This window comes from Corythoichthys intestinalis, chromosome 14 (assembly GCF_030265065.1).
Source record: "Corythoichthys intestinalis isolate RoL2023-P3 chromosome 14, ASM3026506v1, whole genome shotgun sequence".
Classification (NCBI taxonomy): domain Eukaryota; kingdom Metazoa; phylum Chordata; class Actinopteri; order Syngnathiformes; family Syngnathidae; genus Corythoichthys; species Corythoichthys intestinalis.
In genome coordinates, this window is record NC_080408.1 from 32,662,786 (window position 1) to 32,775,695 (window position 112,910).

At 40.0% G+C, this 112,910-nt stretch overlaps 4 protein-coding genes across 7 annotated transcripts; 2 read left to right on the forward strand and 2 right to left on the reverse strand.

Moving 5' to 3' along the window:
• Positions 1–15,258: 15,258 nt before the first annotated feature.
• Positions 15,259–32,004, reverse strand: LOC130930389 (leucine-rich repeat-containing protein 52-like). The gene is made up of 2 exons (XM_057858312.1): positions 30,862–32,004; positions 15,259–16,179 (listed from the first exon to the last, which is right to left on the reverse strand). The coding sequence occupies exons 1-2, from the start codon at positions 31,511–31,513 to the stop codon at positions 15,854–15,856; spliced, it is 978 nt and encodes a 325-aa protein (XP_057714295.1). The 5' UTR covers positions 31,514–32,004; the 3' UTR covers positions 15,259–15,853.
• Positions 32,005–46,526: 14,522 nt separating this feature from the next.
• On the forward strand, positions 46,527–55,107 carry mgst3a (microsomal glutathione S-transferase 3a). The gene is made up of 6 exons (XM_057857572.1): positions 46,527–46,637; positions 54,106–54,231; positions 54,331–54,404; positions 54,479–54,536; positions 54,611–54,683; positions 54,756–55,107. Exons 2-6 carry the CDS (start codon positions 54,115–54,117, stop codon positions 54,899–54,901), a joined length of 468 nt encoding a protein of 155 aa, XP_057713555.1. The 5' UTR covers positions 46,527–46,637; positions 54,106–54,114; the 3' UTR covers positions 54,902–55,107.
• Positions 55,108–59,248: 4,141 nt separating this feature from the next.
• On the forward strand, positions 59,249–85,484 carry LOC130929850 (importin-13-like). Of its 3 annotated transcripts, none has more exons than XM_057857435.1 (21): positions 59,249–59,609; positions 61,291–61,416; positions 61,493–62,118; positions 62,190–62,330; positions 71,264–71,405; positions 71,473–71,639; positions 71,737–71,857; positions 71,920–72,067; positions 72,232–72,413; positions 76,439–76,465; positions 76,527–76,673; positions 76,915–77,043; positions 77,206–77,286; positions 77,501–77,638; positions 77,710–77,806; positions 77,893–77,945; positions 78,014–78,083; positions 80,143–80,201; positions 84,751–84,840; positions 84,902–85,083; positions 85,162–85,484. In XM_057857435.1, exons 1-21 carry the CDS (start codon positions 59,514–59,516, stop codon positions 85,253–85,255), a joined length of 2,916 nt encoding a protein of 971 aa, XP_057713418.1. In that variant the 5' UTR covers positions 59,249–59,513; the 3' UTR covers positions 85,256–85,484. The 3 variants fall into 3 exon arrangements, with proteins under 3 accessions (XP_057713418.1, XP_057713419.1, XP_057713421.1); XM_057857436.1 differs by having other exon boundaries at positions 76,539–76,673; XM_057857438.1 differs by lacking the exon at positions 76,439–76,465 and having other exon boundaries at positions 76,539–76,673.
• Positions 85,216–111,836, reverse strand: fzr1b (fizzy/cell division cycle 20 related 1b). 2 transcript variants are annotated; one of them, XM_057857439.1, is made up of 14 exons: positions 111,701–111,836; positions 111,364–111,510; positions 103,001–103,102; positions 102,855–102,918; positions 102,667–102,785; positions 102,498–102,580; positions 102,253–102,436; positions 97,281–97,346; positions 87,887–87,989; positions 87,642–87,823; positions 87,346–87,579; positions 86,139–86,243; positions 85,955–86,047; positions 85,233–85,874 (listed from the first exon to the last, which is right to left on the reverse strand). In XM_057857439.1, exons 2-14 carry the CDS (start codon positions 111,439–111,441, stop codon positions 85,833–85,835), a joined length of 1,455 nt encoding a protein of 484 aa, XP_057713422.1. In that variant the 5' UTR covers positions 111,442–111,510; positions 111,701–111,836; the 3' UTR covers positions 85,233–85,832. The 2 variants fall into 2 exon arrangements, with proteins under 2 accessions (XP_057713423.1, XP_057713422.1); XM_057857440.1 differs by lacking the exons at positions 111,364–111,510; positions 111,701–111,836 and having other exon boundaries at positions 85,216–85,874; positions 102,234–102,436; positions 103,001–103,086.
• Between the last annotated feature and the right edge of the window lie 1,074 nt (positions 111,837–112,910).

Here is a 112,910-nt window from a genome sequence, read left to right on the forward strand (position 1 = left end):
TTCTAATGCCGGATTTGGGTTGAAACAGGACAAAAGTTTTAGTGCATACAAACGGTCAGAAGTGTCTCGAGTGATTTGATCAAAGATTCAAGGTAATTGTTTTATAAAATAGCACCATGCATGCACGCTGAAACTTGAAAATTTTTTGCGTAACTTTACCTTGAAATATTTACGTAAAATGAATAATAACTGCCCGTTTCTTTTCTGTTTTTTTTTCTTTTAACCAAGAATCCAGGCTGTTTTACATTCATATCTATAAAAATTCCGGTATTTACACATTTATTTACAAAAATTTTCAACTTAAAAAGCTCTTTGTTTTGTGATGGCTGCCATGTTGGATTTCTATCCATACACAAGAGCGTAACTTTACATACAGGTAATTTTCGGCCAACTGCCCGTTTTTGGCAAAAAAAAAAAAAAAAACAACAACAAAAAAACCCCTAGTATTTTAGACATTTTTGCACCCATTCCAGAAAAAAAAAGGGGCTTTTACGTGTTTCTCTTTATGGAATATTTCAATCTAAAACGACGACCAAGACTTGCTGAGGCAATAGTCACATTGGAATTCAACCTAAATTAGTTCTATATAGAAAAATGCAAAATTTCCTTTTGTTTAGTAGAATTAAGATGATTCTGCATAGTATCCTGTACATGTCAAAATTGCACCAAATAAAAGTTGAAGTTGCTAGTTCAGGCAAAAAATGGTTAAATATTGCTGTTGATCCTGAAAATATAGGTGATTATCTATGCATTTGGTGATTTTTGTCCATCTAGCGTAAAAACAGAGAATTTTATATCTATTTTAAAGTGCCTATGACACGAAAAAGCATGTTTATTTCATAATACACGCAGTATTTTATGCTCCTGAATGAAATGGACCGCTTGGATGTGTGTGGAAGCGATCGCTATATTTATTTAGTTTTTTGAATCCCGCGCCATGGAAATGTGTGACTTCTGGCAACAGTCTCGAGTTGAAAAAGAGGGCGCTGTGACGTGTACGGAGGAAGGAGTTCTCTTCACTATACAGCCGTACTGTTGTATGAGAAGGACTAAGGATTCAGCTGATTTTGTGGATTAATACGTTTGTTTTTCGCGTCACGCCAGCCAAACGGCTGCAGAAAATCTTGCTGTAACGAGGGAGAGGCGTGTGCGCCTTTTTGGGGTTTCAAAAGGTTACCTTTGGATTGGATATTGGCAAAAACAAGCCCTACTACTGTGGGACCATGGGACTTACGAGGAAGTGAGTAAACATGGTGTTTTGTATTATGTCAAATACTGGGATCATTTTAATATGTAGGTGTCTTGCATTTTGTGGCTGACATGCTCTTTGTCCCCTCGGCCGACGACCGACGGCTTGTCGCACATCCCCCCGCCAGGAGAGCTCTATACTCGGCTTATTTCCCTCTTCATGTGCCTGGTGTTCTGTCAAATTTTCCGACTGATCAGAAATTGCAACTTTGAGTTAAAAATAGCCGCGAATACAGCGATTACAAAGTAAACACTACAAACTTTCTTTAAATAAAGGACTACTTACGTTTGATCATGGATGGGCATTTACCGTAAAAAGCTCTCCTCATACACATTATCTGCACATGTTAGCTGCACAACAACTGCAGCCGCCCTCCTCCACTGAGTGTCTCGCTGTTTACGACTTCGCCGTGTAGTAAGAATTTTTTTGCCATATTCGTTTTGACCATTTGGCAGCTACACGCTCCTCCGACGTTGGCTGGTTTGTTCGGCGGTCATTGTCAGCTGCTTCCCCGGCGAGCTCTCCTGTCCGTAGTAGCAGGGGAACGAGCTGTAAATTGCTCTCTGCCGGGCGGTTTGCCAATTGGCAAAGACAATCGACAACCCAGTCATCATGTGAAACGATCCGGGCTAGTTATGTGTGATTTTCCGCTTCAAAGACTTTGAAACATCACTCGGTTCAGGTAAGCATGTCGGCTAGCTGTCACTCCTCTTGGTTTGTTTACATTCTCCGAAGCCGGGGAAGGGAAATGACATAAGCCCGATTTAGGTGGCATAAAATATCGTTCAGGAGGTGTGACAGTAAAGGTGAAGTCGACAGTTTTGACCATTATGGAGTAATTTTGCCATGTCGTCTTGAATAAATGCATTTTATTATTTTCATATTCCATTTACAAACAACAAACCGTTATTTGTCATGACCATGCCATTTATTTAGCTATTGGGGAAAAATACTTCAATAAAAAGTATATCATGTAAAAATATTGGAGTAGAGAGACTGAAACAATGACACTTTGCGGCTCTCTTCATCACGTCTTCCTCGTTCTGAATAATTCCCCCTCAACGGGCTGACTGGTCCTTCTCAAGCCATTTATGTAGCTATTGGGGAAAAATACTTGAATAAAAAGAATATCCTGTAAAAATATTGGAGTAGAGAGACCGAAACAATGACATTTTGCGGCTCTCTTCGTCGCGTATTTCTCGTTGTGAATAATTCCCCCTCAATGGGCTGCATACTAAATCAGATGAAATCGTGACTCCGGTGACGTCATCCACCTGTTGGGGACGTTAGAGCACTATATTGGTAGGCGTGGCTAACCGGCAGATTAAAAGACTAATTTCTCGTCATCTGCGCTTTGCTAAATTGTTGTATATAGTCGAATCCTCTGAAAATATGATTCTAATTCACATAATAATCATATGTAAGACTTTTTTCTCCTGTCGAACGCACTTTAAGTAATGTTTATATGAAAAATAATTAGGATTTTATTTGGGAATGGCTTTGAATTTTTTGATGCCGCTGCTCATGGAGACTTGTATATGCCTAAGGGAGGGTCCTGTTTTGGTTTTAGGTCGCTATTTTGAAAATATTTGAATTTTAAGTTTTTGAAAATAGTCCTCCTATGGAGCAGCCCCGTGCCCTGTTTCCTGTCAACTGATAATGAAGTCTATGGAGTAACCGTATTTCAAATTATGGTCATTCATACTCGGCATTTTCTGCCCCCTTAACTCATTGACGAGGATAGACGTCCTATCCATTTTGCCTGGAAGGGCTGCCTCAACTGTATAATCAAAGAGTTGCAGGCTTGGGCTTCAGAAGTCATCATGACCACGGCGTCATGTTACTCGGTAGCCATGAAAAAGGCTTTCCGAGAGTTATTCACACGGTGACTTTTGAGCACATGAGCAGAGGTGTCGAATGTGCGTGAGTGGGTTTACATTTCTGTTTGTGGCTAGCCTGTGACACATGAGACGGTGATGAGAACAAGGCTGTCACATAGACACAGAGGAGGTCATTTGAGCCATTAAATTGAATACTCATTTCTTTTTACGTCTCCATCATGTACACCCCTAGCATTTCTGCAGATATTTAAGTATATCTTTTCATGGGACAACACTGACAAAATTACACTTTGACACAATAAAAAGTAGTCTGTGTGCAGCTTATACAACAAGCTTATATAACATACAACATGTCAACTGTCAATATTTTGTGTGTCCACCACTATTATCCAGAGCTGCCTTTACTCTCCTGGGCATGGAGTTGACCAGAGCTTCACAGGTTGCCACTGGAATGCTCTTTCACTCCTCCATGACGAGGTTGCGGAGCTGCCGGATATTTGAGACTTTGCGCACCTTCCGCTTGAGGATACCCCAAAGATGTTCTATTGGGATCAAGTCTGGAGACATGCTTGGCTAATCCATCACCTTTACCCTCAGCCTCTGCAGTAAAGCAGTGGTCATCTTGGAGGTGTGTTTGGGGTAATTGTCATGCTGGAACACTGCCCTGCGACCCAGTTTTTGGAGGGAGGGGATCATGCTCTGCTGCAGTATTTCACAGTACATGTTAGAGTTAATGTTTCCCCTCAATGGAATGTAACTCTCCAACACCTGCAGCACTCATGCAGCCCCAGACCATGACATTCCCACCACCATGCTTGACTGTAGGCATGACACACTTATCTTTGTACTCCTCACCTGGTCACCGCCACACATGCTTGAGACCATCGGAATCAAACCAAATAATCTCTGTCTAATCAGACCATAGGACATGGTTCCAGTAATCCATGTGCTTTGTTGACATGTCTTCAGGAAACTGTTTGTGGGCTTTCTTGTGTACCGTCTTCAGAGGAGGCTTCCTCCTGGGGTGCCAGCCATGCACACCAATTTGATGTAGAGTGCGGCGTATGGTCTGAGCACTAACAGTCTGACTCTCCACCTCTTCAATCTCTGCAGCAATGCTGAAAGCACTCCTGCGACGATCTTTCAGAGAAAGCATTTGGATGTGACGCTCGGCACGTGCGCTCAGCTTCTTTGGGCGACCAACCCGAGGCCTGTTCTGAGTGGACTCTGCTCTTTTAAAACGCTGGATGATCTTAGCCACTGTGCTGCAGCTCAGTTTCAGGGTGTTGGCAATCTTCTTGTAGCCTTGGCCATCTTCATGTAGCGCAACAATACGTATTTTAAGATCCTCAGAGAGTTCTTTGCCATGTGGTGCTGTGTTGGAACTTTCAGTGACCAGTATGAGAGAGTGTGAGAGCTGCACTACAAATTTGAACACCTGCTCCCTATGCACACCTGGACCTAGTAACACTAACGAGTCACATGACATTTTGGAGGGAAAACGACAACCAGTACTCAATTTGGACATTTAGGGATGTAGTTTCTAAGGGGTGTACTCATTTTTGTTGCCAGGGGTTTAGATATTAATAGCTATATTTTGAGTTATTTTGAGGGGGAAAAATTTTAACTTCATTATATAAGCTGCCCACAGACTACTTTTCATTGTGTCAAAGTGTCATTTTGTCCGTGTTGTCCCATGAAAAGATATACTTAAATATCTGCAGAAATGCGAAGGGTGTACTCACTTTTGTGATATACTGTACATCTAATTGTAGTTTTGACTCCAAAATGTCACACCATAGCTCATTTGAAGGTGGCAAGTCATCTTTACATATAAAATGTCACATTTGCATTAATTTTCATGATCAGAATTTCGATTTAACAAAATCCACTTAATATTTTAACTAAAGCGCTTTGGGCAGATTTCCTTCTTTGGCATTCTGATTCTCCATTTGCACTGTTTAAGCTGGCTTAGCTGGTTCCTGACATCACGCTCGTATCACTCTGATCATTAAGAACCACTGAATCATAGATCCCCAAATGGAAACATATTCTTAAAAAAAAAAAAAAAAAAAAAAAAAAAAAAAGACAGAAATAGAGCTGTCACAAAGGAAACTGCTCAAAATATTTGTTACGAAAAAAAAAAAAAAAAAGCCTGTGGGGAAGCTAAAAAGAGACAAGATGCAAATAAAAAGGATAAAGTATAATATTGAAGGACATTTCAGACTTAACAGTTTTTTAAAAAAATAAAAATATACTTGGACCGTTTAGACAGTCTGTATATCTGTTCCAGTCGCTTCGAATTGCAGCTTATTGCTTTTCACTATCTTTTTCGTGCAGATGCCTCAATTGGATCTGCATCACATTTAAACCCTGACCATGCAGGCACAACTAATATAAGGGCACTTATTGTCGCCTTTATGTTCTCAAGCATTCATATGTGTTTCTGTGTGTGCACGGAAGGATATTCTTTGAAATGACCTTGGGGAGGGGCACAGTACTCTCAGGCCCTTGAGCCTGTGTGCGGATATGGAAAAGCAGCAGCAGCATCCGCTGTCCTGCCAAGCAACTTCCTGTCGTCCATCAATCATCAGCTAGAGGACAGCTACTTATAATAGTCACTTCTCATTCCCCATTTTTAAATTTGTAAGTCATTTTATGGGTCCATGACAAGGATTTTCTTCTTACTTGGGCAGTGTGAGTATGTGTTTGTGTGTAAGACGAAGATGAGATAGCCAATTATGGTGAGTTAGTGACGCTAAGGCTTGATGTCACATCTCCCATCAGCAAGCAATATAGGGCGACTATTCAGCCTGGAGTTTAGTAGATCTGCGCGAGTGTGCACAAGCGTAACTTGCCGCAGGCGGGGAAATTTCTAGGTCCAAATAGCATTTGTCCATTTAGAGATGCAAACATGGCCAGATTTATGTGTGGATGGATGGAGAAGACACTTGGATATAATATGTATTATCTAATCTCATTCACTGTCATTGATTGTGATAGGCATCCAATCCAATCTGAGAGGGCTGGCAATGACTGACCATGCTTCAATGCCATTGATGGTGATATGCATCTAAATTAGGGTTGCCAACTGTCAATTGAAAAACTGAATCATCCGGTATTCAAAAACAAAAGAACGCGTCCCTTATTGAGTTTTCAAGGTAGGCGCGTTGTCCCTTATTATCATCAAAATTCAAAATAGTGCCTTTTTTGTAGAAGGAACGAATACTGGTATGGTGCTTTACAAGAATATGCGGGGAAACACATTCAACCGCCTATCCTGCTTTTTGACCAATGAGCTGACGGAACAATGACAGTATGAAATACCACTCATCTCATTGGTCGAGGTACTGTCGCTAACGGAAGACAACGTAAGAGTGTGGGAGAGTGTGTGTTCTGTCAAATTCATGATATTTGGAGTGATCATTTGCAGAAATCTTATTGCTGAGGGAACTTTGAACGCACTAACATTGTAAAAGAAAAAAACACTTTACCTGAGAGTTTGTTTGCGCTTTTCACCATTTTCTTGAGCACTGCCCTTTGATGTCGACAAAAATTACCGAATTTTTCGGGCATATTTAAATGCTTTATTCTTCCCAAAATTTACAGTGCGCCTTATGTATGAATCCTGGTTGTGCTTAATGACCTCGAACCTATTTTGTTAGCACGTGTATTATACCACTCCTGAAAAGTGCTCCACACACATGGCGCGCCTCATAGTCCAAAAACTATAGTAAGTGGATTTACTATGCATCTATAATATCTATTATGAAAATCATATGTGTTGAAAACATAATTTTTTGACTCCAAACGAGTTAGTTTTTGTTCAACTATGTCATAAACCTGGGGATCGTACAATCATGTCATCAACACATAGTTACGGTATGTTTGTTGTCACATGTAGTGGTCTGAAAAAGTATCTGAACCTTTTGGAATTTGTCACATTTCTACATAAAATCCCCATTAAATGTGATCTGATCTTTGTCAAAATCACACAGATGAAAAAACAATCTGCTTTAACTAGAACAACCCAAACTTTTATAGGTTTTCATATGAAGCATGGTGGTGAGCTGTTCTGTTTTACTCCGCACATGATGTTGTGTCTTGCTCCCAAACAATTCAACTATGGTTTCATCAGTCCACAAAATATTTTTTCCAAAACTTCTGTGCAGTGTCCAAGTGCCTTTTTGTGAACATTAAATGAGCAACAATGTTTTTTTTAGACAGCAGTGGCTTCCTCTGGGGAGTCCTCCCATGAATACCATTCTTTGCCATAGTTTTACATATACAGTAGTTGATGTGTGCAGATACTGGACTGTGCCAGTGATTTCTGTAAGTCTTTTGCAGACACTCTAGAGTTCTTTTTCTATCACTCTGAGTATTCTGCGTTGAACTCTTGGCGTCATCTTTGGTGGACGGCCACTCCCTGGGAGACAAGCAACAGTGCCAAACTCTCTCCATGTGTAGACAACTTGTCTGACTGTCGATTAATGAACATCCAGACTTTTAGAGATGGTTTTGTATCCTTTCCCAGCTTTATACAAATCAACAATCCTTGATCACAGGTCTTCAGACAGCTCTTTTGAACGAGCCATGATGCACATCAGACAATGCCTCTCAACAAGACATTAATATCTAAAGCCCTGGCAACAAAAGTGAGTACGTCTTAGAAACTACATCCCTAAATGTCCAAATTGAATACTGCTTGTCATTTTCCCTCCAAAATGTCATGTGACTCGTTACAGGAGTGCTGTCAGCATTGCTGCAGAGATTGAAGAAGTGGAGGGATCAACCTGTTAGTGCTCAGACCATACGCCACACTCTACATCAGGTTGGTGTGCATAGCTGGCACCCCAGTAGGAAGTCTCTTCTGAAGACGGTACACAAGAAAGCCCGCAAACAGTTTGATGAAGACATGTCAAACAAGCACAAGGATTACTGGAACCATGTCCTATGGTCTAATGCAGGGGTTTTCAACCCAGTCCTCAAGGCACACTGTGGGTCCTGGTTTTTGTTCCAGCCGATCCAGCAGAGACAGTTGAACCAATGAGGCTTCTGCTAAAACAAGCCACACCTGACTGCAATCAACTGATTGCACTTGTAAAACACCAGATTGGGGAAAAAGTGTTGTCATCTTGTTTGGTAAGAATGAAATCCTGCACCCACAGTGTGCCTTAGTGGAATAGGTTGGGAACCCCTGGTCTAATGAGACGAAGATTAATTGGCTCCGATAGTCTCAAGCATGTGTGGCGGCGACCAGGTGGGGAGTACAAAGATAAATGTGTCATGCCTACAGTCAAGCATGGTGGTGGGAATGTCATGGTCTGGGGCTGCATGAGTGCTGCAGGTGTTGGAGAGTTATATTCCAGTGAGGGAAACAAACTCCAACATGTACTGTGAAATACTGCCGCAGAGCATGATCCCCTCCCTCCAGAAACTGGGTCGCAGGGCAGTGTTCCAGCATGACAATGACCCCAAACACACCTCCAAGATGACCACTGCTTTACTGAAGAGGCGGAGGGTAAAGGTGATGGACTGGCCAAGCATGTTTCCAGACTTGAACCCAGTAGAACATCTTTTGGGGGATCCTCAAGCGGAAGGTGCGCAAAGTCTCAAATATCCGGCAGCTCCGCAACCTCATCATGGAGGAGTGGAAGAGCATTCCAGTGGCAACCTGTGAAGCTCTGGTCAACTCCATGCCCAGGAGAGTAAAGGCAGCTCTGGATAATAGTGGTGGCCACACAAAATATTGACAGTTGACATGTTGTATGTTAATATTGACAACTTTCACTAAGGGGTGTACTCACTTTTGTTGCCAGGGGTTTGGATATTAATGGATATATTTTAAGGTATTTTGAGGGGAAAATAAATTAACTCTATTATATAAGCTGCACACAGACTACTTTTCATCGTGTCAAAGTGTCATTGTTGTCCCATGAAAAGATATACTTAAATATCTGCAGAAATGTGAGGGGTGTACTCACTTTTGTGATACACTGTACACACTATCTCCACAAAATGAGCACCCTGGCCCTTCAACGCCATCATCAAGAGCCGATTAAAAGTAAACCCTGTATGATACTATGATCCTTGGATTAGAGTTTGAAAAACTGAGAATCGTTTCCAAATAATTTTTTTGCATTTGGTGTAGTCGTTAATGTGAACAAGGGAGCTGCTGCCAGAATGTCAGATGAGTGTGTGGTGCTTCTATCTTGAGGAAAATGTACTAAATCGGGAAATGCTTTTTAATTGTTGTCATGATGCAGGGAACTGATAATATTTTGCTAAAAGAAAACTGGGTTGAATTAGTGCTTTGTATCGCAAGCTGTGTTGTGTGAACAATTTATTTCCTGTTATTTCATCTCAAATTCAGTAACATGCCCCTTTTAAGACATGATCAGCAGATCAGGGGCCAAAAGAAAGATTAAGTATGCCCACAGCCTATTCCACTTATATGATTTATAAATATTAAAAAGACTGTACTTAGCATATATGCCTGTTTTATGAGGAAATGTTCAGATACTGACTTAAAATGAAATATGAAGGACTCAGGGATGATCGCCATGTTTATTTAACACTATTACCGGTACGTTTTTGCAAAAATTACGGCTAGTTGTGTGCATGTAGTAACAGCATCGGGAAGTCGGTAAGCTAGTGGAAAACTGAGATCAGTTTTGGATTCTGAACCCAAAAAAGGAGCCATCAGACGTCAGACATAAAACAAATGATTTTCTTCAACAACCCAAGTTTTGTTAAACACATATAAAGAGAATACAATGATTTTCAAGTCATGTTCTACCTATATTTAAGTATATACAATACAAAGACATGATATTTAATGTTCAAACGGGTCAACTTTATTGTTTTTAGCAAATAATCATTAACTCTGATTTTATGGTTGCAACAATTTCCAAAAAGCTTGGGCAGGTGGGGAAAAAAGACTGAGAAATTTGAGGAATGCTCATCAAACACCTGTTTGGAGTGTTACTAAGGCGAATGGGCTAATGGATGTAAAAGGAGCTTCCCTGAATTACGCAGTCAGTCATTCATAAGCAAAGGTCTAATGAGGTTCTCCTCTTTGTGAACAAGTGTGTGAGAAAATATTTGAAAAGTTCAAGAACAATTTTCCTCAAAGTACAAATGCAAGGAATTTAGAGATTTCATCATCTGCGGTCTATAATATCATCAGAATGTTCAGAGAATCTAGAGCAGGCGTGTCCAAACTATTCCACAAAGGGCTTAAGTCCGTCCTGGATTTCATTTCAACAAAACAAGACGACACCTTTTCACCATTCTGGTGTCTTACAAGTGTAATTACTTCATTGATGTCAGGTGCTGCTTATTTTTGCAGAAACTAAATTGGATAAACTGTCTATGCTCGATTGGTAGGAACAAAAACATGGAGACACAGTGACCCTTGAAGACCGGTTTGGACCCCCCTGATCTAGAAAAATCACTGCATGTCCAACAAGGCCGAAAACCAACATTGAATGCCCATGACCTTTGATCCCTCAGGTGGCAGTGCATCAAAAACCAACATAAATGTGTAAAGTATATGACTCGGGAACACTTTAGAAAATGTATATCAGTAAATACACTGCATCCATAAGTGCAACTTAAAACTAAGGATGCACTAATACCGATACCAGTATCTGCGGGGTGGGGGTGGGGGTGTGTGGGGGGGGGGGGTGAGGGGGGGGGGCGATCCGGCCTGAAAATGGTGGTATCGGTATCGGCGAGTACCAACAAAGAGGGCGCCGATACCATTTACCGGTCCAGTATTATAACACTTTACGGCAGCCTTTTTCTCCTGACTCTCACTACACTCTCTGTTGTGTTATGACACAGGATCACTTTGCATGCCAAGCTGATATCGCTATTGGCCTGCTCCAGACATATGAGAGCGGGCCAATAGCCGCTCTTGACCATTGCCGGGGAAGCTTTTTCGTAGGTAGGAAAAACAAACTACGAGACGAAAATGTCAGCGTTCTGGACAAATTTCAGCTTACTCCGTCGAGTACAATAACTGCATGCAAGATTTGTGGCCTGGAAGTTTCGAAAGGTGGGGATCAATAGGCCAGTTTCAATACCTCGAACCTGATAAAACATTTGAAGACGAAACGTGAATGAACACAAAGAGTTTGAGGCTACAACAGCAGCAACTGCTACCACGAGAAAGGTCAGCTCACTTCGTCTACTTTACTGTATTGTCTTTTACTGAGAGAAATGCCGCAGTAATTTGAGACCTGGGTCAAAAGTAGGGTTGCCACCTTTCAGAAATAGAAATATAATTCCTAATTCGGAACGATTCCTTGTTTCAAAGGACGGGTGGCAAGCCTATTCAAAAGTGCTGTAGAAGTAAGCAAAGTAAGCTAAGCTAAGTGGCTAAGTGTGTGTTGCTTCTGGTGTACAGAGAGGGAGGCCAATAAAGAGACAGGATGCTGTGGTCAATTTTATTACTTATAATTTCATGAAAAAGTTACACTATTTGGCCTTGAGAGCAAAAACTTAGGGTTTAAAAAAGTTTATTCATTATTCATTCATTGTATTTTTACTTTCTTACGGTTGGGCTAGTATTATACATGTTTTAGTTTCACAAATTTAGAAGTATTTTGGCCTTTGAGAGCCAAAGATTTAACTATTGTCACCCATGCAAGGTATGTAATCATATCTAACAAAGTGGTATCGGTATCAGCGGATACTTCACAACCAGGTATCGATGCCAAAAAATGGTATCGGTGCAACACTACTTAAAACTGTGCTATGCAAAGCAAAAGCCATTTATCAAGAACACCCAGAAACTACCCACGGTCTCGAGCTTATCTAAGATGGACTGATGAAAAGTGGAAAATTGTTCTGTGGTATGACAAGTCTACATTTTAAATGATATTTGAAAATTGTGGATGTTGTGTCTTCCGGGCTAAAGAGGAAAAGAACCATCCAGACTTAGTTCAAAGTTCAAAAGCCAACATCTGTGACCGTATGGGCCTGTGTTAGTGGCATTGGTAATTTACACACTGTGAAGGCACCATTAATACTGAAAGATATATACAGGTTTTGTAGAAACACACTGCAATCCAAGTGATGTTTTTTTCATGGACCTAGTCTATTTACTGTATATTTCGGAGTATAAGTCGCAGTTTTTTCATAGTTTGGCTGGGGGTGCGACTTTTACTCTGGTGCAACTTATATGTGAAATTATTAGCACATTATTATATCATTTCACATGTTATTTTGGTGTTTTGGAGTGACACTGATGGTTTGGTAAACTTTTTAGCATGTTCTTTATGCTATAGTTAACTGAATAACTCTTTTACATTAACATACCAACCACGTTCGCATTTCGTTATTCATGCATCATGTAACATACTGTACACTAATTTAGCATGTTGTTCTCTATTGTATTTTTATTTTAAATTGCCTTTCAAGATGACATATCTGTTCTATGTGTTGGATTTTATCAAGTTATACTACTTATACTACGGTACATCTTGTATATGTTTTTTTTCCTCTTCGTTGGGCATTTTATGGCTAGTGCGACTTATACTAAGGTGCGACTTGTAGTCCGAAAAATAAGGGTACTTATTTCCTTACTTAGCTTAACTAACCCTATGGCTTATTTCAGCGAGACAATGCCAAACCACATTCTGCACATATTACAAGAGTATGGTTTCGTAAAAAGATTGCTGGTACGAGAATCGCCTGCCAGCAGTCCAGACCTATTTCCCATTGATGTGTGGTGCATTGTGAAGAGTAAAAAAAACAAAAACCCCGGGCTGCTGAACAGCTGAAGCTGTTTATCAAACAAGAATGGAAAAGAAATCCACCTGCAAAGCTTCAATAATTAGTGTTCTCTGTTCTTAAAGGTTACCGTAATTGAATGTTAAAGGAGAAGGTGATGAAACACAATGTTAAATATGACCCTCTCCCAGCTTTTTTGTGAATGTGTTACAACCATAAAATTCTACATTAAGGGTTATTTGCTTAAAAACATTAAGGTTTTTTAGTTTTACTATTAAATATCTTGTCCTTGTAGTGTATTCAATTGAATAAATGTTCAACATGTTTTATGAATTATTGTATTCTGCTTTTCGGTTCGACACGCCCCAACTTAATTGGATTTGGGGTTGTATAATTGTTACCAAGTGTTACACAACAATAGACGTTAAAGAAATACATGAAAATAAATAAATATCCAAAACATTATACAAATTATGTTTAATAGAACATTGCGTATCATAGAACATACTTCGTTATCTCATTCATTACCCTCACAGTGGTTTGTCACTCAAGTGTAACTCTAAAATGAACTGACAAGAGCTTTATCATGAGCATTCTGGTGGAAACAATCTTAATTACTTGAAACCCAACAGAATTAAATTTTTGTTATGTGTAATAGTGGAAAAAAATACAAATAAAAGCCGGTATTTCCAGGTTTTGGTTGCCCGACATTGGAGCAGACATTTTGTCAATGCTATTTCTATTTTAGCCAATCAAATGTGAGTAGCCCAGATTGCCCGCCTTTCCCCATGACGTAATCAATACCCATCATCACATGCCCCTGTGCTCCGATCTATCAGTGTGTATATGTATGGATATTACTGACTGGGGTCATAACATAATTTTTTTTGTATTTCAACATTATTTTTTCCATTATCAGAGGCTTAAGAAATGTATGATTTACATACAGTGGGGCAAATAAGTATTTGGTCAACCACCAATTGTGCAAGTTCTTCTACTTGAAAAGATTAGAGAGGCCTGTAATTGTCATCATGGGTAAACCTCAACCATGAGAGACAGAATGTGAAAAAAACCCAGAAAATCACATTGTTTGATTTTTAAAGAATTTATTTCCAAATTAGAGTGGAAAATAAGTATTTGGTCACCTACAAACAAGCAAGATTTCTAGCTGTCAAAGAGGTCTAACTTCTTCTCACGAGGCTCCTCTCGTTACCTGTATTGTATGGCGCCCGTTTTAACTCATTATCGGTATAAAAGACACCTGTCCCCAACCTCAGTCAGTCACACTCCAAACTCCACTATGGCCAAGACCAAAGAGCTGTCGAAGGACACCAGAGACAAAATTGTACACCTGCACCAGGCTGGGAAGACTGAATCTGCAATAGGTAAAATGCTTGGTGTAAAGAAATCAACTGTGGAAGCAATTATTAGAAAATGGAAGACATACAAGACCACTGATAATCTCCCTCGATCTGGAGCTCCATGCAAGATCTCACCCCGTGGCGTCAAAATGATAACAAGAACGGTGAGCAAAAATCCCAGAACCACACGGGGGAGACCTAGTGAATGACCTACAGTGAGCTGGGACCACAGTTACAAAGGTTACTATCAGTAACACAACGCGCCGCCAGGGACTCAAATTCTGCACTGCCAGAGGTGTCCCCCTGCTGAAGCCAGAACACGTCCAGGCCCGTCTGCTGTTCGCTAGACAGCATTTGGAAGATCCAGAAGAGGACTGGGAGAATGTGTTATAGCCAGATGAAACCAAAATAGAACTTTTTGGTAGAAACACAGGTTCTCGTGTTTGGAGGAGAAAGAATACTGAATTTCATCCAAAAAACACCATACCCACTGTGAAGCATGGGGGTGGAAACATCATGCTTTAGGGCTGTTTTTCTGCAAAGGGACCAGAACGACTGATCTGTGTAAAGGAAAGAATGCATGGGGCCATGTATCGAGAAATTTTGAGAGAAAAATCTCCTTCCATCAGCAAGGGCATTGAAGATGAGACGTGGCTGGGTCTTTCAGCATGACAATGATCCCAAACACACGGCCAGGGCAACAAAGGAGTGGCTTCGTAAGAAGCATTTCAAGGTCCTGGAGTGGCCTAGCCAGTCTCCAGATCTCAACCCCATAGAAAATCTGTGGAGGGAGTTGAAAGTCTGTGTTGCCCAACGACAGCCCCAAAACATCACTGCTCTAGAGGAGATCTGCATGGAGGAATGGGCCAAAATACCAGCAACAGTGTGAAGCTTGTGAAGAGTTACAGAAAACGTTTGGCCTCCGTTATTGCCAAGAAAGGGCAATAACATAACAAAGATAACAAAGTATTGAGATGAACTTTTGGTATTGACAAAATACTTATTTTCCACCATGATTTGCAAATAAATTCTTTAAAAATTAAACAATGTAATTTTCTGTGTTTTTCTCCACATTGTGTCTTTCATGGTTCCATGTTGACAATTACAGGCCTCTCTAATATTTTCAAGTGGGAGAACTTGCACAATTAGTGGTTGACTAAATACTAATTTGCCCCACTGTACTTAAATACTTTGAGCAACTATCTTTCACATACTAGGTGTTGCCTCTTGCTTTACTTACTTTGAAAGCTTAGTTGTACATTTAGTGACCTAGAAACAGTACAAAGAGTTACAGTTCAATCCCATGGTTAGCCCTATGGTGCAATTGGCTTCTGTACCGTTACATCTGGCAGTGTTTGCGAGGTAGTGGGCCATCAATCACTCAGGTTATGAGTTATCAATGTTCTAACCAGGGTTGTCAATGTCAGAAAATTAAATTTAAAGCTTTAACCTTGACTAATATTAAACAATTGCTTATGATCACATTAGCAAGACTCAGTCTTCACAGTGAACCTGACTGACCATTTGATCAAACAAAACAAAACAAGTAACCTCCACAGTGGATTTGGTTCCTCCTCTCTGATATGAGTTCCATGCAGAAGGGCATCCAGGAGGTCCCGGAAACAGTCAGGAGGCACTACTAGAAAGTTGAGATCGGCGTCCTAAACCGTGTGTTTTAATAAAGCGTTTTCCTGTTCGCCCCTGGCCCGTGAGGTCCGCCCCGACTCTGTGGCCAATTCCTCTTCCTCATCTAGTTCCAACTGTTCGTCTTTTTTCTTGATATAGCGCTCATAAAGCACCATGATGACCCCCATGACCCAGGCCAACACGGTGCCCGCAGCAAAGATGACAAAACCGATGATGACGAAGAAAAGATAGTCCCAGGAACCTAGGGTGTGGTGGCACAATGTCCGGAGTTGGACTCCCGCCTCACCAAGACGACGGCCCTGGAGGTCATCTGGAGAACCGCAAACAGTCTGGCCCTCATCTGTTACATAAACAGTAAACCGTCATCAGACAGCAGAACTACAGTGGATTTAATTACAGTATGTATACAGAGTGAATTGTTGATCCTGTTTCAGTGCCATTTTGCAAAAACAGATGTCCAATCCATTTGAACTAGGAGGATCTGGCAGGATATGATAACTCTCAGTTAAAATGGATTGGATTCTATCGCTGTCGATTGCAGTGAATAAGTTATTACCATGACTACGATTTTTGAGGCATTGAATCAAATCCAATTAAAGCTCTTACCTTTAAGTACAATATTTCTAACAATAGCTGCTGAACTAAACCCATGTATACAATTATTATGTCCTTTTTTCTTATTCAGTCTTCAGTCTTGCATTCAATTTGTTTTATTGTTTTCTTCTAGGTGTTCTTTTTTACATTATATAAAATTGTAATGTGAAATTATTACTTTATCTAATTTGTTTAAAGGGTACAGGCCAGGGGTTAATTTGTGCCGGATCCTGCCGGAACAAGATCCGGCACCTCTTGATTTTGACCTTCCTGTATTCCGGGACTTATTTGGGTAGATCCGGCACCTCTCTTGTACAGAAAATAATAATAATATAAAAATGCTTTTTAAAAATGTATAAAATAAAATGATAATATGCATAAATTCAGAATCCCAAGAATTACATGTTGTTTATAAAATTTTAACATCATTTGAAAGAGTCGGAGATTTGTTGAAGCCCTGTTAAGCTGGACCAACAAATCATGCCCCTGACATTAAAAAAAAAAAAAAAAAAAGGAAATTTTCAGCATCTGGGGAGCAAGCAGCCAGGATCAAACGGTATTTCAACATGCCAAAAAGACAGTTGCATTTACTGTCTTTTTTCAAAAAGAAGGAAGATGGTTCGAAATGAGTAACAAAAGCAAGAATTGGCAATGAGGGCAGCTGCAGCAATCATGCTTACGGGCTGGACAGGGTGCAGCAGGAGGCTAGCGCCGCAGCAGCTAGCCAGGTTCAGGGACAGCCAGCCAAGCCGGGGCAGGAGGCTGCTACCGTGGCAGCAGCTGGTCAGGTTCAGCGCCACCCGGAGTGAGGGCCTGCTACAGCGCCAGCAGTCAGCCAGGTGGACCACCAACAGCCGGCGCAACAGGCCAGTACCCTTATGGGAAATTCGGGTTTGGGATGCACAATTTCTAAGGCAGTGGGAACTTTGGGGCCTGAGAAGACGGGGGGGGACGAAACTCGCAAAAGTATGGGTTTGTGTTATTTATTGTAATCCCTGATTGTATTTATGTTTTACATGTTAGACCTGTTGAGAAACTAATTGCTGTGTACTTTAAGTCCCACCTGTGATTATGTGGGTGATTATCCGTGCTGTGCAGACTATAGCCTAAATAATTGTAAATTGTTTTCATAACATTTATACCATGGATATTACCTGAAATTGAGGCTTGTAAGTCCCACAACATGGAAAGTGGCCATTTGCGTGTTCTTTTCAGCACTATTTTCTGCATATGTTTCAGGACCTGTGTCCGTGTCGTCATCCCTGCGCTGTCATATGTACTTTGCGTTGGGCACCTTATGATTTACAAATTACGCACTGGTACAGACAACACTTATTTTGTGTGCATCCCATCAACAAGAAACGTGTTTAATACGTTGAATTTAATATTTATGATGTAGAAATTTGTTCTATTCCAGAGCGGGAAACTGACATCAAAAACCGCATCCAATAGCAAGAGGCTGGCAGAGGGATATCATGCTGTTTGGCAGACATATACTTACGGGTCACGGCAGAGAAAGATTTAATACATGTGCTTTCTTAAAGTTTCCTGAGCTTTGGAACACTTGAATAGGGGATTTCAAATCTCTCCCTGCAAAGCCCATGGTATCTCAAAGCGATTTGGGTGGAAATGTCGTTCACGAACGACATTACACTTTCCATGTTTTGGCCGAGCCGAGTGAACCTCTTTTCCCGGCTGCTATAATCCCTCTCTCCTCCTGAAAATGAGAAAAGTCGTGGCTTTCTTTTGCAACAATAAAAAATTACTGCACTCGTGCGTGAGATGAGAGTGCTCAATGGGCTCGCCACTCCTACTTCCTGGATGCAGGTATGTCAGCATGACGGGGGCGCTGTCATCTTGCCATCATGTTGTGCATTGCCATGGGCCTGCCGCTAGTGTTAACAGTCTTCAACTGAGGTCACAAATAACTCCGCTCAAATGGTGTCATTTTTTGCATTGAAATTCAATAAATTTGCAATTTGCATACTTAAATTCTGTAATTTTTGGACTATTAGGACCACCTGACTAGAAACTGCATCCCCCAAATTTTACGAGAAAATGGAATTTGTTTCCAATATCAGCCACACTGGAATAAATACCGCAGGTGTCCCCGTTGCAGTGTTGTTTTTGGCACCCCTTTTAATATTTGCCTTAGTCTTTTGGACGAAATACTTATTAGTCTTTGTTACATTTCAGTCATTTCAAAAATGTATTAGTCTTCATCTAGTTTTTGTCGATGAAAACTAAAAATGTTTTCGTATTGTTTTAGTCGACGAATACTGAAATTTATTTTGTATGTAAAAATTCAAAAGATTTAGTCCAAAAATAAATTAAAACATAAAAGCCCCCCAACAATTTTGAATGATCAGTGAAAGATGAGCACATATTGTAGTGTCTACAAGGGCAACGCCAACTTCGTGAGGGTTTTTCAATGGTTTTATTTGCAACCGTAAGCAGAGCACGGAGCACGACTACTGCAAGATGTAGCCAACGCCGACATAACGGTTTAAGAGGACGTTCGTTACGCCAAAGCAATTGCTTATGCTAACGCAAAAGCAAATGTTATGCTAAAGAGACATTACATATTCTCTCTTGCCATGATAAGAAAACAAATGTTACCATGTGTTTCAAAACAAGCAAGCCTGGAGCGCAATCTAGCTAGAAGAACATCCTTAATGTCTTTGGTAGTTAAAGTGTTAACCACCACTCTCCAGCATTGTTGCCAACTCCCCGGTAAGGAAAGTAGCTATTGGCTGTCCTAAAAGTCGCTAGATGATGTCATGACCTTATTTGCATAATTGGCAATTTGCATGTAATTGTAATGGACGCTGTCGGATAGAGGAATAACATTGTGAGTGAAGTAAAAAATGAGTAAAAAAACACCACAAAAAGTCGCTCGATTTGTTGTTTTTCGCTTATGAAAAAAAAAGTCGCCATGAGGCTTTGGAAAGTCACCAGATTTAGCGAGGAAGTCGCCAAGTTGGCAACATCGGTCACCCACAGACTTCATAATGATATTGACGGGTCAGATTCCACCTTCAGTGCGTCACGCCTTCAAGTAGGGGGCCATCCCACAATCCGCTTCAGTTATTCACAGTCGGTCGCAGCAACACATGCAGCGATCCAAGGCTGGATTTAGGTTGAAAATGTACATACAAACAGGAAGGATTGTCTCAGGAGTGATTTGTTTGAGGATTCAAGGTAATTATTACTAACTGCCCCGTTCTTTGCTCTTTTAACAAATAATTGAGACTGTTTTACATCCATATCTATAAAGAATTCAGCGATAAGCATTTATTCACAAGAATTTTCACCGGAAAAGGTTTGTTTACATAAGGTGGCTGCCAAATTGACTAACAGACTAGCATCGTACTTCGACATATTTACGTAAAATAAATGCTAACTGCAGGTTTTTTTTTTTTGCTTTTAACCAAGAATCGAGACTGTTTTACGTCCATGTCTATAAAGAATTCAGGGATTTAAGCATTTTTCACAAGAATTTTCACCGGAAAAGCTTTGTTTACATTTGCTTACTAATTAGCATCATAGTTCGCAATATTCACGTAAAATAAATGCTAACTGCACGTGTTTTTTGCTTTTAAATGGTGTTATGGTGTTATACTTATATAGTGCTTTTCCACCTTTCAAGGCACTCAAAGCGCTTTACACTATCTCACCATCCACCTACTGGTGACGCAGCACCAGTAGCAACATGGGGTTCAGTATCTTGCTCAAGGACACTTAGGCGAGTTCATCAGGGCGGAGAATTGAGCCCACAGCCTCTGGGTTGGGGGACAACTACTCTACCACTGAGCCACGCCCGCCCCCCCCAAGAATCTAACCAATTTAACCAAGAATCGAGAATGTTTTACGTCCATATCTATAAAGAATTCAGGGATTTAAGCATTTATTCAACCAAAAAAGCTCTTTGTGATTCCACTCGGTCAGCTTTGACGGCCACGGCAACAATGCAGGCCTTCTATTAATCGGGCCCGAGCCTCATCAATATTGAAGTTTATGGCTCACCAGTGACGGTCAGGGTGGTGGCGCAGTACATGTCACATAAGTGACACGATCCCAACACTGCTAAGAAAATGTCACACATTGTAAACATATGAAGGAAACTATGGCACATTTTCGTCTCCTTCTCATCTCGTCAGACGAAAACTTGCATGCATCTCGTTGTGTTTTAGTTTCCCAAGACACGCTTTTAGCTCGTTAAAATATGTTTGTTGTCGTCATCGTTGACGAAAGCAACAATGCTTCATTGTATTATGGGATATTTGCGCCAAAAGAAATGGGGTTTTTAGCCCGTAAAAATCCATAAACAAGCTGCACTGGACTGCAAACCGGGTTCAAACCCAAGGAAAAAAGTAGGTGCTTATAGTCCAAAAATTATGGTACTTTTAACAGCCGTCTTTCCCAATAAAGTAATTTATACTACATATTTGCACCCCATTAAAATGCGTAGGTGATAATAATGTTGTAGTATATTTTAATGTAAATGATCATTGGCAAGGAGGTCATTTGTAAAAGGAGTTTGCATTACGAGAACTGCTGCTCATCTAATCGGCATAATCAGAAGTGTGCGTGAGTGTTGTAATGAGATTGCAGTGCCAGCGGTAGAAGCACACAGTATCATGACTTCCAGCACGCTTTGATTGCGGCTTATTTTGGAAGCTTTGCAAAGATCTCTCCGGAAAGAAATATTACTTTGACAGAAAAATGTTTGCTTCAATGTGCGTTCTTGCGAACCATAAATAGCCTCTCAGGGGCCTCTAAGTTTACCCGAAGTGCTTGATAAATAATTCAAAGGGTTACGTATTGTTTTGCATAGAGCATTTTCACTCAGCTGAGGCTACATGTGCGTTGCAATGTTCGATTCTCCTAAAACAAGAAACCATTGCTTCCTAAGTAACACTGTTGTGACTTCATGCAGCTTTAAATCACCAGCAAAAAACACACTGAGGGTGAATTATTCAAATCCCCTCTCTTCTTCACAGGCTGCTGTGTGTGTGTGGATGAAACCAGAGAATAAAGGGGAAAAAACTTGAACTGAGAGCTTACAAAAATAAAGCAGCTCATAAAAAGTCAAAATCTTTGGTTTCCTTTCAACTCCAGAATGCAGTCACGTTTTAAAAGGCCCGTCAGTCAATTTTAAAAACGTCTGGTTGCCTAAAAAGAGAAACATCTTTGAGAAAATAATCCTGAGGTTTTCTTTCACTCAGCAGGAAATGGGAAAAACACAAAAATACGTAATAAAGGCTTTGGATTTTCCACAGATTAAATTTCATGCAGGGAATTCCCAAAAGGAGTGATCCAAAGACTTTACTGTAAAATGGAATGTTTTTGTTATGCTTGTTCTGCAAAATACAGGCTGTCAACATCAGCTCTCTATTTTGTGCTGTAGTTTTTTTGTTTTTGCTTGTTTTAATGTATTTATAGTAGTGCTGAAACAATTAATTGATTAACTCGAGTAGTTCGATTAGAAAAAAGCTTCGACTCAAATTTTGCTGCTTTGAGTATTCGTTTAATTAGACTGGCGTTGTAATGGTTTGTTTTGAAAGTGTTTGCATTTAGTTTTATTGATTTGGGTGGATACCCTGCCCTCTAGTGGCAACAGTGAATATGGCATAACTGATTTAACATGGCTGAATCCAGCTGCTCCCTGTTAAGACCAACATAAGGTAAGTTTGTGTTGAGGCTAATGTTTTTTTTATGCATATGTAATTTAGTTTATAGGTGTATTTAGCAGTTTTTGTGGGAATATGTGTTTGAAAGATTTGTTAAGAGCATTGAAAAAAAAAAAAACATTAGCATTTCATAGCATTTGAGCTAGCTGACTTTTTGTGGGAATATGTGTTTTAACAATTTGTTAAGAGCATTGCAAAAAAAAAAAACTTTAACATTTTTTAGCATTTAAGCTAGCGGTATTTTAATTTATTTTGAAATGAAAGTGCAATTCTGCATAGTTCGAAGAAACACCCGGGATTTTTTTTGTATTCGCATTTAATGCTCTTTTGAAAGTGCAATTTTAGCAAGCCTTTGTTTTACATCTCCTAAAATCAGGGGTGAAAGTGGCTAGAATTGCTTGCCGGATCTCTCCGACGTGAAGGTCGCCACGGAGTCAGTAATTTTATTTATGTTTCATTCAAATTGGTATTTTTTTTTTAATGATTTGCAAAATAAAAGTTAACAAAAACAGCAATAACCCCAACCTCCATCTCCTAATTTTTAGTTTCCCTCATTTCCTCACGTACTAAATGCCAAATCTTAATTCTAACTACTTAAGAACACAGGATGTATATTTAAAATGAAGTTAACGTTAACATTTAATTTTTGTTTTTTTAATCATAAAGATATGAGTAACATACATTCAGAAAAATAAGTACGAATGACTTATAACATGCAGAGTGAAATGGAATATATTTTGAAGATCGCGCAAACATTGACTTTTTTTAAATCATAAGGAAATGAATAAGTAGCCTAACATAAATGAACAAATATTAGTCCAAAGTGCACATTGACAGCTAAGATGTTCTGAACCTCCCCATCAGAGCAAATAAAACTAAATATGATAAATAAGCCTCCACTCTTTCGTTGCGATTTGATCCATTTTATGTTGCATTGCCCTTTTTTTTGTTTTTTGTTTTGGTTTTTGCATCCATTCAACAAGAAAACATGCACATTTGAACCAATCAGAGCTAACCATCTCTGCTGATCACATGTCAGTATGTCAGCCAATTGAACGGATAAATGAGACCAGGCGTTTTGCTTTGCTGCATGCATTCACACATTGACGTGACTCATCATCGTCAGACTCTAATAACTGCAGCAGCTGGGGAAACCTCCATGCCGTCCGTGGAATAAAATCAATAATAAATATTGGTGGAAACTGATTACGATACACAAGCACTTTATTATGCTTTTTGTTAACACTTGTGTATGTAAATCTGATGTTGGTAGATTGCTTTCTTCTTGGAGCTGAAATGCATGTGTGGCAGCTTAGCATGTTTGTTTTTATTTCTTTTTTTTTTACATAGCGTTTTGACAGTTGCTGTCATATTTTCGGAATCAAAGCACCGTGTACCGGAACAGCATTGCGGCCCTGAATCTTATACCGGAACTGCGTTCTAGCCCTGAATCCTATACTGGAACTATGTTCCTGACCATTCTGGCCTACTTTCACCCCTGCCTAAAATTGATACTGCAACACATTAAATGTTCCTAATCCGATAACTCGATTATGCGAGCTTTATAGATTAACTGACAACTAAAATAATCGATAGCTGCAGCCCTACTTCATAGATCATAATCTGACTGTGAAGATTCCTTCCTATTTAGAACAATCTAGAACTGGAACAATGTCCTGAAACTGAGCTTACACTCAATTTTACTTCTGAAATGGACTACTCCAATCTTAAAACGGAATTAATTCTGCTTGCAAATCCCTTTTCTTTTCATAATCGAGGAAGTGGTGCAAAGTGAGCCTCCGGCTAAGAAGCGTGAGGGCAGTGAAAATGTACAGCCTTTCCAAATCGTATCTTTTGTCATTCCTGTGCATTTTCGTACAATACGTCGCCTCATATCTGTGCACAATTCATTCCTTTTGTCTCTTCATTTCTTCGTCTGTCTTCGTCGTTTCATGACATCTGTGCACGTGCGGCTACGGAGGAAGCCCTTCTAGCTCCATACGATCGCCCCCTCCCCGAAAAAAAAAAAAAAAAAACAGCATCAAAACGTGAGGGCTTTCCCTTTTTGCTTCCCCCATCCTCGCTCTGCTCTATTTCTAGACACCCCCTTATATAACAGCTGAGGGAGCTGCTAATCTAACCGAGGAGGACGACATAGAGGAGAATCTGTTGGTTCCTTCCTCATCCTTAAGCTTTCCCTCTCTCTCTTGCCTGATGTGTCTCCTAAAGTGAAGAGACAAGCCAGTCGTGTCGCATGAACCAGGTGAGACACAGATGAGACATAACAAGAGACGTTATGCTGCTCTCGACGCAGGTGTCTCCAAAAGGCACACTCTCATCCAAGCTCCCAGCACATATATCAGTGTTCCTAAAGCTGGTTCGGGAGATAAATGAGATAATCGTGTCCTCCTCCACCCTCTCTGGCAGCTGTCACAGTAAGACACTCCTCTCCAAATGAAGTTAAACAAAAGGCACGAATATAGGCCAGCTCTTTCAGGACTCCCTTTCGGACTCGAGGCCTAAGCTGAGGGGTTTGACCGTGAGTCGGTGTTAACGTGAACGCGAGTGTGGTCCAGAGAAGCAGGGGACGCCTTTCTAACGGCGGTGTTCGAATTATGACTGGCTTCTTTGCTCACTAAGTCACACTATAAATAGCGGCTGCCCTTTTACGCAGTCACATATCCACAGTAGTTCCAAATAAAAACAAGACTCAAAATAAGACACCTTTGACGGGTGTTATTCATGTTGGAGCTAAACACATTCAGCCTGAATCAGTTGAACCGATAACAAATTGATTAGTGATGGAACACTGATTCTTTGTAACACTGCCTGCAAATGTGAATTATTGAGTACATGCGAGAATCACGCGGCCTTGCTGCTCATGCACCTGCTTTCATCCTGGCTCTTATTTGATAGAATGTCATCATGCTCCACTTCCATCATCTGAACCTCTTAGTAGAGACTTTGCTGAGGTCATTGACCTGCATAGAGTGGAGATTGTGTGTTTGATAGGTGTACACCCCAGTTGTGAAATACGGTATTTGCAAGTCATCATAACATCCAAAGAAGTCAAACTTCAAACTGTATTTTCAGGGGTGCTTGCACCCGTAAGCACCCTGGGGCTTTAACACTTTCAGTGCTAATGACACAACACATGACATGAGTGCCACTGCTGACTTTTGCTATGACTGACATTTTTTGTAGAGAATCAGACATGGACTTAACTATCAGTTGACGAGACAGCTCCTATAGTCATTGCGCCATAGCTTGCCGTAGGGGGCAGGGCCAGTGAAAGTGGAAGCTTTCACTGCGATAAACTCAAACACACAGCGTTCTGACGCTGGATTTAGGGGGAGACAGGACAAAAGTTTTAGTGCATACAAGCAGGCAGGAATGTATCAAGAGTGATTTGGTCAAGGATTCAAGGTAATTATTATATGAAATAGTACCATCATGCACTTTGAATCGTGAAAACGTGAAAAATGAAATGAATGGAATAAATTAGCGTAACTTCAGCTTTGAAATTTTTACGCAAAATGAATGATAACTGTCCGTTTTTTTTTTTTTTTTTTTTTTGCTTTTAACCAAGAATCTAGACTGTTTTACGTTCATATCCATAGAATCTACGGGATTTACGCATTAATTTACAAGAATTTTCATCTTAAAAACCTCTTTGTTCTGTGATGGCTGCCATTTTGGATTTTCTATCCATGCAAAATAGCGGAAATTTAAATTCAAATAATCAGGTAATTTTCTACTGTCTGTATTTTTGGGGGAAAAAAACTAGTGATTTAGACATTTCTGCGTCAATACAAAAAAAATCGACTTTTACGTGTTTTATTTTTTTTAACATTTCCATCTAAAATTGACAAGGGCCAGATAGCTGCCAAGATGTGCCCAGGAAATAGTGACATCGGAATTCAATCTAAATAAATTGTGATTATATATAGAAAAATGCTAAATTTGCTTTTGTTGAGTAAAATTAAGATGAGTCTGCATGCTTGCCTCAAGTATTAAGTTTCTGATGTGAAAATTGAGTGATTTATTAGCTGTTGAAAACTTGTGTCAAAATTGCACACAAAAAAAGTAAGTCACTATTTTGGGAAAAAAACTTATATGATTTGTTAAATATTGCTATTAATCCTGAAAACATAGGTGATTATCTTTGCATTGGGTGATTCTTTTTTTTTTTGCATCTAGTGTAAAATCTGAGAACTTTATTGCTATTTTAAGTTTTATTAAAACTTATATTAAAAAAATTATTTATCAGGATCTTATTAGGAAACGACTTTGAATTTTTTTGTGCCGCTGCTCATGGAGACTCATATATTCCTAAGGGAGGTGCCTGTTTTGGTTTTCGGTCGCTAGCGGCTTTGGTTTTTAAAAAAAAAAATTGAATCTTAAGTTTGTTTGAATTTTAAGATGAAAATAGACCCCCTATGGCGTGGCCCCGTGGCCCGTTTCCCCTCAAATGATAGTGAAGTCTATGAGTCAGAGAGCTCTGCTATGAGGAAAGCACTGTTCAAATGTTTGTGGTTTCAGTAAAGAAAACTATATTTGCGTCTCTTTTTACAAAGCGCTAATTTTCTCGGATATTCTAATCAAATCAGGTGACTGGGGTGAAAACAACTTGTGTTCTGCTGATTATGAACGGATTACAAAAATTAACTTTTAATGAAAGGAGAAAGTCCATTTTTATTAGACGTAGTCGCTATGTCTACATTGTAACAAAACGCATAACGTCAAACACAAATGCACCAAGTCTTCTTCCACACTAGAGGTTGCCTTTCTGAAAATACAAGCTGGCATTAAAAGAGTTAAATTATTATTGCTGTTATTCTTTTACTGTGTGTACTTATTAACCAGTTAATTACTTGGTTGAAATTTAAATAGGTATTATAAAGGGAACTTCGGACTTAAAGACTTGCAGGCTCTAATAAACCAAAATTGTTCTCTTTTACAAAAATATGTTATTAGAAACACAAAAAATATTGCCATTGATTTAAAAATCAATAATATTTAGGACATGTTTGGACTTACGGAGGGCGCCGTGATTTATGCGTGCAATGGATGCTCGGGGTAATGACGTAATTGGCCTTGACGGGAGAATAGCTGTGCTAGCTAGCAAGCGAAGCTAGTATGACGACTGCCATGATTTTGTCTCATTCTGCTGCTGGTAAGATTGTTTTGTTACAGAGTTGTGGGATGAGTTCCCGATGTCGTACCTACATTCAATTCCCGGTCATTAGCAGTGTCTCTAAACCGATCCTAGGCAGGTTGCCGAGATATTGACTTGCTGCCATTTGACAGTTTGTATTCTCGATCCCTTCGTTGCTTGCCTTGGTTTTTTACGCGGCGAGATGTCCAACACATGCGTACATCGGTTAAAAGCCATGTGTACTTACTATTTGTTTTTTCATGGAGTCTTTTATCACCCTTTTCATTGCCTCAAAATACTTTTTGCATGTGTTTCCCTCTCATACTTTTAAGCATTGTCATTTCTCGTGGTAGCTTTAATGCAGATTGTTGATCTGTTGACCACATTGGTCTCATAGCGTATTTAAACCACCTTTATTTGATATTACGACATTTAAGTATTTTCTTAGGATATCTTTAACATGTTCTGCCTGTATCTATCTAAACAAAACAAGCTGAAAGCGCACGGTAATACTTTGGGTGTGAAATTCGCCTTTTGTAAGACGGTTCGCTGGTGTAACACATTTTGGCAGAACACCGGTCTTTCCTGTTCATTTTGCTTTTGCTGCTCTTTTTGTGAATAGTGTTGTCCTACTCATAAATGTTCCTCTCGGGTTCAAATTGAAAGGGGTGAACAGATGACATGTTTGTGTTGCTAGTCATACTCTGGAAGCCCAGCAGCGTAGTCCAGTGACGTCACCGCCCTGCGATGTCAACGACAAACCTACTAGTTGGACTAATTTTACAAATTGTATAAAAACGAAAACATCAAGAGGTGTTTTAATATCAAATTATTGTAACTCATACTAACATTTATCATTTAAGAACTACAACTCTTTCTATACGTGGTTCCCTTTAACACCAAAAATATTGGTTCACTTACAACCTTTGCTTAAAGCAGGGGTCTCCAAACTATGGCCCGCGGGCCAGATATGGCCCACCTCTACATTTGGTCCGGCCCCTTGAACCAAAAAAAAAAAAAAATCCCCATCAATAGTATTATTTATTTCCTGGCTTTTTTTCTGTGAAGAAACCAGAGAGGGTTATTTGGTTATTATCGATTTAATTAATAGTGTTATTATTATTTATTATATTATGTTATATTATTCGAGTGACGGTAGGAGGGAGCGGGAGATCGACAGGCGAATCGGTGCGGCGTCTGCAGTAATGCGGACTCTGCACCGGTCCGTAGTGGTGAAGAAGGAGCTGAGCCAAAAGGCAAAGCTCTCGATTTACCAGTCGATCTACGTTCCTACCCTCACCTATGGTCACGAGCTTTGGGTCGTGACCGAAAGAACAAGATCCCGGATACAAGCGGCTGAAATGAGTTTCCTCCGCAGGGTGTCCGGGCTCTCCCTTAGAGATAGGGTGAGAAGCTCGGTCATCCGGGAGGGACTCGGCGTCGAGCCGCTACTCCTCCGCGTAGAGAGGAGCCAGCTGAGGTGGCTCGGGCATCTGGTTCGGATGCCTCCCGGACGCCTCCCTGGAGAGGTGTTTCGGGCATGTCCCACCGGCGGGAGGCTACGGGGACAACCCAGGACACGCTGGAGAGACTATGTCTCTCGGCTGGCCTGGGAACGCCTTGGGATCCCGCCGGAGGAGCTGGTTGAAGTGGCTGGGGAGAGGGAAGTCTGGGCTTCCCTGTTAAAGCTGCTGCCCCCGCAACCCGACCCCGGAACAAGCGGAAGATAATGGATGGATGGATGGATGTTATATTATTAATAGTGTTATTATTAATAGTGTTATTATTATATTATATTATTCATTCATTCATTCATTTTCCATGCCGCTTTTCCTCACGAGGGTCGCGGAGGTGCTGGAGCCTATCCCAGCTAACTACGGGCAGTAGGCAGGGGACACCCCGAACTGGTTGCCAGCCAATCGCAGGGCACAAGGAGACATACAACCATTCACGCACACACTCATACCTACGGACAATTTAGAGTGTTCAATCAGCCTACCATGCATGTTTTTGGGATGTGGGAGGAAACCGGAGTTCCCGGAGGAAACCCACGCAGGCACGGGGAGAACATGCAAACTCCACACTGGTAGGCCGAAGCCCGGGATTGAACCCTTGATCTCAGAACTGTGAGGCAGACGTGCTAACCACTCAGCCACCGTGCCACCATATTATATTATATTATATTATATTATATTATATTATATTATATTATATTATATTATATTATATTATATTATATTATATTATATTATATTATATTATATTATATTATATTATATTATTAGGGCTGTCAAACGATTAAAAATTTTATCGAGTTAATCACAGCTTAAAAATGAATTAATCGTAATTAATCGCAATTCAAACCATCTATAAAACATGCCATATTTTTCTGTAAATTATTGTTGGAATGGAAAGATAAGACAGAAGACGGATATATATATTCAACATACAGTACATAGGTACTGTATTTGTTTATTATAACAATAAATCAACAAGATAGCAATAACATTATTAACTGTTAAAGCGATCCATGGATAGCAAGACTTGTAGTTCTTAAAAGATAAATGTTAGTACAAGTTATAGAAATTGTACATTAAAACCCTTCTTAATGTTTTCGTTTTAATTAAATTTGTAAAACTTTTCAATCAAAAAATAGACTAGTAGATCGCCATTGTTGATGTCAATAATTACACAATGGGGCTGAAACCCATAAAATCAGTCGCACCCAAGTGCCAGCAGAGGGTGACAAAACACCCAAAAACACAAGTAACATGTGCACATGACACTGTGCTGTCATTTTAATCTGTTTGAGCGGGGCATGTGCGTTAAATGCGTCAAATATTTTAACGTGATTAATTTTTAAAAAAATTAATTACTGCCCATTAACGCGATAATTTTGACAGCCCTATATATCAGGGGTTCCCAACCTATTCCACTAAGGCACACTGTGGGTGCAGGATTTCATTCTTACCAAACAAGATGACAACACTTTTTCCCCAATCTGGTGTTTTACAAGTGCAATCAGTTGATTGCAGTCAGGTGTGGCTTGTTTTAGCAGAAGCCTCATTGGTTCAACTGTCTCTGCTGGATCGGCTGGAACAAAAACCAGGACCCACAGTGTGCCTTGAGGACTGGGTTGAAAACCCCTGCTATATATTATATTATATTGTATTATCTTGTTATTATTATTAAAAAAAAAAAAAAAATTACTTTTGTTCCATGAAGAATGCAGAAAGGGTTATTTGATTGTGGCTATCTGAAAAACAATAAATTTTTACATTTAGGCACTCCTGCGATCGTCACACCTTTTCTGTTGCAAACTGACCCCGGCCCCTCATCAGAGAAGGGAAAAGTTATGTGGCCCTCACAGGAAAACGTTTGGGGACCCCTGGTTTAAAGTGTGATGCTTCACTTTTATAGAAGTTGCAATTAAAAACTACAAAAGTGTGACATTGATATTGCCCGGCCCAGATCAGCACCCCTGGAATCGCCTTTGCAGAACATCCAATAGCAACACACATCCAGCCATTTAATCTTTGCATTAGTGAAAAGGAAATTATACACCCTTGAGTACAACCTTGAAACTTGAAGCCCTCCAAGTGGACCCACAGACAGAGCTCCTCGCTCCCGCACTCACAGCTCCAGGGGTTCCCACTCAGGCCCAGCGAACGCAAGGCTGGCAATGCGATCAAGGAGCTGATGTTGAGCACCGTCAAGTTGTTCCGGCTCACGTCGAGAACCTGAAGGGCCAGGTTTTCCACAAAGGCGTCTTGGTGGATCTCAGACAGGAACGGATTGTCCGTCATCCTCAACATGACCAAACTGTCCAGGGGAGCGAAGGTCCTGTCCTCGATCCTGGTAAGGATGTTGAAGGAGAGGTCAAGATATGCCAGCTTCCTAAGATTCCCAAATGTGGACTGGGAGATCTCCGTCAAGGTATTGTTGCTGCAGTCCAGGTAGACCAGATCTGAGAGGTAGTTGAGCGCGAGCGCAGGCAGTTCCGCGATGAGGTTGTTGGAGATGATGAGCTGCCGGGTGGCCAGTGGCAAGTCCGCGGGGAAGCTGGTCAGGTGCTGGCCGGCGCATTGGACCACCAGCTGCTCGTCACACACGCACCGCTCCGGGCAGCCCGACGACAGCAGCTGGGAGGCGAGACCCCGCGTGGAAAGCAGGAGCGCGACGAGGAGAAGCCGCGGGGTTTGCGCACTTGGCTGCGGGGCAAGACGCATGACAATGCCGAGGGCTTCATCCAGCGCGTTCGGAGAGATACGCGCACGCTCACATTCTTCATGGACCTCCGCCAGACGACCGGGAGAGTGCGAGGAAAGGATCGTTTCCACAGAGGTCGGGGGAGATTGTTGCCCTTGGCACCTCTTTGATATTTCAGCTCATCCTGTCAACTGGTTCTAATCTCGATCCAGCGTGCATCCGATGAGTTCACGGTGGTTGTCATACCTCGTGGTTTGATGACAGTATACAAAATTTCTTTCAGCTAACGGTGCTGCTGCTGTCCCAGTCGTGCATGGTGCGCGCGCGGTCATTTTTCATGTTTGGCTGAGGCAGCTTCTCGCCTTCCGAACCCGAACCCCAGCGAGGGGAGGGCTCCTCATGGGAGGGTTGACTCACCGGACAGCGGCTGCAATTGAAACCAAATAGTAATCCAATGCGTTTGCATGTGAGTTTGCATGACCTATTTGCTCCAGCAATTTACAGTGGCTTCGCCAGCTACACGTGTCTCTTGCGAGCGTGCGCCCGCATGTGGCTGTGTGCCAGATGCTCACGTCGATTGATCATGAAACATGTATGATTTCGGGATGTGTGCGAGTTTGTGTCGTATGCTCTTAAACTAAATGAATCACACCAAACAACCTTAGGAAAAAGAGCTTCGTGTTTCCGTTAAGCCATCATACAGAGGTGAATTTGATGCAGAGAAAAGTAACTTGTAATTGTAGAAAAAAAAAAGATATGGTGAAAACTACAGACAAGGCTGAAAAAGCAGTTTCTGCTCCTGCACCCCTCTTTAAAATAAACTGCTGTATTTTAAGCCAAAAGAATTGTTGTGTTTGAAAAAACAATATGTCTATATGCTGCCATGGCAGAGTATTAAGCCCCCGAACAATTTTTAATTTGTCCGTTTTACCCTGGAGACCCCCGTTTACAGATGCTGCACAAACGCTTTGTTTCAACCCAGCCATAAAAAGAAAGTAAGTATTATTATTTATTATTGGAAATTGAAACGTTTATCATTTTTAGCTCAGAATCATGAATTGGTGTCTAATATTAAGTAAAAAAAAAAAAAAAAAAAAAAATTATTCACTCGCATATTTTAAACTTTTAAACAAATTACGTCACAATGAAAAAAATATTGTCTGTAAAGAGGTCACAGATATGTACCTCATAACTATGGCTTTATTGTATAGGACAGGCAATAGATCAGACATGTTCAAAGTCTGGCCCGGGGGCCAAATGCGGCCCGTGGACAAATTTCATCTGGCCCCCAGCCTCTGTCATTAAATCAATAACGTCTGGCCCACACACAGACTTAATAAATTGGTCAGCAGTACTGCTACTAGCATATGAAGTAGCTTACACACTAAATGCTGCCCCTCATTTACCCACTAAAAGGCAGCAGCACTTTAAGCAACATTACCCTGTGTGACCCTTTACTCCCAATTTTCTAAAATGGCGACAATCAACAAAAAAAAAAAAAGAAAGTTGACTGCGACGGCAGACGCTTCAAGGATAGGTGAAAATTGGATTATTTCTTCACTAAAATACGCAACAACTGTATCTGCCTCATTTGCAAAGAGACAGTCGCTGCTTTTAAAGAGTTCAGTGTGAGGCGATATTACCAAACAAGACACGCTGACATGTACGACAAGATTACAGGGAAGATACGTAGCGAGAAATTGAAGCAACTAGAAGCTAGTTTAATTTCACAGCAGCATTATTTCGCAAGAGCCCGAGAGTTGAAAGAGTACGCCACAAAGGCTAGTTGCGAGATTGTTGAAATTATTACCATAATTCAAAAAAACAATAAAGCAAATGTGACACACAGAATGGTTTGCTAAAATTTGCTTAAATATATAGTTCTACGTAAAGGACGTCAGCCAAGGTCGGCCCCCCACATTTTTACCACACCAAATCTGGCCCCCTTTGCAAAAAGTTTGGACACCCCTACCCTAGATGCACTAGGACTCATGATGGGTATTAGCAGAAGGAGTTCCAGTTTGTAGAGATGCAGTGGAGAAAGGGAACATGAGGAAGTCCATCTAGCCAGATGAGACGGGGGGGGGGGTGACTAGTGATGAAAAGACTAGTCAACTAGATATTAGAATTAGAAAAGACAAATAAAGTAAAGACAAGTGGTAAGTAGAGTGAAAAACAGGGGATAGGACTCAGTGGCTGTACTTCCCCCAGCATTATAGCTCCTAGGGCAGCTTAGACTGAACTGTGAGTCTAGTCTGTTTTCAACTAGCCTGACCATAGGCTTTGTCAAATAGGAACGTTTTTAGTCTAATCTTAAATGTACAGACTGTGTCGGCTTCTTTAATATTAGCTGGAAGCTGATTCCCTAAAACAGGTGCTTGGTAACTGAAGGCTCTAGGTCCTACTGTACTTTTAGAGACCCTGTGAACTACCAGTAGACCTGCATTCTGAGAACGAAGTGTTCTGTTGGGGTGGTATGGAACCAGAGCATCTGTGAGATAAGATGGCCCCAAACCATTAATGGCCTTAAATGTAAGAAGGAGGATTTTAAATTTAATTCTAAACTCGACTGGAAGCCAGTGAAGGGCTTGGAGCACAGGGGTGATGTGCTCTTGTGATTCTCCCCAAGGTTTCTCTTTTCCCATGTTTTTTTTTTTTTTTGGAGTTTTTCCTTGCCGCCATGGAGGGTCTATGGATGGGGGATGCCCAGGACATGGACTCATCTCATTCATCTACTGTATCTGACTGTGTTTAGCCCTCTAAACAAACCTGTTGTGATATTGGGCTATACAAGTATAATTGAATTGAATTGTATTTTTTTTTTTTTGCTGTCACATTTTCCCCAAAATATTTTAGATGATAAATAATCGATCCAAACAAAGAAAAATTGGAAAAAAAAAAAAAAAGAAGTTTAAAGGGTAAATATTTAAAAAAGAAAATCTCGACCACTCCTTGATGTCTTAGATTTCTGCATCGCGACCCTTGTTATATTACCGTGTTTCATCCATAAAATCCCCAAAGAGTCCGGCTGTGGCCATTCACAGCTGTGTCTCGACACTCGGTGGTACATGCTACACAGAGTTTTTTGATCGAAATAAAGTAAGTACGAGATAATCTCGTTAAAATCATGGTGTGAATTATGCTCTCTCATGCTCTCACCTCAAGTTAGGGTTTAGGGGTTCAAAAAATAATAATAAATATTTCCATTAAAAAAAAAAAAATTAACAAAATGCTCTCCTGCTCAAAAGTTTTCTTCCACCAGACAATACAGATTATAATCTTTCTAATGATGTATTACACATACATATAGGACAATTTAGAAATTTGGCCAAATTGGGGGTCTCAGAGGTGAACTTCAAGCCATCTGAGTGTTTTCCGCCACATGTATAATTGCAGGAAGAGATACTTACAGCTGTTCAAAAGATAACTTGTAGTCTTCATTCATCCGTAGATTTCGCAAGTTTAATTATATTTTTAGTTGTAGCAAAAATAAGCACTTGTGGCAAAAATAATTTATACTTTTTGCAAAAATTGCTTGCTGTTGGAAAAAAAATAATAAATAAAAAAATAAAATAAAGGTTTGCAGTTGTACCAAAAAATGTTTCTGCACTAACAACGTACAGTTGTCTCAAGCAGGGTCGTCACTAGTACAATACTGGGGCACAGCGGGGCTCTAGCAAGCGAGCAAAAAACATTTGTTTAGCAGTTATCTTTCATAAAAGGTCAGAAATAGCACTTTAAACTATGTACAGTGGTACCACGACATATGATCGCTTCGATACACGATTTTTTCGACATCTAACGTAAAATTTGACTCGCCATTTGTTTCTATATTCGACGACATACGAGGATTTATGTTAGAGCCGCCGTTTCTTTGTTTTCCTGCAAGACAGACGCATGGCGAATTTTCTTGTGAGAGAAATCAGCATGGGTTCCAAGAAGTTTTGTGCAGGTTTTGAAAAAAGGAAAATGGTGATGCTTACCATTGAAATGAAGATCGAAATGATAGAAAAATATGAGCGTGGTGTGCGCGTCCGTGAAATGGCGGGACAATACGGTCGTCTCAGTGGTCCTCCTCCAACTTCTGTTCCCCAATCTTTATAAGTTAAGGTGACAATTATTATTGTGGTGAAGAAATCGCCTGCTTCGTTAGGTTTTTACTCATTCATTTCAGAAGTTGTGCAACACATCACGCCTACTGTCTGCCATGGTTGACGCCATCAACAACAGGACATTGAAAGAGTAAGTAAAATCTCTACACAATATCTCTCAGCCACACGGTGCGTTCAGGTACAGCACGCAAAAAAAAGCCGCCACATTAGAACCCGATTCGTTACATTATTACAGGAATTATTATTATTATATTATTCCGATTTGTATTTATACTTTGTTTTGCTATGTGTATTTGTCATTTGGAATGCTACCAGCAGTATTTATTAAGGATTTGGTGTAGGTTTTCGGGCTGTGGAACGAATTGATGGAATTATAATGTATTCTTGTGGGAAAATCCTGCTCAACATAGGACCATTTTGACTTACAAACAAGGTCCTGGAACTAATTAACTTTGTATGTAGAGGTACCACTGTATAATCAAACCAAAGTACATGTTTTTGTAAAACAGTGACATTTTTGTTTTTTTTAGCCATCAGTATTCAAAATCAAAATTGGGACTTCACTTGTTGATGCTCAAATCCCCTCTGGTCACACTCATCAACATCTCTCCTTCACCTCTTCCTGCACTCTGCTGCTCTACTTTGTCTGAAGAGAAATGAGGATATATCACTGTAACTGTTATGCAATTAATCAGTGTTTCTCAACTTGTAGTTTGTGACCCAAAAGGGGTTCATATTGCCCAGGTGGCTTACCTAGCTTACCTCTCTCATTTCTCCTTTATTTATCCTTGCTGCGAGCAAATAACTTTTTAATATCCATTTGCAAGAGTAATGCTGTTTGAGTCAATATTATATTTTGTTACAGATTACAGGGTCTGCAGTAACAATTAAATGCATTTAATTATGATGAGCACACATACAAAACTATTAGAGGTTATATCCGAAAGATAGGCAATTAATTCATAGATTGATTCTATTCATTTGGTCATATACACAAATAGCAGTAAAAAGCATCAGTATTGATACAGTTCAAATACCACATATCATATTAACAAAATATAAGACAAAACTCTTGCGTGAGAGCTTCTCACTCAAATCGTATTTAATTGTTATTTTATTCATACCCAGTAAACTGAAAGACGACAGCTAATCTGTTACTTTAATTTGTGACCAGAGTAGTTTACCGCAGTTAACTGCATGATACGTAAAGATGCTGAATGATTCATGTGTTGTTGGATTAAATGAAAAAATGTTATGTCTCTATTACATGGCGTCTATAAAAAGTGCAAGTCACTCCACTTGTGATGTATCGGAGCATTAAACTAGGTTACTATTCTTTGTAGCAACCATGTTTTTATCCCACACTACGACTTTACAACACATCAGAACGATTTTCCAACATGGGAACTCAGATGTCCCGACACACATGAACGCAGCATATTTCCCGAAGGTGCTTTTCGGAAATGTCAATGTAACGGGTACATGCAGGTCCGCTGTGTGCGGTGCGTGGAAACCTCCTTCCCAAAGCCTTCAAGTGGGTGCGCTTGCAGCTAAAGCTGCTAGCCCGGGCTTTTGGCTTGGTGGTCGGAGAACTCGCCTGTCGTGCTGGATCTGCGCGCGGGTTTGAGTCCTGTTCTGGACGATGGGGATCAGAGCGCGGCGCAGATCCATGCAATACTGCTTACATTGGTGCCGTGACCCGGATCGGCAGTGAAGGTTTTGGAAGGTAAGTGTAAAGCCTGAGTTATGCTTCTGCGTTGCGGTTACGGCGTAGCGACAATGTAGACCCTACGGTGTCAATGAGCATTGGATAGTTCAAGGGAATGCGTTGCTCTGTAATTCACCGCCAAGCCATTAGAGAGGTGTGGCATTGTGTTTGTAGGGATTTGGGGGACTCTTGTCGACCTCCTATAGTTTTCTTCCTGTTACACAACAATGTCAACGGAGATGGAACGCTTGAATGTGGATCTTCAGCAATGAATAACAAATGTTTATCATACAAATGTTGAGGCGCAGGCGACGCAGAAGACAGTTGCGGAGGTGGTCTGTCCGAATGTTGATGCTGCACAGAGACTGGCAGTCACATTACGAATTCTGGCATCGGGGGTAGAAGCCAGCAAGCTGCATTGTCCAGCGTTGTGTCCAATCTTTTTGCCGTGTCCTACAACCAGCCAGTGGGAATTCATAGCAGATTTCTGGTGGCTTTGGAACTTCCCAAACTGCGTTGGAAGCCTTGATGGTAAACACATTATTATAAAAGCACAGAGGCACTCACAATCAGTGATAATGTATCAAGTGTGTGAACTGTCTGTTTTTGAAAATCAAACATACAAACAACTCTTTTGACATCAAAACTGTGCTTTATTCTATAAGTGTAAAATGTGAAATACAGTGAAATATTTCTGGCGAGGCCCATGGTCACAAGTATGAATAAAAGTATGAATAATTTAAACAAAAATAGTTTGTAGTTGTACAAGAAGTTGTGGATGTATCAAAAATACTTGTATTTTTAGCATATAATTAATACTAACTATAACGACTGTACTACCACAGTAACACAGTAACTATAACTAACTATTCTTGCGATAGCAAAATGAACTTGGTGTCGGAGCAAAAATTAGTTGCAGCAAAAATAGAATGTTAATTACTTAGTGGTATAATTTGGCTTCTTGGGGTCTCATGTGCTGTATATTTGTACCACAACCACAAGGGACAACAGTCATGTACTGTCAACCCTTGGGAACAGTGTCATAATGAGCCAATGAGTTTGGGGTTAAAATGAGTCAAACAAGCGCTTCTGATTGGTAGAAGTGGCCCTCTCTCACAACAAGTTCCCGCCTTAACCCTCGAACAAAGAATTACTTCTGCTCCACTTTACATGCAACATTGGGTGCAAAAGGCCCTTGCGTTTTGAGAACAAATCCACATAGTCACTGCTGCCAAATTAAATTCTACAACAACGTTATATTTTCTACAAATACTAGTTACTTTTGCTACAACTGCCTATCATTTTTCCTGCACCTATAAATTTATTTTGTAAAGATTTAAGTTACTATTAGTGTTGCACCGATACCATTTTTTGGCCCCGATACCGATACCTGGCTGTGCGGTATCGGCCGATACCGATACCATACCGATACCACCCCGTTTATATGTATGTATGTATGTATATATATATATATAACCCCCCCCCCATAGAGCTACATAATTGGATGTGAAATCATTGCTATCAAGGCTTTGTCAGGCTGTTGCTTACCTTTGCAAAATAGGAAAAAGACTAGTACAATGTATAATACTAGCCCAACAGTAAGAAAGTAAAAATAAGTTCATAATAATAAACGCTGAATGAACTGAGTAAACTTTTTAAAACCTCTCAAAGGCCAAACAGTGCAACTTTCATGAAATTATTGTCACATTCTGCTGCTGGTTAGATTGTGTTTTGCTGCTGGGCTGTTAGTGGGGGCGTTCCTGACGTCGCACCTGAATCCAATGCAGGGTCATCAACGCAGCATTTAAGCATGGGTGAGCTCAGAGAAGGCTGCCGAGATATTTGCTTTGCTGATCGCCATTTGACATCTCGCACTATAGTCTCGCTACATTTGCTTGTTACGCCCCTGCATTGGGTTTTTTCTGTTAGTGTGCTGCACTCGTTTGTAACCTCTACCCTGTGCAGGTATTTGAGTGTTTTTATTTTGGCTTTTTGGCTCGCTTCCTTATCGTCTTAGCTAACCTTCGAGTTTGTAGTATTGAGCTCCGTCGACCTGCTGTCACGGACTCCTTTTGTTATTTCTACTATCCCGCGATCGTGTGTTATTTTTTGTTTGCAATCATTAAACCCTTGTACGTATCCCCCGCTTGTTGTCCGCTTCGAGGTCCAACCTTGTTTCCGCATTTGCGGACGCTAACAATTATAAGTAATAATAATTGACCACAGCATCCAGTCTCTCTATTAGCCTCCTTTTTTCGGGAGGGGGGGGGTCCCTTATTTCTGTTTCTGAAAGGTGGCAACCCTACTTTGGAAACAGTTCCCAAATTACTGCAGCATTTCTTTAAGTAAAAGACAAAGTAAAGTTGACGTAGTGAACTGACCAGAGATTGTTGCACCGGTCCAGCGCCCTTCCTCTGGATAGCAGTCCTGCTCTTGCAGGCTCAAACTCGTTGTGTTCGTTCACGTTTCGTCTTTAAATGTTTTTTCAGGTTCGAGGTATTGAAACTGGCCGATTTAACTCCACATCTCGAAACTTTCAGGCCGCAAATCTTGCCTGCAGCCATTGATTTTAATTGACGGGATTTCTATTTTGAAATATTTCCCGACCGCTGCCATTTCTCCTGGTTTATTTTTCCTTCATATGAAAAAGCACCCTTGTCATTGGTCAGGAGTGGCTATTGGCCCGTTCTCATTGGTCTGGAGCAGGCCAATAGCGATAGCTGCTTGGTGTTCACATGTCATCACACAACACAGAGACAGAGTGTAGTGAGCGCCAGGAGAAAAAAAAAAAGGCTGCGGTCAAATGTTATAATAATGGATCGGTAAATGGTATTGGCGCCGTCTTTGTTGGTACTTGTCGATACCGATACCACCATTTCGGGCCGGATCGGTGCCCCCTGCCGATACTAGTATCGGTATCGGTGCATCTTTAGTTATTATAACTTTTGTGCAGCATCCCACCCCATGGTACAGACTGAAGGGAATAGTAACCTTTCCCATATTTACTGTTTGACTGTTTGTATTACTCTAACACACCCAATATAAAATAAATAGCATTTAAATCATAGTTTAAGAAAACAAGTAGAATATATTTGAAGTATGAGTGGTTGCACTTGGATTAATTGGAATTTGTAGCGCCAGGACAACGGGCAGATAAGGGCATAACAACTACAGGATGCGTGCTGACTACGGAAGCCCAACGCGCACTTTATGCAGCTGACTAAGCGAGATTGACACTGACTGAGCGAGACAAGCAGATGATGGCCAAGAAATCTACGAGCCCATGCCTGGACCACCAAATCCCGCCATCGGCTCTTCTGTGGGCCAACAATGGACTGTCCAGAACAATGGCGGGACATCTTGTCTTGCCACAAGGCACGCCTGATAACAAGAAGACTCCACGGCCGAGAATTTGAACACTCAGAACTCCTTTTGCGCTGAGGCTGACAAAATTTTCAACTCTGGTTGCCTTGGCAACAGTGACGCACGGATTCCTCTGCCCAACCTGCAACAGACAATTACCCAGAACAACACCCAAACACACCCTTCTTGCAGACCACGACCCGCCTCACCGGAGCCTTCAAAAGACTGAATTCTTTAGCTAACGCTGTCTTTTTTTAAGGAGTCTTTTCTTGACCTGTGATTTGGTGACCCTGGATCCAGCCTTCCTCTTCATCTGGGTCTGTGTGCTATTTTTGCCTTGCAGTCTGATTGCTAGGGATGGGAATCAAAATCCAATTCCAATTCTGAACCGGTTCCTAGTGTTTCGAGGCCTCGACATCACAATGAAAAAGCCTTAACGATCCCTTTAACGATTCCTAAAAACGCATATTGCGTCGTGACGTGTCCTGTTGTCCAGACGCATCAAACTAGCATGGCGTCAAAAACCACTCACTCCAACAATGACAGCACGTAGGTTCAAACGCTCGAAAGTCTGTCTTCGCTTCACGAGGAAAAATTACAACAAAGCGACTTGCAGTCATTGCAAGGTGGAGATAACTGCATTGGGAGGGAATACGACTGCACTGTCCTCACCGAGACGCTAAGGCTCAGTCCTGGATATACAGCTAGCTAAACTCCCGAATGACAATGCAGAAGAGGTTGGTATAATTTGCTGACTTTATTCAACCATCACTTGAAGAGTGAAACTAAAAATAGAAATGAAACAAATCAATTTCGTCCCCAATAACAAACACTTTTGCATCAACGTAAATCAGCGATGATTAGCTGCTAATACAGTAATAACAAACTGTTAGCATGCGTTCGCTAGCATTAGCGCATCGTTCAAACCACTACACAACTGGATTGAAGTGTCCGATCGCTAGTGGAAACACACAACAACAACACAAAAGATGATACATACAGGCATTGCCTCTGTAGATATTTTACAAACATTAACAAAGAACGTAGGCTCGTGGCAGTGTTTCCCTCTCTCACTAACTCGCTCACTGGCTTGGATGCGGCACTTCTTCTTCGCGTGTAAGCGCGCTCTTCTTCACGTGAGCGCGTTCTTCTCCGCTTGAAGAAGACCAAGGGCGCCCCTACTTGAGCGTGAAAGCGCCATGAAAACTAAAAGGCATGCATTTCAATATGATGGTAAATAATACAGTTTAACACATATAGCCAAAGGCAGAACAACGACCTATATGCCAATATATACCAATATTGTTTTATTTGTATTAGAAAAATGTTTCAGTAAAATGTTACACATTCTTGTGCATTTGCCACTTATGGCCACAGTTAACATTGAAGCTTTGGGCCTCTTTTGAACTCGTTGTGAGTTTGTAAGGTTGTGACTTCTGATTAAACAAACTCGATGCCAATCAAACCATTTGTTCTTCTTTTTCCCCAAATTAGAATCGATGAGAGAATCGATAAAGAATTGAATCATTAAGCAATATCGATAATGGAATCGGAATCGTAAAAGTCGTATCAATTCCCATCCCTAAATGATCAACTTGTGTTTCAAAGCTTTTTTCCAGCTTTTAAAATGGAGTACGTACAAGGGGTTAAAACTAAGGTGATCGCGTGAAGTTTGGCCTTTTTGCCGGGGTGTTGGGGTTTGCCACCCGTTGGAATTGCGCTAGCGTGGTTCCCGCGGTTTGGCTGGCGTGATTTTGGCGAACTGGCTAAAAGGTAAAATTCCAAAAAGACCATGGGTGTCCATAACTTGGACTATTCAGCCATGGAGTCACCGCCAGTTGATTGAAGAAGACATTGTCGTCATCTCTGACGGACTGCGAGTTGTGGTTCCTGACATGAGCTGGTCCGGCGTTCACCCAGGGTGCCAAATTTCTAGGGGCGGAGCTCGGGGGCGCATGGGTGTTCCACTAGCACCCCCCACTCGTCTTGAGTGGAACACACGTGATTCTCAGCTAACACACTATACCTGCTCGACCGAATGCCTCGAGGGGAACGTGAGTGATTCTCTGCTAGGCCAAGATGCTCTTGCAAAGGTACCCTCTTAAGTTACTTTATTACTACAATTTAATTGCAACAGTAATCACTGCCAGCCCTCCCAGAGTCTCAGGCAGCGCTATCACTGTGCATGGTGTTATGGTGTTATACTTATATAGCGCTTTTCCACCTTTCAAGGCGCTCAAAGCGCTTTACACTATCTCGCCATCTACCTACTGGTGACGCAGCACCAGGAGCAACGTGGGGTTCAGTATCTTGCTCAAGGACACTTAGACGAGTTCATCAGGGCGGAGAATCGAACCCACAAACTCTGGTTTTGGGGACAACTACTCTACCACTGAGCCACGCCACCCCATGGCAGTGAAGGAGTTAAGGACAAAAATCAGCTCTCCAGTACACTAATTATCAACACACACACACACACACACACACACACACACACACACACACACACACACACACACACACACACACACACACACACACACACACACACACACACACACATTGAAAACAAAGGAATTCAAGTGGAGACTTATTCATTTAAGAAAGAACACTCTCCTCTCTATGTATAGTATAAAGACGCTAAATAATCCCCCAGCCTCCCCAAAATAATCTTTTTTGACATTTAGCTCCTGGCTGCACCTTTGCACCAATCCAAAATCAGCATATGCGCTCTGCGAGCAGATGATGGGAGATGGGATGGGACAGGGTGGTCTCACTTGTTGTGCTCCTCACCCGGTCTGAATCTATTCTTGGTTCCCTGTGTAGGTGTTGAAGTGCTGAATCAGACTCAGGATGATGAAGGTGTGTGTGTGAGAGAGAGTGTGTGTGTAGGGAGGGGGGTGCTGATGTGCTGTTAGAGAAAGCTTTTCAAATATGTCAACAACACAATGGAAGCCAAGCGTGCTCACTATTTCAAACAAGAGCTGATCAAAACACAGTCAAGTTTGTTATGAAATGTTCACTGATGTTATGTCGACATCTAGTGACGAGTGCTTGGTAATGAGTTTGCCCTTCCACAAATAAATTGGCATGCTTCACTTTTTATGGTTGTTTTACGATAAAAGACAAAATATCAGTCAAAATTCCATGAGGAATGTCATACAGTGAATTATTAGATATGGGCTTATATGAAAATTACAAGCAAACATATTGCAAACACAGTAATTAATATATTGTTATGTGGTTTTCTTATATGCAAGTGTTCCTGAAAGGTGGCTGAATGCTGTGTAGTAATTCGATCGCCTTCAGCCCCTCACAGTTAAAATGTATGGAACGTCTCTAGCCGTCAATGGCAGCTAAAGTGTTAAGCTATGTGGGTGAGGTCACACGTAGGCATGTGCCAATTACCGGTTTCAAGGAATACCATGGTATGAAAATGTCAAGGTTTCAAAACCGCAAAAATTATCCGACATAACGTCCCTAGAGTATTAGCTATTTTTTATGTCCCAAAAATGCATGGGGAAATCCCTTGTAAACCTCCTCCACTGGTTGTTGCTCAGTGACAGTGAGACAGCTGTGCTACAAGATGCCTGGAGGAGGTGAAACTGAACTTCTCCCCCTATCGGAGAAAACGAAATCGCTGGTATGGGAATACTTCGGCTACAGAAAAGTTACAGACGGCCGCAGCTTAAAGGAGGGCCAACCGACATGTAAAACATGTTTGCGGAGTGTGGCTGCCGAGGAGGCAATACCTCCAATGTGATTTCGCATTTATACAAAATAAAGGTTAGTAAACAATGTCATGAACGTTTCCCTCCAGCTACGAGAGTTAACTCCAGCGTGTTTAGTATGTCTAGCGGTGGTAAAACGTGTTTTTTTTTTCTCTTTGGTAACTGTCTGTGTTGAGAAAGGGAGCATGTGTATAATGTATACATGATACAAGTCATACACATGTGCTTTTTATGGAAAATAATTCAATTTTTTTCCCCCCGATGGTAATAACGTTGAGTTGTGGCTGTGGGTTTCGGCTCACCTAAAGGACTGCTTGTATTTTAATTTTATTTAGAATATTTATTTATTTTAACTTATGTTCCAATTTTCGAATATGAAAAATAAAAATCCTGTTGAATGGGAAAAAGTTTGTTTTTTTTTAAACCCACATATCTCAAAGTAACAATTTTTAGAGCTTTAATTGCAATACCGTCATATTTTTGCTTAAGGTTTTCATACCGTCAGAATCTCATACTGGCACATGCTTAGTCACGCGAGATTTATTTGAATGTTATTTCACTTATTTCAGTTTATGTCATTCATCTTCATCTTCATTTTTGTTTTTACAATATAATTCTTTAAATTAATAATTCTATTTTATTCAAAATATTTATATTGTTTTTATTCCTCATTGAATTTTTAAATTGCGTTTTTATATCATCATTATTATTATTATTCTCATGGCTATTTAAATAATGGATTTTCCGTCCCAAAATGTATCCCTTCATTTTACTACCGGTATTCATTTGAATAAAAATTATGTATAAATTTTTATTTATTTAATAATAATAATAAAATTTAAAAAATGCATGTAGCAAGATGGTTAGTAATGTTTTGTGTGAATACATTGATCTGATATGCCTTATATGTGTTGTAATTTGTTAACGTTAAAACTTCTTCCTGCTCACTTTACCAAAACCCTCAATGACACATAAGAATGATTTTTAAAAAATGCTTAACCTAGCGTGTTAAACGAAAATATTTTTGTGTCCCAACTTTTTAATAGCAAAAGGCACCTTACCTGTTTTACACAGAGTTTTGGGATTATTTTCAGTTCCCGGTTAGACCTCAGCAATATGCGATTGTTTACAATGCAATTCCTTCAGGTATCATTATGCTGTGCAGAAATGTAAACTTGCCATTACAAAATAATCTCCTCCAAATATACTGGACTCAAGTGTGGGGAAATTGTGTTTGCTACATAACAAAAATTCAAATAGATATGTTCGATCATTTTATCAGAATCAACTTAGATCCACTCCGTATGTTAAATCTTTTTGGAATCAATTTGTTGAAGATATCATTTGGTCAAAGGTATGGACTATCATTTGGTCAAAGGTATGGACTATCCCCAACATGTTCCTGTTGACCAATAAGGTCAAAGAAGTCTCTCTCAAAATTATTCATAGATGCTATCCTGCCAACCACTTCATGAAAAAATTTAAGTGGGACATTGATACAAACTGTTCGTTCTGTGGAAATCCTCCAGGGACAGTTAAGCACCTTTTTTGGACCTGTTCTTTTTCCAATAAATTTTAGAAAAATGTTTGCAAGTTCATTGACAGGAATCTACATGTGGACCTCAAACTCAAGTGGGAAAGTGTTATTTTTTGTTTCTATAATACACTCAGAAGTGAAAATGGTTTTATTACTTATCTACTCATTTTGTTATCAAAATTCTACCTCCAGAAATTTAAATTTAGCAAGCTGTTACCGTCGTTCTCTCACTTTATAATCAAACTGTTTGCTTGATAAATCTGTTAAAAAAGTCAAAAAATCTGAAAACGGTGAAAATAATTAATGTTTGTGAAAAACTAAAACTTTTTTGTGAATAATTGCTTACTGTATTTTTTCCCCTGATGTGCAATGTTTGGAATATTTATACCCCCTGGCTTATTTGTGTTTATTTTCTGTTTTTTTTTTTTTTTTGGGTTTGTTTTGTTGATTGTTCTCCTGGCTATATTTGTTTGTTCTGATTATCATGTTGTTGTTAATAATAATAATAATAAAAAAAAAAATAAAAAAAAAACCTCAATTCTCAACAATTGGATTTGCGGAAGTGGAATTTGAAAGCCGCGCCCCCAGCATGCGTGTGACGTAAACTGCGACGCACGCGGATGTTGGACTTATTGTGCTGCATTAGTTTATAATTTGTGAACATATCGCCGCGTGTCGTCTACAACTTCAAAGGTTTGTGTTTTCCTCCTTTTCCAATGACTAAATCGTACAATACTCTAGAGTACGCTACAACAATTTCTAATTGTCTTGAGCGAGTACGCTGAAAAGACTGGCATTTTTCCTCGTTTGACCTTTTTTAAGGACACTGAGTTTCTCGATTTCTGCTTCCTACCTTTTCATGGAAAATATATGGGCAGCATTCTGATTCCAAGCTTTGATCTGAAAGGACTGTAAAATAAAATAAAAGTTGAAGAAGCCAAAGTCATTTTTATATTTTGCAGCTTGTATTTGTTGAGTAATATTACATAAGATTGCATCATAGAACATAAATTCACAATTACAAATATTCACCTGCCGCATTGGTTGGAACTGACGGCGACAGACGTCCACTCTATTTCGAATGGTGGGGTTGGTCACAAAAACGTCATCATTCACTAATGATGACGTTTTTGTGCCATTGACAGCGATCGACGTCCAAACCTTTTGAAATGGACCTAACTTCTAAAAGTCAATGAATGACTGCAGTGGTGTTACCAGGATGCCAGGTGTGGGTGGGCATTCGGCTTACCTGGGGGGCAAAAAAACAAACAAACAAAAAAACCTACAATGCTCAAGTAGGTCGAAATCCAGCGTAGGGCTACGGCACCTCAAAACATGTTTTGTTTTTATCCTTGAGATAACTGTTGTTGTGATTTGGTCTAAACAAATAAAAGTTGATATGATTTCATTTGACTCAGAACACATCCATAACTGAACAGTATGGCCATGCAGGTGACAATGTTTTTTTTAAGTAACCTATTGCGGTTCCTCGTTTTTTTTAATATTTTATTTTATTTATTTATTTATTTATTTATTTTCCCTTCAGGCATGACAAATCCAAACAAACATACAACATTTATATGTGTTTACATTTAATTCAACCCGAAAAGAAAAGGGCTGACGGGAGAAGCAAAAAAGTATCCAGTGGAAAGAATACTCAAGTATTGAGTAACATTGTGAGGAACTGCTTACTATGTTTTTTGTTGTTGTTGTTTTTTTTTAAACAATATATTATTTTTCTTGGCACAAACTTACAGTATCTATATGAACAGTTATTATTATACTCCACTATAACCTATTACATAACCACATTAAGCCAAAGATATACAGTCCACACTTTGGAGTCATGTTGAAGGCAGCGCTCTATGTCAAATACTTAATTTTTTACGGTGCTTTAAAGACACCGCGTGATTGAACAGGCCGCCGTGATATAGAACGGCAAGCTTGAGTCTGATTGGTATAATGGAGTTGTGTGATTATTGTTCTGGCGCCAGGCGCCTCATTGGTGAAATTGCTAGAGCCGCTGTTTCATCTCTGGCAAAAAAAATAGTAAAATCTAATATGTAGAATAAAGAGGAAAAATTTAATGACTACTGTAGCCTAAAGTAGTGGAGTAAGAGTAGCCTTTCGTCTTCACAAATCTACTCAAGTAAAAAATATGGCTTAGTCAAACTACTCCTAGCAGTACATTTTTCTCAAAAGGTTACTCAAGTAAATGTAACGGAGTAAATGTAATGCGTTACTACTAGAGCTGGGAATCTTTGGGCACCTAACGATTCGATTACGATTACGATTCAGAGGCTCCGATTTGATTATAAAACGATTATTGATGCACCCCACTCCTTTTTTTTTTTCTTTTTTTTTTTTCTTTTTTTAATTTGTTTTGTATATTAGTTCCAAAATTGTTCAAAAATCCTCTCAGGCTAAACCAAACTACTATTTCAGTATCAAGTTAACATATAGCAGTAAACAAATATACAAAAATAACAGTAAATAAAAAACTCCAGTCCCCATTCTATATCAGCAGCTTTAAACTACTTTCAATTAATTTAATGTTGTGAATCAACCGTTAAAGTTGTTAAAATTGCTCCTGTTATTCCATAATTTCTCTTTTGTCTACTTTCAACATGTGAAAGTTTTAAAACTATTTTAAAGATAGATTCAAGTCAATATTTTACCGATTTAGGAGTATTTTAGAAAAATAGTTAATTAGGTTCGCTTGGAAGGTTCGCAACAACAGCCTTGTAGGGAAGTGTACTGCTTTAAGATGGCGGCCGTTACTAACGCCCGCATCTAGTTTTTTGTAGATGTGCTGGCAACGATACCGAAGCTATAATGCATCTAGTCCTATATAAATGATATCTACCGTAACATAATGTGGCTTGTAGCAGCTTTTCGGCAGCAGTCAGGTATGTTGTTTTTTTTTTTATCTCGTGGCATGATTTGAGCTAGAGCCGTGAGTTGAGCATTGGCGTTACCTGAGGGGCCGGGTAATGAGAAGCATGATGTTTAGCTACTCTCGCTCCGTCCCTAATTGCGTACCGAAGAACGCGCGGCGCGTGTCGTACTTCTGCTTTACTTGGCATATTTCAATAATCAGAATTTGGATGTTTGTGAATCGTTCTCGAATCTTCCACGGCCGAATCGCGAATAATCTAAGAATCGGAAATTTTGCACACCTCTAGTTACTACCCACCTATTATATATATTAACTCGTTCACTCCCAGCCATTTTCGCCGGAGCAAGGCCCTTCGCTCCCGGCCATTTTACTGGATTTTGACTGATTTTGCACGGCCCACAAAAAATTCTGTTCTATTGCTATATAAACATGGAACCCACCAAAAGAAAGATTAGACTCTCTTCTTTCAGCAGAAAAAAAAAGTAAGTTCATACCTTATTTCATTCTTTAGAAATCAGCATTAGAAAATAGCTTAGTTTGAGCATTTTTCCAATTTCTGATGAAAAAACGGAGAAAATGAGCTTTTTGTAAACGCAAAAATTTCAAACATAATTTTGACTTTAACACGGCTATTTTTTGCTTCAGTGACATCCCAAACATCTGAATAATGTTTTCCTTTTACAAAATAACATGAACAACCAGCCAAATAGAGCTTTTCATAGCAAAGTAACAATTTATTCACACTTACCTAACTGAGAGATGACGTTTGGTGGCTGCGACAGCGGTTAAACTTTTCCCTCATTGCCGACTGTCTCGTAAAGATGGATTTTTTTAAAAGTCTTTTTTTGTGGTGACCACTGTCTCGTTCACCTGGGGAACTTATGTTCCTGGGGGGGAACTGGTTTGGCCGTGCGCGTTTCCGTGCAGGACCCTCGAGCGTGCGGTGGACGTGAGCAGCAAGCTGCAGAGGGGCTCTGCTAGCTTCCCTAATAAAGTTGTACTGTTTGAATTGAGTTGTGGGCTCTTAACAAATGTGCTACTGCCCTCCAGTGGCGAGTTTTATTGCTTTAAAATGGGTTTTGAGGCTTGTTTTTTGTTTTGGCGATAGATCGAAAGCTCTAGATGCTTCTTGTACAAAAAAACGCAAAAGACGTATAAATACGTAATCGGGACACTGAAGCATTTGGAAATAGAACGTATTTATACGGTTCCGGGAGCAAATGAGTTAAGTAGGGTTGTTCCGATCATGTTTTTTTTTGCTCCCGATCTGATCCCGATCGTTTTAGTTTGAGTATCTGCCGATCCCGATATTTCCCGATCCGATTGCTTTTTTTTGCTCCCGATTCAATTCCAATCATTCCGGATAATTTTTCCTGATCATATACATTTTGGCAATGCATTAAAAAAAAAATGAATAAAACTCGGACGAATATATACAGTCAACATACAGTACATAAGTACTGTATTTGTTTATTATGACAATAAATCCTCAAGATGGCATTTACATTATTAACATTCTTTCTGTGAGAGGGATCCACGGATAGAAAGACTTGGGACTTTGTATATTGTAACTAAATATTGCCATCTAGTGTATTTGTTGAGCTTTCAGTAAATGATACTGCAGCCATTCAACCCAAGTGCATGATGAGAAGTGGAACCATTACTGTGCGTAGTGCTACCAATTGATATATCTTCTCTGCGTTGGGAAATAACATAAGGGGTTAGGAAAAGGATCAATTGCTACCTTGCTTCCCCACATTGCTTCCCATGATATTTCTAATCGTAGGGAGAGGGAGTGTAAGGCTTTAGCCTATTAAAAAAAGGCTCCAAAGGCTACCAGAATTCACTCTACTCATTTTACACTGCCATTTGTCTCTCTATATAGGTAAAACGGCGCTGTTACAGAATGAGCGAGACAACGCGTGAGTGGGTCGTGCAACGCATGCATTAATGGCGTACCGCAAGCAACACGTCATTTCTGCTCATTAATAGTATAATACCATTTACCATTTACCATTCATGACATTAGCTACTGTTGCTAAGTAGGGACAAGCCACCGTTTGTCCCTAATAGGAAATGAATGGAAATCGTGTACAAAGGAGATGTTTACAGAGCTAAACCTACCAATTCTCTCCGAAAGTGATGTGCCTGGTGCCAAATTCACTGGCAAAGATGTGGAAGAACATAAAAATGTTCAGTTAAAGATAGAGGTGTGCAAAATTTCCGATTCTTAGATTATTCGCGATTCGGCCGTGGAAGATTCGAGAAGGATTCACAAACATCCAAATTCCGATTATTGAAATATGCGAAATAAAGCGGAAGTACACAACACTCAGCGCGCCGCGCGGTCTTCGGGACGGAACGGAACGAGAGTAGCTAAACATCATGCTTCCCATCACCCGGCCCCTCGGGTAATGCCAATGCTCAACTCACGGCTCTAGCTCAACTCATGCAACGAGATAAAAAAACACAACAACATACCTGACTGCTGCCGAAAAGCTGCAACAAAGTCCATCCATATAATGTTACGGTGGATATCATTTATATAGGACTAGAATATAATGTTACGGTGGATATCATTTATATAGGACTAGATGCTATATAAATTTGGTAGTGTTAGCAGCACATCTACAAAAAGCTAGATGCGGGCGTTATAAACGGCCGCCATCTTAAAGCAGTACACTTCCCTGCAAGGCTGTTGTAGCGAACCTTCCAAGCAAACCTAATTAACTTTTTACCTAAAATACTCCTAAATCGGTAAAATATTGACTTGAATCTATCTTGCAGATAGTTTTAAAACTTTCACATGTCGAAAGTAGACAAAAGGGGAATTATGGAATAATGGGAGCAATTTAACGGTTGATTCACAACATTAAATTAATTGAATGTAGTTTAAAGCTGCTGATACAGAATGGGGACTGGAGTTTTTTATTTAATGTTATTTTTGTATATTTGTTTACTGCTATATGTTATCTTGATACTGAAATAGTGTGGTTTAGCCTCAGAGTATTTTTGAACAATTTTGGAACTAATGTACAAAACATTTAAAAAAAAAAAAAAGAAAAAAAAAGGAGGGGGGTGCATCAATAATCGTTTTATAATCGAATCGGAGCCTCTGAATCGTAATCGTAATCGAATCGTTAGGTGCCCAAAGATTCCCAGCTCTAGTTAAAGAGATGGCTTGAGTGTCGAAGGCTGAAAAAGACGAAAAAAAACGAAGAAAAAAAAAAAACGAGCCGACCTAAGCAAAGCTTTAGCTTTTTTATCGACGCAACTGACAATGACATTCTCCTGTTTGAACAAGCTATCCTTTACCATCAGCCCTGTCTTTCTTATATATCCTCTGGTTGTCCTACGTCTCTTACCGTTCTTGGGGGTAATTTAGTTAGCTTTGTGTAGCGATCGCAAATGCTGCTCAGTGACAGCCAACGAACACTTTTAATTTTTTCATTGATAACACATCTTAATTCTATAATTTATTTACACTTCCCCCTTACTAAAGTTGTTTTTTCATATATACATACATATATATATATAAAACAGAAACGGTAACAGTGGCAGTCAGATACCATTGTAATTCTTTTCAGGTCATTCATTGTCAGACAAAGGCGGTACAGCACAACGTTAAGCTGAAAGAATAAGTTAAAAATATAAAAATGGCTTACCTCTTTGTCCTCTGAAAGACCATGCCAACCCAACATAATGTTTACTGCATATGAAATGTGAATGGATTCACCGAGCTGGTGTTAAAGTCCGCGCAAGTTAATTCGGTCTTCACATTTTTTCCTCCCGAGTTTTTGGTTTCCGGAAACGTATGAAGAAAACATCCTTCATGTGTCGTAATGTCGTAATGTAAAGTCGTTTCTACAAGTTCCAAAAAAGCAATGCGTGATCGGCATGTTCGTGTTTGAAAGATTACGGGAGAATAGTAGCACAAATTACGTTGAGTCTATGCGAGGGCGGGTCTATAATGTCCCACTTCGGCTTTACTTCCGCTTTACGATGCGACGTGATGGTCTAAAAATAGCCTGCGTGCGGTACGCCATTGCGTTAAATATTTTAACGTGATACATTTTCAAAAGAATTAATTACCGCCGTTATCGGGATAAATTTGATAACCCTACCCTAAGCCTAAACTAAAGACTCTGGATGAGTGTAACATATTATGTCTGTAACGTTAAATACAATTAGAAATCGATTTAATTAAAAGAATATATATATATATATTTAAAAAAGGCATGGCCGATATTTTTTTGCCGATTCCGATACTTTGAAAATGACGTGATCGGACCCGATCGATCGGGATGCCGATCGATCGGGACATCTCTAATATTAAGATTGTTCCAATCACAGATTTTTAGGGCTGCAGCTATCGATTGATTTAGTAGTCGATTAATCGATACACTAGTTAGTTCGAATAACAGCGTAATTGGATAAGGAATATTAAAATACCTGAGCTGAGCCTCAAACGGTATCAAAATAAAATAAATGAGGATCTAAGTACAACATAAGTACAATTGTCTAACTTACATAGAAAAGTCTAGCTTAAATGCTATAAAATGCTAACATTTGCTTTTTTTGTTCAAACACATTCCCACAATAAACAGCTAAATATAATTATAAACAAAATTACAAAAGCATTAAAAAAAAAAACATTAGCTCAAACAAAAACTTAGCTTACATTGGTCTTAACAGGGAGCAGCTGGATTCAGCCATGTGAAATGGGCTATGTCATGTTGACTGATGCCACTAGAGAGCAGTGTATGCACACAAATCAATACAACACTTTCGAAACAAACCATTACAACGCCACTTTAATTAAACAAATACTCAAAGCAGCAAAACTTAATATGATTTTTTTTTCCCAATCGAAATACTGGCGAATCGATTAATTGTTGCAGCACTCCATTTTTTTGCATGTGAATGTGAGTTATGTTATAGTCACAAATCCCTTTTATTTTGGAAAACTGTGCACCGCAAAATAAGGTTGCAAACAAATTATGACTGCAAACAGATTATGAATTTTGAATATTTTGTTTTACATAAATAAATTTATATAAAAAATGAAGTTGTTCATCCAACATGATAATTGAGCTATCTTTGTTGTGATCTTGTTGGCTTTTTTGATGTAGCTGGTCATTTTCTCTTTGCTCTGAAAATTTGTTTCAGTAGTGTAAATATGAATAAACACTATATAAAACGAAAACTACTGTAAATATTTAAATATGTGTGTGTGCTGTTCATCTATGTCGTTTTTCTCAGGTGTAAAAGATGGTTGTTCTGTCAAAAGAGTATGGCTGCGTGGTGTTGACTGGTGTTGCCAGTATGATCATGGTGGGACACTTAGCTATCCAAGTGGGCAAAGCTCGCAAGAAGTACAATGTGCCGGTAAGCAGCAAGGTTGGCGTCGTGTGGCAGAAAAAAATGTCAGTAAGAACTGAAACCGCCTTTATGAATGCAGTCACACACTTCACTTGTTTTTTACAGTACCCTAAGATGTACTGCGATGATAGTGAAGAGGGCAACATTTTCAACTGCATGCAACGTGCACACCAGAACACGTGAGTAGGCTATGGACAAAAGTAAAATGTATGATGTGTTTAATTTTCTGTCTCTTAACCAACACCCCATTTAGTCTGGAGCTCTACCCTGCCTTCCTTTTCTGTCTTGCTGTTGGTGGCCTGCATTGTCCCGTAAGTTGACGCCTATTACTTACAAACTAATGACTCCCAATGACTACACACAAAATGTGTGTGTCTGCTTGTAGCGTCTCACCAGCGGACTGGGAGCCATCTGGATCATAAGTCGTGAGGTGTATGCACATGGCTACTCAACAGGAGGTTAGACCTTCCTTTGCTCTTGTTGCTTTTTTGTAACTTTAAAAAATTTTGACATTTAAAATTCTCAACTAGATCCTAAAAAACGAATGCGTGGAGCCTTCGGGAATGTGGCACTGCTTGGGATGATTCTGACCACCGCCAACTTTGGGCGCCACTTGCTGGGCTGGACACATCCTCAGTTTGGGTCCTGGGGCAACGTTAAAAAATGTTGTTCATAGGAGCAGCTGTAAGAATACAGTCAGTTACTTCACCTTTGTTATATTTCTTGCTGGGCTTGTCATATACTCACAAATGAGTCACCTTAAGTGGCCTGACTGGTTTTCAGTGTTGGGAGGGGCCTCCCATTGACTAGCAGAGAGAGTGCCAAAACAATCATGATTGCTATAATTATTCATTTTTAATAAATACAACATATTATACCAGATCTCTGCCTATCATTCATTATCAAGACTAACTAACACTACCTTATTCTCTTGACTTTCGTAAAGATTTGTGGGAAACAGCAATGGGGATTCTCAATTTAGTAGTGGGTCAAAGTCTGCAATGCATATCCGGACAGGTGAAAGCCATAAAAAAAAAACCCCCCTGTTATTACAGGTTATGATTTCAACTGAGTGTCTAACACACTTCAAATGGTGTTTCGTGAAAAATTTCACTGAATTACCTGCCTATTATGACTTACCATCTCAGCAAGGCATACCAAGTGTTTAAAACCCGTCTTTGTTGCATAGCTATGGTTTCTTTCAGAGGACTACTGTCTGCCAACCCTTATAAATGAATGTATGACGACCTAATTTTCACTATATTTCTGATAAATACAGTACTGCCAGCTTTTTGTGTTATCGCCAACAAACTGACTTCAGAATGGAGTAGATGTTTATCAGTAATTCAAAAGATTTAAATTTTGATTCGGGAATAGTGATTTCCCAAAAATTTAAAATCTGCAAAATTATTGTACGAGTAAATGAAAATGACTTGCCTGCGTCCAATTTTAGGGGGAAAATACCTCCTTTGAGAAACAGTCTAGAGACCTTATACCTGTTTTTGTCTTTTTTAATTTTTTTTTTTTTTTGGTCTTAATTTTTGCAACTGCTCTATTTTAAACGGACGATTAGTAACAAATAATTCTTGCTACATCGGCATTTGTAAAAGTGATGACAATCAGAAATGTTATTTTTGCAAAAAACGTGAATTCAAAGGATTTGATCACATGGCGGGCCGTACCTGGCCGTTGGGCCTTGAATTTAACACCTGTGGCACGCGGAACAATTACAGTGCCCATCATAAGTATTCACCACATTGGATGTTTTCCCCTTTTATTGCATTCATAAATCAATCGTGGACAACACAATTTGGCATTTTTAACACAAAAATTTATTGGAAAAAAACTTTAATGTCAAAGTTAAGACAGATTTCTACAGAGTAACGTCAATTTAATAAAAATATATAAATGAACATAATTGTTTGCATAATTATTCCCCCCCTTCAAGTCATAATTTCATAGATGCACCTTTGGCTGCAATCGAAGCAGTGAGTCTATGAGTCTACAACATGTTGATGACCCCGAAACGCAGTGTCAGCGATAAAATATACTTCCAAGAATATTTATGATAATAAGTTGAAAATGAGCGTTTTTTTTGTTACCCATCATTCTTGAGGGGAATTCCAAATCAGGCTTCTTCGACTATACTTTTCGCCAAGATCGTCCTCCACTGAATATGGTACGCCCACCGGTGTCATGCCAATGTAGTTACCCCAGTCAAAAATTGTATCCCCTGGGCTGCACTGATTTGCTTGATTTCCATGTTTTGGTCATGTAGTTATCTACGAGGTTTTAAAACATGGCACATCCATAAAAATAAAATAAAAAATAAAATAACTTTATTTTAGTATAACGTAACATACGTACTGAACGTAAAAAAGGCAATGCTTCACTGTTTTACTCATAGGATGACCTATAACTGTTTATTACTGTAATTCAACTCCCATATGGAGTTTCTCAAGTTTTATGAACGTCGATGTCCAAAATATATAACTGTGGTTCTTTTCTGGCTTCAATTCATTGTTTAAGTCGACATAACTCATAACTAATTGTGTGTGTGGGTGTGTGTGTGTGTGTGTGTGCGTGTGTGTATGTGTGTGCGCTCCCGCGGCCAGGGGACACAATTTCTGATGGGGGTAACTACATTGGCAAGACACCGGTGGTGGCTCTCTTGTAGAATAATTGTCTTTAGTGGGGCAAATTGAAACTCGAAATGCTCACCATTTTGACGGTGGTCTCCAGCGTTTCATGGTCCATATTTTCAATCTTTGGTTCTTGCTCAGTAGTTGTTTTTGCTTTTGAAAGCTTAGGTTTTGAAAAAAAAAAAAAAAACTTATATCCATCTTGCCTCTTCGGTCCTCGGGTGGTTTTGGCTAAGCAAACCAAATGATCGTCTAAGGTGCTAGTCATGTGATCTGTTCGAAAAATAATTTTGACCCATTATAAAAATCTTTTTTTTGTTCATTTCATTCATTTTTGTTTTATTGCTTTACAGCTTTTATACACAATATTTTACCGCAAAATTCTTAATTTAAAATCATATACTGTATCGGAAAGTCAGTTACATGCGATGAGACTTTTCGGCCACCAGGGCCCCCCTGAAAATCCGCGTATGTATTTTTTTGCACAATGTGTCCCCGTCTTAGCAAAGAATGGTTTGACCCCGCTCTGGCGCACTCAAGGCTACACTACGTATGTGCCCTGAAGCGGAAAATTAAAATCTGTCATTGTTATATACTCTAAACATGGCAAGTCGTCATAAATCGGGTGCACAGAAAAGAAAAGAAAAAAAGAGATGAAGATCATAGAAGTTAACAAGAAAAAAATGTAGTTTTGTAAAGGGGGACTAGAAGCCAGAGAATTAGGGCTAGAGTTGGCTGTGGACGTTGATGTCGGTAAGTGAGCAACAGCCGCTAGCGCTGAACGTTTACATTCGTGATCACAAAGACCAAAGCCCGATTTGAGTCTGTCACCGGCCGTTTGTAGCCTATTGAGCTGTGATATGACAAGACATGCTGCTCGCGTTGAGCCGAGGAGAGAAAAGGTGATGGGAGATCAGGGATATATGTTAGTCTGTGGGGAGCAGCTGCGCAAGGCTGAACAGACTAAGGTCCGGCGGCTGGATTTATCTTGGGTTAACAACCTAGCCATGCTCTCCATTGAGCGTGAGCTTGCTCAAAAACTGGATTTCACTGATGTTATAAATGACTTTGCTGTCAAAAAAATCTAGGCGCATCACTGTTTGAGGGCTTGATAACCCCAGGGATATGGAGGGGGCAGGCACGGGATGTTTAGTTTTACTGTTTTGTTGCTTAGCAGGCAGGCATAGCACTCTCTGTTGTGTTGTATTGTAGCCTACATGGGACAGTAGATGGAATTTGTTTGTTTATATTGTGTCGCATCACATTACGGTCTGTTAACTGTCAATCTCAAATATTTGAAAATTTACACTGTGATTGCTTGCAAAGCGTTAAAAGTACTGCGTATGTTGTTGTGACAAGCCGGTGGCAGGCGTGGGGTGGTCTCTTCTCCCCGGGCCCCTGCAAGTCTGTTGACAGCCCTGTGGATGAGTCTCAATCAGTCTTGTACATCTGCCCACTGCAATTTTGCTCCATTCTCTTTTGCAAAACTGCTCAAGCTCTGTCAGGTTGCACGGCTATTGGGCGTTAACAGCCCTTTCCAAGTTCAGCCACAAATTCTCTATAGGACTGAGGTCTGGGCTTAGACTCAACCACTCCAGAACATTTACCTGGTACTTTTAAAAAAAAAAAATCTTTAGTTGATTTTGCAGTATGCTTTGGATCATTGTCTTGTTGGAATATATAGTATCTTCTCCCAAGCTGTAGTTCTCTCACAGACTGAAGAAGATCTTCCCCCCGAAGTTCCTTGTAGTATTTTGTAGCATTCATTTTGACGTCTATTTTTACAAGCCTTCCAGGTCCAGCTGCTGAGAAACATCCCCACAGCATTATGCTGCCACCACCATGCTTCACAGTGGGGGTGATGTGTTTTTGGTGATGTGAAGTGTTCGGTTTTTGGCAAACAATGTCTTGTCTGATGGCCAAAAGCTCAATTTAGGTCTCAACAGACCAAAGAATCTTCTTCCACTTGACCATGGAGTCTTCCACATGCTTTTTGGCTAACTCTAGTTGAGATCTAATTTGACTTCTCATCAACAGTGGCTTTCAACTTTTCAAACTCTGAACAATGATTCAAAGCATACTGCAAAAGCTACACAGCGATGGTTAAAGGTAAAGAACCAGGTAAATTTTCAGTTGTGGTTGAGTCAAAGCCCAGACCTGAATCCGATAGAGAATTTGTGGCTGGACTTGAAAAGTGTTGTTCATGTCCAATACCTGCGTAACCTGGCAGAGTTTGGGACTGGGAGCAAGCAACATCAGTGGAACAGGTTGGATTCTCCTCGGCGGTTGTGTTCTTTGTGCTTGTTATGTGAGGGGACATCATCGGGGGCTAAAAATATCCTGGGGGAGTCGGGCAGGAGAGGCATATGGGCAGGGCTGTGTATACACACACACACACAAGCATGACCGAAGCTATTTTTGTAGTTTTTTAAAAAAACGTCCATGAGAGTGGACGTTGTGCTAAGAAATACGCCTCGGTCATTCGACAATGGTATTCTTGTAGGACAGACTTAAAGATTCCAACAACAGGTCAATATGAGGTCACCTGACACTCGGTGACCTCTGCTTTATTTACACACTCAGGAGGCCGCTGTGCGCATTTGAACTACAAGTATTTGTTAGCTCTCCGATCAAGAGTGATTCCTAATGGATGTCCAGAAGCAACATGAGGAGACTGACATGTTGCAACCAATGGAGAGGGCCATTCATGCTGAGGAGTTGACAGTGGAGAATGTTGAGGCGGTAAGTTTCCCGGAATTCTCCTTGCCTTTGTGTTTGAATGTGGAAAAGATGATAAATCGAGGAAAAACATGTTACCATAGCCTCATTTTAAATTCAGCTCCATGCGGCTCTTTAGCGCTGCCCTAGTGACTCGCTGGAGCTTTTTCAAAACTGTTGGAAAATGGAAAACGATAAGCGATATATACATTTTTGTTTTAATACGGTTTCTGTAGGAGGACAAACATGACACAATTATTCTTCTAATTAATATGTTAATGAAGTTCAACTTGAGGCAGCATCGTACAACAGAATAGTCACGTGGTGCGTCAGTCTCTATAGGATGCACTCCAGGGAAAATAAACATTTAATCATGAAGGCTCATTATGTACAGTAAATGTAGCCAACTTAATCGTTTTGATAGTAGGCTAACATAGCTAATATACATACAGCATATGTTGCCTTCACTATAAGCCTTATACAGTATAAGGTTTTAAATTTTTTGCTGCTCCAGACATTTTTTTTTTTTTTTTTGGGGTCCAATATGGCTCTTTCAACATTTTGGGTTACTGACCCCTGGGCTTGTACATTCAAAAGTTAAACAACATTCATACATACATACAAAAAAAAAAAAAAAAAAATTGTCATAGGATTAAATGGAAATGTATTCTACTTAAGACTTGAATATAACATACAGTACCTGCTCTTAAAGAAAATGTATAATATTAGATTTAATAAATAAATGTAATAAATAAACAAAAACTGTGATCCCAAGAGAGCCTACATACAACACTTGGAGAATATTGATAATATTTTGTTGTTTTATTTTATTTTAAATGTTATTTTTTCCAATTATTTGGGTTTAGTTAGTTTTAAAGTAAGTTTATTTGTTTTTATTTTGTTTTCGGTTAGTTTTTGGTTTTAATTATTATTATTCAAATTTTCATTATTTCATATTTTGTTTTTTAAATTGGTGTATTTCCTGTATGGAATATTTAGAATGACATCATAGTAAGGAGAACTGCATTTTTTTTCCTGCCGCTACCACCATGAAACAAATGAAAATAAGGACTCTTGTTGTTTTGGTGAATCATTGTTGTTTGTTTGTTTGTTTTTTTGTCTGCTTTTGATTGTTTTTCTTACATGAAGTGTTTTGTCAAGTTCAGCTTTAGCTATTCAGTTCCATTTTGTAAAATATTAAGAATTTGTTATAGAACCGACTAGGTTTTCTGATTAACTTTTTAATCCCAATTTTATGATTTTAAGTCTTTGTTTGGAACTTTTTTCATTTTTTAAAACAAAAAAGCAGGACCAATAAATACTTTAAAAATGACTTTGAGGAAGATCAGTACTGCCTTCAGCTTAATAGTTTCCTTCTATTTTGTGTGTTTTCTGATGTCTGCTCATGGTATAAACATCTAATCAAATCATGTGTAAGCCTTCCCTTCAGTCCTGCATAGTAAAAACAGTTAATTGTTTAAACAAAAGCAGTGTACAGCGACAGTTGGCTGAGTTAAAAGTCCAACAGACATTTCTGTAACATGATACCAACTAATAGCAGATGCTGTTCTATTAATAGCAGCCACATTTTTTTTACACTCTGCAATCAAGTGGTTCTTCAAGTTACATAGATGAAAACGTACCTGTAGCGCACAACAAAAGAAAGTATAGAACAGAGACCACCTTCCCCCCACTTGTGTTGCAGGCACTCTACCAGCTTTATTTTGACCCAGACATGGAGTGTAAGAATGCGGCCCAGAAGTGGCTGACCCAAGCTCAGGGGTCTGCTCAAGCGTGGTGTTTCTGTTGGGCTTTGCTAAGCCCGGAAAAGGTCCCCTCATCTTCTTAAAACTTTAGCTCCGTTGACGAGTTTGTTTGGACACTCATTATTTTTGTTGGGTCCACAGCTCCCTGAGGTGCAGTTCTTTGGCGCCAGCACGCTCCATGTCAAGATCTCCTCTCATTGGAATGACTTTCCTGCAGACCAACATGAGCACCTGAGAGTTCAGCTCCTTTCCCACATTTTGCACTTCTCTTCTGGGCCTAAAATGGTGTTGACGAGACTATGCGTTGCACTGGCCTCAATGGCTCTAAACTTAATTCCGCACGTCTGGTCCCAGCCAGTTGCTGACATGGTGCAAGCCTTCCAACCTCAGAGCCAAGAAGGCTCTGGGCCCACGCAAGACCCTCAGCTGCACTGTCTGGCCTTGCTGGAACTCCTCATCGTACTTCCCGAGGAGTTCCAGACCAGCCGGCTGGAGCGGACTCGTCGCGCCCGACTAAAGGAAGCCCTGGCTGGGGAGTGGAGCGCAGTGTGTCCACTGTTGCGTCAGCTCCTCCAGAGCAAAGACTCATCGATGAAGGTGAAAGAGAAGGTGCTACGCTGCTTGTCTAGCTGGCTGGGACTGGACGTGCCACTCGGGGAAACGCAGGAACTTGTTCAGGATTGCTTCACGACTTTATCCGATTCAGAGTTGTTTGACACAGCCGTTGAGACGATAGTTAATGTCTTCACACAACCTGATTGCCAGAGGTAACAAATGTACGACATAGAACACTAATTAAAAACTTGTCACTGTGACTTGAGTGGATATGTGACAACAGGTACAGCAACGCTCTGTTGAGCCTAATACCTCTGGTATTGGGGCTCCGTGATCAACTGAAGACAGCAGTCCAAGACGGGGACATGGAGACCTCACACGGGATCTGCAGAATTGCTGTCTCTATGGGTGAAACACACTGCAGGTACACACACAATTCAGTTACTACGAGTTCTATTTTTTATACAAATACAAGTTATTATACAACTATAACTTATTTTTGCTATAGCTAAACATTTATTTGGTATAGCTGCAAGCAGTGACGAAACAAATGTGAACAATGGGTATCAACAGGCCCCCAGGGTGGACCATCCAATGGGGGAGGGCAGAGAAATTTCAAGCTCAACGTATCATCATAGGTTGTTTTGTATGGGGAGAGATTTGTCTCAAAAATATTCTCACAAATACATCCGCGATTCACACATATTTTTTGTAGATGCACAAATATATCCAAGATTTTCACATGTGTTTTCGAGATCCACAAATATATTCATGAGTTTCACATGTGTTTTTGTAATCCACAAATATATCCGTGAGTTTTACGTGTTTTTTTATGTTGTGCGTGCACTCATCATGAATTATTGTTTGCAAACATTCGAATTGTATTTGTGAATCGGCGGCCGCGTGCATTTCTTTTTGAGACAAACATAACAAGAAACGTTCAAATTTTCACACACAAGCGCATTCGCGATTCACACATGTTTTTCAAATTCACAAATACGTCCGCAATTCTCACAAATACATTAGTCATTTTCACATGTGTTTTTCAGATCCACAAATACGTCCGCGTTTTCCACATGTAATTTTCAAATCCACAAATACTTCCGCAAATTTCACGTGTTTTTTTAATGATGTGCGTGCAATTATCATGACTTGACATTTTTTAAGTATTCAATTTTGCTTGTGACTTGTTGGAGCTGTGTTTTTTAACAGCGAACACGCGCATTTATTTTTGAGACAAACGTCACTCGATGCCTGACCAAGATTTTCTCACACACAACAAGCCGACAATTTTCACGTGTCTCAAAACACCTCCGTTTCCATCCGATAGGTGGCACTATAAAGCGCATAGACTAGTCTATAAAGTTATGATTCCCAAACTTCAAGAACTATCAAGGCGGTCCGTGTACCTTTTGGCCGTTTGTTTTTCCTTCTATATCTATATCCTTCAATATTTGTTTTCCTACGAGTTCGCTTTTAAGATGAGCCTTGACCCGGAAAAAGTTCTTCTTCAACAAGGCATTGTCTTCCGGGTCATGGCTTATTGAATTCTTTACAAAAACAAATCTTTATTCTTGGACAATTAGATGCAGAAGAAAATCATTTTTGTGTCACAACTTTTTAATTGCAACGGGCACCTGAAGTCTTACGCGGAGTTTTTTGATTATTTTCAGTTACCAGTTAGACCTCAGCAATATGCTATTGTTTATGATGCGATTCCAGTGTTTCCCACAGGATTTTAGGAGACTGTGGTGGGAGGGTCTCTGACCAGTGTTTCCCATAGGATTTTTTGAAACGGTGGTGGTGGGAGTCTGAGTCATGTCATGCCACGGCGAATTTATTTTTTTTTGTTCATTATTTTTTTCCCCCAAGAAGAACCATAACAAAGATATAGTTGAAATATTTCATTAGCGAGGCAGATGTTATAGCTCTCAGCTACGGTACATGTATGTAAAATGCGTAGCTGATTACAGCTACGTTACCCTGTGTAATAATGCGACTTTTTTTCTCGTAGCAATAGTATGACTTACATCTCGTAGTGACTCAGGGTTGGCTACCCAAACTGTTGAAAGAGCCATATTTGACCCCCCCCCCCCCCCCAAAAAAAAAACTGATACAGTATGTCTGGAGCAGCAAAAAATTAAAAGCCTTGTACAAGCCTTATAATTATCAATACTAGCTATATTAGCCTACTATAAAAATCACTAAGTTGGCTAGAAATACATAATTAGCCTTCATGATTAAATGTTTATTTTCCCTGCAGTGGATCCTATAGCACACCACGTGACTACTCTGTTGTACGATGCTACCACAAGTTTAACTTCATTACAATATTAATGAATTGAAAGAATGTTTGTGTCATGTTTGTCCTCCTAGAAATCCTATTAAAACAAAAAATATATTTCCCTCCCCCATCTTTTTCCATTAAAAAAAAGACGAAAAGAAAACAGCTCCGAAGCAGCGCTAAAGAGCCGCATGCGGCCCGAGAGCCGCGGGTTTCAGACCGCCGTCGTAGTCCTCCTTTTTCCTTTTTATTTGACCCTCATAAGTACTACATTACCGCAACAATAACAGTCCTTCTGTCAACTGACCCATTTACAGGACTGGGGGAATTCTAATAGCCGTGTAAAGACTTTTACTTGATTCGGTGAGAAGGTGAATAGTTTTTTCCCCGTTGTTCGTGAACTAAATTTCCACACAAACGCACATCGAGGTACCATTAACTTAGCAAGGAGAGGTATGAGAGTCATTTTTCGAGTGTCCCAGAGCTCGCGAAATTGGGGGGGGGGGGGGGGGGGGGCGCATTTATCCAAGTTTCGTCAGCCGTAATTGTCTGAAGTTGGCGCGCCGGTGTTGTGCCGAAAAATAGCCACTCCACGCGAAATGTCCCCCTGACGGGAGCGCCCACACGTCACTCGTACAAACAGCCTTTTCTTACCAATCGATGGACACGGAAACGACGTTCTTGTACCGTGAATATGTATCATTTTACTCTGCTTGAACTAATAAATATTTTACTGTGACCAACGCTCTGAAAATAGAGCAAGGCTTTATTTTGGGCCCCGCCTCTCCGCGCAAGTTCAATCAAAGTTTGCTTTCCGTCCAAGACGGCCGTCCACCGCTCACTTTCGCCGAAAAGTCCGATCCAAACTATTGTAATGCCCCGGATATGGGGAAGAAGGAGAGAAGTCTGTATTTGCTTACCCATTTGATTGTGGTAACAATAATAAAGAAAAACAATAACAAAATAACAGCGGGCTGCTAAGACATGCGACCGCTATCTCTCGCTATCTCGCTCGTTCTCCCACTCTTCCTACTCGTTCCCCTTGCGTCTCTTAAATAAATAAATAAAATACTACTCTAAAATACTACTCTACTACCTGGTAGTAGAGTGGAGTGGGCTACAGCTGTGTAATCGGCTGACTGACGCATCTGATTATTATTATTTTTTTTTTTTTTTTTAATCGGCGGGGGGGGGGGGTGCAAACGAGACTGTGGCGGGCCCAAACGAGACTGTGGCGGGCCGCCACGGTCTCGTTCATTTGTGGGAAACACTGGATTCCTTCAGGATTCATTATGCTGTGCAGAAATGTAACCATGCCATTTCAAACTGTATCTCCTCCAAATATACTAAATTCAAGTGTGGGTAAATTATGTTAACTACATTACAAAAATTCGAATAGATACACTCGATCTCTATTTCAGAATGAGATTAGATCCACACCATATCTTAAGTCTTTTTGGAATCAATATGTTGGACATATCATTTGGTCTAAGGTATGGACTATCCCCAATATGTTTCCGTTGACAAGTAAGGTCAAAGAAGTCGCTTTCAAAATTATCCATAGATACTATCAAGCGGGACATTGAGACAAACTTGTATTTTTCTGTGGAAATCATCCAGAGACAGTTCAGCACCTTTTTTGTTCCTGCTCTTTTTCCAATAAGTTTTGGAAAGAACTTTGCAAGTTCATCATCAGGAACCTACATGTGGACTTCAAACTCAAATGGGAAAATGTCATTTTTTGTTTCTGTAAGGATCGCAAGAATGAGTGTTTTTATTATTAATATTTTATATATATATTTTTTTTTAAATCTAACCTAAAAGCGGAAAAAACAATATTTGTGAAAAACTTTGTGAATAATTGATTACAGCATTATTCATTGTTTGTTTGTTTTTCACTGATTTGTAATGTTTTAAATGTTTATGCCCCCTGCCATATTTGTGTTTGTTTTGTTTTGTTTTTGGTTTGTATTCTTGATTCTTCATCTTTCTGTTTTTTTTTTTTTTGTTTTTGTTTTTTTTTTTTGAAAGATGGATTAAGGCTTGTTTCCGTTATTGAATTAGCGGTTTTTAATTGGGAAACGGGAGATGATTCATTTCTCTTTTTTTTTTTGTTAACACACATAAAAATTGGGCTTGTTTTCCAACATTAGAAGGAAAAACGAATGGCCAACTGTCCCAAAACACCTGTTTATCTGTTGCCCGGTTTGAGGACATACTCTCGCCCACCCAAGTAGAGCATAAATCTTGAGCCCGAACCCGACCCGAGTTTTGGGCCGGGTCGGGCCCAAATCAATTATTTACGTTCGGGTCAGGTCCGGCCGGACTTCTCTCGCGCCAACTTTTTAAAAATAAATACCGTAATTTCTGGACTATAAGGCGCACCTGACTATAAGCCGCCAGCCACAAATTTGACATGAAAACGGCATTTGTTCATAAATAAGCCACACTGGACTATAAGCCGCAGTTGTCCTCATTGTATTATGGGATATTTACACCAAAAGATATTAACTGGTAACACTTCATTTGACAATGGCACCATAAAACTGTCATGAGACCAAATGAACCACCATTAAGCTTTGAACCAATTGGCTGCAAAGCCTTATTGTCTCTAAAAGCTTCATTTGGCCATCATTGCTTCCTTGGGGTAGACAGTCAACCTCTGCTGCCACCTGCTCTCAACACTGTTTTCATCCAACATTCCTCCTAGCATGCATGCCGGCGCTACAGATGTAAATAACAGTCATGTTCTGTGCTAATTATTTCTTCAGTTACTGTTCCAGTTTCATTAATTGCTAGTTATGGTATTTGGTAACATTTTCTTGGATAGTGGTGCCATAATACTGTCATAATTTTTACATGACACTATCATAAGCATTAATGAATGCTTATAATAGATGTCGGTTAGTGTCATCCAGCAAATTATCTCACTTTTGAATGGATGTAAAAGATCTGAGCTGGACATAAATGGATTTAGTGACATAATATGCCACATGACACATATTGACATCTGTTATAAGCATTTAGTAATGCCCATGATAGTGTCATGTCATAATTATGATGTTCTTATGACAGCCTTATGATGCCGCTGTTAAATAAAGTGTTACCTATTAACTCAAATAAATCAACAGATAAGCCACACTGGACTATAAGCCGCAGGATTCAAAATGAGGGAAAAAAGTAGCGGTTTATAGTCAGAAAATTAGGGTATATATTCATATATTTATACTAAAATGATTTATAGATGTTAAGCTAAGAAATAGTTGTTATAAAATAAATACTTTGGATAAAACAAAACAGAGAAGGCGATGTGCATGCCTGCGCACATGAATGCTGTGGCCCCGCCCTCTTTTTAATCTTCCCCTCAGCCCTGGCGCCCTCCGCGAGTCCGCATCCTGGTATTTCCTTTTCGATATGAAGCAGCATGAAGTGAAAAACAAACTAAAGATGGGGGAACTTAAAAGAAAAATATGCACCGTGTTAGGAGTGGGGTATGGAAAGGCTTCAAATTTATTGTTGAAGCTACTATACAAAAACCTGTGTCGGCTTCGCTGAATGTAAACAAATGTGGTGCTTTGCTCTCTTACGAGAAATATATTTAACAAACTTTTCCAACGTTATTTCCAGGGGTGCACGTAAGTGGTTCGCATGCGCGCATGCGTACTGGACGTAGACAAACGAGCTGGCCCTCAACGGCTTCCATATGCTTTTGCGTACCAATGGCTGACCACTGTATTTGCGGCGAACACGAGAAAATCACTACTCAAAATGTCAAAGAGGCAGGCCCCACTGAGTAATTATTTCCGTGTTCCCCCACCCCCGTCAAAAGACAGAGAGACGACAGAGACATCACCGAAGCTGTCGAAAAAAGGACTTTTGCTGAAAAGTGGCTGCAGGAGGTACCATGGCTAGAAGCAAATGATGCTCGCACGGAAATGTGGTGCAAAATTTGCCGTGAGAATCCCAATGTCGCTGATAAGAGCAGTGCATTTTATGTAGGGTTAAAGAATTTCAGCCATCCAAACTTTGAAAAGCACGAAAAAAACAGAGAGCATGTGACAATTAAGCAAACTATCGATGTCAGACAGGACCCCACTCTTCCCCACGCACAAGTGGCGGAATAACGTTAATGAAGAACAGCACCATGCACTGATAAACGTGTTTTTGCTCGCATTTCACAGAGCTAAACATGCTAAACATGGACATCCCACTTTTACAAAGGACTGGAGTTAATGTGGGAGGCAAAAAAAATATGCACACCCCTGTTTATTTCTTTACATTTCACTTCAAAGTAATGGCAATTTTGTTGTGCCAGTTGATGTTAATCAAGCGTTAATTGTAAAGATAATTAATTAAAGGTAATTGGCTCTAAGTAAAGCTTGTCATAATTTTATCGCATCAGGAGGGTCAGCTCTCAACCTCAATGAGGACCAAGTAACATCTCTAGGTCCTCCTCTGAGAACCTGGGCAAAAAAATATGTGCACCCCTGGTTATTTTGTTGTATAAAAGAATTTTTAGTGATCATAAAAATATGTAGACTATTTAAACATTGTGAAAACCTGCGTTTTTTTCCTGCCAAATCAATCGAAGAGATTAAAATACATGTCAAATCCACTATCTGCTTGATAGAACAGACACACAAATATAAAATATATAAAAGTTTATTGAATATCCATCTTACAGTCTTGTTTAACTGGGAGAAGTCGTTACAAGAGACAGGCTTTAATTTGTTGTCATTATGCACAGGCATCGTCACAAATGTGATCACACAAAATGCAACCACGCATCGCATCCCCGCATTTCCTGCTTCTCCTGAGTCTTCACATATAAAACATAAAATTTCGGAGTTTTTTTCAGGCTCTGGCCTACAGATAAAACAAAACATTTCGTTGCTTTTTTTTTCTTTCCTAGAAATACAGTGCCTTGCAAAAGTAGTCGGCCCCCTTGAATCTTGCAACCTTTCGCCACATTTCAGGCTTCAAACATAAAGATATGAAATTTAATTTTTTTGTCAAGAATCAACAACAAGTGGGACACAATCGTGAAGTGGAACAACATTTATTGGATAATTTAAATTTTTTTAACAAATAAAAAACTGAAAAGTGGGGTGTGCAATATTATTCGGCCCCTTTACTTTCAGTGCAGCAAACTCACTCCAGAAGTTCAGTGAGGATCTCTGAATGATCCAATGTTGTCCTAAATGACCGATGATGATAAATAGAATACACCTGTGTGTAATCAAGTCTCCGTATAAATGCACCTGCTCTGTGATAGTCTCAGGGTTCTGTTTAAAGTGCAGAGAGCATTATGAAAACCAAGGAACACACCAGGCAGGTCCGAGATACTGTTGTGGAGAAGTTTAAAGCCGGATTTGGATACAAAAAGATTTCCCAAGCTTTAAACATCTCAAGGAGCACTGTGCAAGCCCTCATATTGAAATGGAAGGAGCATCAGACCACTGCAAATCTACCAAGACCCGGCCGTCCTTCCAAACTTTCTTCTCAAACAAGGAGAAAACTGATCAGAGATGCAGCCAAGAGGCCCATGATCACTCTGGATGAACTGCAGAGATCTACAGCTGAGGTGGGAGAGTCTGTCCATAGGACAACAATCAGTCGTACACTGCACAAATCTGGCCTTTATGGAAGAGTGGCAAGAAGAAAGCCATTTCTCAAAGATATCCATAAAAAGTCTCGTTTAAAGTTTGCCACAAGCCACCTGGGAGACACACCAAACATGTGGAAGAAGGTGCTCTGGTCAGATGAAACCAAAATTGAACTTTTTGGCCACAATGCAAAACGATATGTTTGGCGTAAAAGCAACACAGCTCATCACCCTGAACACACCATCCCCACTGTCAAACATGGTGGTGGCAGCATCATGGTTTGGGCCTGCTTTTCTTCAGCAGGGACAGGGAAGATGGTTAAAATTGACGGGAAGATGGATGCAGCCAAATACAGGAACATTCTGGAAGAAAACCTGTTGGTATCTGCACAAGACCTGAGACTGGGACGGAGATTTATCTTCCAACAGGACAATGATCCAAAACATAAAGCCAAATCTACAATGGAATGGTTAAAAAATAAACGCATCCAGGTGTTAGAATGGCCAAGTCAAAGTCCAGACCTGAATCCAATCGAGAATCTGTGGAAAGAGCTGAAGACTGCTGTTCACAAACACTCTCCATCCAACCTCACTGAGCTCGAGCTGTTTTGCAAGGAAGAATGGGCAAGAATGTCAGTCTCTCGATGTGCAAAACTGATAGAAACATACCCCAAACGACTTGCAGCTGTAATTGGAGCAAAAGGTTGCGCTACAAAGTATTAACGCAAGGGGGCCGAATAATATTGCACGCCCCACTTTTCAGTTTTTTATTTGTTAAAAAAGTTTAAATTATCCAATAAATGTTGTTCCACTTCACGATTGTGTTCCACTTGTTGTTGATTCTTGACAAAAAAATTAAATTTCATATCTTTATGTTTGAAGCCTGAAATGTGACGAAAGGTTGCAAGATTCAAGGGGGCCGAATACTTTTGCAAGGCACTGTAAAACATAATTAAAAAAAAAAAATTCTCGGGCTCAGGCCTGCAAATCAAGTTAATTGATTTGGCTCGGGCCGAGTCGGGCTTTAATACCCGCAGGCTGGGTTGGGCTGGATTTTTTAGGCCTGATCTAAGCTCTACAGCCAAGCCCCCTTTATGCCCGAAATCCGGGCCTCTCAGAGGCAGCACCACCAGTCCCCCCCTAACTTCCGCCCCTAGCTGCCATTTATCTTTTGTGCAACTATGAAATGCTCTTGTTACAATTACAAAATGTCTGTTTTACTACTCCCAATTATTTTCACTACAACGACAAGTTTATTCAGTACAGCTACACGTCATATTTTGTGCAACCACAAGATGCTTTTGGGACAATTACAAACTTATGTTTTATACAGTAGCTACTTTACTTTGCAATAGTTACAACTTACAATAATACAATCACAGTTCAGTTATAGTTGAACGAGTTGAGTATAAAACACATAAAGCCAAGAATGTTCTGGGTCTTGTGTGTGCGCGTGCATGTGTGTCAGGGTTTTGTTGGAGCAAGTGGACCACTGGCAACAGTACCTGGCCTTGGTAAACATGATTCTGTTCTGTACTGGCATTCCTGGTCAGTACCCAGTCAGCGAGACCAGCAGCTCCCTCACGCTCACTTTCTGGTACACCTTGCAGGTGAGGAGCAAACTCGCTTACTGGGAATCTGAAAACCAAATCACGTTCTTCTTATGTTTGTGTTTAGGATGACATCCTGTCATTTGAAGAGGAGAAGCAGACCATTTATCTGCAAGTCTACAGGCCCGTTTACTTCCAGCTGGTGGATGTCTTAGTATATAAATCTCACTATCCATCCCAAGAAGAGTACAATTCCTGGAGTTCAGATGACAAGGAACAGTTCAGAATCTACAGGTGGGATCGGACATGTTTCTATCGTATCATAGACAGGAGTTCTGCAGTAGGTCTGGATGTCAAGAAGTGTCTAAGGACTCCATATTTTCCTTTAAAGAGTGGACATTTCAGACACATTGATGTACGTCTATGAAATGCTGGGAGCCGAGCTGCTCAGTAACCTTTATGACCGCTTGGGCAGGCAGCTGATGGACCCCCGACACTTGACGGAATGGCAGGTAATACAACCACTTCTTATGTTAAAAGCCCAAAAGAACTGGCTTGAGTATTTGCTTTCAAGGACACAGAGGCTTTGCTGTTTGGCTTCCAATCCATCGCGGAGACCATCGATGTCAACTACTCAGATGTCATCCCAGGTCTTATTGCCCTGATCCCAAGAATCAACATCAGTAACGTCATGTTGGCAGACACGGTCATGTACACAATAGGTGCCTGGAGTATACTTTCTTGCCTGATTAACGGCAATGGACGTCCAATGCATTTTGACTTGACTCAGTTGAAATGATTGGACATCTATCTCAGCCGATTAGATTATAGCCACTACTTTTACAAGCGCTTGTATCGAGTCACTGTATCTGCCGATGTTGTCGAGGATCCCTGGCCGAATGGCTGTCGGACCACCCGGTGATGCTCGGTGGGATGTTACCAATGGTGCTGCGGGGTCTCACCAGGGCCGAGCTATCCGTGTCCAGCGTTTCTACTCTGAAGAGGATCTGTAGGGAGTGTCGACACGACCTCGGGCCTTACGCTCAGGATATTCTCAACATGTCCCAGGTCATACAACGTCACTCTGTCCAACAAATCACTTTTGTAAAATTAACTTAACATTGGCTGCCATTGACATTGATAGCTTGATCTGCTCTAAACATGAACTATTTTTACATTGACCACACAGTCAAGGGCGTAGGTTTGCATAGGGACAGTAGGCACATAACACTACCAACTTTTCAGGATGCTCAAATTGTCCCCACCAACCTTTAAGCAACCTTATATGCATTATACAGTATAATGAGTTCAGGTATACAGGTAATTTAGATTGTCTTCCCATATGTTGTAAGGATAGAGTTGACCCTACCATTATTAAGTGAATTATTTTTATTATGTTCTAAGTTACACATACCCTCTTTCAGTTGCTGAATCCACCCCCACCCCAAACACACGTTTGAATGGCTGATTACTTGACCCACCCCCGACACACACACGCTCGCTCACACTCACACAGCCCCAACAGAAATACATGTCGACAACATGCCGCATCCTCCGCCCCATTTGAAGACGAGGGATATTAGAATTTTTTATTCGGCCAGCAGCACCCACTGTAAGTAATTTAAAACGACGCCAATGTTGTGGAGGTGGGAAACACATCACCAATTTTGCGACTGAAAGTCCGACCTGCATCAGATTTAGCATAACATTAAAATATGTGAACTTGCTAACCTGCAAAAGTTGAGTAGGAAGCTGCTTAGAGAGAAGTGTCTTTCTGTTTGTGCTGTCTAATGTTAACATTAACTAAATTGGGAGAAATGTAGTGAACTCTGCTGGAAACTATAGTACCAGAAAAACATGAGCAAGAAACTGCTTAGAGAGAGATGGGTGCAGCATAACTTCATATGTTGCTCACACAACACAGCATACAACATAATCATAATTAATGTATGGACATTAAAAAAAGAATTGGGGGTGGAATTCCTAGCGTTACGATCGACTGGTCAATCGTGATCGACCTAATGAGCTTCCCTGGTTTAGCATATCAATTAATAAGGTTTATATTGGTGAGAAATGTAGCCCTGACCCCCGTTCACCCAATCTTTTTGGTCTTATTAATGTCCCAAAAAGTACATGCAGGGTTTGCTGTTACAGTGGTACAAAAAAGTATTTGAACCTTTTGGAATTTCTCACATTTCTGCATGAAATCACCATCAAATGTGATCTGATCTTTGTCAAAACCACACAGATGAAAAAACAGCATCTAACGAAAACCACCCAAACATTTATAGGTTTTCATATTTTAATGAGGATATTATGCAAGCAATGACAGAAGGGGGAAAAATAAGTAAGTGAACCATCACATTTAATATCTTGTGGCCCCCCTTTGGCAGCAATAACTCCCACCAGATGCTCCCTGTAGCTGCAGATCAGTCTGGCACATCGATCAGAACTAATCTTTGCCCATTCTTCTCTACAAAACTGCTTTAGTACAGTCAGATTTCTGGGATGTATGGCATGAATTGCTTTGTTTAGTTCATGCCACAGCATCTCAACGGGCATTCAAGTCTGGGTTTTGACTTGGCCCTCCGAACGTATTGTTTTGTTCTTCTGAAATCATTCTGAAGTTGATTTACTTATCTGTTTTGGATCATAGTCTTGTTGCAGCATCCATCCTCTTCTTAGCTTCAACTGTCTGACAGACGGCCTCAGTTTTTCCTGCAAAACATCCTGATGAACTTTCGAATTCATTCTTCCATTAATGATTGCAAGTTGTCCAGGCCCTGAGGCAGAAAAACAGCCATAAATCGTGATGCTGCCTCCACCATGCTTTACGGTGGGGATGAGGAGTTGATGTGGGTGAGCTGTTCCATTTTTGCCTCACACATGACGTTTTGTGTTACTCCCAAACAATTCAACTTTGTTTCATCAGTCCACAAAATATTTAGCCAAAAAATCTGTGGAGTGTCCAAGCACCTTTTTGCAAACATCAAACGAACAACAATGTTTTTTTTAGACAGCAGCGGCTTCTTCTGTGGAGTCCTCCCATGAATACCATTCTTGGCCATAGTTTTACATATACAGTGGGGCAAATAAGTATTTAGTAAACCACTAATTAAGCAAATTCTCCCACTTGAAAATATTAGAGAGGCCTGTAATTGCCAATATGGGTAAACCTCAACCATGAGAGACAGAATCTGGAAAAAAAAAACAGAAAATCACATTGTTTGATTTAAAAAAAAAAAAAAAAGAATTTATTTGCAAATCATGGCGGAAAATAAGTATTTGGTCAATACCAAAAGTTCATCTCAATACTTCGTTATTTACCCTTTGTTGGCAATAATGGAGGCCAAAAGTTTTCTGTAACTCTTCACAAGCTTTTCACAAACTGTTGCTGGTATTTTGGCCCATTCCTCCATGCAGATCTCCTCTAGAGCAGTGATGTTTTGGGGCTGTTGTTGGGCAACACGGGCTTTCAACTTCCTCCTCACCCCGTGGCGTCAAAATGATAACATGAACAGGGAGCAAAAATCCCAGAACCACACATGGGGACCGAGTGAATGACCTACAGAGAGCTGGGACCACAGTAACAAAGGCTACTATCAGTAACACAATGCACCGCCAGGGACTCAAATCCTGCACTTCCAGACGTGTCCCCCTGCTGAAGCAAGTACACGTCCAGGCCCGTCTGCGGTTCGCTAGGGAGCATTTGGATGATCCAGAAGAGGACTGGGAGAATGTGTTATGGTCAGATGAAACCAAAATAGAACTTTTTGGTAGAAACACAGGTTTTCGTCTTTGGAGTAAAAAGAATACTGAATTGAACCATACCCACTGTGAAGCATGGGGGTGGAAACATCATGCTTTGGGGCTGTTTTCCTGCAAAGGGACCAGGACGGATGACCTGTGTAAAGGAAAGAATGAATGGGGCCATGTATCGAGAGATTTTGAGTGAAAATCTCCTTCCATCAGCAAGGGAATTGAAAATGAGACGTGGCTGGGTCTTTCAGCATGACAGTGATCCCAAACACACAGCCAGGGCAACAAAGGAGTGGCCTCGTAAGAAGCATTTCAAGGTCCTGGAGTGGCTTAGCCAGTCTCCAGATCTCAACCCCAGAGAAAATCTGTGGAGGGAGTTGAAAGTCCATGTTGCCCGACGACAGCCTAAAAACATCACTGCTCTAGAGGAGATGTGCATGGAGGAATGGGCCAAAATACCAACAACAGTGTGTGAAAAGCTTGTGAAGAGTTACAGAAAACGTTTGGCCTCCATTATTGCCAACAAAGGGTACATAACAAAGTATTGAGATGAACTTTTGGTATTCACCAAGTATTTATTTTCCACCATGAGTTGCAAATAAATTCTTTAAAAATCAAACAATATGATTTTCTGTTTTTTTTTTCCCGCATTCTGTCTCTCATGGTTGAGGTTTACCCATGTTGACAATTACAGGCCTCTCTAATATTTTCAAGTGGGAGAACTTGCACAATTAGTGGTTGACTAAATACTTACAGTATTTGCCCCACTGTAGTTGATGTGTGCACGGAGATATTGTGTGTTTTATAGTGGGCAGGGAAGCTTTCAACCACTCATCAGTGATTGGGCACACACCTGACTTAATTTTTTTTTGTCAAAATTGGTTTCAATTGCTCTTTTAGTCTCCTTAGGCAGAGGGTTCACGTACTTATTTTCCCCCCTTCTGTCATTGTTTGCAAGCTATCCTCATTAAAATATGAAAACCGATAAATGTGTGGGTGGTTTTAGTTAAAGCAGACAGTTTTTTCATCTGTGTGATTTTGACAAAGCTCAGGTCACATTTGATGGTGATTTTATGCAGAAATGTGAGATATTTCGAAAGGTTCAGATACTTTTTCATACCACTGTATATAATCCCTACCATTGTTGAGACCAAAACTACACCCTTGCACACAGTAACTTTGGCATACGAGTTTTACCACTTCCAATACTCAAACCTAGGAATTATCACCGTCTATGGCACTGAAACATGCTCATTGAATGCCAGCCATCCCAGTTCAAAGGGAAAGGCGTTTATCCCTATTAATTTATGTTAATAACATGTCTAACTTCATAGGATGTGCTGGTTAAAGATATCCATAAGGTGAGTGAACATTGAGCTAAAGATCAGCATCCCATAAGTGAGGAAATTGACTGATGATTAGTTGTGTGTGCAGAGTAGCCAGTGCATCTGGTTAATGCAGTCTCTGGGCTTCCTGCTTTCCGCGCTGCCGGAGGAGGAGGTTTTGGAGAAGCTGCACTCCCTCATCGGTCCTCATGTTCAACAACTGGACACACTGGCCCAGCAAGCGGTAGAGTTCAGAGACATGGCAATCCAGAAAAAATATTATAAACTGAATTTAAAGGAAATCAAAGTGCATGGAACATACTCGCCAAATTTAATAGACAATGTGCAGCCATGGGCAAATGTTTGTAATTCTATGAAATCATATCATTTGTGATATCTATTTATGAGATCATTATTTTACCCTTTGGAGGTCGAGATCATGTTATTACTACAGTTCCACTCGGTGAACTTCTTTTTGTGCGCAGCCCGATCCTGCCAGTAAACTGTCAATAATTCACATCTTGGGAATGTTGACCAGCCTCTTCAGCGCTCTGGACATCAGTGGACACTCAGACAGAACCTCGCCGCCAAACTCTCAAAACACATGTAACCCTGTAAGATCCATTTGGCGAGACAATCATAATCCATAAACAGATGTCCAATTTATTTGAACAGGATGAGGCTATTAGTTAATGATCACTGCCCTCACAGTTCAAATGAAGGATGTGAAATAAATGTCTAAAATATTTTCCATCCCAATGTATTTTTGTGTTCAGGTTGTGCTTGTACTGCAACAACTGTTCCCATTGATGCAGAATATCCTCAACAGATGGCTCGAGGACTCTGAGGTGGTGGAGGTCAGGTTGCATGTGTTCACCTTCATAATATTGGTCAAGTCAAGTCACGTCTATTTATAAATCGCAGCAAGGTCCCAGAAACAGTTGAAAATTCTATACTAAATAAATAATGGAAAATATATATAAAGAAATTAATAATAAGGAAGCAAGATACGGAGGATAGGATCAAAGAATAATCCCAATCATCCAAACAGTACTCCCTCCACTTTTCCAGGCAGTGTGCAGCGTTTTCAATAAATCCATCCGAACCCTCCTTCATGATTTCGGGCCTCTTGTGGCTCAACTGAGCGAGACGCTGGGCCATATTTACAGTACCTTCCCACAAGCCTCCGCGCTGGACCTGGCATCCCAGGTACGCACACATCTCGAGTTTTCTCGACGCAATTGAAGGGAATGCGACCAATATTAACTGTTCTACTTTAGATGGTTCACATATTTGCTGGAGAAGAACGCCACATCTCCTCCATTAAAAGCCTGTTGAAAGTTCTTACATCTTCCACATTGGCAATATTTCAACAAGGTAATCATTCTTCTTCTTTTTTTTTTTTAAATGGGTGTTTTTTGTTTTGTTTTTAGAATTTCTTTGAACATATATATTTTTTCTAGGCCTCAGGGATCATCCAGATGTTGTCGAGTCCTTCATGTATCTTCATGCTCAGGTGGGTTGATAACTTGAACAGGGCGATGTTTTTGTATTAAAAGTTTTCGTTCTAAACTTTCTGCGTAGATTCTTAAACGGAAATCCGATTTGTACCTCGAATCTGATCTTCTGGATCCCAAAGCACTATTTTACTGTGGTGCGTATTCTAACTGTACACATAACTCTTACATATACACTTTACCGCTCTGGCTGCCATTGACGTGTATAGCCTTCAATTCTCTTTTGCATCTTGCGGTAAATAACACCTTGTAACACATATATTGTTCCCAGGTTGTAAGTGGTATTTCCTAGTTTGTTTCATCACATAGACTTATAAAAACACTTTTGTTTCCCCAAAAGTTTGGATTTGTGGTCACGACTTTGCTTTGAATTGTATTTTACACTTTTCTTTACTGTTGTATTTTGTAATGCTTATATACAGTATATGTGTGTGTGTGACTTGAAGTTCCACTCTGAGACCCCCATTTTGGCCAAATTTTGAAATTTTCCTATGTGCATGTGTGATAGATACATCATTAGAAAGCTTGAAATCTCAATTTTCTGGTGGAAGAAAATTTTTGAACAAGAGGGCATTTAAAAATTTTTTTTAAAACCCCTAAACCCTAACTCGAGGTGAGAGCATTATTAAAGACACCATGATTTAACGAGATATTGTTAAGTACTTACCTTGTTTCGATCCAAAAACTCAGTGTAGCATGTCTCACCGAGTGTCAAGACACAGCTGTGAATGGCCACAGCCGGACTTTTTGGGGATTTTATGGGTGAAACACGATAATATAACTAGGGTCGCAATGCAGAAATCACAGACATCAAGGAGTGGTTGAGATTTTCTTTTTCAAATATTTACCCTTTTTAACATTTTTTCCCAAATTTTCTTTGTTTGGATCAATTTTTTATCATCACAAATATCGGGGGAAATGCGACAGTCACAAAAAAAACAACAATTAAGCGATAATTATGAGGTAGATATCCGTGACCTATTTGCAGACACTTTATTTTTTTTATTGTGACGGAATTTGCTTAAAAGTTTAAAATGTGCGAGTCAACAATTATATATTGTTATTATTCTATATAAATTATATATATATATTTTTTTTAAGTAAAAGTAGTCATCCAGAAAAATGTACTTAAGTACAAGTAAAAAAGTATTGGTGAAAAGAATACTAAATTAATGAGTCGCGTTGTTTGATTTTTTTTTTTTTTTTTAAACAATGGTATTTTTATGCCTCAGCACAAAGTTATCCTTATGAACTTTTATTTTTATACTGTACTATAACCTATTGCATAACAACATTAAGCCAAAAAAAAAAAAATCATTGTATTCCTGCAAGGGGAAAAAAAATCTACAGAAAGGAAGCATCATTCATCCAAAGAGCATGAGTGTCCTCTAGTGGAGAAAATGGTTCCTAGTTTGAATAGTGAATAGTTCCATCACAGTTCCTATTATGAAATTAAAAGGATCATTTCTCCGCCTTTCCATGGTCAATCCATACCAAATAAAAACTGGGAGAGAGGGTAAAATCTGCACTTTCGACTGATGTTGAGGCCAGCGCTGTATCTCAAATACTTAATTTTCTACAGTGCTTTAAAGGCGCCACTTGATTGAATCGGCCGGCGAGATCAAAGAACGGCAAGATTGAGCCTGATTGGTATAATGGAGTCATGTGATTATTGTTGCGACGTTTCATAGGTGAAACTGGTAGAGCTATTGTTGGCATCGCTGGCAAAAAAAAAAAAAAAGGACAATCTAATTTGTAGAATAAAGAGGAAAAGTGTGACGATTTAGAGTGTACCCTATAATAGCAGAGTAGCATTTTTTCTTCACAAATCTACTCAAATAAAAGTAAAAGGTATGGAGTGGTAGAAACTACTCAAAGAAGTATATTTTTCTAAAACAGTTACTCAAGTAAATGTAACGGAGTGAATGTAACGCGTTACTACCCACCTCTGGACCAAAGCAAAACAAATAGAATGATTACAAGCCAGGAACAAAAAAAAAAAAAAAAAAAAAAAAAAAAAATCCCCGTTACATGGTGTAATCAGGTTTCTGTGCCATTGACATTGCTAGACGTCCATTCTATTGGAAATGGAAGTGCTGGAAGCGATCATTGGCAGCCAATGAGTCAATTAATTCCTTTCCCACAATTTTACTATCATTTTTCCTATGCTTGACTGTTTTTCTTTTTCATACTTAGGTATTCTTTCACTTAAATTTCCCGAAACATCCACAGTAAAAGCGGCCAGCCTCTTCTTTGTAAGTTGAAAGAACGCACCAACAGTGGAATCCTCAACATCAGTTGTATTCTTAGTTTTGTTATTGCACCCCCCGAATTATTATACAAAAATGATTTTTGTTTTTTTAGGTATGACTGCTATGTTTTTTTTTTTCAATTGTTCCCCAATGTAATCATGGAACAATTATTATACATACAATATTACAATCTGGTCTATTCTGGGCAGCAAAAATCAATGCTCAAAGCCCCATGAAAAATTAATTGCCTGTAGATACCACAATATGGCTGCAAAGCGCCACTATCATCTGAATGAAGCTCTTCAAATCACTTCAACATTGTTCCTTGTCCTGAATAAGGTTATTACTTATGGCCAAAGACTGTGGCAAAACATCACTTTTGTTTGCACGAGGATTTTCAATTCACTTTAACAAAGTTCAAGGCAATATGTCTATTGCATTGGTGGCAGATAAAGAGCAAGTTAGTTTTAGTGCATTTGATAGCGGTGGTTCTACTTTATCTATTTTAAGCAAATCAACTTGAGGGGGGAATCCTATCATAATGCGACAAATCTTTTAGTCATAGTACAGAAACGAAACATCATTCATAAGATTGGGTTTCTGGATCACACCCATGAAGTATTACTTCAATCTAAATTGCTTAAACATCAAGACCCTATCAATTATCACACATCTATAGTTCTCCAAAAAGCTTGTAACAATATGTTACCTGAAAATTTACTAAAATATTTTACCATTTGGGAACGAGCTCAGAAATTGGGAGGTTACTGGGAGTTCACACTTCCTAAATTTCGAAAAACTCGCAAAAGAAAAAAAAAAAAGAGTTTGTGTACGTTTGTACATGGAATTAAATTAAGGAACAGTCAGAGTTCTCAATTCAAACAGTGTAAAAATATTCACATATTTAAATTGTGCTATAAACTAGGGCTGTCAAAATGATCGCGTTAACGCGCGGTAATTAATTTTTTAAATTAATCACGTTAAAATATTTGACACGATTAACGCACATGTCCCGCTCAGACAGTATTCTGCCTTTTGGTATGTTTTACAACAAGGTTTTTTGTGCTGTCTAACAGCGAACTCTTGTGGTGGCTTTGCGACATGGTTTATTGCTTTCTTGCCAGTTCAATATGGCTGCACGACGTCTCGGGCTGACGCCTACGTTGTAATGTTGTGCTTATATGATCCTTGGACAAGATTTGTCCGTAAGTATGGTTGTTGTAAAGAATGTACATATTATGTTAGTAAGCGAAATGTTATATTTTTTGTATGAGACGCTTTTTGTTTATGTTTAGTGAACCTGTATAGCGTGCTAAGCTAACGTTGTTGCTAATGCAATGCTTCTGTACTTTGTTGTTGTTGTTTTACTACGGTCTAAAGAGGACAATGTTTTGAGGCCATTTTATTAATAAATCAGATGAAAAAGGAAGAAGTCTGATTATTAAGGCGTCGTTAGCTAGCTGTCTAGCTTTGGAAAAAGTAGACGCTTCGGAGTGAGGACAGCATAGACAGATTTAAATGACAGTAGAGTGAAATGCCCACTACAGTTCTTATGTACCGTATGTTGAATGTATATATAATTTACAGAAAAATATGGCATATTTTATATTTGGTTTGAATTGCGATTAATTACGATTAATTAATTTTTAAACTGTAATTAACTCGATTAAAAATTTTAATCGTTTGACAGCCCTACTATAAACATTTGATTTGGTCACAATGTATTCAGGGAGGTTCCTAAATCTACATCAGCGTTCTATGTTACTGTTAACTGTGTGTTTGTAGTTCTATTACTATTGGTGGTATGTACAGTGGGGAGAACAAGTATTTGATACACTGTCAATGGGTTTTCCCATTGGCAGTGTATCAAATACTTGTTCTCCCCACTGTATATAGGAATGTGATATATGTGTACAGTATGGACCAAAAGTTTGGACACACCTCATTCAATGCAACACAAATGAAGGTCCCAACCCTATTGATAATGATAAAGCAATAAGTTCCACTAATTAACCCTGAAAAGGCATACATACCTGTGAAGTTAAGAACCATTTTCGGTGAATCACTCTTGAAGCTTGTCAAGAGAATGGCAAGAGTGTGCAAAAACTAAATCAGAGCAAAGGGTGGCTACTTTGAAGATAGTAAAATATTATCTACTGTATGTTTTTAGTTATTTCACCTTTTTTGCTAAGTACATAATTCCACAGATCTTCATTCGAAGTTTTATTACCTTCAGTGAAAATTTACAACATAAATAGTCATCAAAAATACAGAAAACGCACGAATGAGAATATGTGTCCAAACTTTTGGCCAGTACTGTATATATATTATAAACATTTTTTTCCACCTCTCTCTTTGCTGAGAGGAAATTGCCATTGCGGTTATTGTTCTTCCTTTAACTTTGTCGGGAAAAAATGTTTTCTATGTAACTACCTAAGCAAAAATAGGTTGCAGGAAAATATTTTATTTATTTGCGTTATAAATGACAATTCGGAGTGGGATTTAAAACAACACCAGATAACTTTTCAGTTTTGGTCGATTTTAGCGACGCCGGTGGTCAAAAGCAGTAGTGTTTCGCCTTAAGGAAGATTGCGTTTCCCATATGGACCTTGCCTGGCACGGCCAGAATGTTCTCCCTGTATTTTTCAAACACTGAGAGAAAAGTCTGGGAACCAGCCCAATAACGGCCTCTCGAGCAGGTACAAAATCAATCGACAAATCAGACTCGTTTATTTGCGTGACGTGTTCTTAACGAGCAACGTCACTCTTGCTCGTCGAAAGTCGTCTCCACAACAACACAGATGGTGAACAGGAGAGCCGAGAATATGTTCCAATCCACGGTAAAATCAGTTTTAAATTACCAAAAACACATCGACACGAGTCATTGACAACAGTCTGTCTCGCGCTAGACATGTTGAATAAACTCCGCTCTCCTCGTATGTTTGTTTCCGCGCGCAAGTCCCTCGTCCTGCCCTCGTCGTTTTACTAACGTCAGATCTGCCCGTCGCTGATTAGTCCACTCCGCTGTCTGTTTGCTGTGGCTTGCTCCACCCTGGAAATTGTATCCGCTGAATGGTGGCCAGACTCAATAGCTGGAACAGCGGTGAGTCTGGTGTACCAGGCAAATGTGGTCCAGCGCACACCCGCAGAGTGTCGTAAAATCATGATATCCCGGTTGCCTGCAGATGGATTAAACGACATTGCTGTTACCAGCGGCTGTGTGAAGGATGAATAGTTGTGAGGTAATGAATCCAGTTGTGGCTAAACGATAGCACATGACGGTTAGCAACCGTGTGGCTTAATGTGGCTAAGTGTGTGTGTGTGTAAGTGAGGTGGTGGGGGGGGGGGCTCATGCCAGCAAGTGAAAGCCGGGCCAGTGTTTATTCTTGAGTATCCTGGTAGACTCCCTTTTTTTTCTTCTTGGACAAAACTTTTTGTCTCTTTTGCTACTCGGCCATCTTTGCAGAATTCGCACGAAAGCATTCGCATCGACTTCCGTCTATATAATGAATGGAGAAAAGGGGAAGTGACATATGCCATCAACAGAGGCGTAGCAAGGGTCCCCAGGCAACAAGCAACATGGGGCGAGCGTATGCAAGTAATGGGGACAGTTGGGTTTGGATCAATGGGAGAAAGAGTAGCAACACAAAAATACCATCATCAGATGCGGAGGTATATACCTTTGTGTGAAATCAGTATTCAGATTGGCCCCACGACCCACCAAATTCCAATTATTCTGTAAAAACCACTGATTGGTGGACTACCAACCGAAATGAGTATTAAATTTGCTAATAAAATTGCTTAGGATTATTTTAGATGCATATATGTTGTATTTTTCTTATAGAGTATTCAACGAGGAATACGACAGGAATACGATAGATTTTTGGAAAAATCATTTCTTTAAGTAGTCACATGAATAATGAGCCAGTGAAAATCAACGTAAAACAACTCGGCAAGGACTTTCCAGAGAATATTTGGTGAGTTCCTCTTTTAACAATCATGTGTTATTAATAGCTGATTGGACTTTCTTAAACATGTAAAATCTACGTGACATGGTATTGACACACTCCCTACACTTGTCGCTGCCACAATGCAGTAAAGCTGCGTGTGCTAAATCTATTGGCCCTCTGGGGGCCCCTGCTGGATAAGGGCCCTAGGCAATTGCCTGGTTTGCCTAATGGGACGCAACGCCTCTAGCTGTCAAGCAGTCAGCACATTTGAAGTTTTTTTGTGTGTGGCAGGTTGCTGCCACCCTCTTCAAAGTTAATTAGTGCCAGTGAAAGCAAAACAGACCCCCTCAAGATATGAGGTTAAATTCAACTAGTTGTCAGTCAACATGTCATCACAAATGTTATGAAAAGATTTTATAAAGTTTGAAAAGTTACCTAGTGTTTTTTTCTGTCCCACTCCCATTCATGCATTTTTGTCTTCTTACTTATGTCACCAGTTGAAAGTAGAACTATACATATACTTGTAAAAATGACTGTCATTGCCTGAAATGAATTAATAAAACAACTTATAAATGCATTATATTTCTTTCCTCTGACACTAGACCGAGTTAATCCCTCGATGTAAAGACGTGCCATCGCTTGCAGAAGTTCTGCAGAGGGATGGAAAGCTTCTCACTGAGACTGTCCTGCAGGTAAATGGTAATACATTATGTATTCATTTTACCTGAGGTTTGCGGTCTGTGTTACTCTCAGGCAGTCGGCGGCGGATCTCCTCACAGTCTGATGGATTATTTCTCCGAGGTGCTTCTGAGTCTGAGCAGAAACTGTCTGGTTGAGCTCTCCCAATGGCTCAAAGAAATTCTGCAATCACCAGGCTTCCCCTCAGTGCACGTCCCCACGGAGCATAAACACAACTTTACCGAGCAGCTTCTCAGGTCAGATAGTTTTCACATTTTAAGTGAAAAAAAAAAAAAAAAGAATGAATTCACTTAAAAGCTAAATTATTCTTCAAGGGAGCAAAGCAACAAGCGTGGTGTGAAGGAGATGGTGAAGGACTTTTCTCTGCTCTGTAGAGGCCTGCAAGGGTCCGGACACAGCCATTACTAGCTCATATTTCCTCCCAAATTGTGATAAGACAACCTGGAATTCATTGGCTGCCATGGACGATGATACACGTCCAATCTATTTGAACCGGGAGAGTCTGGCAACGATCCTCACAGTTCAAACTGATTGGATATCTATCGCTATCAATGGCAGTCAATTGGTGGCTTTTGAAGCCCACCACAAACATTAAATGTGAATTAATGACAATATTGTTCCAAGAATAAAAAGTGAAATGGCATCATTTCTCAAATATTTTCATTTGTGTACAGTATTTGTTTTCTGTGACATAATCTTCCCACCTTGTCAAGATATAACTCCAACAAAGACATGAAATCAGATGTGTTCTCCCATTTCTTTTACAAATGTAACATAATATATTTCTGCTAATGTATTCTAAAAGTATAACACCAACAAAATGAGGAAGAAACCAACATTTTTTGTGTTGAAAGGCAAGACATCACTGATGGGGCAGGGTTGAAACTGGGGTTTCGATTGCACATCGTCGTAAGACAAACTAAAAGTAAACAACTCTTGTGGAAGTGAAGTGCTGCAGGTCTTCCATCTTGTGGGAAGTGCTCGTCTATCGGATCCGTGTAAAAAGATTCAGCACAGACTTTGATTCCTGATGACCACATATACACACAAGTTCAAGACTAAACATTTTAAAGGGCATGTACTGTATATTATTCCTATATGGTGTACCTTGGTGCAACGTGTTTTTGTGAAGATGTTCCAAAAGCGAAGAGTCTCGTCCCCCGCGCCCGTGACGATGGCCTCGCCGTCAGGGGAAACAGCCTATGAAAAGAAGTTGTTAAGAAGTTAAGCGACATTCAAACAAATTAAGCATGATGATATCATTTAATCTACCCGGTAACAGAGGTCTCACCAGGTAGAGTACTCTGTAAGAGTGGCCGGTCAGCTTGGCCACCTGCGCTAGCGACGGGTACTTCCATACCAAGATTTGGTTCTGAGAGTAGCCATGAGTGCTCACCTTGGGCCAAAGACAAGATTGGTACATATATTATGTGAAGGTCGTTCAATTGCATTCACACAAATGTTCATGGTGGTATTATTCTTAGTAGATTTGTTACAATTCCACATTTTGGACTGAAAAAATGACCCCTTATTAATTCTCACTGGCACACTCAACATTACACTACGCATGTGCCGGTATGCGATTCTGACAGTATGATAATCTTAAGCCAAAATATGACGGTATTGCAGTTAAAGTTCTAAAATATGTTACTTTGAGATATCTGGGTTAAAAAAAAAAACAAAAAAAATTCCATTGAACAGGATTTTTATTTTTCAAAACATATTAGCAAATTGGAAGATAAGTATAATGTTAAGTTGAAATAAATAAATAAATAAAATCCAAATAAGAGTAAATAAAAGCAGTCCTTTAGGTGAGCCTGAACCCACAGCCACAGTTCAACATTATGCTGATCAGAACAAAAATAATCATTTTCCATATAAAAAAACCTGTGTGTATGACTCGTATCACATTTATATTATACACACACTCTTTCTCAACACAGGTAGTTGTTATTAGTTTGAAAATCGACCGGATCCACCGTATTTTCACACGAGTGACTTCTGGTCTGCCCGATCCTAGCTACCGGTAGTAGTATTGACGCAGGAGGGTCGCGTCTCACGTCAAATAATAAACTCTGCCATTCTTTTCGCGTGCGTTGTGTTGAGCCGCTTCAAACACACGGCCGCACTGCAACTGATGTGCATTGGCTGATTGACTTTAACGCCCACGTTTCACTGCGTTCTCGCGGCGGCCACGTTGTCGCGCCGTTGACGTTTCTGGGTTATACTGTCCTACCGTGTTGGTCCTCATTATAGCAGAGAAGACGGAGTAAATATAATCTACACAAAGAAACTGTAACCCTCGAAAAGTAAGGGTTACATTATGTCAGAAACTTGTCCGGTACGCCACCGTTCCGAACCGAGCACCACGTACCGAAACGGTTCAATACAAATGCATGTACCGTTACACCCTTAGAGTACATGATTTCTTTTCTCTTGATTATAGTGAATGATCATGCAGGACTGTTTCAGTGTTTGAATGTTTTCATGTTGCTCACCAGTTCGTTGGCATGCTTGGACCATGCCAGGTTGCACACCTGTGAGCCGGTGTCGGTGCTCTGTAGAGCCTGACCCGTCAGCGTGTTCCAGAAGCGCAGACAGCGGTCAGCCGTGCCGCCCCCGGAGGCCAGCAACCCGTGCTGGTGTGGCGACCAGGCGATGGCCTTGACCGCCGCCACATGGTCGCTGTACTGCTGTACCGGAAGCAGGCTAGAGCTGTTCCATACTAACAACTAGAAGCGAATTGCAATGTCAGCAGATTCCGTTAAGTACCTTGATATGTCATTAGCATTACCTTGTTGTCGTTGCCACCGGAGGCGAGGTGCTGATGGTCAGGGGACCACTTGAGACCGCACACTTCCTGCCTGTGCCCCTGCAACCTCTTCTCAGCAGATGGGGGCGTTCTGATGTCTCGTTGCAGAATCACTCTGTCGCGACTTCCTGATGACAGCTGTTCGCCATTCCACGCCAGGGCACCTTCAAGAGGATGAGTTACGTTACAATGTGAAGAGTTTCGACGCAGCGACGGATATGACTTACCTACACGAGCTGAGTGACCCTCTAAAGTGCTCAGCTTTCGCCCACCTGCTGCATCCCAAATCTGAACGTAACCTTTGTGGGTCCCAACAGCAACCAAACTCCCCTAAGTAAGAAATCCATTTAAAGATCACTCAAAGATTGAATTTGATCTGTGGTGTCAGATACTGGTGCGCGATAATTATTGGTCCGATAATTATCGGTCCAATAATAGCAATTATGACGTCATCCCGATAATTCCAATAACATTTATAATAGGACCGATAATATGTACTGTTCTGGCTTTACAGTTTACACACTTGTATGGGAAAACAGTTGAACCTTTTGCGGGGCATTGCTCCCACCTGCTGGTTAGAATAATTCACTGCATCTATTTTTTTGTTACAGTAGTTTGGTTCAATCACTTACACATTGCGGTGTCTAGCGGTAGCATAGGCAGTCGTGAATGCTTTCTGTTACGTTTCCGCCTCGGAAATATATGTAAGTGTTTCATGTTTACGATAACATATGGATGTGCAATATATGTTTACTTCTGTGGTGAAGGGGTATATGTATAGAACTTCATAAGTTGTGTTATAGAAGCCAGCCAATGCTTTAGTAGCTCAAGCAAGTGTGCAATGCTATACATATAATAGTTGTGTATTTTGCAGTTTGTTGTATATTGAGTATTGAATATGTGTATTTTTCTGTTGTACTTTCACAATATTAAGACGAGTGTCTTCCCATAAAAGCAAGAAAAGACCAAGCCTTGTGGTTTATGGAAGTGCATTCATTCTTAGCTGGCTGTCGGGCAGTGCAGAAGTGAAACGCACTGTTTTGTTCATGTCATTATAAAAAATCTGGTGAGATCAAAGGCAAATCTATACTGAATCCACCACTAGTTTTTTTTTTTTTTTTAACCTCCAGGTGTTCAAAAACTCAGGTTATACATTAAAAAAATTATATACAGTGATACCTCAGCTCACGAACATAATTGGTTCCCAGAAAGTGTGTGTAAGGCGAAAAGTTCGTCTTCCGAACATTTATTTCCCATAAGAAACCATTAAAATGAGAATAATCCGTTCCCAGGTCCCCATAAAACATAATTTTCTACTAAATAAGCCTTAAAACTACACAAAAATATACCTTATTTTATGTATAATAAATGTGCTATTGTGTTATAATTAAAGAAATAAACTGTACTGTATAATAAAGTCGTTTTATTTACCTTTGTGATGGTAGTTGATGGCTTGATGGAATGGAGTGGGAGGAGGAGGGAGGGAGGGAGTTACTGTTTGGAAGGAGAGTGTTACCGGCAAAGTGCGCAGTTAGCGTAGACTCCACTGCTGTGCCCCCCACATGCTTTTGGTTGTTAATAAAAGCCATCCGACGCCTCTGGGTGTTTGTATGCACGCCGCCACCTTTCTGTAGAGGAAATCGGGCGAACCGAAGACAACCGACGACAACGAGCCAACGTGACTCACCGGTCCACTTCTCACTACGGTGGGAAGCTGAAAGCACCGCCAATTACCAGTCGAGGGCGAATTGGTAACACGAGTCACCTTCCATAAGGACTGTAGGTAACTCTTTTTCGGTCCCATAATAGCAAAAGTACACTCAATATGGTCCAAAATCTCTATCAAACACAAACCACGTCCGCACTCAACGAAAGTGAGGGGACGAACTGGGACGCCGTGAGCGTGCGTCAGCTTCTCGTGGCGCTTTTCGACCGCGTGAATTGGTTCGTCCGCCGAAAACTAGTTCGTCAGCAGAGACTATATGCTCGCGAATTTAATGTTCGTGAGGCGAAAAGTTCGTGAGCTTAAGCGTTCGTGAGCCAAGGTATCACTGTATTTATTATCGGTTATCGATATCGGTATCGGCTTTGAGGAGCAGGAAGTTATCGGTATCGGTTTCAAAAAATGGATATCGTGCACCCTTAGTGTCAGATAAAAAAAGTTTTATGGAAAATTTAAATATACAGTGGTACCTCTACATACGAAGTTAATTCGTTCCAGGGCCTTGTTTGTAAGTCGAAATGGTCGTATGTCGAGCAGGATTTACCCATAGGAATACATTATAATTCCGTTAATTTGTTCCACAGCCCAAAAACCTACACTAAATCCTTAATAATACTGTTGGTACTATTACAAATGACATTTAAACATAGCAAAACAAATAAGTTATAAATAAAAATCTGAATAATACTATAATAATAATAATTAATAATTATTCCTGTAAATAATGTAACGAATCGGATTCTAATGTGGCGGACAGCTTTTGCTGTACCTGAACGCACCGCGGGGCTTACGTCACAGTGAGATAGGTCAGTGTGGTAGAGATACAGTATTGGCCCGAATATAAGGCGGCCCTGATTATAAGACAACCCCCTCTTTTTCAAGACTCAAGTTTGAAAAAAGACTTTTTGAACACCAAATTAATTTTTATACAGAAAATAATTACAGTACATCTGAAACAAATGATTATAACAATATATTTGAGAGAAAAAGCATGTTATTTTTCCTCATTCAAATCTTAATATCTGAACATTTAAATATGTAAACTAAAGTGCAATCACATTCGTAAATGAATGGCTTCTGGTTTTTGAAATGTAAATAAACCAATCTATTGTGATAAAACAACAAAATTGCATTAACAATCAAAGTGAAGTCTAACTGTAACTGTAGTCTTGAAACAATTCTGAATAAGGAAAAACATTGCAATAAAATAATGCAAACTGGTTAAACTTGAGAGTAGCTGAGATCCGTCATGACAGAACATTACTCCTCAAGTTCAGCATTCGCTTGATATCTGGCGCCATCTAGCGTCGTGAATGGGTATAATAACTAGACCCCGAATATAAGACGACTCCTACTTTTTCAGTCTTATTTCAATGCAAAAAACGTCTTATATTCGGGCCAGTACGGTAACACTCTCATTTTCTTGGGAGCACAGTCAACTGCGTCGGACAATGGGGTTTTGTTTTGGATAAGTAAAAATAAATGATAAAAATGTGACGAAGCTGCCGATTTCCATGGCGATGTTACCACAATAATTGTGAACTTATAAAGACTGGCGAGCAGTGGTTGGAAGAGGACCGTGGAGCTGTGTTGTTGAGCCAGTTCACGGATGCGCACCCCACGCTCATATTTTTCTATAATTTACATCTTCATTTCAAAGGTAAGCATCACTTTTTTCCTTGTTTCACCAACTGTACCCACTTTTTTGAAACCTGTGTTGATTTCTCACACAAGAAAATCCGTCGTTTGCGCGCTGTCATGTCGTATTTCAAGCATGTCGTCGGATGTAGAAACAAAAAGCGAGTCAAATTTTACGTCGGCTGTCGAAAAGATCGTGTGTTGAAGCAATCGTATGCCGAGGTACTATTGTACTTAGTTTTTGATATTGCTAAATGTGCTATGTGGTGTGGTGGTGGTGTGGCATACAGTGGTACCTCGACATATGATCCTTTCGACATCCGACGTAAACTTTGACTGGTCATTTGTCTCGACATATGACGACATGCTCAAAATACGACAGTGGTGGTGGATGAAGTACTCACTTTTTTTTTTTACTTAGAGATATAGGTGCAAAAATTACTTGAGTAAAAGTACAAATATCTAAGAAAAAAATTACTAAAGTAAAAGTACTTGCTTTAAAGTGCATGTGACACGAAAAAGCATGTTTGTTTCATAATACACGTGGTATTTTATGCTCCTGAATGATATGGACCGCTTGGATGTGTGTGGAAGTGATCGCTATATTTATTTAGTTTCTTGAATCCCGCGCCATGAAAATGAGTGACTTCCGGCTTCGGTCTTGCATTGAGGACGTTGGATTGAGGGCGCTGTGACTTGTACGGGTGAAGGCGTCCTCTTCACTAAACAGCCGTACTGTTGTGTATGAGGACTAATGATTCAGCTGATTTTGCGGATTAATACGTTTATTTTTTGCATCACGCCAGCCAAACGGCTGCAGAAAAATCTTGCTTTATGAGGGAGAGGCGTGTGCGCCTTTTTGGAGTTTCAAAAGGTTCCCATTCACCGTGGATATTGGCCAAAACAAGCCCTACTACTGTGGGACCATTGGACTTACGAGGAAGTGAGTAAACATCTTGTTTTGTATTGTGTCAAATACGTATACAGCGATTACAAAGTAAACACTACAAACTTTCTTTAAATAAAGGACTACTTACGTTTGATCATTGATAGGCATTAAAAAAGCTCTCCTCATGCACATTAGCTGCACGTTAGCTGCACAAAAACTGCAGCCGCCCTCCTCCGGGAAACGAACTGTAAATTGCTCTCCGCCGGGCGGTTTGCCGATCCACAAGGACAATCGACAACCCAGTTGTCATGTCAAATAATCTGGGCTAGTTATGTGTGATTTTCCGCTTCAAAGACTTTGAAACATCTCTCGGTTCGGGTTAGAATGTCGGCTAGCTGTCACGCCTCTTGGTTTGTTTACATTCTCCGAAGCCGGGGAAGGGAAATGACATATGTCCGATTAAGGTGTCATAAAATATCGTTCGGGAGGTGCGACAGTAAAGGTGAAGTCAACAGTTTTGACCATTATGGAGTAATTTTGCCATGTCGTCCTGAATAAGTGCATTTTTATTATTTCATATTCCATTTAGCACAAGACTGTTATTTGTCATGACCATGCCATTGATTTAGCAATTGGGGAAAATACTTGGATAAAAAGTATATACTGTAAAAATATTGAAGTAAAGAGACAGAAACAATGACATTTTGCAGCTCTCTTCGTCGCATTTTCCTCGTTGTGTATAGTTCCCCCTCGACGGGCTGACTGGTCCTTCTCAAGCCATTTATTTAGCTATTGGGGAAAAATACTTGGATAAAAAGAATATCCGGTAAAAATATTGGAGTAGAGAGGTTGAAACAATGACATTTTGCGGCTCTCTTCGTCGCGTTTTCCTCGTTCTGAATAATTCCCCCTCAATGGGCTGAATAGTAAAACCGATGAGCCCAGTTTCCCGCTGACGTCATCCACCTGTTGGGGACGCTAGATCCCTATAATGGTAGGCGTGGCTAACCGGTGCCTGGATGACCTCCCTACAACGCCCTGGCATGCTGCTAATGAGACGACGGGGGGTGTCCTAGAGAATCTCCTCCCAGATCTGGATCTGGAGCTCCTGGACAGTCTGAGGAGCAACCTGGCTCTGCCAGATGGACCTAAACACAATGTCCCAGAGGTGTTCTATTGGATTTAGGTCAGGAAAACGTGGGGGCCAGTCAATGTTATCAATTCCTTCTTCCTTCAGGAACTGTTACATACTACAGCCACATGAAGTTGGGCATTGTCGTATACCAGGAGGAACCCAGGCCCCGCTGCACAAGGGTAGCTTATGACAATGAGTCCAAGGATTTCATCCCGATACCTAATAGCAGTCTGTGTGTCCTTCCAGAGATAGGCCTCCCCTGACCATCATTGACCCACCACCACACCGGTCATGCTGAATGATGTTGCAGGCAGCATAACGTTCTCGATGGAATCTCCGGACCCTTTCACGTCTGTCGCATGTGCTCTGGTTGAACCTGCTTTCATCGGTGAAGAGCACAGAGCCAGTGGCATAGTTGCAAATTCTAGTGGTCTATGTCAAATGCCTCTTAAGCTCTACGGTGATTGGCAGTGAGCACAGGGCTCTCTACAGGATGTCAGGCCCTCAGACCATCCTCAGGGAGCCCATTTCTGATTGTTTGGTCAGAAACATTCACACCAGTGGCCTGCTGGAGGTCATTTTGTAGGGCTCTGGCAGTGTTCCTTCTATTCCTCCTTGAACAAAGGAGTGGATACCTATCCTGCTGAGGGTCTTAAGGATCTTCTACAGCCCTGTCCAGCTCTCCTGGAGTAACTACCTGTCTCCTGGAATCTCCTACAGGACGACAGGTTGGTCCTCTGACTGTCCAGGAATTCAGTGATGTGCTGGTCCAGATCTGGGTGGAAATCCTCCAGGAGAACATCTGCCACCTCATCAGCAGCATGCCCAGGCATTGCAGGGAGGTCATACAAGCATGCAGAGGCCAAAAACACTACTAAGCTTCATTTTGACTTGTTTAAAGGACATTACATCAAAGTTGGATCAGCCTGTAGTGTGTTTTTCCACTTTCATTTTGAGTATAATTCCAAATCCGGACCTCCATCGGTTGATACATTTCATTTTCATGGATAATTTTTGTCTCTCTTTGTTGTCAGCACGTTCAACTATGGAAAGAACAATGTATTTAATAAAAATATTTCATTCATTCTGATCTACAACATGTTATGTTAGTGTTCCCCGTATTTTTTTGAGCAGTATGTATACATATACAGTGGGGAGAACAAGTATTTGATACACTGCCGATTTTGCTGGTTTTCCCACATGCAAGCCATGTAGAGGTCTGTAATTTGTATCATAAGTTGTCTTCAACTGTGAGGGTCGGAATCTAATACAAAAATCCAGAAAATCACATTGTATAATTCTTAAATAATAAATTTGTATTTAACTGCATGAAATAAGTATTTGATACATTACCAACTAGTAAATATTTCGGCTCTTAGTTCTTTTTTAAGAACCCTTCCTGTTCTCCACTCATTACCGGAAGTAACTGCACCTGTTTGAACTTGTTACCTGTATAAAAGACACCTGTTCACATGCTCAAACAAACAAACTCCAACCTCTCTACAATGGCCAAGACCAAAGAGCTGTGTAAGGACATCAGGGATAAAATAATAGACCTGCACAAGGCTGGGATGGGCTACAGGAAAATAAGCAAGCAGCTTGGTGAGAAGGTAACAACTGTTGGAGCGATTATTAGAAAATGGAAGAAGTTCAAGTTGACAGTCAATCTGCCTCATTCTGGGGATCCATGCAAGATCTCACCTCGTGGGGCATCACTTATCATGAGGAAGGTGAGGGATCAGCCCAGAACCACATGGCAGGACCTGGTCAATGACCTGCAGAGAGCTGGAACCACAGTCTCGAAGAAAACCATCGGAAACACATTACGCCGTCATGGATTAAAATCCTACAGCGCACGCAAGGTCCCGCTGCTGAAGCCAGTGCATGTCCAGACATGTCAGAACTTTGCCACTGACCATCTGGATGATCCAGAGGAGCAATGGGAGAAGGTCATGGGGTTGGATGAAACCAAAATTGAACTTTTTGGTCTAAACTCGGCTCGTCGTGTTTGAAGGAAAAAGAAGGATGAGTACAACCCTAAGAACACCATCCCAACCGTGAAACAAGGAGGAGGAAACATCATTTTTTGGGGCTGCTCCTCTGCCAAGGGTACAGGACGACTGCCCGTATTGAGGGGAGGATGGATGGGGATATGTATCGCCAGATCTTGGCTGACAACCTCCTTCCTTCAGTGAGAGCACTGAAGATGGGTCGTGGCTGGGTCTTCCAGCATGACAACGACCCAGAGCACACAGCCAAGGCAACTAAAGAGTGGCTCCGTAAGAAGCAGCTTAAGGTCCTGGAGTGGCCTAGCCAGTCACCAGATCTGAACCCCATAGAAAATCTATGGAGGGAGCTTAAAGTCCGTGTTGCCCGGCAGCAGCCCCGTAACCTGAAGGCTCTGGAGAAGATTTGCATGGAGGAGTGGGCCAAAATCCCTGCTGCAGTGTGTGTAAACCTAGTCAAGGAAACGTTTGGTATCTGTAATAGCAAACAAAGGTTTCTGTACCAAATATTAAGTTCGATTTTTGTGATGCATCAAATACTTATTTCATGCAATTAAATGCAAATTTATTATTTAAAAATCATACAACGTGATTTTCTGTTTTTTTGTATTAGATTCCGTCCCTCACAGTTGAAGAGAACTTATGATACAAATTACAGACCTCTACATGCTTTGCAAGTGGGAAAACCAGCATAATCGGCAGTGTATCAAATACTTGTTCTCCCCACTGTATATATAAATATGAAAACACATACATACAGAGATCTGAGTCATTATTCAAAAAAATAACCAGAAAATTCATTGACTGCTGTTTTCTTTAAAACTGTGCAGAATGGAAAAAAAAACTAACAATAAAATTCACCGTACTGTAAACAGAAGGTTAACAAGCTCAAAAACTCCAAAACTTAGCTTAATGTTGGATTTCAAGCAACTATCAGGTGCATACTGCATACTGTACAAGAGTGCATTGGTTTTTATTAGTTATTACCTTCTTCGCCTCCGTCATCTTGCTTGTACTTGTGTTGCTGCCTCTAGTGCTCAGTTACGGTAAAGTTGCACAGGGCTTATCGATTACGCCGGAGTCATGAAAACGAAACGATCAATCCACAATGAGAAAAAAAAAAAGTAACGTGTAACGCAGACAACATTTTGAAAAGTAGTGAAGTAAAAAGTACTGATACGTACCTGCTGTAAAATGTAGTGAAGTATGAGTAAGTACAATATAAGTAAAAAGTACCACTTCATATTTGTACTCAAGTACGGACACACAAAAATTTTTTCTTAAGTACAGTATCGCAGTACTTTTACTTTGTTCCATTCCACCACTGAAATACGATTCACGACAGCGCTGCAATTTCATTGTTTTCCTGCAAGACGAACGCACGGCGGATTTTATTGTGAGTGAAATCAACATGGGTCCCAACAAGTTTAGTGCAGTTGGTGAAAAAAGTAAAAATGTGACACTTAACCATTGAAATTAAGATGCAAATGACAGAAAAATACGAGCGTGGTGTGTGCGTCAGTGAACTGGCTCGACAATACGGCCGGAATATATCTCGACGGTCCTCCTCCGAACTCCATTCGCCAGTCTTTATAAGATTAGGTGACAATTATTATTATTGTAACATTGGCAAGGAAGTCACCAGCTTCTTCAGGTTTTTAACCATTTATTTCAGAACTGGTGCAACACAACACGCCTACTGTCCGCCCCAGTTGAAGCCAACAACAAAAAATTAAACGAGAAAGTGATATCTCTACCACACCTTTATTACTCTGTCACATCAGCCACGTGGTGCGTTCAGGAACAGCACGCAAAACACAACCGTCAAATTAGAACCCAATTCTTTACATTATTATTATTCCAATTTGTATTTTTAATTTATTTGTTTTGCTATGTGTAATTGCTATTTCTGATTGTACCTGCAGTATTTATGAAGGATTTAGCGTATGTTTTTGGGCTGTGGAACGAATTAATCGAATTATAATGTATTCTTATGGGAAAATCCCGTTCGATATAAGATCATTTCGACTTACAAACCAAGTCCTGGAATTAATTAAATTCATATGTAGAGAGAGGTACCACTGTACTCAGCAATCACTTTGGGCAAAACTTTTTTTAGTTTTTTTTTTTAAAGGTACATAATATTATGTCTGGTTCTTTCTCTAATAAAATGTTTAAACTGGCTATCCTTTGTTGAGGCATAACAGACTCAAAGTTTCATGCGCCTCACCCTCTCGTTCCAGCAAACTGAAGTCACGGAATCGCCATCCACCGAAAGATCGCACAACCGTGTAACCTGTGAGGCACAAACAATGTCATTTTTACTTAACTGAACTTGCGTATCTAGACGCACTTAAGACGTTTGCTGCCATTGACGGCGAGACGTTCAATCCATTTTTTTCCCTCACTGTTCAAAATGATTGGATGTCCATTGCCTTCAAGTGCAGCCATTGAGTGAAAAAAATGTACTTAAATGTACAATGGACCTATTGCAAAAGCCCCACTCCTTGCAAAACCTGGTCAACCCAAGGCTCTGTCATATTCTCAGTGACAATGACTGAGTAAACGAACAATTTATAGATGATGGCGGGAGTTCAAATTTCTGAATTTTCACTACCACAGCAGGCAAGAAACATGTTTTTTTTTTTTTTTTTTTTTAATATGAAATGTTTTTTGTCCGTTTGTTTGTTTTAATGAATTTCGTCGAGAAGCAGACAGTGTTGCAGTATGCTGTGGACAGGTGTGTCCATGGTGATTAACTTTACAGAGAGGAGACCATTATTATAATCCAGGCGAAATGCTCCTACTCGCAACTTAAAAACGAGAAACCCCACAGGCTGAATATCTATCTAGCTATAACGTTAGCTACTTACTGGACTGTCTCAGGAAATTAGAATATTGTGTATTCTAATTTCCTGAGACAGTCCTGTATATATACACAGGACTGTCTCAAAAAATTAGAATATTGTGTATTCTAATTTCCTGAGACAGTCCAGTAGTAATGTTATGTCCTGTGTTCTGTCAGATTTTTCTTCCAAATCTTTTGTGGCGATGATTTTTTTTTTCGTCAAACCTTTTCTTTTATCCCAGGCAATAGTAGGTGGCTTATTTACCTGACATGTTTATTAAGAGAATTTTTTGTAAAATTTTAAATAAAGTTGTGGTGTTAACTTTAGACTTTCAGTGCTGGGTTCTTGACAAATTTTATTTTGTTTTTGTAGTGACGGGCTAGTAAACAAATAGGCAGTCAAGTGTTAGCAAACTAACGCTAATAGTTAAGTCTGCGTTTTTGCTACATGGTTTTAAGTATTTTTTAATTATTATTATCATTTTTTTTTTTTTTTTTTTTTACAAATCGATCATTAACTTACCTTTGAGCAAGCATAAGTGTCCTTGGGTGACTGTCTAGTTTACGTGGTTGACGACAGAGCGTTATCCATAGTGTGCATTTGGTGAGCTTTCTTATTTGGCTTCGAAAAAGGAACACTAAAAAATCTCCCCCCAATCTTTCAGTGTACCTGGTGTCGGAATTACAGGTACCCCAGGCACAGCATTAAAGCATCGGGTTTTAGAAAAATGTTTGCTAACACTTCACAATAAGGGTCCCTTAATTAACCCTTAATTTAATGCATTTTTAGACAATAACTAATGTTTAAGTAACATTACAATAATTATTATAATTGCTCATCTAACATTTATTAATATATTAATTAACATGAGTTAATGCATTAGCTAATGCATTAGTTAATATTAGGGCTGTCAAAATTATCGCGTTAACGGGCATTAACTAATTTTTAAAATTAATCACGTTAAAATATTTCACGCAATTAACGCAGATGCCCCGCTCAGACAGATTTAAATGACAGTACAGTGAAACGCTCACTTGTTGTGTTTTATGGAGTTTTGCCACCCTCTGCTGGCGCTTGGGTGCGACTGATTTTATAGACTTCAGCACCCATTGTGTAAGTAATTATTGACATCAACAATGGCGGGCTACTAGTTTATTTTTTGATTGAAAATTTTACAAATTTTATTAAAACGAAAACATAAAGACAGGTTTTAATATAAAATTTCTATAACTTGTACTAACATTTTTCTTTTAAGAACTACAAGTCTTTCTATCCATGGATCGCTTTAACAGAATGTTAAAAATGGTAATGCAATCTTGTTGATTTATTGTTATAATAAACAAATACAGTCCTTATGTACCGTATGTTGAATGTATATATCCATCTTGTGTCTTATCTTTCCATTCCAACAATAATTTACATAAAAATATGGCATATTTTATAGATGGTTTGAATTGCGATTAATTGCGATTAATTACGATTAATTAATTTTTAAGCTGTAATCAACTCGATTAAAAATTTTAATCGTTTGACAGCCCAAGTTAATAGATAAACAGACAGTAACAAATGGTTTGGTAAAATTAAAAATATATATGGGCCTATATTTGGTTAGGGTTTAAGGTTTGTTAAATTAGCATTTATAATTTCTTAGTTAAGGGATATGTGTGCTACACTTTACAATAAGGTTCCAAAAAGCATTTAGTAATGGTTAATAAAGGTTAAGGGGGAGGGGGATTACTAATTACTAAATGTTTTTTGGACCCTTATTGTAAAGTGTAGCACACATATCCCTTAACTAAGAAATTATAAATGCTAATTTAACAAACCTTAAACCCTAACCAAATATAGGCCCATATATATTTTTAATTTTACCAAACCATTTGTTACTGTCTGTTTATCTATTAACTTGGGCTGTCAAACGATTAAAAATTATATTATGCTTATTATATTATATTATATTATATTATATTATATTATATTATATTAAAATTATAAATGCTTAATTTACCCCCTTTTAACGTTTATTAACCATTACTGAATGCTTTTTGGACCCTTATTGTCAAGTGTAGCACATGTGTCCCTTAACTAAGAAATTATTAATGCGTAGGGCAACCCCCCTTAACATTTATTAACCACTACTAACAAATAACAAACCCTAACCCTAAACCCTAACCCTATATATATATATAATTAATTTTACCAAACTATTAGTTACTGTCGGGTTATGCATTAACTAATGCATTAATTAATGCATTAACTCATGTTAATTAATATATTAAGAAATGTTAGATAAGAAATTATTTTATTGTTACTTAAACATAGTTATTGTCTTAAAATGCATTAACTGATGCATTAACTCATTTTATTTAATGTGTTAATACATGTTAGAAAAGGGATTAAATGAATTACTGTCATGTTACTTAAACATGAGTTATTGTCTAAAAATGCATTAACCAATATTAATTAAGGGACCCTTATTGTAAAGTGTTACCAAATCTTTTAAGTCACAACCACATAGCATTCCAATCCCAATATATGGCTAGAAGACTTTTCGGATTTGGAGGCGTGGTTTTGCGATAGGTCATTGGTATTTGACACATCTGAGGTGATTCTCCCCCAATTTGACATAGTTAAAGTGCATATGACACCAAAAAGCATGTTTATTTCATATTTCACCCGGTGTTTTATGCTCCTGAATGAAATGCACCGCTTGGATGTGTGTGGAAGCGATCGTTTTATATATTCAATTTTTGAATCCTGCGCCATGAAAATGAGTGACTTCCGGCTTCAGTCTCGGGTTTAGGACGAATACGAATGTGACATAACCCGGGTCAGCGTCTCACAATACATCATTGCTTTATAGTATGCAGATGGACTGCGGATTCAGCTGATTTTGCAGATTAATTTGTTTATTTTTCGCATCACGCCAGCCAAACGGCTGCAGAAAATTGTTGCTGCCCTAGGGAGAGGCGTGTGAGCCTTTTTTGGGTTTCAAAAGGTTCCTCTTTACCACGGATATTGGCCAAAACAACCCCTACTACTGTGGGACCATTGGACTTACGAGGAAGTGAGTAAACATCGTCTTTTGTATTATGTCAAATACTGGGATCGTGGCACACGTTTTAATACGGAGGTGGCTTGCATTCTGTGGCTGATTGTCCACCGAGAATGCAACGAACGGCGGCAAACAAGCCGCCGGTCGTCGCATGTTTGCACGACTTGTTTCATTTTCAACCCCATCATAAATTGCAACTGCGTGTTAAAAATAGCTGCAAATACACCGTTTACAAAGTAAACACTACAAACTTTCTTTAAATAAAGGACTATTTAGGACTATTTACTTAAGTTTGATCATGGACGGACATGTAGAAAAGTTCTCCTCAGACACATCCAGCCATGTAAGCTGCACAAGAATGCATGATGCTCTCTAACTGTTTACATCTTCGCCGTGTAGTAAAGCATTATTTTACGCCATATTGGTGTTAACCATGTGGCAGCTACGCGCTCCTCCGATGTTGGCCGGTTTGTCTGACGGTACTGTCCAGCTGCTTCCCCGGAGAGCTCTCCTGTCCAGAGCAGGGGAACGAGCTGTAACTTGCTTGCCACCGGGCGGGTTGCCGATCGGCGAAGACAATCGACAACCTCGCCGGCGTGTGACATGATCTGGGCTAGTTTTGTGTGATTTTTCGCATCGAAAAGCGCAAATAAGACTTTGAGACGTCACTCGGTTCAGGTTAGCATGTCAGCTAGCTGTTACGCCACTTGGTTTGCTTACATACTCAGAAGCCGGGGCAGGGAAATGACAAAAGCCGGACTAACTACAGTGGCATAAAATATCAGTTGGGAGGTGCGACAGTAAAGGTGAAGTCGACAGCTTTGACCATTACGGAGTAATTTTGCTATGTCGTACTGAATAAATGCATTTTTATTATTCCATATAGTACAAGACTGTTATTTGTCATGACCATACTATTTATTTAGTAACTGGGGAAAAATACTTGGATAAAAAGAATATCCTGTAAAAATATTGGAGTAGAGAGACTGAAACAATGAGATTTTTCGGCTCTTTTCGTCGCATTTTCCTCGTTATGAATAATTCCCCCTCAATGGGCTAAATTCTAAATCAGATGAAACCATGACCCTGCCAACATCATCCTCCTGTTGGCGACGCTAGAGCCCTATATTGGTAGGCGTGGCTTAACGGCGGATTAAAAGACTGATTTTTTGTCATCTGCACTTTGCCAAATTGTTGTATATAGCCGAATCGTCTCAGAATACGATTCTAATTCACATAATAATGCTATTTAAGACTTTTTTTATCCTGTCGTACGCACTTTAAGCTTGCCATACAACCTGGCTGGTGCAGGCACTCCACAGGTAGACGCAGGCTCCCAAGCCAACACTGAGTAAGTTTCCCGCCGACCAGTCGACCAGGTTGAGGTAGAAGTCGTCCTGCAGTTCCGGGGCGTCCAGCACCTTGAAGGGGATCTTGGAGATCTTGCGGGCCGGTTTACAAAGCGAACGTAGCAGCTTGTGACTGGAGGAGCGCAAGATAGGAATTGAGCATGAGACTTTTAAATGAGCGAAGCGTCGCTTACCTCTTGTTAGTAAGCGGAGAAAGAGAGTAGGGTGAAACTTCGTTATCGCTATCGAAAGGCACTCTCTTAGTGTGGACAGTGAACTGCGAAAGGAATAACAGGCAGAATCATCTCACTGGTATGTGACACAAATGATTAGAAAACGGGTTGTGATTTTCAACCCTCTTACCCGAAATAGACCGTGAGAGCAGACGGCCTGACGCCTTTCGTCAGAGTGAACATCTGACATGGACTCGATTCCCGCACCCAGCAACTCATTCCTCAATAAAGCAGCGTATGCCACGGTATCTGTCGGCAGACATATGACATGCTTGAGAAACATTAGAAAAGACGTAGGCACCAATGGGGATTCCTGACCTTTGCCCGAATCCGAACTGGCATCTTTTGCTTTCCGGTTCTGGCTGGGGGAACGACAGTTTTCCTGTGCAGAGAAAAAAAGAAAGCCAACACAATTAAGCATCTGATCACCTGACTTTGTTATCAACAGGTAAACGCCTGCTCACGTTGGCGTAGTGGAAGTTGATGCTCCAGTTGCTTCCAGCACGAGTAGGGATAAAGCGGTCCCCTGACTTCACGCTGATGGGGCTGCAGTTAACACTTCCACACTGCGGAGAGGTCAGCCATATTAGCTCATTGGTTGACATTGCCAAAGACATACAAATCTATTTTAACTGGGAGGGCTACTTGTAATGCTTGTGCTAGCGTTTTAGCACTAGCTCGCATTTATAATATTGGGCTTTACATCTCTAACTTGTACAGGTCAAACTATGAGATCATATCAAATGTCTATTAAGATGGCCCACGGGTGCATTGCAATCATGCTACCACTCTTATCATCCAAATTTATAATTCTCTTCCAAAATTGCCTGAAGAAAACATGTGGCTGTAAGAATCCAACAACAAAAAATATATCTGGTGTGAACCAGTGTGTATCACTAAATCAAAGTGTGGCAAACTTAGCTTGGATGACAGTTTCATTTACACTATTTTTCTGCTTCAAGGGAGGAAGGACTATTGATATTAGGGTTGTGACAAAATATCGAAATGGTGATATATCGTGATACGTTGTACCCCAAAAGGGTATCGATATGCTCCTGCCAAGAATCGAGTTATCGTTTTAAAATGGTGTCAATGTCTAAAAAAAAATAACAAGGAACCAACAAGTTGCTACCAAAATCTTCCACAATAATAGTGTTTCAGTTAACACTAAGGCTGCATTGAAGGTGCACGACGCCCAATCCATTTAAACTGGGAATGTTCGTTCATTTGAAACCAGAGCAGTCACAGTCATTCTGTCTGATATTCAGGGCATTTACAGGTCACTTGCAGTTCATTTTAGGGCATTTATAGGTCATTTCCTGTTGAGTTTGAGTCACTGCCTATTTATTTGGGTGATTCCCAGGTCACTTCCTGTTCTGTAACTCAAAATAAACAGCAAGTGATCCATAAAATACCCTAAAATCAACAGGAAGTTACTGAAAATCAACGGGACCTTAAATGGCCCAAAATTACCTCATTGCCTGGCATTGGCTGCCACTGACGGCTATAGACGTTTAATCCATTTGAAGTGGGAGGGATGGCAGCGAACGTCTACTAGTGATAAACTCATTCCAATTCACAGCAGAAGCTTGTTTTTTCTGTTTGTTAGTTGTTTGTAGAATATTCTACTATGATTTCCTGACCAAAGTATCGATAATCGTTGTATCGCCATATCATCAGATCATCGTTATCGTCAGCTTTCAATCGCAAATCGTATCGTATCGTGAGGTACCAAAAGGTTCCCACTCCTAGCTGATATGTTGACATTATGTTGTTGAGGGGTTTTTGTTGTTGGCCTGTGAAATATTAATTTTGATTAAACAACAGCAACAACAAAAAACCAAGGCTACTAAGGGTGTAACAGTACATGTATTTGTATTGAACCGTTTCGGTTCGGAGTGCTCGGTTCGGAACGGAGGCGTACCGAACGATTTTCTGACGTAATGTAAAGTGCTGTCAAATTTTGCGCGTTCACGGGCGGTAATTAATTTTTTGAATTAATCACGTTAAAATATTTGACGCATTTAACGCAAGCGCGGAATGCCCACTCATGCATACCATAATCCAACCGTTAATTACGCCCCACGGACGGCTCGCTAAGGGCGTAACATAAAACGAGCCACACACACAAGTTGCAAGTGGACACAAATTTATTCACACAAGTCGAACTCGCAATGAACAAAATATACAAAATGCTGAAGGAGCTGGCTTCAGCGTAAGCCCAGGCCAAAACAACAAACAAAATGAAACTACACATAAACCCCACCCGCTAAGTAAACCCTGATCGTAAAAAGGAAATTAAAAAAAAAAGACAGCCACTGCCCTGGCTTCTACACTAAACAAAATGTGTTGAACGAAAACGGCAGTTTACCTCTACTGCTGCGGTGCTCTTATTTACAGTGGTAAACAAAAACGATCCAATAACGAATGAACACAAGATACCTCACTGAAAAAGCGGGAGTGTAACAAAATACCGATCAAATGCACAGGTGAATGAATGGCGAGCAAACAGCTGGCGAGGAGGTACGCGGCACGTATGCTGTCAAATGTGAACTCTTGAGTGTTGACTGTAAAATGACGAGTGGTCAGAAGACTTTTGTTAGCGCTGCCTTTATTTGGTTAACAAGACTCAGGCACAATACAACACACATGCAGGGATGCGTGTGTGTTGTATTGTGTGTGTGAGGCTCAAACAACGGCTTAATAGTACTACCATGTATCGGCTTAGCTGCCGTAAAGCAAGTGTCGTTATTGCCGCGAATGTAAACAAAGGGCTGCACAATGGATACATGACAGACAGCGGCTAGTTTCTGAAGTTGGCACCATTCCTCAGGTGGCCCATCAGCGGCGGCGACGTCGTCTGCCGTCTGGCGTCAATCAGAGTACGTCACGTTGGGAGGGGAAGCAGCCAGCTGGCGGACGCGACGATCAGCTGACTGACAGTCTCAAAAAAGATAACAATTAAACGGCCAGGGCCGTCGCACCACTCAGAAGTGCAGTGAGCAGCGTGGGTAACGGTTAAATGTAAACATGGAAGAAAAGAAAAGCAGGTTGGCCCTCTTGGTAGGGAATTCAAATTAAAAAAAGAATATAGATGGAACAACTCTCAGAAAATGTAAATAAGTTGGTTTGCCACAGCGACTGGCTAGAGGATGAGTAGGGAAGAGGGCCACATTTATGGGTACAGTACACACACTTTGCACACATTATAAATAATACTGTTTTTGTTACTGTTCTAAGGCTCAGTTGTGTGTTTGTTTTTGCAGAGAAAAAGAAAATGTCTTCAACAGAAAGAATGTTAATGTTAATGCCATCTTGTGGATTTATTGTTATAAACGACAAAGACAGTACTTATGTACAGTATGTTGAATGTATATACAGTTGTGGTCAAAAGTTTCCATACACTTGTGAAGAACATAATGTCATGACTCTCTTGAGTTTCCAGTTATTTCTACAACTCTGATTTTTCTCTGATAGAGTGATTGGAACAGATACTTCTTTGTCATAAAAAACATTCATGAAGTTTGGTTCTTTTATGACTTTATTATGGGTGAACAGAAAAAAGTGATCAAATCTGCTGGGTCAAAAATATACATACAGCAGCGCTAATATTTGGTAACATGTCCCTTGGCCATTTTCACTTCAATTAGGCACTTTTGGTAGCCATCCACAAGCTTCTGGCAAGCTTCTGGTTGAATCTTTGACCACTCCTCTTGACAGAATTGGTGCAGTTCAGTTAAATTTGATGGCTTTCTGACATGGACTTGTTTCTTCAGCATTGTCCACAAGTTCTCAATGGGGTTTAAGTCAGGACTTTGGGAAGGCCATTCGAAAACCTTAATTCTAGCCTGATTTAGCCATTCCATTACCACTTTTGATGTGTGTTTGGGGTCATTGTCCTGTTGGAACACCCAACTGCGCCCAGGACCCAATCTTCGGGCTGATTACGTTAGGTTATCTTGAAGAATTTGAAGGTAATCCTCCTTCTTCATTATCCCATTTACTCTCTGTACAGCACCAGTTCCATTGGCAGCAAAACAGCCCCACAGCATAATACTACCACCACCGTGCTTGACGGTAGACATGGTGTACTTGGGGTTAAAGGCCTCACCTTTTCTCCTCCAAACATATTGCTGGGCATTGTGGCCAAACAGCTCGATTTTTGTTTTGTCTGACCACAGAACTTTCCTCCAGAAGGTCTTATCTTTGTCCATGTGATCAGCAGCAAACTTCCGTCGAGCCTTAAGGTGCCGCTTTTGGAGCAAGGGCCTCCTTCTATCACGGCAGCCTCTCAGTCCATGGAGATGCAAAACACGCTTGACTGTGGACACTGACACCTGTGTTCCAGCAGCTTCTAATTCTTGGCAGATCTGCTTTTTGGTGATTCTCGGTTGAATCTTCACCCTCCTGACCAATTTTCTCTCAGCAGCAGGTGATAGCTTGCGTTTTCTTCCTGATCCTGGCAGTGACAAAACAGTGCCATGCACTTTATACTTACAAACAATTGTTTGCACTGTTGCTCTTGGGACCTGCAGCTGCTTTGAAATGGCTCCAGGTGACTTTCCTGACTTGTTCAAGTCAATGATTCGCTTTTTCAGATCCATGTATGGATATTTTTGACCCAGCAGATTTGATCACTTTTTCTGTTAACTCATAATAAAGTCATAAAAGAACCAAACTTCATGAATGTTTTTTGTGACAAAGAAGTATCTGTTGCAATCACTCTATCGGAGAAAAATCAGAGTTGTAGAAATAACTGGAAACTCATGAGAGCCATGACATTATGTTCTTCACAAGTGTATGGAAACTTTTGACCACAACTGTATCCTTCTTGTGTCTTATCTTGCCATTCCAAAAATAATTTACAGAAAAATATGGCATATTTTAGAGACGGTTTGAATTGCGATTAATTACGATTAATTAATTTTTAAGCTGTGATTAACTCAATAAAAAATTTTAATCGTTTGACAGCCCTTACCTGACCCTTACTTTTCGAGGCTGTGGTCATAAAGTTAATATGAGAAACTTGAAACTGGTTAGTGTTGCAACTGTTCAATTTTGTACATCAGATATTTTTTTTAAAGAAAAAGTCTTACCCAATGTTATTTATTTTTATTTTGTCTACATTTCAGAATATTGTATTTTCTATTTTTTAGCAGAATTCAAGCTTTGAATTGGCTAATGTTCCTATTGCTAAAGCACAAAAGTGTGTGATAAACAACTAGCACATTTATATTTTGCAATTTTTTTTCCCTACTGTACCGAAAATGTACCGAACCGTGACCTCAAAACCGACGTACGTACCGAACCGAGATTTTTGTGTACCGTTACACCCCTAAAGGCTACACAGAAAAACTAACTAAAAAAATGATTTAAATAAAAAATAAATACTACTGTCGTATTTGATTTCAAATGTTGGTTCCTCTTGTGTATGCACAAAGACATCATCATTATTGAAGCGTCAGTTCGGCCATGCACTGCGTAACTCCTTCAAGCAGCGCCCACATCAAGAGGAGCTATTCACAAACACACGCACGTAGCGAACTAACGGTGGATTTCAGTTCAAAAAGTACGAAAGCTGTACCACATACAAACAGGAAGGATTGTCTCAGGAGTGATTTGTTCGAGGATTCAAGGTAATTATTATATTTTTCGTACCATGCATGCGTTTTGAAACATTGGGGGGGGGGGGGAAATGGAGAAATAAACCACCAAGGCATTGGTATCATAGTTCGCAATATTTACGTGAAATAAATGCTACCTGCAGGTTTTTTTTGCCTTTAACCAAGAATCGAGACTGTTTTAAATCCATATCTATAGAGAATTTAGGTATTTAAGCATTTATTCACAAGAATTTCAACGTAAAAAGCTCTGTCGTGGTAAGGCGGCAGTGAACTTAACCCTTGAGAAGAGCCGCACATTCGACATATTTACTTAAAATAAATGCTACCTGCACTTTTTTTTTTTTTTTTTTTTGCTTTCAACCAAGAACTGAGACTGTTTTACGTCCATATAAATAAAGAATTCAGTGATTTAAGCATTTATTCACAAGAATTTTCAAAGAAAAAAGCTCTTTGTCTGTGATTCCACTCGGTCAGCTTTGACGGCCTCGCCAACAATGCAGGCCCCCTATTTATCGTCATTAATTTTTTTCTAATTATTAAGCATTATTGTATTTTATTGATATTATTAGTATATAATATTACAAAATTTTCTAAATGAATACAATGTTATTAAAAACTCAAAAAATTAATATAAAAAAAAGAAATGTGGCTACAGCCCCAAGTTACACTCAAAATTATTACTATTATTTTTTTTAAATAGTACAGTATTCTCATACTCATTGCATGCCATTGACAAAAATAGACATCCAATTCATTTAAACTGGGGGGACTGGCCGTGAATGCTCATCTTTCAATGAATGCGCCCAGGGCCTCTGCAGGGTTCAACAAGCCAAATTTAAGACTTTTAAAGACCATAATGAATCAAATTTAAGACCCATTCCATTTCACATTGATACCGGCAAAAACGTACACAAGATTTGAAGGAAATTTGGAGGTCCGGAATTACTTGCAAAGTATATGAATTTATTCCCAGCTCTTTCACATTGTACAAGGTTCCAGACTAACCTTTTTTTGCTCGGAGCACAGTGGATCCTAACTTAAAATTTGAGGGGCGCAAGCAGGAGATTGAGGGACGCTGAGTGGAAATTGACATGCAAAGTTTTTCTCAAATTTTCACTGTTTAACCGATAAATACTTTCATAATACAGGTACAGTGGGGAGAACAAGTATTTGATACACTGCCGATTTTGCTGGTTTTCCCACTTGCAAGCCATGTAGAGGTCTGTAATTTGTATCATAAGTTCTCTTCAACTGTGAGGGACGGAATATAATACAAAAATCCAGAAAATCACATTGTATAATTTTTAAATAATATATTTGTATTTAACTGCTTGAAATAAGTATTTGATACATTACCAACTAGTAAATATTTCGGCTCTTAGCTCTTTTTTTAAGAACCCCTCCTGTTCTCCACTCATTACCGGAAGTAACTGCACCTGTTTGAACTTGTTACCCATATAAAAGACACCTGTTCACATGCTCAAACAAACAAACTCCAACCTCTCCACAATGGCCAAGACCAAAGAGCTGTGTAAGGACATCAGGGATAGAATAATAGACCTGCACAAGGCTGGGATGGGCTACAGGAAAATAAGCAAGCAGCTTGGTGAGAAGGTAACAACTGTTGGAGCGATTATTAGAAAATGGAAGAAGTTCAAGTTGACGGTCAATCTGCCTCGTTCTGGGGCTCCATGCAAGATCTCACCTTGTGGGGCATCACTGATAATGAGGAAGGTGAGGGATCAGCCCAGAACTACACGGCAGGACCTGGTCAATGACCTGAAGAGAGCTGGAACCACAGTCTCAAAGAAAACCATCGGAAACACATTACGCCGTCATGGATTATAATCCTACAGCGCATGCAAGGTCCCGCTGCTGAAGCCAGTGCATGTCCAGACACGTGTCTGATGTTTGCCACTGAACATCTGGATGATCCAGAGGTGCAATGGGAGAAGGTCATGTGGTCGGACAAGACCAAAATTGAACTTTTTGGTGTAAACTCGGCTCGTCGCATTTGGAAGAAAAAGAAGGACAAGTACAACCCCAAGAACACCATCCCAACTGTGAAACATGGAGGAGGAAACATCATTTTTTTGGGACTGCTTCTCTGCCAAGGGTACAGGACGACTGCACCGTATTGAGGGGAGGATGGATGGGGCTATGTATCGCCAGATCTTGGCTGACAACCTCCTTTCTTCAGTGAGAGCCCTGAAGATGGGTCGTGGCTGGGTCTTCCAGCATGACAACGACCCAAAGCACACAGCCAAGGCAACTAAAGAGTGGCTCCGTAAGAAGCATCTTAAGGTCCAGGAGTGGCCTAGCCAGTCACCAGATCTGAACACGATAGAAAATCTATGGAAGGAGCTGAAAGTTCGTGTTGCCCGGCAGCAGCCCCTAAACCTGAGGGCTCTGGAGAAGATCTGCATGGAGGAGTGGGCCAAAATCCCTGGTGCAGTGTGTGCAAACATTGTCAAGGACTACAGGAAACGTTTGGTAACTGTAATAGCAAACAAAGGTTTCTGTACCAAATATTAAGTTCGATTTTTGTGATGTATCAAATACTTATTTCATGCAATTAAATGCAAATTTATTATTTAAAAATCATATAACGTGATTTTCTGGGTTTTTTTGTATTATATTCCGTCCCTCACAGTTGAAGAGAACTTATGATACAAATTACAGACCTCTACATGCTTTGCAAGAGGGAAAACCAGCAAAATCGGCAGTGTATCAAATACTTGTTCACCCCACTGTGTGTGCTTAAAAGTACAAACCAATGAATCTATATTTTATTCTCTATCAGTTTTGATATCAACCAGTATGGTACATCACCAACCGATTTATGAGATTTCAGGATAATATTAGACATTTGGAGGCCTTAAATTAAAATTTTTGGATTTCGGACTTCTAAAAAAGCTTTTTAAGATCCCTCGGATATCCTGTGCGCCAGACGTCCAATTAAGTTTGTCTAAGAGCAGTGATGGATTGGACGTCTAGTCACGTCAGTGGGAGCCAATGAGTTAAATGAGTGCCCTGTAAGGATTAAAAAAAAAGATATATATAATTCGTGCATTAAAGGGTTAGTTTTGAGTTTCACACGCCTGCTCTAAATGCAATGAAGAATACTGTATAGTGATGCTCTTCATCAGCTCTCTTTGGATTGCGCGCATGTACGAAATGAGTTTCTCCCACCCGAATCTCACCCTGGTCAACCGGGCCTCGGCGGGCAGGTTCTGGAAGTTGATTTGCCTCAAAAGACGCCTCTCATAGTCTCGGTCCATGTCAAACGAGCTGACGGCCGGACACCAAGGCCCACTCTTTTGCCCTCCGTGCCCGGTTCAAACCCCCATCTGGAAGGAAACAGCATCTCAGCAAAACTACGCCGTCATGTTGTGGTACAGCGAGGCAACCTTAATTGTGACATTTCGCAGAAAAAGACCCAAATAGCAATATCGGGGTGCGGTAGTGACAGCTGTAATGTTGACATGATCCACTAACAACCATTCCAGTGGTACTACCACTTCATGTGTAGTTTCCTACCCCGCTGTTACTGCGCTCAGGTCACGGGATTCCCTCACATCTTCAGTAATAGTCGCCGTCGCCCAGCGTCAACGTGACAAATCAGGCCACTCTGCTGGTGTTTACGTTCACAACAAAAATGGCGACGGAATCAGCTGGAAATGAGCATTCTTAGGCTGACTTTTGAGCGTCCCCTGTTGGCGCAACATCACTCCTGCACTCAAAGCCGGCAACCCAAGGAGGACGTCTCCCTTGTTGCCACAAGGTGGTGCTCCATCTCTATACTGTACTGTACTTGCAGTCGCTACCACAAGTTTGCATACAGAATAAAACGATTTATCCATAGGCGGAGTTTGACTTTTGGGGCAGAGGGGATGTTGATGACCCCGAAACAAAGTGTCAGCAATAAAATTGATTTAGAAGAATATTTACAAAAATAAGTTGACAATGAGCGTTTTTTGTTTCCCATCATTCTTGCGGGGAATTCTAAATCAGGTTGCTTAGGCAATACTTTTCGACAAGATGGTTAACCATTGAATATGGTACGCCCGCCGGTGTCGTGCCAATGTAGTTACCCTTGTCAAAAATTGTATCCCCTGGGCGGAGCCATATGGAGGCAGATTCGTGTCTTTATTTTACAATAAAAAAAAGTTGCTTCAATAAAAAAAAAAAAAGTTGCTTCAATCAAAATATATATTTTAAATCCAAAAAAGTCGCTTCAATGAAAAAAAAAGTGTTTAAATGCAAAAATAAATGTGAAACAAAAAAAAGCACGTGAAAGCTATTTTTCTTTGAATTTTTTTTTTTATTGGAGTCAAGTTTATATATATATATATATATATATAAGCAACTTCTTTGATTGAAGTAATGTTGATTTGTCTTTGGGCCACATTTTGGCTAAAACATTTTTGTTTTTATTTTTCAATCAAAAAATAAGTTGCTTCAAAAAATATATATTTTCAAAATGAAAAATCACTTCAATCAAAAAAAGAGAAAAATTCAATCAGAAAACGTTTTTGAATTCGAAAAAATATTTGAGATTGAAAAATTTACATTTGAACACTTAAATTTTCATTGAAAAAGTTTTCTTTGATTGAAGCAATCCTTTTCGTGTTTGGGCCATATCATGGGTAGGACATTTGTGTCTTAATCATTCAATCCCAAAAGAAGTTGCTTCAATCAATAAAATATTTTCAATCAAAGAAAATAATCATTTGAAAAATAAAATTGC

Excerpts from the sequence above, each read along its gene's own strand:
- LOC130930389 (XM_057858312.1), bottom strand. The coding sequence starts at position 31,513 with ATGCGTCTTGCCCCGCAGCCAAGTGCGCAAACCCCGCGGCTTCTCCTC. Across the intron at positions 16,180-30,861 it reads GGAGGGCTTCAAGTTTCAAG|ATGAGGGCCAGACTGTTTGC; the intron begins GTTGTACTCAAG and ends TTTATGTAACAG.
- mgst3a (XM_057857572.1), top strand. The coding sequence starts at position 54,115 with ATGGTTGTTCTGTCAAAAGAGTATGGCTGCGTGGTGTTGACTGGTGTT. Across the intron at positions 54,405-54,478 it reads CAACGTGCACACCAGAACAC|TCTGGAGCTCTACCCTGCCT; the intron begins GTGAGTAGGCTA and ends CACCCCATTTAG. Across the intron at positions 54,684-54,755 it reads ACATGGCTACTCAACAGGAG|ATCCTAAAAAACGAATGCGT; the intron begins GTTAGACCTTCC and ends ATTCTCAACTAG.
- LOC130929850 (XM_057857435.1), top strand. The coding sequence starts at position 59,514 with ATGGATGTCCAGAAGCAACATGAGGAGACTGACATGTTGCAACCAATG. Across the intron at positions 77,287-77,500 it reads AGGACTCTGAGGTGGTGGAG|GCAGTGTGCAGCGTTTTCAA; the intron begins GTCAGGTTGCAT and ends CCACTTTTCCAG. Across the intron at positions 78,084-80,142 it reads CAAAGCACTATTTTACTGTG|GTATTCTTTCACTTAAATTT; the intron begins GTGCGTATTCTA and ends TTTCATACTTAG.
- fzr1b (XM_057857439.1), bottom strand. The coding sequence starts at position 111,441 with ATGGACCGAGACTATGAGAGGCGTCTTTTGAGGCAAATCAACTTCCAG. Across the intron at positions 102,581-102,666 it reads GCTCTCACGGTCTATTTCGG|TTCACTGTCCACACTAAGAG; the intron begins GTAAGAGGGTTG and ends TTCCTTTCGCAG. Across the intron at positions 102,437-102,497 it reads TCTCCGCTTACTAACAAGAG|TCACAAGCTGCTACGTTCGC; the intron begins GTAAGCGACGCT and ends GCGCTCCTCCAG.